At 33.2% G+C, this 138,677-nt stretch overlaps 9 protein-coding genes and 2 long non-coding RNA genes across 14 annotated transcripts; 4 read left to right on the forward strand and 7 right to left on the reverse strand.

Annotated features, from left to right (window-relative positions):
• Positions 1-1,225: 1,225 nt before the first annotated feature.
• LOC134234788 (uncharacterized) lies at positions 1,226-1,885 on the forward strand. The gene has a single exon (XM_062716869.1). It carries the CDS (start codon positions 1,226-1,228, stop codon positions 1,883-1,885), a length of 660 nt encoding a protein of 219 aa, XP_062572853.1.
• A 3,445-nt stretch (positions 1,886-5,330) lies between these two features.
• On the forward strand, positions 5,331-11,558 carry LOC134235057 (uncharacterized). Of its 2 annotated transcripts, XR_009985329.1 has the most exons (6): positions 5,331-5,551; positions 6,555-6,614; positions 7,292-7,422; positions 7,806-7,936; positions 8,546-8,676; positions 10,283-11,558. It is a non-coding gene; the product is annotated as an uncharacterized LOC134235057 (long non-coding RNA). The 2 variants fall into 2 exon arrangements; XR_009985331.1 differs by lacking the exons at positions 5,331-5,551; positions 6,555-6,614 and adding an exon at positions 7,000-7,065.
• A 6,038-nt stretch (positions 11,559-17,596) lies between these two features.
• Positions 17,597-22,849, reverse strand: LOC134235143 (uncharacterized). The gene is made up of 3 exons (XR_009985351.1): positions 22,724-22,849; positions 22,212-22,342; positions 17,597-20,602 (listed from the first exon to the last, which is right to left on the reverse strand). It is a non-coding gene; the product is annotated as an uncharacterized LOC134235143 (long non-coding RNA).
• Positions 22,850-31,998: 9,149 nt separating this feature from the next.
• On the reverse strand, positions 31,999-40,529 carry LOC134235292 (tRNA N(3)-methylcytidine methyltransferase METTL6-like). The gene is made up of 5 exons (XM_062717453.1): positions 40,035-40,529; positions 39,638-39,766; positions 38,814-38,984; positions 38,302-38,443; positions 31,999-32,429 (listed from the first exon to the last, which is right to left on the reverse strand). The coding sequence occupies exons 1-5, from the start codon at positions 40,443-40,445 to the stop codon at positions 32,269-32,271; spliced, it is 1,014 nt and encodes a 337-aa protein (XP_062573437.1). The 5' UTR covers positions 40,446-40,529; the 3' UTR covers positions 31,999-32,268.
• LOC134235478 (endoribonuclease YbeY-like) lies at positions 40,467-43,036 on the reverse strand. Its single transcript, XM_062717638.1, has 2 exons — positions 43,003-43,036; positions 40,467-41,044 (listed from the first exon to the last, which is right to left on the reverse strand). Exon 2 carries the CDS (start codon positions 41,016-41,018, stop codon positions 40,521-40,523), a length of 498 nt encoding a protein of 165 aa, XP_062573622.1. The 5' UTR covers positions 41,019-41,044; positions 43,003-43,036; the 3' UTR covers positions 40,467-40,520.
• A 140-nt stretch (positions 43,037-43,176) lies between these two features.
• LOC134235380 (sperm-specific protein PHI-2B/PHI-3-like) lies at positions 43,177-44,105 on the reverse strand. Its single transcript, XM_062717545.1, has one exon. The coding sequence runs from the start codon at positions 44,031-44,033 to the stop codon at positions 43,230-43,232; it is 804 nt and encodes a 267-aa protein (XP_062573529.1). The 5' UTR covers positions 44,034-44,105; the 3' UTR covers positions 43,177-43,229.
• A 92-nt stretch (positions 44,106-44,197) lies between these two features.
• Positions 44,198-51,225, forward strand: LOC134235196 (xaa-Arg dipeptidase-like). The gene is made up of 7 exons (XM_062717357.1): positions 44,198-44,323; positions 45,699-46,121; positions 47,447-47,595; positions 47,872-48,014; positions 48,617-48,771; positions 49,044-49,287; positions 50,409-51,225. Exons 2-7 carry the CDS (start codon positions 45,747-45,749, stop codon positions 50,543-50,545), a joined length of 1,203 nt encoding a protein of 400 aa, XP_062573341.1. The 5' UTR covers positions 44,198-44,323; positions 45,699-45,746; the 3' UTR covers positions 50,546-51,225.
• A 4,710-nt stretch (positions 51,226-55,935) lies between these two features.
• LOC134234888 (centrosomal protein of 128 kDa-like) lies at positions 55,936-66,249 on the reverse strand. The gene is made up of 5 exons (XM_062716970.1): positions 65,528-66,249; positions 60,247-60,385; positions 58,038-58,150; positions 57,608-57,739; positions 55,936-57,476 (listed from the first exon to the last, which is right to left on the reverse strand). The coding sequence occupies exons 1-5, from the start codon at positions 65,660-65,662 to the stop codon at positions 56,187-56,189; spliced, it is 1,809 nt and encodes a 602-aa protein (XP_062572954.1). The 5' UTR covers positions 65,663-66,249; the 3' UTR covers positions 55,936-56,186.
• Positions 66,250-68,571: 2,322 nt separating this feature from the next.
• Positions 68,572-83,256, reverse strand: LOC134235714 (SH3 domain-containing kinase-binding protein 1-like). Of its 2 annotated transcripts, none has more exons than XM_062717966.1 (11): positions 83,022-83,256; positions 81,965-82,155; positions 81,482-81,535; positions 80,742-80,768; positions 78,738-78,882; positions 78,192-78,365; positions 77,744-77,838; positions 77,022-77,045; positions 76,001-76,081; positions 75,044-75,140; positions 68,572-71,183 (listed from the first exon to the last, which is right to left on the reverse strand). In XM_062717966.1, exons 1-11 carry the CDS (start codon positions 83,047-83,049, stop codon positions 70,918-70,920), a joined length of 1,182 nt encoding a protein of 393 aa, XP_062573950.1. In that variant the 5' UTR covers positions 83,050-83,256; the 3' UTR covers positions 68,572-70,917. The 2 variants fall into 2 exon arrangements, with proteins under 2 accessions (XP_062573950.1, XP_062573879.1); XM_062717895.1 differs by lacking the exon at positions 83,022-83,256 and adding an exon at positions 82,239-82,328.
• A 1,392-nt stretch (positions 83,257-84,648) lies between these two features.
• LOC134235563 (uncharacterized) lies at positions 84,649-98,455 on the reverse strand. 2 transcript variants are annotated; one of them, XM_062717795.1, is made up of 8 exons: positions 98,382-98,455; positions 96,065-96,222; positions 95,071-95,197; positions 93,981-94,093; positions 91,194-91,311; positions 90,712-90,830; positions 89,778-89,835; positions 84,649-89,066 (listed from the first exon to the last, which is right to left on the reverse strand). In XM_062717795.1, the coding sequence occupies exons 1-8, from the start codon at positions 98,383-98,385 to the stop codon at positions 84,937-84,939; spliced, it is 4,827 nt and encodes a 1,608-aa protein (XP_062573779.1). In that variant the 5' UTR covers positions 98,386-98,455; the 3' UTR covers positions 84,649-84,936. The 2 variants fall into 2 exon arrangements, with proteins under 2 accessions (XP_062573779.1, XP_062573716.1); XM_062717732.1 differs by having other exon boundaries at positions 84,650-89,066; positions 90,712-90,833.
• A 17,069-nt stretch (positions 98,456-115,524) lies between these two features.
• LOC134234966 (cytochrome b5 reductase 4-like) lies at positions 115,525-125,985 on the forward strand (the record flags this gene model as incomplete). Its single annotated transcript, XM_062717070.1, has 5 exons — positions 115,525-115,914; positions 116,261-116,562; positions 123,729-123,829; positions 124,620-124,704; positions 125,935-125,985. Coding segments are annotated over exons 1-5 (589 nt in total), but the record flags the coding sequence as incomplete, so codon positions are not given.
• Between the last annotated feature and the right edge of the window lie 12,692 nt (positions 125,986-138,677).

Here is a 138,677-nt window from a genome sequence, read left to right on the forward strand (position 1 = left end):
ACTTAAAACAGCTATAACTCCCTTGTTTTTCAACCAAACAGGATGGGATTTGGAACATAGATAGATATAATGGACTTCTACAAGTAGGTATGGTCACCATGCACATGCATACACATGCGTGTACATGTGCTGCAATCTGATTGGCTGAAACTTTAAACAGCTATAACTCCCTTAGTTTTCACCAAAACGGGGTGGAATTTAGAACATAGATAGATGTAATGGACTTCTACAAGAAGGTATGGTCACCATGCTCATGCATGCACGTGAAATGAGTAAAATCAAACATACAATTGAATGAGCGTATTTTTTAAATAATTTTGGATTAAATACACTAATATTCAGTGTATTAAAAATATAGATTGTGTAGACAAAATGATATGGTCATGACGCAAATGCATTCACATGTGCACGTGTGCAATGCTAAAGTTTAAATGATTTTTGTACACTTCTTTGTAAATGTAGTTAAAATCTTAGATGCATAGAGTTTGTCTTATTTAATGAAGCTTACAGGGAATATGGCACCAAAAGGTAGTTGGGGAGCGTTTGGGGAACATCTGTAACGGTCCCCGTTACAATTAGCACTAGTTTAAATTGATGCATTGTGTGAGGGTTTTTCAATATGGATTTTAAATGTCTCGGACTAAAAAAGTATTTTCATATGCAAAATGCATGTATGATTGGAACCTGTGGTATCTTAAAAGTGCAACTGTGCAGCCATATTTGTTTTGAAATAAAATCGCCAGAGGGTAAGAAATTAAAATAATGTTATTCCATGATTTCTAATGAAACTTTTTTTCTGTTATATAAATTTGTTTGTGTCAGATTAAATTTCGATTAAAAACAAAAATAACGTTTTTATTCTACAATTACAAATAAAAATTCTTAAGGGTCATGGCCACATCCAAAGATCCATTTGCTAGGGCACAAGATCTAAAACGATGCCAGCTTTGTGTTGGAAAATACAGGAAAACTGCAGCCCAAACTAATTGCAACTCCTGTCATCTCCCATCTCTGTACAGATTGTGTTGGTCATCATGTCGTTTCCAAATCAGAAACTAAACATGAAGTCGTGTCTTTTGCATATAAAGATTCAGAAAACGTACCAGCCAAGTGCAAATTCCATCAGGTTGAAAATTGTAAAATGCAAGTTTGTAGTTCTTCTTTGTCCGATCGAAAAGTGCCAAATCTTATGCAAATTGAACATGCTAAAGATAAAATTTTGCCAATGATAGCTGATATACCAATAACAATCGAATCTATTATACCAGCACAAGACAGAACATTCAATCCTGAAATAATAGGAACTGTGTCTACCGGTTATAACGAAACATGCAGAGTTAAGTGTATTCCAAATAAAAACCAGTTCTATGTCATGGGTGACAAACCTATCATCAAACAAATGAACACAGATGAGAAGTTGCTGGATAAGATTCCCACAATGTCAGGAACTGATCTATATGACCTGGCAGTAACCAAAGAGGGATATTTAGTGTACATTGACAAACTGTCTAAATACATAAATATAATAATGAAGAGAGGCGAAATAGGGTGCCTTATTTCTCTGCAGGAATGGACACCACTGGCTCTATGCTCATCCTCCATTGAGGGTTTACTAGTTGCTATGAAATCTTCAAACAGCGGACAAAGTAAAGTAGTCCGTTATGTTGACAGTACAGCCACACAAGATATACAAAATAATAGTGAAGGAAAAGCTCTATACAGTAATCCATTCTGTATCGAAGAAAACAAAAACTTTGATATCATAGTGAGTGACTATGATGTAGGAAAGGTGGTCATTGTAGATAAAAATGGTAAATTTAGATTCAGCTATATGATGGAAACCTCCAGTCAAAGAGGTATGCAAGATTTGCACCACGTACTTTAGCTACAAACCGCATGTGCCATATTTTGATAGCTGACCAAATCAATCGTGTTATACATATCATTGATCGGGACGGAAAGTTCCTCTTCGTCATTTCAAATTGTAAATTACAAGCTCCGTTTTATCTTAGTACAGACAATAGAGATAATTTGCTCGTTGCTGAAGGTCACTATGGAATTGTGAAGATAATAAAACTGTAAATGATAGATCAATATCCTTATCTGTTAAAAAAAATTAAATTCTATAGTTACAGAGCAAATTATTGTAAGTTTATTTGAAAATGACTTGCATTTATATAAAAGTCATAGCAATGTTACTATAATATTTGTACAAATTTTGTCTAGATAAATTTCATTTACATATTTGATTACATGTAATATCTTAAGACTATCTTTATCCTTCTGTATAACATAGAGTTCTTTAAAACGCATGAAACACCTTGCCCCAGGATCATGAAACAGACTTATACCCCATTCATACGACATGATTTGCATACATCAGTATATTTTACTCATATGTAAATTTACTCACATGTGCAATTTTTGTCGTATGAACTGATTTGCTCACATGTAAATTCTGCACAGTTGAGTAAATTTACACCTGGTCAGGACTAGGTGCAAATTAACTTTTGCATACATGTTGTCGCAAATTATTAGTTCATGTGTGTAAATTTGGTCGTATGAACACGCAGTAAATTTACTTATGTATGTATTTTGTTTTGTTTATTGCATAAATCTCCATTTTAAGTGTTGTTTCGGTTGTTTATGCATTGTTGTGTATATAATATCAGTCTGTTATCATGGCGGCTAAAAAGCAAAACATAAAAAAAAACTTTTTTTATGGTCATCTTTGCTGTACTTCAAGGATAAAGGATACGCTGGATTGTTCTTGCATAAGGATACGCTGGATTGTTCTTGCATAGTTCTTTCCACAAATGTCTTTTTCAACTCTGAAAACAAGGATCCAATATCTCCAGTCTCCCCTGAGATAAATTTGAATTTGCAAAAACGTGCGCATCTTGCACTCTTTCTAGGCAAACCTATGTAAACTAATGCCTCTAAATTATATAAATATAGCTGTGGTCGCGCAAACATGTGCCCTGTAGGATCAATAAGTAGTCCCCTTATAATTCAAGTAGTCTTCATGGGAATGCTCCGGAACTGTGATAGGAATAGGCATTACATCAATCGCCCGATCCCCATTACATATTGACTTTCTTCTACCTTTCTTTGTTTTTAAACCAAGGCAAGCTACTGACATATAAATTGATGCTACAAGAATTTCAACAACCCTGTTGAAAATAAGCATTTTTAAGCATTCTCGATCCTTGGCACCCGATTCCACCATGATTTTCTAGAGGATTCATGTTTATTTCCTATTCATATACGTGAATTTGTTTTGTTTGATTTTTTTTAACCGACTGCCCATTTCATTCTCCAGGAAAATACATATAATATTCAAGCAGAAATTTCATAATGACTTCGCAAACTTGATGTACTGTAGATTTCCAAACACCCAAAAGATTTCCAGTCGCACTTTATTCTGCTGAAGACGCCATTCAGTAGATGGCAACAGCCATCTATTTCTTAACACCCAATTAACGGCTCTTTTATAGTCTTTGGGACCGAGGCCAAGTTTAAGCATTTTCCAATCTTAAACAATGATTTTAATTTATTTTCCTTTTTTCGTATATAAATTTTTCCTAAAAGTTATTAAGTTGATTTCGCTTTTTTTCGTACCAAAAAATAAATGGATCTGATTTCCCCCTACTTTCTTTGAGGAACATTCAAAAGTTAGTCTTATACCCAAATAGTAAGAAAATAACCTTTTTCTATAAAAATCCACAATTCTGAATCTGTGGATCTCCTTATTTTATATGAAAATATAAGGATTTACGTACAGTACATAAATCTCGTCTGAACGCTTAGCAAATTAACTTTTACTTACGTGTGTATATTTACTCATATGTAAATTTGCACACATTGGCAAATTTTCGTCGTATGAATAGGGTATTAGACTTCAGGGGGCCGACTATAGTTTTATTGTGTGAAAACAACAATAGCGAAACTCTTCATTTTTATACCACATATAACTTACATTAACTTAAGTTACATGCAAAGTTTGGGGGAAATCTACCGTCCAGGTATTTTTGAGGGACCGTCTCAAAATACAGGTACATTTACTATAGGATTATATAGGAAAATGCCAATTTTTAGCACTTTAAAGCAAATTATACAAATACTACAATAGACATTTTGTTCAAACTATAATATTTTATGAGTAATACTATATTATACAATATATATAAGAAACACAAAATTCTACCGTCTTGTTAACAGAGGAGGCGTCTCAAAATGCAAAAATTAGCAAACTTTACTATTTTTATAGAGTACTAAAAAATATGACGTAAACAATGGATTCACAAAAAAACATAATAAAAATATTGGAGATATTCTCAAATTTCTATGTTTTAAATTTCAAGAGCGTATGTTTATTACTTTTTCTTTAATAATATTTTTATCAACCCTTTCTTGAAGAGCTACAGATTAACATAACGTCAAAAAGACACTGCAGCGACGTCAACCTACCTATTAATTGCAAAATCGGTAAAATAATCATTTATATCAAATTGTAATTACATGTTTATACCTATAATTTCTTAATTTTGACTTTTTATGCAAATGAGGTCAAAAATGCTGGATTCTGATTGGTTAACCCACTAGCTAGTGCTAGTAGGAGAATGGCCTCACTATTTACATGTACAAAACCTTGTCACTAAGTAGTATAAGGGGTCTAGATAGGCGGGTCAACTGAGTGCACTTTTTATGCAAATGAGGTCAAAAATGCTGGATTCTGATTGGCTGGGGGATAGGCGGGTCAAGGGAGTGCAGATTGGGGGGTCTGGGGGGATAGCTGGGTCAAGGGAGTGCAGATTGGGGGTCTGGGGGATAGCCGGGTCAAGGGAGTGCAGCCCCTGGGGGGATAGCCGGGTCAATGGAGTGCAGCCCCTGGGGGATAGGTGGGTCAAGGGAGTGCAGATTAGGGGTCTGTGGGGGATAGCCGGGTCAATTCAGTACATATAGCCCCCTAAATACGGGGGTGTTTACACTGTGTTTACATTATATACTATACGCTGCTACTACGATTTTGTCAGCGACTCAAGAATTTAATTATAACGTCACGCTTCACAGTCTACCCAGCCTAGCCTAATCGGTTCAAACTGATTTCCTCAAAACAATAAAAACCTGGATTTTTTACTGAAAACAATTACAAAAACACACATGGTTTATATACCTTTACTGTAAGGGCCCTGTGCATCAATACGTTTTACCTGCGTTTTTATACCTGTTGCATCATCTGTAAGGGGGCCGTGTGCAAAACATACCATAGACTTACCTATGCATTGTGACGTCATAAACTTGGCAGCGACGTCATGTTAGTCCTTCACAAGCCGCGATGGCTGCTTATTTTGACACAATAACACAGACTTTCACAGCGCTTGAGACTTCATGTAATAACAGTATGGTCCTATGGATTTCAGTACCAAAACTGATTTTCTACCGTTTTTCTTCCAAGAAAGTTCTGAACAGCTGAATCCTGGATCAGCCTAGATGTTATTTCACTGGATTATTTAATGAATATTACTCTACTGAGTTACCTGGTTACATGGTAAGTTTTAACAAACTTTTCTTTATACATTTTCTATGAAGGTCATCTTTGTATTTATTCATTATTACTGTGTTATATACCTTATGTTTAGAACATTCATATAAACACTGCCATTGTTTACCCTGAAATACACTAGGACACTAAAAGATCCTTAAAATGTTGATAAATCTTTTTTGCATGAGTTATGATCATATTGTCTCACATTCCTTTTATTGGATCAGTATTCTAAATATTCTTATGAGGAGACTCCTAGCATATCTTATAAAATACTGATACATGCTTTTAAAACAACTAAAGTGATATTCTCAGTTGTTATTTCTAATATTTCTATGAATCTTTAATCACAGTGACCAAAAGAAGGATATGGAGATAATCAATCAGATCATATTATGCCAATGAATCTTTTGTCTCAAATCTTTTTTAATGAAATATACAGAATCTTTTGCCTTATTTGTCACTCATATTTTTACATTCTGGTGCAACAGTGGCCCAATGAAAGTGGGAAAAACTCAGTCTGAGCATCTCTGTAAATCTATAAACATGTGTGCCCCCCCCCCCTTTTTTTTTTAAACCTTCATGTATATACATGTATGTATTTTATTTAGTCAGTGATTTCAAACATCAACATGTAAAATATATATTGAGTACTTTAAAAGTGAATATGCATGATTTGTACACCCTGAATATTCTGACATACTAATGGTGACATCAGTTAAAAGAGTAATTAGTTATGTAAAATTCAGTTTATATGAATGTAAATGGGGTATTTATTCTCAGTTCATGTAAGGTATAATTTGCATGTAACCCAGAGTGTATTTAATATTACTATGATGGGTCATTCTGTGATTGAATTTAAATCAGAAAAAATGTTTACTAAATTTTGGTAAAATACATATGGTATCTTTTACATTTCTGTCCTGTTTGTCTGTCAATTGTTGCTTTACTTCCTTTGTAAAATGAGGTTAATTTGTGTATCACTGAATATTGTATGCTTTTTTTTCAGGATCAGCTAAGATGTTGTTTCACTGGATTATTTAATTGGGCATATAATTGGATAATTCTGGTAAGTTTGTCTTTGTTTTGTTTACATTTCCTATGAAGGTCATCTTTGCATTTAACCATGATTATATGGTTTAATTTAATTACTGTGTAATTCTTATGTGATCTAATATCTCTAACATTCATATAAGCACAGTCTTATTTTGTCTAAAATATACTAAGGAAACTTCATATTGTTAATAAGTCCTTTTGCATAAATTATGATATAATGTCATAATTCATTATGTCTGTTACCCATGGAATTCAGACTTACTAAATTGTGATCTATAAGGAATGTAATAAAAGAAAAAGTAAGAATCTACAAAAGGTTTATCCTTGTTTTGATTCTAAATATGTGGTATATATGGCATACATATATTTTCATTTTCACTTTTGTTTCTTGGTAATGAGCTTTTCAAAAAATGTAGGACTACATGTTGTATATGCTAATATCTTTTTGTATGCTGTACTGACAGGTATTAAACAAAATTGAATATGCTGTTAAGAGAAAGTCTGTTAGTGTCTAAAAATTACACTGATAATCATTTTGTATTTGTGATATTAATACAGTAACTGTGCTTCTTTTGTTATCTAAAGATAACATGATGAACTATTTTCATGAACTTTTTGGCACTGTATTTAAACATGCAATGTTTCATGCAGTTCCTTGTCATATTAACAAAATGATTATATTTTCTACAGTCCTCAACCTGGAAGATATGTTTTATTCCTAACCATCTATAATCCATTCTCTATGAAGTTCAGCCTGTCTGCCCAAATTCCTTTGGAAATACATAGTTAGTCAACCAACATAGAAACAATCAAACTTGAAGGTAAAGTTTCAATGAGATATCATTTTAATTTATTTAATTCTGTTTTATTTAAATGTTTATATTTTAAAATGGATAAAAAAAAAAATGGATAAAAAACATCTGATAATGGAAATCAATATCATAAAGATAGTAAGTTTTTTAGTGTCTAAATAATTAATCTGATAATCATTTTATTTATGATATTAATACAGTAGTTGTGCTTGTTTATTATCTATAGATAACATGATGAACTTTTCTCATCTGGAGTTAATGTTAAAAACAATTTTTTGAGATTAAAAACAAATATTTTCATGATCTTTTTTGGCATTGTACATGTTGTATTTAAACATGCAATGTTTCATGCAGTACTTGTCATATTAACAAAATGATTATATTTTCTACAGTCCTCAACCTGGAAGATATGTTTTATTCCTAACCATCTATAATCCATTCTCTATGAAGTTCAGCCTGTCTGCCCAAATTCCTTTGGAAATACATAGTTAGTCAACCAACATAGAAACAATCAAACTTGAAGGTAAAGTTTCAATGAGATATCATTTTAATTTATTTAATTCTGTTTTATTTAAATGTTTATATTTTAAAATGGATAAAAAAAATGGATAAAAAACATCTGATAATGGAAATCAATATCATAAAGATAGTAAGTTTTTTAGTGTCTAAATAATTAATCTGATAATCATTTTATTTATGATATTAATACAGTAGTTGTGCTTGTTTATTATCTATAGATAACATGATGAACTTTTCTCATCTGGAGTTAATTTTAAAAACAATTTTTGAGATTAAAAACAAATATTTCCATGATCTTTTTTTTGGCATTGTACATGTTGTATTTAAACATGCATATGTTTCATGCAGTACTCTGTCAAATTAACAAAATAGTAAGTTTTTTTAAATAATTTCTGATAATCATTTTATTTATGATATTAAACAGTATGCTTGTTTATTATCTATAGATAACATGATGAACTTTTCTCATCTGGAGTTAATGTTAAAAACAATTTTTTGAGATTAAAAACAAATATTTTCATGATCTTTTTTGGCATTGTACATGTTGTATTTAAACATGCAATGTTTCATGCAGTACTCTGTCATATTAACAAAATGATTATATTTTCTACAGTCCTCAACCTGGAAGATATGTTTTATTCCTAACCATCTATAATCCATTCTCTATGAAGTTCAGCCTGTCTGCCCAAATTCCTTTGGAAATACATAGTTAGTCAACCAACATAGAAACACACAAACTTGAAGGTAAAGTTTCAATGAGATACAATTGTAATTTTTATTTATTTATTTATTTATTTATTTATTTATTTACATATGCATTTTTATATTTTTGAATTGATAAGTAAATGATATATGATTTTTTTTTAAATAAAGAGGGCTTGGTGGTCATGGTCATGTTTAAACTCTATTGATATCCTTTAGAAGAAGAAGAAAAGGCATAAAAATTCATGATCAAATTTTTAAAACTAAAATGTATGAAATTTTTCTTTGCCAAATGATAGTTAACAGCTGAAGATAGCATATTTATAGAATAAGTTAAATATGGCTAATTTGTTAACCCCCAGCTTCCTTAATAGCATAATTGGTAAAGATAGGAAGTTTTGACTTCAATTGCTGATGAATTCTGTTCCATTTAATATTAACATTCTATCAAAGAGAAAGAATACTATAATGTGGCTCATTAGGATGACCAGAAAAGAAATCTTAATGACCCTCTTGACTATGTATAAAGATTGTAACCTTATAACTGATGTAAGATGATCTGATTGTGTGGAAATAAAATTTCCTGGTGTTTCTACTACCCAAGATCTTCTTATGAGTGTATGGGACTGCTGTAAACCTTCTCCTGTTTATAAAAATAATACCTTGGAGCATGACACTTTATTCATAAAAGGTACTTTCAATATCATTTCTATGAGTTTGTGTTCTTTCTTTTTAATAATCTAGTGTTATATCTCCTTTAACCTCATTAATATGTATGCTTCCAACATCTTAGATCTGTCTGTATAGTTTCTTCAGCTCTTTGAACACAAATACCCTGATTCAATCTTTTGAGGTAAACATCATAGAGACATCATAGATGATTATCAGAGTGTATATATCACAATCTTGACCATAAGGTCAATTTAAATGGTCAAAGGCACAACAAATGAAAGTGAAAACTTTTTTTTTTTTTTTTTTTTTTATCAGAATACATAATTTTGTAATAAACAAACACTGGAAAGTTACTCTCATAATGAGCCTTAATGTCTTCCAAGAGTTCAGTTTGGACTTCCTCCATTAATCCTTGTATCTTGTAATCCTTGTATCTCCAATGGTTTTGTGGGCTAAAAATCATGTGTCTTTAACAATCTTTTTTTTCTGACAACTGTTTTCTCTTATCATCTATAAACTTGACTTCTTCTCTAGTCAAAGGTCTTTCAGGGTAATCCAAGTAATTCTCACCCTCTTTTGGTAATAAATGGTTATATTCTTCATTGGCTTCTTCTGCAATCAAGGGTCTTTCTATGTAATCTCTGACAACATTAGGATCACCCTTTTCTGGACATAATTGGTTATATTCTTCTTGAGAAATGATCTCAATAGTGCCATCTTTTTTTTTTATTTTAACTGGTATACCTCTGTCTACATCTTTCTCTGAAAGAATTCTCTCTCCGAACTGAATTTTACTCATTCCTTTACTCTTTTCTTTACTAGAGGTGTTACCCATGGTTAATATGAAAAGTCAAAATCTTATGTTACAACTTGTTTTTATACCCTTTTTGTCTATATGTAGAATTCCATCAAGCTTATATTACATTACAATTTTTTTTTTTTTCAACTAAGACATTATTTTTTTTTATTTTTTCAGGATTCTCTAGTGAGAGGTTATGGAAATGATCTATGTCTACTCTTAGAATGGTGAAAGACTCTCAGATTATGCAAAGACTAACAGAATATCCTCTCTTGGAACACTGAAACAAGAAAACCAAACTTAAGAGGATGGAGGATTTAAGAAGAACATAAATATGATTTCCATCGAATTTAACCAGTACGATCATAGACTGTGGTTTATACAGGATGACAAAGAAAGGACCCAGGATTGTATGTTTCACTGTCAGACACTGACTATGGATAAAGTGTAATCATTTATCAAACTGAGATCTAGTCAAATCAAGTATTGAAAATATGATTTTCTGATAGCATGAGCTCTTTAAAAACTATTTCTCACGGACCTCAAAGTATCTGAATGTGACTTTTATTTTTACCAATTCATATTGAAGACTGTTGTTATGTATGGGAATTACACATTTAAACCTTTTATTTTTCATCTAATTTTTACAACCCCCTAGAAATTACACAGATATCCAGATGCTGGATTTAATGGTATTATTTAACTTTCCTGGAATTGTAAATATATTTTGTTTGTGTATGTATCATGTTTAATTTTGAATTTAAAATTTGTCTCAATAGGACCCCCATAAAGATGTAAGTGTCCCATAATCTGTGATGCAATAATATCTTGAATATTTGTTGTCATCCCATATACTTCATACTTACTACATAAAGACTGATTGGAGGAATACACTTTTTTTGTTTGGGACACTTTATCAAGGTCAAAGCATGAGATTATTGAGAAGACTACTTTGACAATAATTTGTAACTTACAAACTTCACATCATAAGTACATAAATGAAGAATGAATAGGATGAATAAGAGATTTCTTAAGAAATCTTGGATCATGTTTCTCCTGAATAAAAACCAGTTACTGAGATAACTGATATGAGTCTTGCAATAACTTCAACATTTTGTAATAAGTATAGAAAATATGATTTTCTGATAGCATGGGCTCTTTAAAAATTAATTCTCACGGACTTCAGAGTATTTAAATGTGACTTTTATTTTTTGCCAATTCATATTGAAGACAGTTGTTATGTATGAGAAGTATACATTTAAACCTTTTATTTTGCATCTTATTTCTATAACCCCCTAGAAATTACACAGATATTCAGATGCTAGATTTAATGTAATTATTACTTTCCTGGAATTGTAAATATATTGTATTTGTGTATATATGTATGTGTATTGTACCCTATTTTTAAATTTAAAACTTGAAATATGATAAAGGTCCCTTAGTATCCCACATCAAGATGCCAGTTACCCAGTAATCTGTGATGCAATATCTTGAATATTTTTATCATCTCATATACTTCATGCTTACTACACATAACAGCTTATAGTAATACACATAGTTTTAAAGGACACATTTGTCAAGGTCAAAGCATGCGATTATTGAGATAACTACTTTTGAAAATAATTTGTAACCTACAAACTTCACATCATAAGTTAAGAATGAATCGGAGATTTTCTATAGATTTTAAGATCATTTTTCTTCTGGGTAAAAGTCAGTTGGTAAGATTACTAATATGAGCTTTGTAATGTTGAAACTTTAACATTTTGTTATAACCTAGAGACTTTATATCTGTTATATTGGGTGACATGGCATATTCTTTGGAAAGAATTGGAAATGTAAATCAAATGCACAACAAGGATGTTTAAAGACTATTACTATGTAATACCTAAGAATTCTGTAAAAAATCTTATTATCACTGCATAGATAAAGACTGGTTGGAATAATATAAGTTTTGAACTAAGGTCAAGGGGAAAAACCCATTCATAAATAGATCTGCATGGGGAAGACTCCTCTAGATCTTCATTCAAAAGTAAAGAAAGTATTTTTTTTTTAAGTTTGAAAGATTGAATGGCAGCATATCATTTGCTTATGAATTTAAAATGAATCCAAACATATACATCTTTAGATGATAACTGTAGAATTTTTTCAATTCCTGGACTTTCTGTCTTGATATTTTCCTTTATTTTCTGTAAAATTTAATGATTGTCTTTTTTAGTTTAGTTGCATTAGTTTCTTTTTGGCATGTAAAAATGACATCATCCAATTTGAAAGAAGTTCATCTACATTTTATATTTAGGAGAGAATTTTTCATCAAAGGTTTCATTTTTGTTTATATGGAATGCTAAGTTCTGTTGATTTCCCTTTTTCCTACTAAAGACATACCAGTAGAGTAGTAAATGTACATGATGTGTCAGCAAAGCATGCGGAAACCTGATGACTTTATCATTTCTGATTAAATCAAATTATGAGTTTCATCTTTGTTACATTGTAATAATTCCTAAATAGGACACACACCAGAAACTCTTAAAATGATCTCTACTGTTTTAACTGAGCATCAGGCTTTAACAGTACATAACTATTCCAAATGATTTTTGGACGCTTTTGTATCAAAAAGACAAAACAGTTGGTTCACAGATGTTCCAAAGAAAAACAGCCACAAAGAAATGATTTGTTATGTTCTTTGATTGATTCATGTAAAATATATTTTAAAAAGTATACTCTAACATTTATCTTTTGCATAAATAACTTTTTGTGGAGAATTTTTCATAACTTTAAAAAAGTAGTCTTATTGTGTAATATGGTTAGCTTAAAATCTTGTAGACTTTAAAGTTTTACATGACCTGTCACACATCTTACATGTGTAACCATTTCATTTCAGGGTATTCAGCATATATTGTGGTTTTCTCTTAAATTTATTTGCTTATGTAATCAATAATTTGAGAATACTCAAATTAGGAAATGTAAGAGAGAATAGGCAAGAAAATCAGGGTTAAAAAATGTTTTTACTACAAAGGGGTTAATCTATTATTTAATATATAAGTACATTCAGTCTATACATTTCATTTGGGTATGAAATAAACTTACATTTGAGCATTTTAAGACAATTGTAAATATTACTTTAATCTGTTTTTAAAAAAATGACGAGATTCACTGTCAGCATGTTATTTCCTATAAAATAAAAAGAAAACAAACAATTTTATTTGAGTCAGTTTTTCTTTAAATGTAAATAAGAAGCATTGGAAGTTGGGAATATTTCACAAAGTTGATTGAATATAATACTCACTAGGACAGTTGGAGTATTATGATTTTACCCTAAAGGACACCAGTTTAAATTTCAATATACAAATCATGATTAGTCATGGAGTATAAAGTTTACACTTGCCAAAAAGTAAATGGTATCTCTATTCAGGGTCAATCCAAAGGAATGAAAACAATGTTTCTTTCTATGTATCAAATTTGAAGGATTTCTTGCAATAATTTCACTGTGTTCCTGTTCTGTTTTCTTTCTATGTATGGATAACCCTAACCTGTTCAATCAGAATACAAGAAGTAAATAAATTATGTCAAATGAAGAAGGTGCACAGCAGAAATTTACATGAATTGAACAGAGAATTCTGAGTTTCCCTCAAATATGGCACCAAGTGATGTAAATTTAAAAGAAAATGTGGATCCATCTTATGATTGAGACTAGTACATATTATGAATGATGGGCATTATGACATTTAGAATGACATTACATTGATTCAATTATATGGACAGCTCTTAATCCATACAGTCAAAATGGAGGAAATATTTTTCTTTATAGGCATAAAGTAAGAAACACTCAACCAATTCATCAGAATTTTACTCTTTAAAGAAAAGGAGCCTTACTTGCTTTGTTGAGTTGACATTCCTATTTTGTCTTTGGTAGGTACACTGATGGTTTCCTTGACTATAATGGGAACTTTTTATTTAAAAGTCCTCAGATTGTCCTGATATTTTGGTTAAAATAACTGCATGACATCAAATAATTTGTTCATACAAAGAAATAAAAGATTTTCCAGGTTTCTTCTTTTTTTGGGTCAAATTAAAAATAGTGTCCAACTAATATATCCAACATATAATACAAGATAATCATCCAAGTTACACAAAGGTAAATAAATGACCTTTTTAAGGTTTTAGTCAAAAGATCAAAGTGAGAAGGATATTTAATAGTTTGGTTAATATTCATCAAACTCCATGGATAGATTAATTAAACAAGCTTCATAAATTTTGATTTTCAGGTAAAAGATTAGCACAATTTTTGCTATACCATTGTTGTCCATGAATATCTAATCAACACTATTGATTTTTCAGGTTAAGGGTCAATGTGTTCCTACTACAGTAAAACTTCATTAATATAAGGATATCAGGGTGATTCGTTTATTTGTTAGAAATTAGTTATAAAATCTCCCACTCTTTTCTATAATATATCAGTGAATGTGCTCCTTAATTTTAAAGAATTTTACAAGCAAATCATATACTGACTTTCAATCCTTCAAAACACAATATAAATTGAATCTTGATATTAATACTTTTTAGGCTTTCAGACTTATAGGATTTCAATCTTAAAAACTTTCAGACTTTTAATCTTTAAAAACATTTAATCATGAGGACTGATTATTTATCTAGTAAGTCTTGTCTTTATGTAATTAAGATCAGTCTTTAGTTATTCAAAATTTTCATATTTGTAAAACCAAATTGTGAAAGTACGGTGTTTGTGTAATCTTCTTAATGTTTGTCTAAAATTATTGGATTTTAATACTGTCAAATATAATTTGTGATGATCAAAATTTCCAACTGAATTCAAAGACAAACTGCCTGACCAATATATATTTAAAGTTTCAACACCATACACTCTTGAATATCCCTAGATATCAATACATTTATTCAGCATTAGCTATCATCCGTAAAATAACCTAAGAAACACTTTTATCGTAACTTTAAAAAACATGAAATTCCTCACGCAATTTTAAAGAATCTTTGTTATAAGGGATATTAAAGGCAAAGGATCCATAAATTTCCAAGTAGCAATATTTTAAAACTACATATCCACATTAAATTGAGGATCATTTGAAGATCCCTTTTCTTGATAACTCATGAAATTTTATGTAGTATGACTATAATGTGTAATTAATCTTGATGAAAAAAAAAAAGGATGGTGTTAAGTTAGCCAAACCCAACATCCAAGGGAGAGGGAAGGGGGTTGAACCCTTTTGTCCAGGATACATGAATTTTAAAGGTTTAAAAAAATCATAAAAGTATATCAAATTTATAAGGTTAATATTTCTTAAGTTTTGTTTTTATTTAACTTTCAAATTTTCTTTTTAATAAAAACAAAACTTAAGAAATATTAACCTTATAAATTTGATATACTTTTATGATTTTTTTAAACCTTTAAATTTCATGTATCCTGGACAAAAGGGTTCAACCCCCTTCCCTCTCCCTTGGATGTTGGGTTTGGCTAACTTAACACTATCCTTTTTTTTTTCATCAAGATTAATTACACATTATAGTCATACTACATAAAATTTCATGAGTTATCAAGAAAAGGGATCTTCAAATGATCCTCAATTTAATGTGGATATGTAGTTTTAAAATATTGCTACTTGGAAATTTATGGATCCTTTGCCTTTAATATCCCTTATAACAAAGATTCTTTAAAATTGCGTGAGGAATTTCATGTTTTTTAAAGTTACGATAAAAGTGTTTCTTAGGTTATTTTACGGATGATAGCTAATGCTGAATAAATGTATTGATATCTAGGGATATTCAAGAGTGTATGGTGTTGAAACTTTAAATATATATTGGTCAGGCAGTTTGTCTTTGAATTCAGTTGGAAATTTTGATCATCACAAATTATATTTGACAGTATTAAAATCCAATAATTTTAGACAAACATTAAGAAGATTACACAAACACCGTACTTTCACAATTTGGTTTTACAAATATGAAAATTTTGAATAACTAAAGACTGATCTTAATTACATAAAGACAAGACTTACTAGATAAATAATCAGTCCTCATGATTAAATGTTTTTAAAGATTAAAAGTCTGAAAGTTTTTAAGATTGAAATCCTATAAGTCTGAAAGCCTAAAAAGTATTAATATCAAGATTCAATTTATATTGTGTTTTGAAGGATTGAAAGTCAGTATATGATTTGCTTGTAAAATTCTTTAAAATTAAGGAGCACACATTCACTGATATATTATAGAAAAGAGTGGGAGATTTTATAACTAATTTCTAACAAATAAACGAATCACCCTGATATCCTTATATTAATGAAGTTTTACTGTAGTAGGAACACATTGACCCTTAACCTGAAAAATCAATAGTGTTGATTAGATATTCATGGACAACAATGGTATAGCAAAAATTGTGCTAATCTTTTACCTGAAAATCAAAATTTATGAAGCTTGTTTAATTAATCTATCCATGGAGTTTGATGAATATTAACCAAACTATTAAATATCCTTCTCACTTTGATCTTTTGACTAAAACCTTAAAAAGGTCATTTATTTACCTTTGTGTAACTTGGATGATTATCTTGTATTATATGTTGGATATATTAGTTGGACACTATTTTTAATTTGACCCCCCAAAAAAAGAAGAAACCTGGAAAATCTTTTATTTCTTTGTATGAACAAATTATTTGATGTCATGCAGTTATTTTAACCAAAATATCAGGACAATCTGAGGACTTTTAAATAAAAAGTTCCCATTATAGTCAAGGAAACCATCAGTGTACCTACCAAAGACAAAATAGGAATGTCAACTCAACAAAGCAAGTAAGGCTCCTTTTCTTTAAAGAGTAAAATTCTGATGAATTGGTTGAGTGTTTCTTACTTTATGCCTATAAAGAAAAATATTTCCTCCATTTTGACTGTATGGATTAAGAGCTGTCCATATAATTGAATCAATGTAATGTCATTCTAAATGTCATAATGCCCATCATTCATAATATGTACTAGTCTCAATCATAAGATGGATCCACATTTTCTTTTAAATTTACATCACTTGGTGCCATATTTGAGGGAAACTCAGAATTCTCTGTTCAATTCATGTAAATTTCTGCTGTGCACCTTCTTCATTTGACATAATTTATTTACTTCTTGTATTCTGATTGAACAGGTTAGGGTTATCCATACATAGAAAGAAAACAGAACAGGAACACAGTGAAATTATTGCAAGAAATCCTTCAAATTTGATACATAGAAAGAAACATTGTTTTCATTCCTTTGGATTGACCCTGAATAGAGATACCATTTACTTTTTGGCAAGTGTAAACTTTATACTCCATGACTAATCATGATTTGTATATTGAAATTTAAACTGGTGTCCTTTAGGGTAAAATCATAATACTCCAACTGTCCTAGTGAGTATTATATTCAATCAACTTTGTGAAATATTCCCAACTTCCAATGCTTCTTATTTACATTTAAAGAAAAACTGACTCAAATAAAATTGTTTGTTTTCTTTTTATTTTATAGGAAATAACATGCTGACAGTGAATCTCGTCATTTTTTTAAAAACAGATTAAAGTAATATTTACAATTGTCTTAAAATGCTCAAATGTAAGTTTATTTCATACCCAAATGAAATGTATAGACTGAATGTACTTATATATTAAATAATAGATTAACCCCTTTGTAGTAAAAACATTTTTTAACCCTGATTTTCTTGCCTATTCTCTCTTACATTTCCTAATTTGAGTATTCTCAAATTATTGATTACATAAGCAAATAAATTTAAGAGAAAACCACAATATATGCTGAATACCCTGAAATGAAATGGTTACACATGTAAGATGTGTGACAGGTCATGTAAAACTTTAAAGTCTACAAGATTTTAAGCTAACCATATTACACAATAAGACTACTTTTTTAAAGTTATGAAAAATTCTCCACAAAAAGTTATTTATGCAAAAGATAAATGTTAGAGTATACTTTTTAAAATATATTTTACATGAATCAATCAAAGAACATAACAAATCATTTCTTTGTGGCTGTTTTTCTTTGGAACATCTGTGAACCAACTGTTTTGTCTTTTTGATACAAAAGCGTCCAAAAATCATTTGGAATAGTTATGTACTGTTAAAGCCTGATGCTCAGTTAAAACAGTAGAGATCATTTTAAGAGTTTCTGGTGTGTGTCCTATTTAGGAATTATTACAATGTAACAAAGATGAAACTCATAATTTGATTTAATCAGAAATGATAAAGTCATCAGGTTTCCGCATGCTTTGCTGACACATCATGTACATTTACTACTCTACTGGTATGTCTTTAGTAGGAAAAAGGGAAATCAACAGAACTTAGCATTCCATATAAACAAAAATGAAACCTTTGATGAAAAATTCTCTCCTAAATATAAAATGTAGATGAACTTCTTTCAAATTGGATGATGTCATTTTTACATGCCAAAAAGAAACTAATGCAACTAAACTAAAAAAGACAATCATTAAATTTTACAGAAAATAAAGGAAAATATCAAGACAGAAAGTCCAGGAATTGAAAAAATTCTACAGTTATCATCTAAAGATGTATATGTTTGGATTCATTTTAAATTCATAAGCAAATGATATGCTGCCATTCAATCTTTCAAACTTAAAAAAAAATACTTTCTTTACTTTTGAATGAAGATCTAGAGGAGTCTTCCCCATGCAGATCTATTTATGAATGGGTTTTTCCCCTTGACCTTAGTTCAAAACTTATATTATTCCAACCAGTCTTTATCTATGCAGTGATAATAAGATTTTTTACAGAATTCTTAGGTATTACATAGTAAAAGTCTTTAAACATCCTTGTTGTGCATTTGATTTACATTTCCAATTCTTTCCAAAGAATATGCCATGTCACCCAATATAACAGATATAAAGTCTCTAGGTTATAACAAAATGTTAAAGTTTCAACATTACAAAGCTCATATTAGTAATCTTACCAACTGACTTTTACCCAGAAGAAAAATGATCTTAAAATCTATAGAAAATCTCCGATTCATTCTTAACTTATGATGTGAAGTTTGTAGGTTACAAATTATTTTCAAAAGTAGTTATCTCAATAATCGCATGCTTTGACCTTGACAAATGTGTCCTTTAAAACTATGTGTATTACTATAAGCTGTTATGTGTAGTAAGCATGAAGTATATGAGATGATAAAAATATTCAAGATATTGCATCACAGATTACTGGGTAACTGCATCTTGAAGTGGGATACTAAGGGACCTTTATCATATTTCAAGTTTTAAATTTAAAAATAGGGTACAATACACATACATATATACACAAATACAATATATTTACAATTCCAGGAAAGTAATAATTACATTAAATCTAGCATCTGAATATCTGTGTAATTTCTAGGGGGATATAGAAATAAGATGCAAAATAAAAGGTTTAAATGTATACTTCTCATACATAACAACTGTCTTCAATATGAATTGGCAAAAAATAAAAGTCACATTTAAATACTCTGAAGTCCGTGAGAATTAATTTTTAAAGAGCCCATGCTATCAGAAAATCATATTTTCTATACTTATTACAAAATGTTGAAGTTATTGCAAGACTCATATCAGTTATCTCAGTAACTGGTTTTTATTCAGGAGAAACATGATCCAAGATTTCTTAAGAAATCTCTTATTCATCCTATTCATTCTTCATTTATGTACTTATGATGTGAAGTTTGTAAGTTACAAATTATTGTCAAAGTAGTCTTCTCAATAATCTCATGCTTTGACCTTGATAAAGTGTCCCAAACAACAAAGTGTATTCCTCCAATCAGTCTTTATGTAGTAAGTATGAAGTATATGGGATGACAACAAATATTCAAGATATTATTGCATCACAGATTATGGGACACTTACATCTTTATGGGGGTCCTATTGAGACAAATTTTAAATTCAAAATTAAACATGATACATACACAAACAAAATATATTTACAATTCCAGGAAAGTTAAATAATACCATTAAATCCAGCATCTGGATATCTGTGTAATTTCTAGGGGGTTGTAAAAATTAGATGAAAAATAAAAGGTTTAAATGTGTAATTCCCATACATAACAACAGTCTTCAATATGAATTGGTAAAAATAAAAGTCACATTCAGATACTTTGAGGTCAGTGAGAAATAGTTTTTAAAGAGCTCATGCTATCAGAAAATCATATTTTCAATACTTGATTTGACTAGATCTCAGTTTGATAAATGATTACACTTTATCCATAGTCAGTGTCTGACAGTGAAACATACAATCCTGGGTCCTTTCTTTGTCATCCTGTATAAACCACAGTCTATGATCGTACTGGTTAAATTCGATGGAAATCATATTTATGTTCTTCTTAAATCCTGCATCCTCTTAAGTTTGGTTTTCTTGTTTCAGTGTTCCAAGAGAGGATATTCTGTTAGTCTTTGCATAATCTGAGAGTCTTTCACCATTCTAAGAGTAGACATAGATCATTTCCATAACCTCTCACTAGAGAATCCTGAAAAAATAAAAAAATAATGTCTTAGTTGAAAAAAAAAATTGTAATGTAATATAAGCTTGATGGAATTCTACATATAGACAAAAAGGGTATAAAAACAAGTTGTAACATAAGATTTTGACTTTTCATATTAACCATGGGTAACACCTCTAGTAAAGAAAAGAGTAAAGGAATGAGTAAAATTCAGTTCGGAGAGAGAATTCTTTCAGAGAAAGATGTAGACAGAGGTATACCAGTTAAAATAAAAAAGATGGCACTATTGAGATCATTTCTCAAGAAGAATATAACCAATTATGTCCAGAAAAGGGTGATCCTAATGTTGTCAGAGATTACATAGAAAGACCCTTGATTGCAGAAGAAGCCAATGAAGAATATAACCATTTATTACCAAAAGAGGGTGAGAATTACTTGGATTACCCTGAAAGACCTTTGACTAGAGAAGAAGTCAAGTTTATAGATGATAAGAGAAAACAGTTGTCAGAAAAAAAAGATTGTTAAAGACACATGATTTTTAGCCCACAAAACCATTGGAGATACAAGGATTACAAGATACAAGGATTAATGGAGGAAGTCCAAACTGAACTCTTGGAAGACATTAAGGCTCATTATGAGAGTAACTTTCCAGTGTTTGTTTATTACAAAATTATGTATTCTGATAAAAAAAAAAAAAAAAAGAAAAGTTTTCACTTTCATTTGTTGTGCCTTTGACCATTTAAATTGACCTTATGGTCAAGATTGTGATATATACACTCTGATAATCATCTATGATGTCTCTATGATGTTTACCTCAAAAGATTGAATCAGGGTATTTGTGTTCAAAGAGCTGAAGAAACTATACAGACAGATCTAAGATGTTGGAAGCATACATATTAATGAGGTTAAAGGAGATATAACACTAGATTATTAAAAAGAAAGAACACAAACTCATAGAAATGATATTGAAAGTGCCTTTTATGAATAAAGTGTCATGCTCCAAGGTATTATTTTTATAAACAGGAGAAGGATTACAGCAGTCCCATACACTCATAAGAAGATCTTGGGTAGTAGAAACACCAGGAAATTTTATTTCCACACAATCAGATCATCTTACATCAGTTATAAGGTTACAATCTTTATACATAGTCAAGAGGGTCATTAAGATTTCTTTTCTGGTCATCCTAATGAGCCACATTATAGTATTCTTTCTCTTTGATAGAATGTTAATATTAAATGGAAAATTCAGAATTCATCAGCAATTGAAGTCAAAACTTCCTATCTTTACCAATTATGCTATTAAGGAAGCTGGGGGTTAACAAATTAGCCATATTTAACTTATTCTATAAATATGCTATCTTCAGCTGTTAACTATCATTTGGCAAAGAAAAATTTCATACATTTTAGTTTTAAAAATTTGATCATGAATTTTTATGCCTTTTCTTCTTCTTCTAAAGGATATCAATAGAGTTTAAACATGACCATGACCACCAAGCCCTCTTTATTTAAAAAAAAATCATATATCATTTACTTATCAATTCAAAAATATAAAAATGCATATGAAAATAAATTAATAAATAAATAAATAAATAAATAGATAAATAAAAATTACAATTGTATCTCATTGAAACTTTACCTTCAAGTTTGATTGTTTCTATGTTGGTTGACTAACTATGTATTTCCAAAGGAATTTGGGCAGACAGGCTGAACTTCATAGAGAATGGATTATAGATGGTTAGGAATAAAACATATCTTCCAGGTTGAGGACTGTAGAAAAATATAATCATTTTGTTAATATGACAGAGTACTGCATGAAACATTGCATGTTTAAATACAACATGTACAATACCAAAAAAGATCATGAAAATATTTGTTTTTAATCTCAAAAAATTGTTTTTAACATTAACTCCAGATGAGAAAAGTTCATCATGTTATCTATAGATAATAAACAAGCACAACTACTGTATTAATATCATAAATAAAATGATTATCAGATTAATTATTTAGACACTAAAAAACTTACTATCTTTATGATATTGATTTCCATTATCAGATGTTTTTTATCCATTTTTTTATCCATTTTAAAATATAAACATTTAAATAAAACAGAATTAAATAAATTAAAATGATATCTCATTGAAACTTTACCTTCAAGTTTGATTGTTTCTATGTTGGTTGACTAACTATGTATTTCCAAAGGAATTTGGGCAGACAGGCTGAACTTCATAGAGAATGGATTATAGATGGTTAGGAACAAAACATATCTTCCAGGTTAGGACTGTATAGAAAATATAAAAATATTGAGAATATGACAAGGAACTGCATGAAACATTGCATGTTTAAATACAGTGCATGATTTAGAATCAAAAACAAAACATATCAGATGTTTTTTATATTATCCATTATTAAAAATAGAAAATATAATCATTTTGTTAATAATTCCAAGCAGACAATTGCATGTTTAAATACAGTGCTAAAAAGTCCATGAAAATAGTTCATCATGTTATCTTTAGATAACAAAAGAAGCACAGTTACTGTATTAATATCACAAATACAAAATGATTATCTGTGTAATTTTTAGACACTAACAGACTTTCTCTTAACAGCATATTCAATTTTGTTTAATACCTGTCAGTACAGCATACAAAAAGATATTAGCATATACAACATGTAGTCCTACATTTTTTGAAAAGCTCATTACCAAGAAACAAAAGTGAAAATGAAAATATATGTATGCCATATATACCACATATTTAGAATCAAAAACAAGGATAAACCTTTTGTAGATTCTTACTTTTTCTTTTATTACATTCCTTATAGATCACAATTTAGTAAGTCTGAATTCCATGGGTAACAGACATAATGAATTATGACATTATATCATAATTTATGCAAAAGGACTTATTAACAATATGAAGTTTCCTTAGTATATTTTAGACAAAATAAGACTGTGCTTATATGAATGTTAGAGATATTAGATCACATAAGAATTACACAGTAATTAAATTAAACCATATAATCATGGTTAAATGCAAAGATGACCTTCATAGGAAATGTAAACAAAACAAAGACAAACTTACCAGAATTATCCAATTATATGCCCAATTAAATAATCCAGTGAAACAACATCTCAGCTGATCCTGAAAAAAAAGCATACAATATTCAGTGATACACAAATTAACCTCATTTTACAAAGGAAGTAAAGCAACAATTGACAGACAAACACGACAGAAATGTAAAAGATACCATATGTATTTTACCAAAATTTAGTAAACATTTTTTCTGATTTAAATTCAATCACAGAATGACCCATCGTAGTAATATTAAATACACTATGGGTTACATGCAAATTATACCTTACATGAACTGAGAATAAATACCTCATTTACATTCATATAAACTGAATTTTACATAACTAATTACTCTTTTAACTGATGTCACCATTAGTATGTCAGAATATTCAGGGTGTAAAAATCATGCATATTCACTTTTAAAGTACTCAATATATCCATAGGACCATACTGTTATTACATGAAGTCTCAAGCGCTGTGAAAGTCTGTGTTATTGTATCAAAATAAGCAGCCATCGCGGCTTGTGAAGGACTGTATATTTCATTAAAAAACATTTGACAAAAGTGGCGCTGCCAAGTTTATGACGTCACAATGCATAGGTAGAAGTCTATGGAATATCACTTTATGTTTTAAAAGCATGTACGGCCCCCTTACAGATGATGCAACAGGTATAAAAACGCAGGTAAAACGTATTGATGCACAGGGCCCTTACAGTAAAGGTATATAAACCATGTGTGTTTTTTGTAATTGTTTTCAGTAAAAAATCCAGGTTTTTATTGTTTTGAGGAAATCAGTTATAACACGATTAGGCTAGGCTGGTAGACTGTGAAGCGTGACGTTATAATTAAATTCTTGAGTCGCTGACAAAATCGTAGTAGCAGCGTATAGTATATAATGTAAACACAGTGTAAACACCCCCATATTTAGGGGGCTATATTACATGAATTGACCCGGCTATCCCCCACAGACCCCCAAGTTTAATCTGCACTCCCTTGACCCACCTATCCCCCCAGGGGCTGCATATCCATTGTAAAAACCCGGCTATCCCCCCAGGGGCTGCACTCCCTTGACCCGGCTATCCCACAGACCCCCAATCTGCACTCCCTTGACCCAGCTATCAGCCCCCAGACCCCCCAATCTGCACTCCCTTGACCCGCCTATCCCCCAGCCAATCAGAATCCAGCATTTTTGACCTCATTTGCATAAAAAGTGCACTCAGTTGACCCGCCTATCTAGACCCCTTATACTACTTCACTATTCAACTGTGTTACATCAAAAAGAGGAAGTTCATTTTCTACATCAAATTGAGTATTAAAGGATGAAATGGCGATGTCAATATACACACTGCTCAACGCGTTATCGGCAACTCGGTTGTTATCGGACACTCAGTTGATCACAATTTTTTACAGGGTAGTAAATTATTTCAAATAAACTCTGTTAAAATAGAAACAGAGAATGTTCATTGTTATTTTTGTAAACAGAAATAAATATGGATACAAAATAACGCCTCAATATGTATTAGAATAGCATTTGTTAGCCTTGGGAAGGCTTTTTAAAAAGTCAAATCTGTTATATTTTGCAAGTTTCTCTCCAATTGGCATTGCTGTAAATAGCTTCTTTCTTCAAAATCCTTATATTTAACTAGCGTTAATGATTGTCCACAAGAAGACATCGTCAGAATCTTGCAAATATGTTATTAAAGGACAAAAATAGCCCAATTTTAACTTTCAGTATGTTATCGGAAATACGGTTGAATAATTTAGTTTGTTATCGGAAACTTCGGTTTTGGTTATCGGAAACAAAGGTTGAGATAGATTAGGAAAAATATAAAGAAACGACAGAAATCCGCATGAAATCTAAATATATAAAGTGGCTCGCACACAATTCTAATTTTTGGTTATTATTTACCTCTTTTAAGAATATGTAACTTTAAAAAATGCGTGTTTTTGGCATTTCTCACTGAAATCTGCATGATCTTGACCTGTTGTTAAATATTGTATAATAGTTTTAAATTTCATTTCAAGCTACCGAGGTCGCCCTTGGTTAGAGTGTCTGCTCTAGAGTCGCCGAGTAAGGAGTCGATCCTTATACGTTGCTGGTGCGTATCCCAAAGTGGGACGCCGCAATAGGTGCTAGCACAAAAAAGATCCTTCACTGCTCAATGGCCCTAAGTGTCGAGTATAGGACAAGTTTTGTAGCTCTCCGCCGGCAAGTGGTGGCGTCTCCATATGACTTGAAAATTCTCAAGATGGCGTTAAACAACATACAGCCAATCAAGGTGATGAGAGCATAGCGAAAGAACAGTTGCCAGTCATTTTATCGACTTAGCACAGGCGACACCGAGATTTAAGCTCACAACCTTTCCAACACGAATAAATTTATAAGTTTACTGGCCTAAAGCAATTAAAGAGTTCAAACTCAATAAAATTAAGGGTGGTTAAATGTATTTCCAAATAGGGCGTTAGACCAAACTATATGACATAGAATTAAAACTTTTAAGGAGAAAAGAGATTGACATAAAAAATTACGAAATCGTAAACACGGATCTCTAAAGACACCAGAGGTTGTTTAACATACCAAGAAGGAATAATAACCCCCTGATAAACGGTTACATCCAGCAGTGTGCTCTTCGTCATTATTGGCCAGATGCAGTGTGTAAATAGAGCTCATCTCAGATAGATCGAGGGGGGATTCACTTGGATATTGCATTGCGATTGGATGTTTTACTGTAGCAAAATTCTCTGCCCCCCCCCCCGTCCCCCCGCCCAAGTGTAATTGAAAACGCCAATCACTGACTGTAGAAAAAGTTAAACATATGAGGAACTGAAAATGAATCAAACTGTGACGTGATTCCGGGGATCATGGGGGAACTTGATTTTAAAACAAAAATAATAATGTAATACTCAGTATATCATAATACAAAAGTGATTGTTATGATAAATTAAAGATTTACGTCTGAAACCTCCTGAAGCTTAAGGAGGTTAACTTGAATGGAAAACATGAAAAAATGATTAAACAGATAGAATAGTTCTATCATTTATATTATTAATCTTATTTATAACCATTCATATCAAAACAAACTTACGAACCTTACAGACAGCCCTTAAAAATAAATTTCTAACACATTACGTTTGCTTTTTTTTTCAAGAATAGACAGATAATAATGGACTTTTTCCAAACTATTTATGATTAATATCATGTGTTTATGAAGCTAAAGTAAACTTTTTAACCTGCGTTTCCAATAACATACACCCTTCAAAAACCGAATTATCCGGCCACGTATTCAAATAACGAGACATTTTAAATGACTGTTTACTAAGTCAGTTTGATAGAATAAATTAAATTTGAATACTACAAAAGTTAAATTGTGATGACATAATCCAAATTTTTTAAAATAAAATATTATCTGAGAGAGCTGTAGATCTTTTGATTCGGTTTGTGCTTTCTGCTGCTGAAAATATAATTACTTATCTGTCATAGATCACAAACTTCGTTTGCTAAAATTCAAATTGTTATTTTTTAAGAACTGAAAGCCTTGACCGCAGAATATCATGGAATTTCGTCTTTTTTTTTAATCTATTGTTGAAACAGAAGGAAAATTTTTAACCTAGGTTTCCGATAACCTGCACCCGTGAAAAACCGAATTATCCGGCAACTTCAACCGTGTTTCCGATAACATGTTTTTGCCCAACGAAACATTTTAAATGCCCGTAAAATAAACCATAATTTGAATTTTGATACATAACTGCTTATCTAAAGGCTTATGATTGTCCATATAGTTAATAAATCACTTTATTTTATAAAACAAATTGATTCTGACCTCTATAAAGACTAAAATATGTTGACATATTCAAAATTTTTTATTAAATTTCATTTTAAAGAGCTGTAGATCTCTTGAAGGAGTGTGATTTGGATCGTGCTTTTTACCGCTGAAAGTATTATTATTTATCTACCAAAGATCACAAACTTTGTTTGCAGAAGTACACAATTATCATTGAATGAAGAAATTTAAAATCACCTACGTTTTCTATGCATTGTTTTTTCCTGCACCGAGTATCCGATCACAACCGAGTTGCCGATAACGCGTTGAGCAGTGTGATATAATTCATCTAAAGAAGCAGTTGTACACACAAGAAATATTCTGAATTTTATTCGCCACTTTTCAACTCTGTTACATTAAGAAATATTTTTTCTGTGATGTCTAACTATGGACCAGTTTAATTGTTGAGCTGAGTTGGAAAAATAATGGGTAGGGTTGTGTTGAAATATATTTATAATTATTTTCATGAGAAAAAAACTTTTTTTTAAAATATATATCAGGCTTCTTTGTTACCTGGTCACTCAACAGTATACCATTTAATAGAAAACTATTGATGACGGAAAGTTTAGCTGCATTATATTTTGTGATCTTTTAAAGCATTTGATAGTGTTTGGCATGAACGTAATTTATTTAACTTAAAACATGTGGGATTACTGGAAATTTCTGGAGAGTATGGTAGTTTGTGATCTGTCCAAAGCGTTCGACAGAGTGTTAGGGTTTACTTTTTAGCTCACCTGAGCCGAAGGCTCAAATGAGCTTTTCTGATCAAAATTTGTCCGTCGTCTGTCGTCGTCGTTGTTGTCGTTAACATTTCACATTTTCGACTTCTTCTCAAGAACCACTGGGCCAATTTCAACCAAACTTGGCACAAAGTATCCTTAGGTAATGAGAATTCAAGTTTGTTCAAATAAAGGGCCCGCCCCTTTTCAATGAAAGATAATTAAGAAATAATGAAAATTTGATGGTATGATTTAAAAATCTTCTTCTCAAGAACCACTGTTCCAGGAAAGATGAAACTTATAGGGAATCATCCTCAGGTAGTGTAGTTTCAAGTTTGTTCAAATCATGACCCCCCGGGGGTAGGGCGGGGCCACAATGGCAGATCAAAGTTTTACATAGAAATATATAGGAAAATTCTTTAAAAATCTTTTTCTCAAGAACCACTGTGCCAGGAAATATGAAACTTATAGGGAAGCATCCTCAGGTAGTGTAGATTCAGATTTGTTTAAATCATGCCCCCCAGGGTAGGACACGGCCACAATAGCCGATCAAAGTTTTACATAGAAATATATAGGAAAATTCTTTAAAAATCTTCTTCTCAATAAACACTGTGCCAGGAAAGATGAAACTTATAGGGAAGCATCCTCAGGTAGTGTAGATTCAAGTTTGTTCTAATCATGACCCCTGAGGGTAGGGCAGGGCCACAATGGCCGATCAACGTTTTACACAGAAATATATAGAAAAATTCTTTAAAAATCTTCTTCTCAAGAAACACTATGCCAGGAAATATGAAACTTATAGGGAAACATCCTCAGGTAGTGTAGATTCAGGTTTGTTCACATCATGACCCCTGGGGGTAGGGTACGTTAGGGCCACAATGGGCGATCAAATTTACATAAAAATATATAGGGAAATCCTCTAAAAATTTTCTTCTCAAGAAGCAAAGTCATGAATGATCAAATTTTTATGGAAGCAACCTCAGGTAGTGTAGATTCAGGTTTGTACAAATCATGACCCCCTGGGGTAGGGCGGGGCCACAATGGCTGATCAAAGCATATATATTGGAAAATTCTTTTAAAATCTTCTTCTTAAGAATAGCAAAGGCATGAATGATCATATTTTTTTGGAAGCATCCTCAGGTAGTGGACATTCAATTTTGTTCAAATCATAACCGCTGGGGGTAGGGCGGGGCCACAACATGGAATCCAAGTTTTACATAGAAACATGTAGAAAAAAATCTTTAAAATTCTTCTTTTCAAGAATAGCAAAGCCTTGATTAGTCCTATTCATATGGAAGCATTCTCAAGTAGTGTAGATTCAATTTTGTTCATGTCAGATCCCTGGGGGTATAGGGCCAGCCACAATGCAAGTTCAAATGTAAAGGGCAATAAAGGCACAGGTAGTCAAAGAAATATGCAAGCATCCTTAGTTAGTTAGATTCAAGTTTGTTCAAATCATACCCTCTATTTTTTACGGACTGGTTGGGACCACTATTGGGTTTAAACTTTTCAATAATTAAATTGATTTCTGCCTTTTTTCTAGCCACATTGCTCAGGTGAGCGGTGTGGCCCATGGGCCTCTTGTTAAATTAAGGACATACGGTTTTTGTGAAAATATTCTTACCTGTATTGAGAGTCACTTATATAATAGAAGGCAAAAAGTTATGTATAAAGCTATTTTTCGTGTGGTAGAAACACTAATGCTGGTGTATTACAAGGATCAGTTCTGGTCCTTTACTTTTTTGATTTTATGTGAATGATGTATCAGAAAACATTATTTCTTTATGTAGATTGTTTGCAGATGACAACTTGTTGCAAAGTTCCTCATAGAATGTTGCAACTAATGAATATGTTTTAAATTTCTATTACAGTAAAACACGGTGAAAGCGAAGTCCTGGGGACCTGTGAATTTAATTCGCTATATCCGTAATTCGTTATATCCGTATAACGAATTCGTATAACCATATATAGCAAATTCGCAATATGCATGTTTTCCTTCAAGTGTTACAATCAAATATGTTAGGGAAGCAAATATTACAAAACATACCTTCGATAACTAAGGTTTTATTACGAATTGAATTTTATATACAAATGCTGAGAGAAAATAAAGTCAGTTCAATTATTCAAATTTTGAAATCTTTGCAAGTTCGTTATAAAAGATTTAAAATTCATTATATTTAACCTCTACGGGACTCAAAATCAGTTCGCTATATCCGTAAATTCGTTATATCAGAGTTCGTTATAACTGTAAAATTTTACAAAGATCTGTTAAGAATTTTGCCGGGGACCCAGAAAAACTTCGTTATATCCGTGAATTCGCTATATCCGTGTTCGTACTTAACGTGTTTTACTGTACTAGTAAGATATTCTTGCGATTCTGCGATTTGCTGATGTCAGATGACATAGATGGCCTTGCAGGGAAAGAGGCTGAGCTAACCAGCTTGGTGAGTCGCCTTGACCAAGCAGCCAGCTTCTGCATATGGCATGGAAATAAGTGCAGAAAAACAAAGCTGATGACCAACAACACTCAAAGCATCACCTCAAAAGTCAAGGTCATCGGAATATGTCTGGAAACAGTGAAGACATTTTGAAATGTTGATTAACTTAGTGATAACTTCAGGCTTTATGAGGTTTGATCACCTGACCAACCACATTTTGAAAAATAAAACTCAAAATTGATTTAAGTTAGTTCAAAGTGCTTTGAATTTTCATTTAGTAAGTACATGACACAAGTTTCTTTGTTAAAAGAAAACTGATTCTTTAAAAATTCAAAATACCTAATTTTGTAAAACTATCATAGAAAATTGTATACTGTAGTGATAAGTTTTGCTTATAACTCCAGCGATCATTATGACATTTATAGTTTAATAGTTGTTTTTTTTTAATCAGGAAGCAATATACATTCGTTTTGCTAATGGAAGGTTTAAATACATTTTATTTACAGTAAATATTTGCTAAAAGCATTGTGGGGTTTTTTTTTATCAGTGGTGTTACTTTCTAATCTAATTGCAATGAATCATGCAAAAAAAAAAAAAAAAAAAAAAAAAAAAACCAAGGACCATTGGTTTGGAATAATGGTCCTTGGTTTTATTTATTTATTATTTATCTATTAATTTTTGAAAGACCAAAACTGTAGGAAGAAAAGCAATTTGAAAGTGTTCAATAGAAATTTCTATTTTTAGTAACAATGGCAACACTTTTCATCAAAAATGATGCACTTAATTATGTACATTTACCAGAACCTAAGCATAGTCTACTTGTGTGCCAAGATAATTAAATAGGAGAAGCATTTAAAAGGAATTTCACAGAATTTTCTATTTTAAGTGACCATAAAAACATTAAAATCAAAAACCAATATAAAGAATCGAGTAACTTAGTGTAGTCTACTAGTGTGCACCCAAAGTTATTTTGAAATCAAACCAAAACTGTAGGAGGAGTAGCATTTTGAAAATTGTATACAGAATGACAGACAGATGGACAGACAACTGGCACCTTGCCATTACATAAGCTCTTCTGAGACCTGTTTTACAAAAGAACTTATGACTAAGATCAAAAACTCATGCTGAATAGATTGTAAAATTTTGAAAATAAATTGTTCTTTTGAATCTAGACTTGGTAAGTTTGAACTTTTTTACCCCTTGATTCTTGAAAAAAAAGTCTCTTAATGACTTAATTCAAGTTTTGATATAATAAAATACTGAAAATAATTTTGAAATGTGAAAAAGGCTACATACCAAATGACACAAAGCAGATGGACATTAACAAGACAATTTTTGACCATAAAAGAGACTTTATTCAGCCTTCTGTTCAGGTATGTTAAAAATCTCTTAAACAGATTTTACGTACTTTAGAATAACAATGATGCAAAATAAACAAAATTAATACATTTATTCTATTTTTTTTACACAGCATGATAGATATTTTAAAAAGTTTTCAAGTTCTGTGAGCAATTTCTCTTATTCAGTTGTCTGTCGCATAAATGAAAAAATCTTTTGAGAATGCATCCATTACTTTTGTAGAGACTTCTACGTAACTGATTCATTTTAATATTTAAATTGAGGAACACTATAAATACACCCTGAATCAGCTTTGTTCTGGTGCCTTTGGTTTGATGAACCTCCCCTGGACAAATATCCTGGGGACACATAGATCCTCCTTTTTATTGACTGTATCTCTTTGTATGTACTCACACTGACTCAAGGTCATATCAAATCCACATCTCTTCACAAGATCTAACACTCTGTCTGAAAAAAATAATAAATTTTCATCATTTAAAACATTTCAAATTGGTTAAAAAACAATGGTGAAATGTAAACAATATTTGGGCACAGGTTGAAATAGTGATTAGAGGACTCAACAAGCCTAATGCTTTCTATCATGTATTCTTATCTTTTCTTACCCTCATCCAAATATGGCTTACAAGTATTTCAAAACAATAACATGTATTTTATATATACCATTTAAAACATCACCTTTTGAAGCCCCAACTTAGAGCCTGGTACCTTAATTTGAACAAATTGAATCTATTCTAATTGATTATACCATATCAGAAATAATCTTAGTTCTTCCTGAGTAAAATATTTTATGATCATTTATTGAAGCCTCGCCCTTTCCTACGGGCTGTGAATTCTTCATGACATGTATAAATCTATTCATATATTAACCTTAGGATGCCTCCAAATCTGGTTAATCATCATTTTGTTATCTTGAGAAAAATTGTAAAGGGAGAGGGTTCTTTATTGAGAAAAAAAGGTGCCTGGACACAGATTTGAAGATAAGATTTTATAAAATTTTGGTTAATATCGGAAACACATGGAAATATAATATCAAACTTATTTTATCAGGAAATTATTGAATTTCAAAATATGAATTTTGGGACATGTTTGTATGATTGACACATCCTTGCACTTTCACTAAACCCAGGAGCTATGATTTAAATCATTTTAAATCAGAGAGCTTCCACATTGTTACACCGAAACTTTCTGTTTTTAAATAAAAACGCCCAAAGTTTCCAACAAAGTTTATTTTGTATTCCCGTGTAACACTTTACACACAGGACCTGACTGAGTAACTAATTGAACACACAAATTCTATGCTAAATATTAAGAACTGCCCAAACTACAGACTGCCAATCACTGCTAAATTAACCCGTTAATTTTGAACACTATGAATTCTGCATTTTCTCATGGCCAGCACTTCAGACATTCAATCCCCCTGAGACTCGGGTGATAAAAGTCAGCAATGCTGATACAAGAGCTAAATTTCCCAGCCAAATCTTAATGAGCGGTCAAGACCTTATCACATAAACAGATCACTGCAGTCTGTAGCTTAGAGTAATTACTACAAATCAACAAGATTAAGATAATATAAATCAAGCATTAATTATACAAACAATTTCACACTAAATTTCACTTTAACACCTCCCTTCTAAAGATAAAAATTTAACTGTCAATAGTTGAATTTTTTCCAAGTTCATAATTCTGTATATAGCAACATTAAATTTAACCAGTCACTAAATTCACTTTAGCCAGTCCAAATAAGTATTAAACAGTTAATAGCAATTAATCATCAAAAGAACATTATAAATCCAAAATGAATTTCACTATTAATCCAAACTGAATGCACTTGAATTTTATGAATATAAAATTTTCACAAAAATTGCCCATAATTCACAAACACATGTCACTTTTCAGATTCTTGATAATCCGTCTGCATTTGTGTTTTTGCTTCCTCTCTTATATCTAACTTCAAAGGTGTACGATTGTAATGCGAGGGCCCAACGTAAAAGTCTCTGATTTTTATTCTTCAAGCGATGCAACCATGTTAGTGGATTGTGATCTGTTTCTACGTAAAACTTCCTCCCCTCTAGGTAATACGAAAACGATCCAATGGCCCAAACGATAGCTAATAATTCCTTCTCTATCGTTGAATAGTTCTTTTCCCTTGGAAGTAACTTCTTACTAAGGTAAGCAACTGGGTGATCACCATCTGGCAACTGTTGGCTCAGGACAGCCCCAATTGCGTTATTACTCGCATCTGTTTGTAGTACAAACGGTAAATTGAAATTCGGATTGACCAAAACAGGAGCTGTCATCAGGGCCTCCTTCAGTTTCTTGAATGACTGCACTTCCCTCTCCGTCCATTTTAATTCTGTGGGCTGACTTTTTCTCAGTAGATCAGTCAGTGGTACAGTTATGTCCGCATAATTTCCTATATACTGGCGATAGTATCCAGTTAATCCCAAGAATGATCTTAATTCCTTCTTTGTCAAGGGAAGCGGAAAATCCTCCATGGCCTTCAATTTCCTAGGGTCTGGTCTAATTGTCCCTCCACCAACTATGTGTCCTAAACAGATGATTTCTGCTGCTCCCAACTTACATTTTGATGGTCTGATGGTAAGATTGGCCTCATAAATACGCTGAAGTAGCTCTGTTACATGTTTGATATGGTCTTCCCACGTCTGACTGTAGACAATTATGTCATCAAAGTACGCAACAGTATTTTGAGTTCCATCTAAAATACGATCCATAAGTCTTATGAATGATGCTGGAGACGTCTTCATACCAAACGGCATCACTGTAAACTCGAAAAGGCCAAATGGGGTGATGAAGGCGGATTTCTCGCGTGTTTCCTTTGCCAGAGGAACTTGCCAGTAGCCTTTTGTTAGATCAAATCTACTCAAATATTTTGCACTTCCAATTTTCTCAAATATATCACTCATGCGTGGAATGGGATAAGGGTCCATGAGAGTTATTTCATTCAATTTTCTATAATCAACACATATTCTAATTGTCCCATCAGGCTTGTTGACAAGGACAATTGGTGAGGCCCACGGACTTTTGGATGGTGTAATAAGTCCTTGTTCTAACATTTCATTCAAAGACTCCTTCACTTCCTGTTTCTTAGCTTCCGGTATCCTGTAAGGTCTCTGAGTAATTGGATTCTCAGACGTTGTTTTGATTGTATGTGAGATAACATCACACTTTCCCGGCTTTGATGTGAAAATTCTTGAAAATTTCTGACAAACATCCCTTAAACTCTGTCTCTGCACTTGTGTCAGCCCATGTCCAAAGACAAGATCTGAAATGGTTTCTGTGGTGTCGTTGGGAAATTGCTGTTCAAGTCCAATTTCATTTTCTGTTGCTGCCAGCAATGTAGCCCGGTTATAAGGACGAAGTAAATTGATATGGTAAGTAACAAGTCCACGTCGTCCTCCAACATTGATTTTATAGTTAACATCATTTACCTTGTTAACCACACGAAACGGTCCTTTCCACTGAGCGGACATCTTGCCAGGTTCAGTCGGGAGTAAAACGAGTACTTCATCACCAGGACGCAAAGTCCTTTTGGATGCTGAGCGATCATACCAATCTTTGATCTTCGACTGCCTCATTTCCAAGTTGTTTTGCACGAGTTGTGTCACATCAGCCAGTTTGTTTCGGATGTTGACGACATGATCTATCTCTGATGTTTTTATTTCCTCCTCACCAGTCATGAAGCTCTTTAAAACACTAAGAGGACCACGTACTGGCCATCCGTACAACAGGTCAAATGGTGAAAAACCAGTCTCCTCATGCGGGACTTCTCTGTACGCGAAAAGTACATAGGGAAGTAGTACATCCCAATCTTCGCCATTCTCCATACACAACTTTTTCAACATTGATTTTAATGTTCCATTAAATCTTTCAACTTTGCCATTAGCCTGCGGGTGATAAGGCGTTGTAGTTATTCCCTTGATTTTGATTTTCTCATATAAATCTTTCAGGAGCGCACTTGTGAAATTTGATCCTTGGTCAGTGAGAATGGTTTTAGGAATTCCAACTCGACTAAATAATGTAATGAGAGTGTCGGCTATTCGTTCAGCTTCACAACTTGGTAAAGCAAAAGCTTCTGGGTATCTCGTAGCTTCATCAATGACAGTCAGAATGTATTTGTTACCTTGAGTTGTCCTACTGAGTGGGCCAACGATGTCCATTGCGATCTTTGAAAACGGATCAGTTATGATAGGTGTGTTGACCATAGGAGCTCTTTCCGCACTTCTTTTTGCCACTTTTTGACAAGTGTCACATTCTGCGCAGTAGTCCGACACATCTTGGAACAATCCAGGCCAATAAAATGACGCAAGAATACGTTGTTTGGTCTTCTCAGTTCCTAAATGTCCAGCTATTGGCTGATCATGTGCCAGCTTCATCACTGCTTTTCTTAGCGATGCTGGAAGTACCACTTGTGTTCCCGACAGATTCTTTTTCTTGGAAGTCCATTTTCGTTTCAATATGTCATTCTCCCAGTAAAACGCTTTATGTTCTGTCTCAGTTTGCGATACATTTTTGAATGCTTTATCCCTACAATTTTGGAGTGTTGGGTCTTGTTTCTGAAGATTCGATAGTTTATTTCCATTCACCACGCTCAACTTTTCCAATGAAATTTCCGGTAAATCAAGGTTCACTTCACCAGCCTCATCGTTAGTTATCACGACGTTTAAGTCCCTTGGTACGACATCACATTTATTCATGCGATTTTTGGCACTTAATTCATTTTGTTCTTGTTCTTTTGCTTTGGCTCTCGTAACCACAGCTGCAACTTTGTTCCTCTCCAGAACATCTATTCCCAATAAACCATCTGCAACCAGATCAGGTACTAAACCTACCTGAACATGTCCCTTAAACATTGGTGTTTCCAGGTTAACCACAGCTAACTTAGCCTCGAATGGCTGTCCAATAGCTGTAACCAAGGAAGTAGTTTGTCCATGTAGAACACATTTTGGATCAACAAGATCCTCCCGCAATAGCGTCATAGATGCTCCAGTGTCCTTGACCATTGACACTTCCACATCATCCACTTTCCCCGGAACATAATGTAAACCCCATAATGCTCCTTTCACGAAACACGACGCTAGATTACCTTTCTTTGGGCATTTGTTTGCATAATGTCCAAAGTTCCCACAGCTAAAACATTTCACTTTTTCCAAACTTTTCTGTTTTCCGGAGTTCCCCTGTTCCTGGCTCTTCTTCTCACCTAACACTTTAGGATTTAGAAGTTTTCTGTCCTCGGCCGATTTTGTTGGTAGAATGTAATCCTCAGCAGCTTCAACTAACTCACTACTTCCCTTATTCCGTCTAATCCACTGGGCTTGTTGAGGAGATAATGCCTTTAAGAAATACTCTTCTCGGAACTTTTGTACGGGATCTTTCTCATCAATGAAACGACTCAAATACAGATCTATTCTCGACATTAATCCTCTGTAAGTTTCTCCTGGTCTACGTTTAATTTCCTCCAGGAACTGAAAGTAGTCTGCTGATTTTTAAAGAATTTTCCTATATATTTCTATGTAAAACTTTGGTCGGCCATTTTGGCCCCGCCCTACCCCCGGGGGTCATGATTTGAACAAACTTGAATCTACACTACCTGAGCATGTTTCCATATAAATATGATGAATTATGGCTATGTCATTCTTGAGAAGAAGATTTTTAAAGAATTTTCCTATATATTTCTATGTAAAACTTTGGTCGGCCATTTTGGGCCCGCCCTTACCCGGGGGGTCATGATTTGAACAAACTTGAATCTACACTACATGAGCATGCTCCCATATAAATATGATGAATTATGGCTTTGTCATTCTTGAGAAGAAGATTTTTAAAGAATTTTCCTATATATTTCTATGTAAAACTTTGGTCGGCCATTTTGGCCCCGCCCTACCCCCGGGGGTCATGATTTGAACAAACTTGAATCTACACTACCTGAGGATGTTTCCCCATAAGTTTCATCTTTCCTGGCACAGTGGTTCTTGAGAAGAAGATTTTTAAAATATACCACTAAATTTTCATTAATTCCCAATTATCTCCCCTTGAATAAGGGCGTGGCCCTTCATTTGAACAAACTTGAATCCCCTTCACCCAAGGATACTTTGTGGCAAGTTTGGTTGAAATTGGCCCAGTGGTTCTTGAGAAGAAGTCGAAAATGTGAAAAGTTTACAGACAGACAGACGGACAGACAGACGGACAGACGGACGCCGGACAAAATGTGATCAGAAAAGCTCACTTGAGCCTTCGGCTCAGGTGAGCTAAAAACAGCAAACAAACAACCTGTACATGTACCTGTCAGTATCTTGTTAATTACCTGTAGAGAAGTAGTAGGCCCTGGTCCCATCCTGTCTGACATAGAAATTTTCTGATAGCTTATGACCTGACGCAAACCTCAGCATGGCATAATCATACAGACCATAGTCCCTAAATAACAGACTGCCTCCAGGTTTCATCACCTAAATGTAAAAATTGTTTGCAAATCATGGAATCCTTGACAAATGAATGAACAAGTAAAATAAATATCAACCTGAGTTTACTCAGGTGACTTAAAAATTTTGCCTTTGATTTAAAAAAAATCTTTGCTGTTTGTATATAACCTGAAATCTGCTAGTAAGATCTTTGTTCATACTATTAAGAGTTTTACCATAAAATGTAAAGTACACTGTACTTCTTCAAAGCTGAATCTCAACCAATGTTTGGACTTGACATACATGATTAATTAATGAAAATATCTTTTTAATATACATTTACATGTAATATAATTCTCAAAAATCATAATTATTTATTTTGTAATTTATCACAGTACTTTTAAAGAAACGTAATCACCTTAATAATGTTAGATAAAGCTGCCTCCATTTTGTCTGGGTGTATGGCTGACAGGACGAAGATAATAGACACTACATCTACCGAGTCCTGAGGGATGGACACACTCAGATGATCCTTAGTGAGGTCACACTGGAAGGCACAGCACCGAGTCGAGTCATACTCAGGATTATCCTACATGAAACATAATTCATCACATTAATTTCATGATTTTTAAAATCAGACCTAAAGAAATGCACATTTTTTACAATTTAAATAATTTAAATTCAAGATTTATGTTTCATTAAATAATGAAACAAATTTAAAGTGAACAAAAGCATTTTTCTAATTTTCCTAAAAAGGTTTGCATAACAAGGGAGAAAACTCTTGCATATATTTTCAGAAGTTTCTTATTTACAAAAGTTATCTCTCTTTGTTCATGAGCTATGTAAAGAGTATAATGTTATCCTGCCTAAAGAAAAGTTTTTGATTTATATAAAAGGACAAATCTTGCAAACCAAAAAAAATGGATATACACATGTATTTTAAATCTATTTCAAAAGTAAAAGATGCAATAAATTTCTAAAATATCTAAAAAATGGAAAACTTTCTAAGATGTTCAATATTTTACCCCTTTGGCCATCATGCTTATAAATCTAGATACATATTTAACACTATGTCATGTATGTAGGACATTATAATGAAACCTTAAATAAAAATTTTAAGCTATGAAGTAAAAATTATTCATTCTAATTATTTAAACATGGTTCAGTTGAAATTTAATTTGAAACAAAAAAGTTTGTTGGTATGGTAAAAGCTGTCCTTTGGTTTCATACAAAATAAAATACCTTGACAAACTGAACAGCTCTGGGAGAGAAATCACAGGCGTAGAAGAAGAGCGATTTGTCCTCTTGTAACAGTGGCCAGATAAAGTTCCCCACCCCACAGCCCACCTCTAGTATAATCCTCTGACCTGTCTGTATAAACAAAGCAATTAATACCGAGAATTGTTAGATACACAAAAAAACTTATTTCTCTAGATATAATATCTCTTGCAACGATAAATATCACTATTGGAACATGTATCTAATTACGCTGAATACACTGAATTCTGCAAATTATTTTTTTAGAGATTGTGCAATTGAACACAATACCCTTTTTTAAATTTAATTTTTGAATAAAAGAATTATGAAAAATTTTAATTCTGGTGTCTATAATAATCGGGTAAATATTTTTGATTATTACCTCTGTATCAGTTGGACACAGATCATCAAACTCCCGCTTTGTCCAATGCCGGTCCTTAAAGAACTTTGTGGTGTTCCTCTTGTAGAATAGGTCCCAGTTTTTCTGAGCCTCTTTTTCAAGTTTGTTCTGTTTAAAATCAGACACACAGGTCACATCTTTTTTCAGTTTTGCGATTTCCTCTGGGGTGAGAGTTCGAGCAGAGTGACCAAAATTCTCCTCACAGTCATTGCTGGCTAATGCCTTCTCAGATTTCTTAACTTCTGCTTTTGAGTCTGCAGTGACTGTCATTTGCTTTACTTGAACATTTACAGAATCTGCTAATGAGTCATCTACACCTAGTTCTGAATTATGAGATGAATTTTCATTTAACTCATTTCCTTCTCCTACATTACATGTACACTTGTTTTCCATTTTATTTTAAGATGACAATATTCCACAATTTTTTTTTCCTAGCCCCCCAAAAATCTAAAAAGTAACTTTGATCAATTAATGCCCAACATGAAGTAAAGGAACACAACTGCATCCAGTTAATTTGTTAAATTCTTTCAAGATCAACGACTCTTTTTCAAACATTTGCTCAAACTGTTCCTCGGTTTCATGATCATAGCCAATCAGATGACAGATACCATGTGTTATCATGACAGGTAAAATTTCCTGTATCTTCTGGTTGTTATGACGACACTGTCTGTTAATGTACGGAATTCCCAGATATATATCTCCCAAGTCTAACACACCATGAATTGGTGTGGGGGGCAATTTTCCAGGCACAAGATCTTCGTAAAATGGAAATGCTAAAACGTCAGTTGGTTGTGGCTTTCCTCTGTATTGAGTGTTTATGCTGGTTATTTCTCTGTTATTAACACAGGTTACGGACACGTCATAAGATTCAACTCCAAACAACTTACGCAGGAGGTTAATTTGGGATTTCAACAGGCATGTATCAAGGGAAACTACTCTTTGCAGATTTTCAAACAGCAAGGACATATTACTCTTTCAAAAGTTTTCATCACCTGCAATAGATACATATTTTTATTACACTTAATTACCTGAAATGGAAAGAAATATTCTTTTCTGAATGAACACTACCTGGATATGAATGTGTTATGTTACTTTGTTAACATCACACAGAAAATTAACCATGTTAACCTAGCAACATTGAATATGTATTGACTGCAAGGTTTCAAGGGCAACATGTATTTTTGTTGGACCCAAGAAACAGTGAGTCTACACTTTAAATGCACTATGTCCAAGAACCATGAGTCAATAAGGTTTGTTAAGGACACCTTTTACTTTTTATTTTGAAATATTGTGACATAAATTTTGTTGCATCTAAAGGCCTCAGGCAAAGTGAAAACATGTATTGGTAATAATTTTATGTTTTCAACCCTCAAAAGTCATTGTAATGTTTTTTTAAATACCGTATAAGTGGAAATTTTAGCGAGACGCAAATTTAGCGTTTTTTCCTTAAAAGTGGGTAATTCATTTTTAGCGCGAGTTAATTTTAGCAATTTTAAAATGCCTACTAAAGCAGTATTACAAATATTAAAATGCAATTAATTTTTAGTGGTATGCAATATTAGCGATCTCATGACCCTCGCTAATATTGCCAAAATTAAATCCTCGCTAAAAATTCTACTTATACGGTATTGAATTCTATTGCAATTATCAATTTCTGTGAGAAAAATTATCTTCCATTTTAAAAGAACACTACATTGTAAAACCTATCTAGCCCTCTTAAAAAGTTCAATCTTTATAAATAACAAATTAACTCAATCTAAAGGCCAATTCTGAATTTTAAGAAATTGAATGTGCTTGTTGATAGCATTTTCATTGATTTTTCTTATCATGAAATTCATCAGAATTATTCATAACTTACTCCTGTTTAATATCTACATTAAAAACGAAATCCACAATTCAAAGTGTCAATAAGCAAAATCACCCTAGCCATACAGACACCTGTATTTTCATTTTTATTTTATTTATTATACATTTATTGCATGATAGTGAGGGAAATATGAAGACTTATTCAGCCAAGAAAAATCATATTCACTAGGTGTTCCGAAGAGGTGGAATATGATGAAAAGCGTGCCGACGACAGGAAATATGAAGTTTTACGGCCCGATCACGTGATAACCTAGGACCAATCAGATAACACGTTGTGTAGAATATTTATAATGAGGTATAATAATATAAATTATTAATATTTTTTGGTGAAAGTGCTCATGTTTGGTCAATGCAGAACCTTTTGCAATTTTACAGAAAATTATCTGACATTGCAAAACAAAAGTACATGTATTGGTCAAATGGCAAAGAGGTTTGGTCAAAGTGCCACATAAAACTTCCTACAGAAAATCCTTTTGAAACCTTTCCTAATTTTGGTTGTTTTTAAATAACTGAGGAACTGGGGAAGGTTTTGAAAATGATGAGTTTATCTGCCTAAATTAAATCTAATATATTTTCCAGAAAAAAATATATAATCATGTGTTTGACAGATACTTTAGGATGATTTTTTTAAAAAGATTGTCATTGGGCCCTTTGACCAAAACAAGGGGATACAATGACTAAAATTGGGGGGAGGGGGGCAGTGTATAATTCTGTTGGGGGAGGGGGACTAAGGCTTTGACTGGCTTTTCAAGTTTTATTTAGAAAATCTATAAAAATTGTTACTTATAGGCCTACAGTAATGTATGGTAAAATTAATTTTGAGGTGTAATTGAGATGCAGTGTATGTAGGAATATTTTAGACTATTTAAAATAATAAAACATGTACTTTTCAAAAGACTTGCAGTGAAGCCAACTAATTTTGATTACAGTAAGTTTTCCTTACAGTTTCAGGAAAAAGGATAAAGTTGATCAGATTTTTGTCAAAATACAATTTATTTTTTAATTTATAAGCTAGGGAAAAATTGTAAGGAAACATCTTTTAAACAATTTTAAGCTAGAGAAAAGTTGTAAGGAAAAAACTTACAAATTGCTGATCTGTTCGTCATCATGCTTTTCAGGTTGAAAATGAAAGTAAATTGTAAATGCTAAAACCCTACTGAGGAATTTCCGAGATAAAATGTAAAGTTTGTAAACAGTGGCCTGGTGTTAAATTTTTCGTTTCTTTATTTATCAACTGTTTTAGAGGCATCTTTTCGAAAAATGTGGGTGGCCCTTAAAAGGGCCGTGGGGTTTTAATCAGTGAACAGCTGCTCACTTAGCCTTTGCTGCTTTCTTTGCCTTTCTTGGAGAGCTGGGCCTTTTTCTTGCCTTGGATTTGGTCTTCTTGGGCGACTTCCTTGCTGCTTTGGGCTTCTTGGCTGCCTTCGCTTTCTTTGGTGACTTTGCCTTTCTTGCTTTCTTTACTTTCTTAGCTGCTGCTTTCTTTGCCTTTGGTTTCTTTGCCTTTGGCTTCTTTGCTTTCTTGGGCTTCTTCGCTGCTGCCTTCTTTGCCTTTGGCTTCTTAGCTGCCTTCTTCTTGGGCGTTGTTGCAACTTTTCCTACTCTGAAACGTCCGCTTGCACCGTGGGCACTGGATCCTTTAGGTCGAACAAGGGCTCCTGACTTAAGACCTTTAGAGAACGCGGCTTTCATTGCTGAAGACAGGTGTGTTTCACTCACCGATTTGTTGTTAGCCAAGATGTATTTTCTGATGGACTGGGCTGAGGATCCTTTACGGTCCTTCATAGCAGTAATGGCCGCACACACCATGTTGAGAGTTGTTGGATGGGCCGCTTGCTTGGCTGCTGCTCTGGGTTTGGATGCCTTCTTCTTTGGTGACTTTCTTGCCTTCTTTGCCTTCTTAGGAGATCCACTTCGGCTGCGGCTTCTACTTCTACTTCTGCTTCGGCTCCTGCTTCTGGACTTGGTCATCTTTGGGGTAGCTGGCTTCGCCGATGCTGGAGATTTTTTCGCTACAGCCTTCTTAGGTGCTGCCTTCTTTGGAGATCGACTTCGGCTTCGGCTCCTAGATCTTGACTTGGACCGGGACCGAGAACGAGATCGGGATTTCGCCATATTCTTACGAACTGACTGGAACTCTTGCTGGAACAAGAATGACGCTCGAAGCTGGTGACGCGCTATTTATTGAAGTAGCGCGGACGTTAAAGAGAGCACCCTGTAGCCGGATGCTGAGTTATCATGGCGGACAGCGAAAATGGCATATTTGTGCTTTCAGGGTGAACGTTTTCGACTTATTCTCTTCGTCCCTTTGCACCTTGGATACCGTGTAGCCTATGTATTATTGGGCTGACATTAGGAGATCATTTATCGGCATTCATATTTTTTCTATTGCGATTTTATGACAAGTAAGCGGCTTTTAAGTGTGTGCTTTGTATGTCATCGCTACTGACACGTCTACTTCTCATTTTAATTTCTGTCTAGGGATACATGATATAAATGATTTAACTGTCTTGAACTTTTGTACACATGTATTTCTTCTTGTCTGGTATAGAATTTTGAAATTTGAACACGGTTATTTATGAAATATTACACTTCTTTGATAACCAACTCAACCGTTTTCAAAAAATCAGTAACGTTACTATAGAACCATAACAATAACAATACTAGCTAGTTTTTGTTATTTTTATTTTATATAAAACGACAATATCTATTTTCTAAAACATACATTATTATTAGAAAACAAAATTTTAAACAAAAGGGATGAAAATAAAGAATTTTGAAAAATATTAATCGTTTTTCACAGCATGCATGTTTAGGCCTACATTTAATAGTGAACCGTTTCAAATCTAAGCGAAAGTTTGAAGTTTTCAAGATTTAACGTCCTGTCAAACAATAAAACATGAATAAAATATTTTGCTTATAAGATGGAATATATATTTTACAACATTTTAGTTGACATTTCATATAAAGTATTCTTTATTTCATACAATATCAGGTGACCGTCTGTTTTTGCAGACGGGAAGCCATTAGGCTATTTTCATTTGGAGAAAAAATATTGGTTTCAAAGTTTTAGGTATTGACTGAAAATCATTAACAAAAGTTTGCAGTCCCCATTATACAAAGTTGTAGGATTTTTTCTTTTAGTATTTCTACATTTATTTGAAAAAATGTTCTCGTAAAAACATGAATTAGGCTACCTCAAAACAAAGTTCTAGGCTATATTCCGAGCTCTTAACTAAAAATTGAATCTTAATTTATTTTTTGAGGGAAAAAAATGGTATGTTTATTTAAACAACAGGTAGGGAAAATTTTAAAGTTTATCAAGAATAATCTAAGTCTTTGAATTTTGAAATGAACTTCATATGTCTTAACCTATGTTTTCATATTCAAGATTATGAAGATACCTAAAAAAAATCCAAGCAATATTTCAAAAAATAATTTGGTTTCAAAGTTACATGTATTGAATGAAAATTATTAACAAAACTTTGTAGTCACCACTAAACAAACTTTCAAGTGATTTTACTTTTATCTGAAATACACATGTATTAATTTTCAAATGCATGCACAAAATAAATTAAAAAAATAATTTCAGTATCAGGCACAAAGTATTTAGATCTCCAAGTAAATATTGAAACTTCTATTTTATTATTTTTGGGGGAAAAGTAATGTTTATTTTAAGAACAGATAGAACCAGTTTTTGAGACTTGAATATAAAATACATAAAGAAATAAATCAATCTTATGCATACGAAATTCATATTAATCTTGTGAATGTTTTCAGCATGTTCAGAACAAAAATAAATCGGGATCGGGAGGCAGTAAAGGCAGCATGGAAGAGGTCAAGAAAGCAGCGTGTGACTTCATTGACAAATATGCCAGTGAGCTTCATCATCTAAGCAAAATCATCTGGGAGAAGCCTGAGTTGGCGTACAGGGAACATCACGCGCATGACGTCATAGCGGCATATCTCGACAAACACTATTTTACTGTGGAGAAACACTACAAACTCGACACAGCATTTCGTGCTGAATTTTCGACCCCAAACTCTAAGGATGGTCCCCGTGTGGCAGTACTATGTGAATATGATGCTTTGCCAGGGATTGGTCATGCTTGTGGTCACAATCTTATTGCAGAGGTGGGCGTGGCAGCTGGAATTGCCATAAAACAAGCAATGACAACATCTGGACAGGCCCTTTGTGGGCAGGTATAGCTTTATACACAAGCACTTGGGGGCCTCCTGGGCACACTGACACACACCCCGCCCCCCGATTTTCCGTTTTTGTTTTTTTTTCCTTTTTAAATCTGTCTTTGACACATTTTATGTATCAGTCGAAAACGATATATTTAAAAACAGCATAATTATTAAGACAAATGAGTTACATTATCGATATCAGATAGTGTATATAGTATAGTATATACATGCGTACATGTACAAAAATGTGGGAAAAATGTGTCAACCTTAGATTTAAAAAAGAAAAAATGGAAAGGGGGTCCAGCCCCAATGTGCCTAGCTGTGCTTCATACTTCAACATAGAGTAGAATTTTATAGTTCAAAGCAAATATTGTTGGCAGTAAATTTTTGTCATCCTCGATTGTTTATTGATGTCTCAACATTCTACATGTACATTACTATTTTATTTTAAGTATATTTGAGCATAGATATAAACACTATACATCATCATCAGCAAATATTGTCTACATCGTAGTACTATGTAAAAGTACTGTAAACATGTTACATTTGGCTGTGTATTCTTTTTTGCGGCTTAAGCGGGTAGCAGCAACTGCTAAATCAAGTACATGTACTTAGCTAAATGTCTTGCAGGTATACACATAAATAAGAATGTGAAGAAATGCGCTAAATCAATGCCCTGTTCACACGGAGAGTTTAATTCGCAGTAAATTAATTCGAAGTAAACTAATGCAAATCAAACTAATACGAATTAAATTGCATTCACACAACAGCTAATGCGAAGTAAACTAATGTGAATTAAAATTTTACTTCTGCAACCTGGCGTCAGCACGGCTATTATGACGTCACCAGCAAATCACATCACCTTATGCTGAAGCAGATCTATTTGATATAATAGCAAAGTGTCTGTATGTCTGTATTAAATGATTAATAAAATTTTCTGTAGTTTTTCACTCAAAAATCGCACAAGTACCTATAGCTGACCACCAACAATTAGCATTTGACTAAAATTTGCCATTACGCATGCGTCAGAAAATTCGAATTAGCTTCGCTTAGCGTTCACACGTAGCTAATGCGAAGTAATTTAATGCACAGTAATCTAATGCGAATTAAAGTAATTTGCATTAAATTCTCCATGTGAACGCTAAGCGAAGCTAATTCGTAGTAACTTTACGTTTAATTAGAATTAAACTCTCCGTGTGAACAGGGCATAAATCTACGCTAACTTATTCAAAAGTCAATTTCCGCCAAATATCGTACATGCTGAATATAATACATTTTAATATCAGTCATATTACCAGGTATATACCAATGTTTAACAATATTAAACCATATTCCAGTTGTCAGTGATAGGGACCCCGGCTGAGGAGGGTCGCTGTGGTAAACACGACTTGATTACGGCGGGAGCCTTCACCTCAGTGGACGTGGCCATGATGGCTCACCCCTCACAGTACACACTGGCCCGTCCAAAGTATACGTCCATGATTCCGTAAGTGTGCAAATCACCATTGTATGGTTCATCAATACATTTCTAGTAAACTTTTTCTCATATTGTCTACTTGTTTCCTGCTCAATAGCAATGAATTTAAAATTCTGGTAAATCTTAATGTCATAAATTTGAGGGGTTTTGTGATCTTTCAAATATTTGATATGTATATATGAATACAAATTTAAAAAGTGGTTTGTAAAGAACAAATGATGGTGAAAAAGTATGAATCTTTCCATAAAGCCTAATTTATCTTCACTAATTTTGAAATCATTTTAGTGTGACTATCAAGTTCAGTGGTCAGGCAGCCCATTCAGCCTCTCACCCCTGGGAGGGCCTCAATGCTCTGGACGCAGCGGTCATGTGCTACAACAGTATATCGTGTCTCCGGCAGCAAATGAAACCAACATGGAGAGTTCATGGTTAATATAATTCAGTGGCCCTTTTCACAAAAAATCTTACGACTAAGACTAAAATCTCCCCCACTCTATAACAAATATCTATGCTTTGAAAATCTTATTTTTTCAGTAACAATTAATTGATATTTTATTATTTATTTGTCAGTAATTATGTAGAAAAAATATACTTATTAAATAAAAAATTATGGAGTGGTGAAATTTTAGTCGAAGTCGTAAGATTTTTTGTGAAAAGGGCCACAGGTCCTTTAAAATCTGCTCTCCATTTAAAATCAGTACAAGACATTACAAATTTTAAAATAGTTTGAATAACATTTCCTTTCTTCATTAAAAAGAGCTAGTTTTAGTGTAAATGAAAAAGAGGGGGAAAATCATTATCAAAAAAAGATAAAAGGGGTTTATCATTACGGAAATGACTGATAGATAGGTAATTTCTTTGGTTGATGAGGGTATGTCTAAAGGAAATAGAAATTTACATAAATATATTTTCAATTAGAAATTTGCATAAATATAGCAGGGCTCTAGAGGAATTTTAAATTATCTAGCATTACAGTGTATGAGATGATTGAAAAATAATATTTTGAGATGTCCATGATTGTTTTTCTCAGGGGTAATCCGTAATGGAGGGGCAGAGCCTAACATTATACCCGAGGAAACGGAGATGGAATTTTTTCTAAGAACACCATCAGAAGCTGAACTGGAAATCCTCAAGAAGAAGGTGATAGATTGTATCAATGGTGCCGCTCTCTGTACCGGGTGTCAGGTAAAATTTTATCATGAGACTAGCTTTAACCACTGAATCATTCTTTCTATACTTTCTTAAACATTTTAGTGCTTTGCCCCCTGATGCATTACATGCTTTGCCCCCTGATGCCACAATTTGACGCCATGCTCCATTTTCCTGATGATGACGCTATGCCCTATTTCCCTGTTGACGAATTATGACGCATGATATTCACAACAACCCTAAATAGATCTGTGATTTCCCCCGTTTCTAAATAATTCAACTCTAGCTCATTCTGTTTGTAATTATAGGCAAGCTACACCTTTGCTGAGAAACATTACCAGGCTCTACTGTCCAATAACACAATGGCTGAATTATTTGAGGTGAATGGGAGACAACTGGGGATTGAGTTTGACCAGAGGGAGGAGATACGCACTAAGTTTGGTGGTTCTACAGACATGGGCAATGTCTCTCATGTGGTGCCCAGTATCCACCCCAAATTCTACATAGGAACCACCGTTAGTAATCACTCCAAAGGGTTTACAACTGCAGCAGGTCAGTTCACTATGTTAAAGTTATATCGGCCAATTTTTTTCCCCATTGTACATGTAATTTTTCATAAGAATTAGCAAATATTACATACTGTATGCAGGGAAAATTTCGCCCCCATTTTATTTTTGCCCCTTTCGCCATTGTTGCAAGTGGGCAAATTTAAAACGGGGCGAATTCAAAGAAAACAGTTAATATAAATTCTTAAACAGAACTGGGATAAGGCGAATTTAAAATGGGGCAAATTGTAAGCAAGTGTAAAGGGTGAAAATAACATGGGGCAAAAATAACCCTGTATACAGTATACATGTATCTATGTGTATGCATATATTCATATTTTGATGTCCATGATGCAATTGTTACTACCTATTCTTAACTTCTGCTAAACTTGAGACAAAATATATTATATATATCTTATTTTCAATATTATGTATAAAAAAAATTATGCTAGATTTTAGATAAACATACCTAAAAATAAGTTTACATGATTGTATTTACACTGTATTGGTCAAGCTGAAAAAGGAGTCTGTGAGCGAATGCGCATTAGTAATACACCCGCTCTGATGTGAATATACTCTATCATGTCATTGTACACAAATTCAGTTACGAGGATATGCACAGATAAACAGGAAGTTGACATCAGATTTAAACAAAAATGAATCCCATCAAATGACATGTCTCCACAAACATTGTGCTAAAATTTCAAGCAGCTGCAATGAATAGTTGCTGAGAAAACTGTGACGAAAATTTGTTATGCATGGTACAGACAGACGCAAGGATAAACAGGAAGTTGACATGGGATTTGAATAAAAAAGAATCCTATCATATGGTATGCCTGAGCAAACAATATGGTAAAATTTCAAGCATCTGCAAAGAGTAGTTGTTGAGAAAACTGTGACCAAAGTTTGTTACTGACAGACGCGGACAGACAGGCGGACAGACAGACAGACAGACACACAAGGGTAAAACAGTATACCCCCCTCTCCTTCGGAGGGGGGTATAATAATCACAAATGTTTCACACCATGGTACTTTTTAACCTTTGTCCAAGGCCTTGTTGCAAACAGTCCATTGAATGCCAATTTAAGTAGAATCTTTTTTCTGATGGAATCAATTTTCATTTTTCAGGAGCAGATATCGCCCAGAGTTACAGCCTGGCCGTGGCTAAATCCTTGGCAATGACGGCTATAGACATAATGTCCAAACCAGGACTGATGGCTAAAATACAGGAGGACTTCCATAAAGACTTACAAAGTGTATCCTAGTCTAACCAGTTACTGAGAAAGTATGTGAAATAGACAGTACCCCGATATTGTCTGATTCTATTTATATTAAACCAGATTTTATAACATGAAAAATACTATATAACTGAGAAATCTTTTCACAAAAAAACATCTTTGGTTTTTATTAAAATGTTTTTATTAAAACGATACAATTATTTTTATAAATGTTCTGCTAGTTTTATAAAACATTGAAAAAAATTGTGATGATTTATACAACATGATTTGAATTTAAGATTTATTTATATAAAAGTGTATGTATATTTGGACAAACATGAGGATACACTTACTGATTTTAAAGAATGTGAAATGGTTAACTACAGTGTTGGTCTGATTAAAAACCCATTAAGTTAAAAAAAAATTAATGAATACCCAGAAACCAGTCTGTTGTTTTTTTTAATTTAAAAAATCTGTTCTCAAATTTGTATTATAATTGTGTAAGCTCAAATTTGTATTATAATTGTGTAAGCTCAAATTTGTATTATAATTGTGTAAGAATTTATCCATGTTGTTTTAACTATCTTGTACCAAAAAGAACGAAATGTACTAGCAATGCAGAAGTAAATTCAGTTTTACTTTTCTGTCATCACATGTTTCTATATAGGGAAGGTCAGAACTCATTATGGGTCATCAACATGTTTATTTAAACTTTAAAAATTCAGAATGTGAGCCAATCTAATTAAAATTAGATCCTTTGATCCGCTCACCTAAGATCGCTAAACAAAGGTTTAGCGATCTTAGGTGAGCGGATCAAAGGATCTAATTTTAATTAGATTGGAATGTGAGCGCGTGCATGATGGTTTGTTTCAAACTTGTGACTTTAAGATTGAACATTTAAGGATACACCAAAGGTTTCCAAAGGGCAAAATTTAATTTGCTTGTAATTCTTTCATTAACAAAGATAACATATTAAAAGTATATATCATTTGAAAGCTTGTTAAATTCACTATTTAATGATCTTAATTTAAATTTTCAATTTTATCTTATTAAAAAATTATTAATATTTTAATGTAAATATTAGTGCATTTATATTTTATAAATCAACTTTTTTGTATTCCACCTCTCAAAGTCAAAATTTTGCCTCAATGTAGACTAAAGATTGAACTTTAAAACGGTATCTCAGATTTTTGATAAATCTTCTTATTCAAAAGTTACATCCATTTGTCTTTCAATGTTACCAATTTATTAGCCTAATTCTACATTTCCCCCAATAATTCGAGAACTGAGCAAGATATCAAAAATCTGAGATACGGTTTTGTGAACACACATTTGAGACGCATTCTGGCCAGTTTTCAGAGAAATTGGTCAATAAATAAGGGAGCTGAATCCTTTCAAATAATACCACCAACTGTCTGATATTACTTTACAGTAGAGGGCAAAAACCCATTACACAACAAAGTCTGCCAAAGCTGGAAATATATGACACCTTGGAGATTCAGCTTTGAATACCTGTCACTTATCCATATTTCCTATGCATATTCACAAGAATGGGAGGTTCTGTTCTTTATTTAGGTGCTTTTAATGAAGTAAAATAGGTTCAATTCTGAATCAGAAAGATTTCCCGGCAAAATGGCAAGAGCTAAGCTCCACCTCCTATTTCATGGTCATTAGTGACCTGTTAGATCTCCTTCCCTAAATCTAGAGTCCCTGTAGTTTAATTACTGATAGCCTCTGTGTGGCTAATGAAGAATTCCACAAGTGGTCACAGTGATTTATTGCTCCTTTCAGAAGCAGGCAGTTACAGACCAAATCAGAAGCTTCAATAACGGCACATTCACATGTGTTAGTGTTTATGTTTGATTATTGTTAAATAATTAGAAAACCATTTAATAATCAGCAAGAATTTTTCATGCATTATAAAGCAGTGATTAGCATTGTTTTCTTAGCCAAAAATCTCAAAATTGACAAAAATCTTGAAAAAAGCCTTTGGTGTATCCTTAAATAAGCTGATCAGTTAGATAACATTGTGGATGATGCCTTATCTCATAGATATTTTTCTTTTTTTAATCTATTTATATTCCAAATATAGATTAAATTGTAATATCTCAATATGGCATGGTATGATGGATTGATAAAATGGCTTGCTGTCAGATCTGATTCTGCATGTATTCATGAGATTATTCAATAATTAAGCTATTTATTCTACAAACAAAAGTTATTGATTTATGTTGATTGTTAGTGAATAAAAAAAACAATGAATTTGATTTATAGCTTCATTACTCCTTTTTATACGCCCGTCTTAAGACGGGACGTATTATGTTATAGGCTTCATGTCCGTCCGTCCGTCCGTCTGTCCATTCGTGTCCGGCTCATAACTTCAATACTATTAGGCCTAGGATTATCAAACTTTGTCGACTGATACTTCTTGGGTAGACGGTGTGTCGCGCACAAAAAGTAGGTCGCTCTGACCTTTAATAAAGATGCTATGGCCAAATATGGAAAAATCCTGTCCGGCTCATAACTAGAAAACTATTAGACCTAGAGCTATCAAACTTGGCAAAAGTATACATCTTAGGTAGAAGGTGTGTCGCGACCTATTTCAAGGTCACTGTGACCTTTAATTTTAGCGAAATTTTTAAAAAAAACTAAGTTTTTTAAATTTTAAATTTCATAACCCTAAAAATATAAAAAATAGAGTTGTATCCTTATTAAAAAGTATTAAATCAAGTAAAAACTTATTTTTTTCATCATATACTTTACAGGAATCTTAAACAAATTTCAATGTTAATGAGAGGAATTCAGTTTGTCCCATGGGCATAATTATCAAGCACTGGTCAAGAAGAATTTTGATAGCAGAAAGTTGCATGTCAAATTAGAGAGAAATTAATGAGTTTAGTGTGAGGAGGTAACTAGTAGAGCATTGGTGTTATCAATATCCCTTGGGTATTGGGCAAATGGACAGCCAGCCTAGCTGTTAGATTAAAAATAGCTCTTGTTGGCTAGCCTAAGTTTTAAAATGAATTTGATGAAAAGTAATTAAAACTTATTTGATAATGCATGATAAACCAATAATCTGATATTATATAATATTAATTAATTAAAAACTAATTTTATGGGGTGGGGTTGAATCAGCACGCCTACTTGTCCATATGAATTAAATATAAAACCTGTCTGGCATTAAATCTAAAAAGAAATCATGAAGTATTTTATATGTTTTAAAAGTGTTTTAGGATAAAAAGTGCAGATCCATTAATATTTAGGGAGTAATGAGTAGACGAGCATCCTGTCAAAGATTAATTAATGAGTTCAATGTAGGAAGGCTATCTGATCAAGTGCTGCCTTATCTGTATCCTTTGGGGATTAGACAGAAGAACTGCTGGTCAGTTTATAGCATATGTCATTTGATGGCCAGCCTTTCTTATCAAAATTAATTTGGCATAGATTAAGTTGTTAAGACTAATTTGATATTGTTTATTATGATGGCCGGCATTTGACAAAGTCTAACACAAACAGTATAGAAATCTGTCAGTTTAATATCTAATATTTGTTATAATTATGCCTACAGCACAGGGGATGGATAAAGAAATATTTTTTTAAAAAATGGAAAAATCATGGAAATCTTAGAATCAAGGTTGACGGTGATTTTCTTGCACTCTTAACTGTTAAAGATAATTGTGTAATTTTTTGACGGGCGTATCATGCTGTGGCGTGGCACTTTATTTGAATATTCCTATAGTTAGAGGTTTACTGGGTTAAGTTCAAATAGAGAACTAAAAAATGTAAAAGCGATTGCGTAAAATTTTTTTTAAACATTTGAAATTCATGCAAAAAATATTTATTTAAGGCCATAAAAAATTAATTCCTTGGTTCTCAGGCCCTCCCTCATCTCTTCCAAGGGTGCCTCATACCCTTTTTTCATTGCTAAGTCAATAAAATAAAACAACAAATCACCTGCATCATCATTTTTGAGGTTTTATACAGTGTAAAAAGCTGCCTCATCATGTTTTGGGGGCAATAAAAAAGTAAAAAAAAAAAAAATGCCTCCTTCCCCCATCATATTTCTTGAAAAAAAAAAGGCCTGAGAACCAAGGAATTATCTTTGCATGGTCTGATGTACAGAAATTGTTACAAATATTCATGAATGTTAAAAATTTATTACTGAAACAAGTGCCTGTGGTTTGAACACCAAGGAGCTCTACTATTTCTTTAAAATTTTTGGAATCTATTCTTCTTCACATAAAAATTTATATTTAGTTTTTAAAAAAACCGGAAATTTCTAATGAGACCATAGCTCTACTTGTGCTTATAATAAAGATGTATCTATGTATCAAATACTTGTAGTAAAAGTCTAATCAGACCAAGAATTCAAAGAAATGAATAATCTAGTAGCCATGGCAACATCATTTGTCACGATCAGTGTACAGTGTAGTTTATCTTACTTTTAGTGGAATTAGAACAACCTTGAGTGTATGAAGCCTTGCATTTTTAAAGACTTTTTTTTAAATTCTAAGTAACTATGTTAACACCATTCTGTCAAAATAAAAACTGAACACATAATTAAGTACCTTGGGGAGGTCTACTGATGTACCATGTCTTGATGAAATCAGGCCAAAAAGAGTGTCATTTTGAGGGGGAAAAAAATCAAAGCTATCTTTACTTACCATGGCAACACAGTTAGGCGAAATCAAAACAACGATAAAACAAAATATGTACATGTATGTAACTTTGAATAGTTTACTTGTTATCCTCGCAAACAAAGGCTAAAATGTATGATCCTCTCCAATTCTGGAGAGAACTGTATGCAGAATCCGATCGTGGCTTAGAACAATTAATGTCTACCTGTGTACCAACTCTTACTGAAGTTTGACCAGAACTGCAAGGAGATTAACGTTTTATTGCATTGGCCTGTGCAACTTTTGTAAGTTTTCTGTGGTATCTTACTCTCCTGCATTAGAAGAAGTATATAGTTGTTTTTTTTTTGTCGCTACCGCATGCTGTATATAATACATCCATCTACACTTGTGACACTTGTTCCGTATACGGGGCACCCTACTTATTTTTGAAAATAAAAATGTCCCGTATACGAGTGCCTATATCGATTACACTGCAAAAGTGACTAAGTGAGCGGCTTTATATAGGGGCCCTCGGATATAGCAAGAGACTCACTAATCGAATATGGCAGATAAATTCCTTTTACAAATCGTGTTTCAGCTTTCAGTACATGTCACTAAGTGTTCACAATGGTTGTTGCTGAATTGTATATCACAAGCGATTAAAAGAACTTGCATACTGTATCTATTTATTAATTTGTAGGTACAGTGTTCATACAGTAAACAATGTATTGTGCATACATAACAATCATTTCAGAAATCTCTTAATATGAAGTTCAAGTTAAGGTAATAGATATTTCTCAATTCACTTTGAGAATGCATCTTCGCTAGCCAAGGGTTTCTGATATGCTTCTCTCCTCATGAAGAGAGTAGCGTATCAGAAACCCTTGGCTAGCGAAGATGTTTGAGAATGTTGTAATATATTAGTGCAATTTAATGTGAAGATACAACATGTAATGATGTTGTATGGATGAAAAGACATTTTATAAACATTTTTTTTTTCTAACATGTGGTTTCTTGAACATGTAGTTTCTTGGCAAGATAACTCAAAATATTTTTAATGTAGGGGTATTTTTCTATTCAGGAAGGTAGTTCGCCGTTTGAAATATTGATGGCAATTTTCCAAACTGCGTTCGTTTCGCTAAAATTGTCGTGATCTTCTCCAGTTCATCGTTGTCCTCGCTGTTTTCCAAGATTTTGGAGAGATCAGCAGACGACTTTAACAGTCCGTGTCTCTGCATGTCCGACTCCATGATGTCGGGCAAGATCAAGGTATTAGTGGGAGGTTTATCATGCCGGACATCTAGACGAAGGGCCACACTGTTCGGAGTTCCTCTATGATGCAGAAGATCTTCGAAATCTACGTCTTTGGCATGTCTGTTGTTGGATGGGGTTGATTCACCTACTATTAAGTTGTCTGTGCCTGTCCTCGGAACAGTGTCCACAGCGATATCTGTGATGTTGTAATCACTTCTGTTACCAAGTAAATCATGTTGTTCTTCATTGAAGTTGTCCTTATCCTCTCTGATAATGGCAAGATTAGGGTTGTATTCTTTAACCTCTGTCGTGAGGTAGTCGTCGAAGTTTTCGTAAGCTTTCTGCATTTCGTAGGTCGATTCTGGTGTCGATGAGAGCGATTCTGAGTTTTCAGATCCTTTCTCAAAAATAGGCGTCTCAGAGGAACATGGGGAACTTTCCTTTAGAGATGAATTTCTGTCCATTAAATCAGATATCTGACTTTCTTTCCACTGCAGTTTCTTCTGCAGATGTTCAATTTCCACACGAACTGTTGCAGCCATGTTGCGCAGTAGTTTGAGATCAGTCACCGGTGTAGGTGACTGGTAGTTGGTAGTTCCCCTCACTGTTGCTCTCAATTTTTCCAACTCTTTGAAAATCGCCACTTTAACCTTCTCCTCTTTTGCTAAGTATTTCCGAACCGTGTCCGATAGAGGTTCATCATTCTTCGGAAATGTATTCAAAAGTTGGAGAATGTTCTGTTTTTCGTCTAAAATGTCATCTGCGTTTTCCTTGCTCTCGCGTGCTCTTTCTATTACTAATTTTACGTTTCTTTCGAGAACTGTGAGTTTAACATAATCTGCCTCTTCAGTTGAACTGCTATCACTTTCTTCCAAAAATCTCTTCAGCATAAGATTTATGGACTTGACTTTTCCATTGAAGTTGGTGAATCGTTCTTTCAGCTTGATCAGAGAATTACTGTTAGCAGCATTGAATTTAGCTTGGACAGCGAGTTCAGCTTTATATGCTTTCTTTCGTTCGTTTTCCTCTCTCTTCATCAACTCTGCTTCAATTTCTCGCTTTCGCAGCTCTACATTCAACTTCTTTACTTCATCCGAAATTTGCCGAACCTGCCAAAGAAGCAGAAAGCGCATTCCTCTGTTACTCATAGAAAACAAGTATGCAATTGTGGGTACATTTTTAGGAAACAGAGAAATTACAAACCACATTATGTCTATAGTTTTCAGTTAAAATTACGTACCTGCTTTTGTTTCTTGTCGAGTTTAAATCGTAAGGCTTTCTCTGTTTCAAAGCTCGCCCTTCTTGTTTCGAGGAGTTCAGTTCGCTCCTCAGGGAACCGCTCCCACATATTCAACAGGGATTTCTCTTTCATCTGTACGGAAATGAAAAGAATCTTTCTAAAATATATGTTTGAGCAGATTTGGAAAGAAACAAGTGTTTTGATGATGAAGAAAGGTGAAGATAACGACAGTGATCGATATTAAAAATCTGTAAACTATACACATATGTAGAGAGGGCTTAAAACACGGACTCCTAGAAAAACCGATGTGGGATTAGGTGCCTAGAAGGAGTAAGCCTCCGGTTTTGAGTGACCACACCCGCCGTGTTCGAATGATCCGTCAATATGTTAATTTGAATTCAATCATGTCCAGGTTTACATATCTCTTTACCTTTGATTCAATTGTTTTGATGAATTTCATCTTCATTTCGTCTGGAACTTGGTTGAAAATGGAAGGATATTTTTTAAATATTTCATCTGCCTTAATGACTTTTAGGTCAGTTCCTATAAATAGAAACATTAGTAATGTTATGCAATACGTCTAATAATAATGTTACATTACACAAAAATTTCAGTGACTAGATATAAGTTTTAATATATGGATACAATAATGAAGACTTTTATGGACTCTCCCCCAAATCAAAAAAATATACATGTAAATGTACACTATTCCGTTTATTTACATTGTGGCAACATAGCGAAGGTTACACTTTCTCAAATGCGTATCAAATATGTTGGTACCCAATGTAAGGCCTTCTCACAAGAAATACAATTGTCAAAATATGAAAGCCTTAGCACCACCTGTTCAAAAGTTATGAAAAAGATTAAAGTTCTTTAAAAGTAGGTCAAACCTCTATGTCAAGGTCAAAGGGTCAAAGTTGCTGGTTTCTAAAGAAAGGTCTTGTCACAACGATTACAAATTTGAAGTATGAAAGCCCTAGCTTTAACTATTCAAAAGTTATGGCCAAGGTTAATGTTTTTTAAAAGAAGGTCAAACTCCTAGGTCAAAGTCAAAGTTGTTGAAATCCAGTGAAATGTCTCGCCACAAAGAATATGTATGAGACTATGAAAGTCCTAGCATTAACTGTTTAAAAGTTATGGCCAAAGTAAAAATGCGGTATTTTTTGTAAAAGTAGGTCAAACTCTAAGGTCAAGGTCAAAATGTCAAATTTGATGGTACCTAAAGAAAGGTCTTGTTATAAGAAATACACATGTGAAACATGAAAGCTAAAGCCCCGCCCACTCATAAGTTATGGGCAAAGTTTTTGCGGACAAAAAGACAGACAGACAGACGAATAGACATGGCAAAGAGTATAAACCCTCGAAACTTCGTTTACGGGGACATAATGATATACAAATATTTTGTAGAAATCTTAATCTTATTGTGTATATTGTAGTACTCCAAGAAGGTACATTTCAAGTATGGGCTGTAGGTACACCATGTATCATGTTGTAAATTTTGAATTTACTAATTATATCATGTAAATTTTGCATTTAACCCCCCCCCCCCCCACTAAATTCAAAATTTACAACATGATACATGCATAACGTGTCTTTCTTTCTGATCAAAATAGAATTACACGAATAGAAATTTTAAAAGGTCTGTAAAATATGCGTAAAGCAGATACATGTCTAATCTTTCCTGGCTATATGCTCTTGGGAAAGAGTTATTTGAAAAAAAAAAATACCATGTTCCGTGGAGAGAAAATTTATAACTTTTACGCAATAGTACACGACCACTTAATGCTCTTTTTCTCATTTAATAGTTATAGATAATTGTACTATAATTAAGCAATTACACTGTCAAAGTGAAGAATGTTAATCCATTTTTTTCTTAACATCATTGCCACAAACCACGACAAAAAAATTGTACGATGAGCTAAAAACAGATTCCGGTCCTTCGCTTGATACATGCATCAAAGTCTGCTTAAATTCCGATTTTGTAGATCTAGCGTTTATTTTAGTTCAGGGAACCTCAAATACTTACATATCAATAGTTTAAACTGCAAAAATATTCTGTTTGTGAAAGGTGAAACCTATTGAACAATTTTAATTATGCATACTATGGGCAACTGCTTGGCATCGTTTAGGTACCTAAATAAATTTCTTAACTTTCTTCTCTGTGTTCCTTAGAAGAAACCAGTTTCAGTTTCTTTATTTCTTTAAGCCAACTGGCCCATCAGAGTTATACAACAAACATGATAATAACAAAAAGAAAAAACATATACAGAGAGAGTGAACGTAAAGAACACATACATGGGAATAATTCTATACATCAATTTTATTTTTTCTTAACATTGTTGCTTCGTTCAAAAATTTGCCCAAATTTACCTTACTCCCATTTGTTTCTTCTTTTCAGTTAATTTATAATAAAATCATATCCATTTTACCTGCAGTTGTTTTTCTTCTTTAAATTTCCTTAGGCTCTTCGAATTAGATTTGATACGTGTTCGAAAACATATAGACGATACAAGTCAAGATTTATGAAAGACCAATGAATTAAAATATTGATGATCTACCCATAAGATTTGTCACATGAAAATGACTTTTTCAGTCATACCAGGAAGATAAATACTTGTATTTCACACACTATAATTCACCTTCTCCGTACAGATGGTCAGCCAAAAGACAATGACCCGTCAAATGTAAAATATGACGCAACTTCCGGAAAGAATCGCATCCTCTCAGAACCAAGAGTTCCAGCAGTTTTGAGTTTTTATTTTCCCTACTCGACTCATTCTACAAAGAAACAAAAACTGACATTAACTAAATCATTATTTATCGAGATCTTTGGGCTGATACAATTAATGGTATATGCATGAAATGTTAAGAGGCGTAGCGGAAACGCTTCTAGGAACTTGACTATTGACATTTCTATTACCAGTAGGGTCGGTCCCGTCATCTGATGACAACACCCTAACAAAGTTTCGGTCAATATTAAACAACTGATCGGTTTTAAAGTGTATACACCAACAGGATGTATTTTTGCCCGCGTTAAATATTGCTAATTAAGAGTGAACATGACAAGACCATTATTTCAATATTGATTCCTTCACGGAGTTCATCTTTGACAAGTCTTAAATGGAATTCCTTGTCCTAATTAATCTTTAATAAACATACGGATACATTATTTTGAGAAAAATATATGAACGTGTCCAGCATCTGACAAAACAACTGCATTGTATCAAAGAATGATAAGCTGTGCTTTTTCAACCTTTTTAGGCATTTGCAGAAACTTTTGTATAACTGCTATTAATATGCAGCAGCTTCCGGTCGTAAATTAATCTTTGTGCAATTGAAAAAACATGGATGTGGACCGCAGGCAAATTGTACCGGAATAATCCTCAGTTTGATCCGTGTAATACCCTCTTCCTACGTGTTACAATCGAACGTGCCCTCCAAAAACAATTACTGGGATGTGATTTATAAAGAGGAATCTAATTTTAGTCAAATATTTAATCCAAATGAGTCTACAGAAAGCATTTCTGCATTGCAGATTTAGCTTTTTATCATTTTTTTCCCGTTTTAATTCCTCTACATGACCAAGACATTTTACATTTATTGAGGTGTCATGTATTGTAAATAACACTTTAGTAAATTCAAAATTTATATTATAAAATACGAAATAGGCGAATACTGCAAACATTGATCAATTTAAAAAAAACACTAACACTCAATAATTCAAATCTGCAAAAGGGCATAAACCGCGGGGATTCCAGACGTTGGATCATGTGCCTAGGAGGAGTAATCATCCCCTGTTGACTGGTCACACCCGCCACGAGCCCTATGTAGTGATTAGCTAAACGGAATATTCCGTAGTCAGTTTTAGTATGAAAGGATTAAAGACCCATGCCAACGATAGGCTATATTTGCTAACAGGGTCATTATCTTATAAGGATAACTAATTCAAATTTACTAAATGCTGAATTTGAATGAAGTTGTTGAAATCTCTATAGTATCAACTTCTCAGTCAGTAGACTGCCTTGATTTAAATTTTGATCGTACTCAGATCATGCTCTCAAGTATTGGGAAACAAACACCAAATGAAGGCGACAACAAGGAGGATATGTGCATGTATTACTTTAAAAAACAACCAAAAAAAAATGTTCGTTTGAAAAAGCTGAGATTAATCATTTCGTTTGTCACACAGTTTACAATGTCGTCTATAGTCAATAATATATTTAAATTTGTAACAGACTCTGTGGTGCCATCCATTTTAAGTTCACTGGAATATATTGAGTTGATATATGAAAGTAAAAAAACTATTATCAACTGATAAAACGCCGCCGGTCGATATGATTTATCTGCAATATATGTAAAGTCATAGGTCACAGCTAATGTACGTTTTCTGCCTCTCATGTACAAGTTTGTGAATACATTCTCCTTCATAAAGGGGCAAAATTCATTCCCATCGGAAGACCTCGTCTCCGAGTTCTCTTTTTTATTGCAGAAGCAGTGACTTTGATTTCGAGGAGATATACGTTCATACATTTTGACGTTTGTAGCCTTTGAAAAAGTTTAATTTCATTATTAATCGGAATTTTCAAATCCACATTTAATTTACACCAGTTATCGATCGAATATTCTACTGCACAGTAAGTCCGAAGATTCACTTTTTCAGCAGTAAATATTTTGTAAGGAGTAAAGATAGGGACCACAGACACCAAAGCTTGTTTAAACTCTTTTGTACGCATTTCATAAATACAATGTACCTAGGGTTAATGCCTGTGGAACTGACCTTCATTTAGTGTAATTTTAATTTTAACAGATATATTTAAAAAAACTGAGAATATACGTTCATTGTTAAATATAAAGTTATTAGTACATGTGTCACAGATGAAAATGTACCATGGACATTTTTGACAATTACTTTAGATATTTTCAATTCAAAATTCTACATATCTGTTATCTAATTTAATGAGTTTGTCATAATTGCTTAAATCTGTCACATTGATCTACTTTGACATGTTTAATTATCTTAATTAGCCATGAGTGATATGACCAGATGGACTGTGCTTTGTGTGACTTAATTATTGTTTATTTAAAATCATAATCTTTAACTCAACTTGTAAATCGAATTAACTTATGTCACGTTACTCAAACTTGTCAATTATCAAACTTGTCTATAAATACAATTTTTTGTTAACATTCGGAGAGTTGGAATCGGGACGTGCTTGTCCCTGATACTGTCCGACCCGACGAGAAATAAAGGTCTGTAAATCGTAAAGCGGCTTTATCTTCATTTACTAAATAATCCACCCTAGTGGCTTTACTGACAAGCCCATGCATCTTACGCGAGGGTGTGATAAGTGGTGCAGATAACCGGGTACGACCCCCTCTCACAGCCTAGCGAGTTCTACCATTTGATTCCCCTACCTTAAACGAGAATTATTTGTACACGCCGCTATGAAATTACAATGATTTCCTTTCAGCGTCAATTTCCAGTTTGTGGCCGGATATACAGTTGCCGTGCTGAGAAGTGTTACAGATGTAAGCGTCATGGTCACTATGCTAGAATGTGCAGGACTGTCCTCTCTTCCCCTGTGAGGTTTTATGCACCAATAAAACAACGTTCCGGTAGACGAAAGTCCAGAGACAAACTTCGTATGGAAAAATACTTAGAAAGCAAATCTCATCTCCGCGAACTGCCTTTTTACAATCTAAGGAATACAGCATTCCAGGACACCCTAAACATCCATCATGGACTTAAAACGGAAAATCAGCAGTTACGTTTCAAGGTGAAAGAAATGGAAATAATGTATGCTGACGCAGTAAATGTGATTATTAACCTGGAAGAAAATTGTAATAAACTTTCATCTAGACAGCCATCTGAATCTTACTCATCTATCTGCGATACAGCTGAAGATAAACTTATCATTTCCAAGTTGCAGCAAGAAATTCAGACTCTAAGACGTGAAACTTCATCTCACAAACAATTGGTTGATTCGATTAGTGCTAACGTCCAAGAAGAATGGAGAGAAAACAGAGCAAAATTTTAATTCTAACCCTCAGCTTTTAAACAACCAGGAACTGTATGCACAGCGAATCCGTGAACTTGAAAATGAAGCTTATGATCGTTCCATCAAAATCCCAAATTACGGACAAAATGTGCAAAATCTTCATTTCGGACATCAAATTTATTCAAATGAACAACCCTCTAGTAAACCTATTCAAAACACGAGGCCGTGTTTTACTGGGGCAAGGGGGTATTGTCACAGATGAAAATGTACCATGGACATTTTTGACAATTACTTTAGATATTTTCAATTCAAAATTCTACATATCTGTTATCTAATTTAAAATAATTGCTTAAATCTGTCACATTGATCTACTTTGACATGTTTAATTATCTTAATTAGCCATGAGTGATATGACCAGATGGACTGTGCTTTGTGTGACTTAATTATTGTTTATTTAAAATCATAATCTTTAACTCAACTTGTAAATCGAATTAACTTATGTCACGTTACTCAAACTTGTCAATTATCAAACTTGTCTATAAATACAATTTTTTGTTAACATTCGGAGAAATGAACGGGACGTGCTTGTATATTCCGACCCGACGAGAAATAAAGGTCTGTAAATCGTAAAGCGGCTTTATCTTCATTTACTAAATAATCCACCCTAGTGGCTTTACTGACAAGCCCATGCATCTTACGCGAGGGTGTGATACATGTATTGGTTTAAATTAGGGCAATTGAAATTTCTTGGCAAAGTTCAACATATGATGGTCATAATTTAATGCAAAAAGTGCATAGAAGCTTGAATATGAATTCGTGTATTTTTAGAACTCGCGGAGTCTTTATTAAGGCTTTATGCTGGAAATATGTTAACAATTACAATGTTCTGGGTCGCGTTCGTGGATATACATTGAACTGGCATCACATGAATTCATCGGTTTATCCTAAAACCTTGAATATGATGCATGGAATGAAATTCCAGAACATGTATGCAGCTATATATTAGAGGAATTAAAAATCGATTTCAGAGATTACGAGATAATATACTTTTACCTGACAAAGTACATTATTAAATTCCTAATTTTCCTGATAAACTAGACGATTAAACAAACAAAATTTTAATCACGATATTTGTACAGAACAGCTAGGACGAGGAACTTTTGAAAGAGAAAAAAAAATCACTCAGGAGGGATTCTAAGTTTATTCAAATACATCACACATTATAGAACTTATAAAACACTCAATGACTGTTCTGTAAGGTATTTAATAAATCCCCAGTCCGGTGTATAATTGTCCCCTTACCTTTCCATCAAATTGCAGCACCAAACTTGATTACCCATCTCCGAAATGAACGATTATATTTACTTATACCTCATATGACGTAGTAAGTTTGCTTTTATCATTTGTGCTGTTTGTTTATTTACCTATTTTCAAATTTATGCCCTTGCACGGGGATATTTTATTTGAAACGGGAGGTTGTTATTTGATTGATCATCCTCAGTTATCTATACGTTGGGGAAATCTGCAAATTAGCATAGCTGTATTTATATGAAACAGCAATGCCCCTGGCCCACAAAAGCAGTCTATGTTAAAATAAATGGATAATATGTTTGTCTTGGAAGCTATAAAACGTACAATTATTAATACCTATTCAGTTAAAGTCAAACACTATTCAGAATTAGCCGGAGATTTCCTTTTCCTCTCTCTTTTTTCCCTATAGATTTTTCTTTTCAAAATAGACGAAGTCTCTGAAAATATTGGAAATTCACGAGAAACATTTCATTTTCCAATCCATGACATCTATTCTTTAATTTTATTGTATACTATACACACAGAAGAATCTTTTCAAACAACGGAATTCTCTTAGTTGCACACATTACATTTTCTCTTTCAATGCTCCTACTGGATTCGAACCACCTACCTTGACGTCTTTGATCATCGTTTCGGGAAGAACATGGTAATTCCTCAGATATTCAAAGAACTCCTCCGTCAAGATGATGTTGTGGACGAGCAGACGATGATTCCTCCGGACGATCTCCCTTTCCCGCTCATCCATGGCTCTCGTCTGCTGGTCTAATCCCAGTCCTGTCACCCGTCACGGAATTCTTTGGCCCATCGTAAATCTATTGTGTGGAGGTTTAATTATGGTCATCAATGATACATGTTTATCCTCTTCTGAATTCTTAACCAAATTTTCTGTCGTAAAACATACTTAGAGTGCTCGATAACAGCTGAAGGAAGTCATTGTTCGCGGATGAGGATTACATATGACACTTAGCCATTGTTTAAAATCTTCTAGTTTACCGTAGGAAATCAGAATATTGCGATTCAAGAATGGAAATCGCCGGTTGCATACAAGATTGCGTGACACTCCAGTAAAATGTTAGCCTAATGCGTGTGCTATTAATTTTCTTCCAAAGCGCCGAGGTTACAGTGCAGAAACTTCAAAAAAGGGTCCCATCACAAGAAAAGGAAGCAGTTTCTTCAATGACTCGCAGAAGACAACAAAGCGACACAAAAAATCGACCACATTTTTAACGACACATTCAAGTGATTATTGGTTGGTTGATTAACTTTTTTTGGTCTTCAATGGATCGATTGTAAAATTGTTCCTGTCAAACGCCTCTACTATAAACTACTTCCCGCCAGACAAACTTGAATCTTTAAATATTCCCCGTCCTACACATTTACTCTTTCGTTAATATACAAGAACCCGTGCAGCTTTTTTTCTCGTGAGATAATTGAAAACTAAGTTGTTAAAATTGTTTTGAAGTACACGGAATATGTTCTGGATTTTAATTTTCAAAGGCTGCAAGATTTAAATGAGCATCGATTACCTAATATACCCTAGCATATCATTATTTTGCAAAAGTACACATTGTATAATTAGGAAAATCACAGGCGGTTATAGTATTCGCACTCAATAATTTGCCAGCTCCAGTAGAAAACGAGATTTGTTTATGAAACAGTGATGATCCTGTATGACAACTTTTGAAGTTTCTTCAAGTCGGGTCAACACGGATCAAAATTGTATTACCCAAATAAAGGACTAGTCTCATTGAATATACTTGTGAAATATGAAAGCCCAGGCACTTACAATTAACAAGCTGTGGCCAAGGTAAAAGGCTTTTTTTTAATGTAGGTTAAACTCCAAGGTCAAGGGGTCAGATTCGAGGTACCAAGGGAAAGGCCTTGTCACAAGAAAGATATATAACTTTTATTTGGTTGGAGCAATATGGCTCTCATATTTCCCATGTGTATGTAACAATTTGAACTCCTGACATTTTGGAGTTTGACTCAATTTTGCAAGAATTTCCTCAACTTAACCGTGGCAATAACTTTTGAACAGTTAGTTCTAGGGCTTTCATACTTCTCATACATGTGTATTCATTGTGAGCAGTCCTTTCCAAGAAGATGTATGGCATGCCAAATTCACAAAAATGAGATAAACCTAGTTTCACATTTGATAAACTAGGTTTATCAACTGTAAACCTAGTTTCACATTTGATAAACTAGGTTTATCGACTGTAAACTATAGTTTACAAACCGTAAACTATAGTTAACTATTCGTTAAGTATAGTTAACGATTCGTTAAGTATAGTTTTCATCTGTAAAACTATATTTAACGGTTGTTAACTATAGTTTACGAATGATAATCTAAGTTTATCTGTCTGTAATAAGCGTTAACAATAGATTTTGTTGATAAACATAGATTCACGTTTGTAAACTATAGTTTACAATCGTAAACTATAGTTAAGACTTGTTAATCATAGTTTCACAAATTGTGAAACTATATTTATCAGATCGTTAACTATAGTTAACGGTTTGTAAACTATAGTTTACAAATCGTGAAACTGTATTTATCAGATAATCTATGTTTTGCAATCGCAAATGATTGTTTTCGGTGTTAAGTATAGTTTAGTTGTGAAACATAGATTATCGCGTTAACTATGGTTTACAGATGTGAAATATAGATTAACGTTGTTAACTATAGTTTACGGTTTGTAAACGATAGTTTACAGTCGACAAACCTAGTTTATCAATTGTGAAACTATGATTTACTCTTATTTTCTGAATTTGGCGTGCCATAAAGATGAGTATTTTTTACCTTTAGTTTTTTTGTTTGACCTGTTTTTCAAAAACTTGATCTCAGATTTTTTTTACTGTAACTACTAGGCCCTTTATATTTCATCTATGTAACCCTTGTGACAAGGCTTTCCTTTGGATACCACCAATATTCAATCTTTTTTTTCTTGACCTTGGTGTTTTATTGTAATTTTGAAAAACTTTTAAGCTTCGTCATAACTTTTGAACAGTTGGTACAATTAAGGGCTCTAATATTTCACATGTGTTTTTCTTATGATAAAGGCCTTTCTCTGGGTACCTTTGATTTGACCTTGGAGTTTGAACCACATTTAAAAGACCTTTGATCTTGGCCTGACAGATCATTCTGCTGAAACCCAACATAAAAATACATTTCATTGTAAAAGGACTAGCAGTATGAAGGATCTTCAAAACATGAATGGTTTAATGCAATAATGCATAGATCTGGATTAGGAAAAACATCCAGAATTATCAACATTGAGCAAAAACCAGCGAAAAATTGTTGCTGATGCTTTCAATTCCAATATGACATTCTATCTCAAAAAATCTGTGATTACAGACACATTCTGTTTAACAGTTGTTTAATTCATTCCATGAATGTGTAAAACTTCACAGATATATTACGTAGCTCTGCTTCATGTAGTACTTGTAAAATTGCCTCTGATTAAATCAAATTCAACAATCTCAATTTTCAAGTTCATCCCTTTCTTGAATATCCCAAAAGTTCCTACCACAAGTTCTAACAGTATTTAGCACTTGAACCTTTCAATGACCTTGATCTCAATTTTTCGTTTTATACATCAGAAATGAAAATCTTTCAAATACACAAACAACTGGTGCTGTATGTAAAGACAAGAAACGTTTCAGTTTGTTTGGTATTTATTTACAATAAATACATATATACTGTACAGAGTTGTCCCCTCACAACACGCCTGTATTTTGTTTGGAATGTCTTCATGGGATGTCAATGCTCCTATGTTGTGTGGTGAAATGACACAGATCAACTAGTACTGACTTATATATTTCATGAAAAAAGGAGAATCTAACTCTATGAATGAATAATAATTCATAAGGTTCCAATATCTTTAGTTAAAATTGTAAAAATATCTTTTACTTGTTATAATCTTTGATAACTTGATTTTTTTGTACCCAGTATTTAAAGTTTTATGAAACAGGAAGTATGCAAAAATAAAGTTTTTTCTGGGAAAAAAAATGGATTTAAGTACTTTTACTGAATAATTATCTGGTTCTAAATCAATTAATGAATTGATATTTTTTTAATAATTCAAAGCTCAACAAAAAGGAAAAGAATTTCTTTTACAAAGTTTTAAAAGAGCACTTTGGCCCTTTAATGAAAAAAGTATATGGTAGCAGTGAATGAAAAGAAGAGATTTTCCTGTACACAGATGAGAAATACATAATCATTCATGCCTTCTAAGAATTATCAGTTGGCAAAATCTGCCAAATCAAGTGTTCATTTTGAAACATTACAGTGTTATAATACAGTGTGTATCAGTAATTAGGAAAATACTTCATAAGTGTAAATTCATATTTAACAGACAAAAAAAAATATTTCAGTAAATCAAACATTCTACAATGTCAAAAAATTGACAAAAAACAGTCATCTTCAAATTTGAAATTAATTTTAAAAACAAAACAGTATAACTTGCACTAGAATCATAAAATATGCACCTTTAGAATTTCAAAATAAACTTTGAAAATTTAACAATCAGTTTATGTAAATATTCAGATGCTTTGAGTTGTTTGTGTACTTAATAAACAGTAGTAAATCTTTTATCCTTCCTTAAGCAAATGTTTACATTAACGAGTATTGTATGAAATACAGTTGCCACACATCTCTTAACTTTACCATTGTTTACAATAATAATCTTATGATAATGATGATACATGTACTTTAAAATCTTTTGGAATGATAAAAAAATCAATATTTTCTTTCCAATTACAAGTAGTTACTATGGCTAGAATAAGATAAATCAAGGATTTTTTTTTTTTAGATTACGAAACTTAAAATATCTAAACAAAGCCCTTGATATGTATGCGTAGACACTTCGATGAATTAAATTCTATAATGAATACCCCTACCCTAATGTCAAAATTACAGTCACATATTCTGTAAAAAAAAAAAACCAGATCACTGGAATGGATTAAAAAATAAGTTTACAAACTGAGAGGTTCTGAATTTTCAGTTAACCTTATGCAACATATTTTTATACAATTAATGTAGTTACATTTACAAAGAACATAATAATCATTCACAATCCCCGAGTCTTTCAAAGCACTTTTACATTGAAAACTTAGTAACATAACAAAAATACATATAATACATTATAAAGTATGAAAAGTCTTACTGAGGAATATAGCTAGGCTCTGTAGCCGGAAAATGCCCTATCTTAGGAACACAGACTGACTCCAACCCCATATGAAACGTGACAAGATGGGTCCAATAATGATTTTAGGGGCATTAAGTATACATAGGTCCTGAAAAAAAATTGAATTCACTAAAATCTACTTATATGATACACATCATAAATAATCATACAATTATTATGGACAAAAAAAAATCCTTTCTGTATAAAATTTTTTCCTTACTATTTTATAGCTATCAAATATTGAAATAATAATAATACATAATCTGTTATATAATTAAATGACTAAATTTTTTCATTAAAAAAGTAAACACAACCCATTCAATCCGTCTTGCAACATTCACCAACATGGAAAAGAAATTCACAGAGTGAAACATTCTAACAGGTGCTAGCACTACATGGTCTTATGACAATGACCTCTTGAACTTTGACCTTTAAACAGGTCAACTACTTTTCAATAACAATTTCACATGTGCCATTTCTCCTTGACTTAAAAAAAAATTTACATAAAAAAAAAAACAGATCACAATAATTTCCAGTGAGATTCAAAAGGAAAACAGATAGCACTGAGTTTATAGTTTACAATAACATGGAAGCACATAAAAAAAAGTGACAAGTTCTTATTTATTCCTCAAAGTATTATTAATATCCAGGTGCCAAGGTATAAAAAAGGAAAAGGAATTCCATGGACTTTTTTGTTGGAACCTGTCTAGAATGTACTGACAACTCCATAATATCCCAGGAAAATATTTTTTTTTTGTTTTCCAAGGACAGAGTTACTGTCCTTGAATCACAGAACTGAAAACAATATAGGTGGCATCTACACATGGGATTCGTCATTAACAAGCTTCTTAATCCGTTTCATTTCCACTTCCGTACTTAGACGGATCTTCTTCTCTTCGTCCACTTCGTTAATTAAATCCTTAATTTTCCGTAAACAGGAAGTCTTGAAGGTTTCGAAGTCTTGTCTGAGTGTCTCATTTTCTTTCTTGAGTTCATCATAAGTTGCTTTTGTAACACTATTGGTTCTAAGTTCCCTGATTTCTTTTTTAAGTTCTTCAATCATTGACAGCAATCCTGACGAAGCTACAATATCATGCAAAAATCAAAACAATAATTAAAAGTATAAGATATTCAATAACTCTGAAGGTTTTAAATTACATGTATTACAATTTGATCCTTAAAATTAATGTTTAATATTTGCCATAAGAACAAAATTTTACCACCATGTAATTTTATTGTCACAGTTTTCGCGTAAGCTAAAGAAGATGGGCGCATTTGGCGTGTGATCTGCAGGAATCATTTGTACGAAACATTTATGGTTTAAATGTCCATGATTTGGTTGGCTGAACATAGCTGGTCAGATTTTACAAACTTTTACGTCCATAGGTTTTTTTTCATTTAGTTTGAAAGACCTGTGAGATTGTAACATTTATGTCCTTTTTTCCTAGGGGGTACTATAACATTGATAATGTTTCACAAAAATTAATGCATATATGCATGATACGTGTACATGTACATTATAGAATAAAAGATCGGAATTGAATTCGCTCGAGAACCAAACTGAACCAAAATTTATCTAATTCAAAATTTTAATACATCAGTACATAAAACGAAACTGACAAAATAAATGGTTGTTTGCATGAAAAAAAAATTAACACCCCATGCCAGGCTCGAACGAAAAACTTTTTGCTTTTAGTGCACTGAACAGGTACATGTAGCCCAACTTACTGAGCTATCACCGCTACAAATATACAAATGATTTTAAAGGGACAAAGAAGCACAACACTCACATATTTGGATTTTTCGGAAAAAGTTCATTTTTCGTGGTCTCTGGGTCTTCTCTCCATTTTTTAAAAATGTGTATTTGTTTCTTTGAATTAAAATACATACAAATAATTTTTCAAAATCATGGAAAGAAGACCCAGAAATAGAACAATTTTAGAAAAAATGTTTAAACATAGGTAATCAGAGATTACAAAGCTCACCTCAACGAATGTTGTCTTTGAGTACGGCAAAGTCACACAATTAACCAACAAGAAGTGTACATTCCAAAAATGAAAATATTTAAGCAATTTTAATCTGATTTTGAAATAGACCTACATAAAAAATATAAACTAGTTCTTCTTCATGAAAATGTAATTAAAATCCAGCATCTGAAGCAAATTTGAGAGTTTTCATCTCTTGATGCAACATTTGTGCAAGTTTGGTTTATACAATGTTATATAAGCCTTATAGTTTATTGGTAATAGACCTGCACCCATAACTTTTACCTGGTCTATTATCTAAAAATGTATGTCGAATTCAGCATCTGAAGCAAGTCCATTAGTGTGCATCCTAAGATGTATCATCCATTATAGGGCTCATAGTTAATTGGAAATGAAACATGCATCAAAAACTAACATTTTCACTCATCAACAAAAATTAGGTCAGATTCAGCATCCGAAGCAAGCCCGGTAGTATGCATCCTTTTATGTATCATCCATGCAAGTTTGGTCATTAAAGAACTCATAGTTACTTGGAAATGAATCATGCACCAAAAACTTTAACCTATTCACTCAACTGGAAAATGTAGGTCAGATACAGCATCCGAAGCAAGCCTGGTAGTATACATCCTTATATGTATAATCCATGCAAGTCTGGTCAACATAGGGCTTATAGTAACTTGGAAATGAAACCTGCACCAAATACTTTAACCTGTTCACTCAACTGGAAAATGTAGGTCAGATTCAGCATCCGAAGCAAGCCCGGTAGTATGCATCCGTAGATGTATCATCCATGCAAGTTTGGTCAACATAGGGCTTATAGTTACTTGGAAATGAAACCTGCACCAAAAACTTTAAACTCAACCGTAAAATGTAGGTCAGATTCAGCATCCGAAGCAAACCTAGTAGTATGCATCCTTAGATGTATCATCCATGCAAGTTTGGTCAACATAGGGCTTATAGTTACTTGGAAATGAAAATACACCAAAAACTGCACCAACTAGAACTGTCCAATAGGGACAAATACCCCCCGCTGGGTTTTTTGCCAATCAAAAATACTTTATGGATCTAGAGATGTTCACAATTTACTTTAAAAAATTTGCAGTGAAATATAATTGCTCATCATGTTTCTTAATGAATGAAACGGAGGTGCAACCAAATGAAACATCAATACTAATACTGTAATACATTGTAATTCCATTGTAACATTTTTTTTTTTTATTTTTTTCATTTAATTTTTCTTCATTACTGCATTAAAAAAATATATTGCAATTATGTGTTATGTCAATCTGCAAACTGATTGTTGAAAAAAAAAACATTATACAAAATCAAATTAATCTTGATATATCAATTTGAAATGCATTTTGAAAATAAAGAACTGGTCATCCAGTAATGAAGTGTTTTGACAGACAATAAATTACAATTAAGAGAATAAGAGAAGAGAGATCTTTAATTCTTGTGCCTTATTCCCTGAAGATTTGATAACACACACACACTTGATAAGAGATATGCCTAAACAACTTCCAACACCAAACTCATTAATTTATCTTTAACTGGATGCATGTCCAGTCATTATTCCCAAGAGACAAATGAAATTACATTATCTTCTGTGCAATGTAAAAACTGTTTTTAACACTTGATGTTTCCTTTTTTACAAAAGTTTTTGAGTAGTTTTAAGCTGTAGTTCACGTTTTTGTACAGATATTCTAGATTCTACGTCTCAAACCTTATACATGAGCCCAAAATGGACAAGTCAATTAAAATTTTAAAAAACCTGTAAAATGCAGAAAAATGAACAAAAAGAGTTGAAAATTCCAGGTGCACAACTTCATATGGTGAATAATAATTGTACAAATTTTCAGATTAATCCTTGCAATAGTTTCTGAGAAACGGTCCAAACAAAACCCCAAAATAAAAATGAAAAAACACCTGTAAAATTCAAAATAATAATCCAATCAAGATGAAAATATCAGGTGCACAACTTCATATGGTGAATAATATGTGTACAAATTTTCAGACAAATCCTTCCAATAGTTTCTGAGTAATGGTCCGGACAAAGTCTCGTCTACAGACAGACGGACAGACAGACAGACGGACAGACGGACATGGTGATTCCAATATACCCCCCCTAAACTTCGTTTGCGGGGGGTATAAAAATGTAAACCTGCTCCAAAAACATTAACCTGGTCATTCCTTTGCTGAAATTGCAGCATCTGAAACTTTGACTGGTACGATGAATCACACTAGAACCATCTTCCATGCATGTCTAATCAATATAAGACATAGAAGTACTTAAAAAGAAAACTGCTCCCAAAAACTTAACCTTAACCCGGGATGCTGACGCCGACACCGACGCCAAGGGTATTACATAAGCTCCCCCAACTTCGTTGAGGTGAGCTAAAAATGCACAATTTTGTACCAAATGTCTGATCTGGCCAATGTTCAAGTAATTTTTTAGCAAATCAAAGCTCAATTTTTGGAAAATATTTTCCTTTTCTGTTGCACAGGAACTCGATAAATAAAAAAAATGTAAAAATTTCATGTGACATGTCGATAAAATTTTCACTTTTCAATTACGCCCAGATTCCTGCCAAATGCCATTCAAAAGTGCCCTCTTTCTTTGCAAGGAAAAAAATTAATTTGGGATATTCCTATTAACTGATTTACACACTCCAGTTTATTTTACACTTAGTAATGTTTGTAATCACGCCAGAGATTCATGGAGAAAACTATGGGGAAAATCTTTCAGGTCCCTTTCATGGGATGATGTCAAAATCTTTAATTTGATGTCTGAGTCAGGGTGTCAGAGTGCAATAGAACATGGAAAATAGTAAATTGGGATTGAAAATAAAAATTCACGGTGAAACGGATTGCATGGGTGTCCGATATGAACTGTATTCTCATGCACTGTTTTAGCACTGTAGACTAGGGAAGATTGTTTGTTTGAACAATGCTCCTTACCCACACTGGCCTCTGGGGGTCGGGCCGGCTCGGGGGGTCTTGTAGGAAGAGCCTGGTGGTGGTGGTGATGATGTCTCTCCTTAGCTGGTAACTGGACCTAAAAGGCAGACATATTACATAATTCTGTCTATAATGTTAAAATGCTACAAAAGTGTGGTTAACTTCCAAGGGGTCATAAAATCTATTAAACACATATACTACTTTCTCCAATCATTTGATACATTTCAAAAGCAAAAAAAGACATACAAAATATTTTTTACAAAAATTTATATAAAATGTTAATTGGTTATATGTACTGATAGTACTTTGCAAATATGTCTGAACTTATAAAATTCATTTTAATTCAAACTTTGATCAACTCTTTATAGTTTGTAAGAGTACCAACATTCATTTAAGTGGCTGTTAAAGACATTCTTTCCATTCTTAACAGGACAGCCAAGGCTACATAAAATTGAAATTCTGATTCTCAGGCCCGATCGCATCCGTTTTGAGGTAGCAGCATTGCTAATTTTATTGTATTTTTGAAAAAATAAAAAGTTGGTATTGTGGAGACCAATCCGCAAAAAAAAGTTCCGTCCTCATTTTTTTGTATTTTAGTATTCAAATATCACTTCCGGTAGCCATCTTCAAAGAGAATTTGGATACTTCATTTGAAAATACATTCGAAGACATTGCCTACAATGTTCACACGCTGATAAGCAATGGATAACGCAAACCTTTTGAACAGACATGGAAAGTATATCTGTGATTAAAAAAATTATGTTTATTTGAAAGAAAATTCGAAAATTAAAAAAATACCTCACTCATCTACTTTATTGCCAATAAAATGATAAATAAAATGCCTCCCGTCTGCATCTGTTTTGGAGAAAATTGGCCTGAGAAGCTGTCTGAGAGAATTAAATTTAGATAGCCCAATACACAGTTTTTATTCCCGGATCATTTGTCCTTTAAACTCACCCCCGGTTCCTCAGTAATTTCTTTCACAGGTGGGGGATGTTTGTGAGTTGGGGTCTCTATGTCACCATTTCTTTCTTCCTCCTATAAATGATACACATTTTAGCTTAATACAATTATGTCCAACTTTTCTATTGTTTCAATATTTACTTCACTTACCCAATATTTACTTACTAATATGAAGCTGTATAATGATACATTGTACCTCCAAAACTTCCCTTTTCCTTTATTTTTGCTTTTATTCATAATTTTCTAGCTTTTTATTTTCTAGTTTCATCTTCAACCCATTCTACATCAAATTTGATGAGTCTCAAAAGATGTAAATCTAGCATTAAACCCACAACCATGAAATGAACAACAAGAAACAAATCTTATGCTAAAGCAACTCTGAGCATTAGGACTTTTTTTTTAAATTGTACACAACAATAGGAAAATGTCTTTAGAAAAAAAAATTACTTAAAACAGGAGAACATTTAATGAGTATTTGATAACCATTTTCTTTCCAAATAAAATGATTATTAGAGCAGAATATATATTTATCAGTTTATACTATAGAATACATGTAATACTAAAGATAGTATGCATAATTATATTTATCATGAGATAGTTTTGTTGAAATATTGTCAGAATACACTGAAATACAAAGTAACAAAACATCTGCCACTACCTGAGACTTAAGAAATATTTATTTTCAATTTTGATTCAAGATTCCATTATGCAAGAAAAAATTTAAGTGTGTAGCCTAAGTGGTCAGCTTTTACACAGGAGTGTTCGAAAAACTAATACAGAAATCTCACAGCAAAGCTGCTATAAGCTCAGAAATCCTTTAATGCAAAATATACTTTCTTCTACACTTAGTAAACTGCCAGTTATTTATATTGCAAATATTGCTATAATGGTTAAAGGCATTTTTCTGGCACTTATCAATGCAGGTTGAAAATGCTGAGAAACTTTTTTTGTTTTTCAAAGAAGTGCAAAATGAACTGCTTAGTTAATCTTTGGCAGAATACTAATTAGTTTGTACCTCTATGAGTCTTTTGTTATTTTTCTGTGAAGGAAAAATATAAGCTTGTTATTTTCCAAATAACTGATATGAAAAAATTTTGTACTATTTAGTATTTAACACTTAACATTTATCTCAGGTTCTTAATACAAGAAAAGTTTCAACAAAATTTATAATAAATAATTTATAGATTCTTTAGACTTTAACATTATTTCACTTTTATGAAATTAGTAGAGTTTACCAGTACAATTTCAAAATAAAATAAATTGATACAGTCATTATTATGTTCAGCAATGTGTCAACTTGTGTCGTGAAAACAATTCTCAGAAATTTGAAGATATTCATTAAATTATTTAAAAGAATTCAAATTCTAATTAAGATCTTTATTTCCTAACTTCTAGGGGTGAAAAATCTGTAAACTTTACTGAAAATATATCTTAACATAAATCACCTCTTTCCAGCTTTCATTTGATATAATGGAATTGAATAAAATATAAAGTGTTGATAAAAAATATTGAATAAAATGATCTCTTTTAACCTTCAGCATAAAACCAGCTAAAAGAAAACATACCCAAGATGCACAATAAATAATAAAAATATTCACTCAAAATTTCAATCAAATCACGGTCATGTGCAAAATAAAAAATCTTCCCAATAAATAAAACCTCGATAATACAGCCCTTGCGATACTGTGTTAAATCTTGGTTAATAAAGCTATAGCGTCTTACGTTATTAAATATTACTTGTGATGGCGGCCTCTTTGATGGTCCACGGGGTCGGTTAGCTGTTAAATGGACAAGTTTATCTGAGGTGGGTTCCATCCCATCAAAGTGAGATTCTGCGGAAAAAAAATCATAGGGCACAACATTAAAACAAGACGTATTACATCACAGGAAATATTTTCAAAATTTAATCATAAGAATTTTTTTTATAACATTAAAACAATATTAAAGTATTACATGACAGGAAACATTTCCAAAACTTTATCAGAAAGAAAAGAAAAGTTTTCTTCCATAAAAAAGTAATAACTTCCATGGTTATTTGCACTATTATGACATTTGTACTTGAATCATAAACTTTTATAAACCACCCTGATATCGCTATATAATTAATTAATCTAGTAAACTTAGGCCAGTCTTTAAGACAATCCCATTCCCCATTCAATAACCAGTCAACCCCCGTTACACTAACCAGAATGAGGTATATCTTTGTGACTGGCTGGCTCCTCCTTGCTCCCTCCCACCACAAAAGGTTTCCCATTAGACGTGGGGCGGGGAGGGTCGGGCTTGGTGGGCTTTTTCCCCACGGGGGGAGGTAACACTGGCTTTTTCCCTGGCAAGAGTGGTGGAGCAGGCTTCTCCGGCTCTGTAAATCATTATTTACATTATTTAATTAATATTCAGTATAAACATATGCATGACAATACATTTTTATTTTACAGAGCTGTTATCCTCAAATACACACAGGTGATCTTGTCTTTCACCAGTACTTAATTATTACTGATGAGTAAAAGGCAAGATCACCTTTGGGTATCCTTTGATGGTGTACTGTATCATTATATCAAAACTTTATCAAGAAAATGATTCATAATCTTAAGTATGAACATTATTTCATCTGAGAAATCTTCAGCTTGATTAAAATAAATGTATCAATGATACAAAAATTTACAGTAAATTTGTAAATTAACATGTCCATCAGTAAAATATCACGACCAACACAAGCCTACTGCTACCCTACCTGGTTCTTTTTTCCTGATGAACTTATCTGCCACATGATCCATGACAGGGGACTGTTTGTGGTCCAGTGACTTGTCTTTCTCCAGTGATTTCGATTTCTGTTGATTCAGCACTGCAGACGGGGGAGGGGGCTTCTTGGGTTTAGGCTATATATAGAACAAAACTTTAAATTTCATACCTCTTGCTTTAGTTGACAAGTTATTAATATCTCAGGAGTCAAGACGACAAAGAAAATAAAAATCAACAGCAATCAAACCATACTAATCATGTTAGAATATCAATATTCAAAATTAACAATTTTCTTTATAATACTATAAATGAGTGATACAGCCATGCATGCATCCAGCTATGATATCTATATGATGTGGAAAACAACCAAATATGACTTTGATCACCCATTTCTTAAAATTGCAAACGATTTGCCACAATTTTACGAATGATTATTTACCACAGTGGAGTTTTACATGTACATGTAGGAATGCTGAATAAACATACAAAATAGTAACACTCTAACCCCACTTCATGCTCTCTATGATTTTCCTGACTACATCCAAGGACTACTTTTAAATTATTTTTAACCCAGTCATTTTATATTGTTGATACCTTTACTTAAGTTTTCCCAACTAAATTATTTATATTGATTATCTATCCCATCACACCTCTACATCGTTTACCCTCTGCAGAAAAGCCAATTGTTTAAAAAGCAGTGACTGTCGCTACAATAATGAAGGGAATGAAAAATTTAAAAGATTCATGCACATGATTCAGGTTAAAAAATTGATTATTCACAATTTATCTCTACTTATACTTTAAAATCAAAATTTCAAATTATGGCAGAAAAAAAAGAAATTTGAAGCAACATGCCATGATCTGAACATAATCTCCCAAAGGTATTTGTAAACTACCAGTAGAGTGAGTTCTTGTACTTCTATATTCATAATGTATTATTAAATACCATTACTCAATGGAATCTTTCCAAACTAGGAGAACCAAAACATTTCTCCCCCACTTTTTTTTTTTTCTTGGGGGGGGGGGGGGGGGGTCAATTTTATTTTTCTGGTGAGTAACAAACCATATTCAAAACTGAGAGAGTCCATAATTGTATACTATATCTATATACATAGAATATCTTTTTCCCTCTTCCTTATTGAGACGTTCGTACAATATGATACAAAGTGGTACCAAAAATATTTCTATTTCAGAACCAAAAAAGCAGCCACGTTAATGCTTAAGCCTGATTATGTGTCATACAATGTAACATGCAGTCACTGTTTGACTTATAATGACAGTTTACACTGGAACTAAAAAACACTGAAACAGGAAAAAAGGGTGTTCTCTGAATGTTTCCTCCTTGTGTTAATACATGCTGTTTATATACCTTTTTTTTCTCAAATAAATGTGTGAATAAAAATATTTTACTGTATGATTATATACACAATCATTATTTACTTAGCAAAAATTGACTTAAAATGCTTTTTTGTGAAAGGTGCATTTTATATACTCTTTGTTAGATACAAAAAAATCCAACATGTATTTTTTAGTCAAGTACTTAATTCTACTGCTCTTATAAAGGACTTGAATGATTTTTTTTTATGATTACCTACACTTACCAGTAAATATGATGTATGTGAAACAAACTCACATCAAACATCAATTTCTATTGCTTAATATCTAAACCCAAGTGTGAGATAAAAATTGAGTAGATAATCCATATAGTTTTGTCAAGGCGCATTTTTTAATTTGCCTGATGAATTATATTGATAGATTTTCGTGAAATTAAACTCTTCAATTATTGTAAGTACTATTTGGATTCATACAAAATGTTTATCTCTTGTTAAGATACATGTATATGATTGCTGTTCTCAGTAAATTTTCCTGGTGTACATGTATATGTTTTCGCATGGCAAGGATAGTACATGATATAAATGTATACAGATTTGCTTTGATGTGTTTTAGAGGTGATATGCTTGCTAGCAGTGATATACAGAGAGATACACGATTTTACCTTGTAACTAGAAGCTCTTTGTGACCCCTGCAAAAAACAGCGGTCAACATTTTGTGACATACATTTCAGGCCGGTTATGATATCCATACACAACATAAAACCCCACAAAAAGCTACAACACATTGGGTTTCAAATTAGAAAGTCAAAACAGAAAATAAAACAGAAAATTAAATCTGGAGGAAAAAATCATGCAAAGTTTAGATTTAACAAGAAAAATAAAAGAGAAACCAATTTGAATCCCAAAATGCCATAAAACATAGGGAGAAAAAAAGGCAAGCAGGAATACACAATAACATTGGTCACTGTGCTCAAAAATCCTATTTCCTCCATGCAAAAGCCCTTCCTATAAAATTCCTTCCATTCTAGTGTTTTAGTGGAACTGAATAAAACAAAACAGACAACAAAAATTTACATTCTAAACATTCCCCTAACAGTCATCTATTCATCTGCCGAACACATGAAAGTTAACATGCAAAGTTTCCATAATTTTGATTTGAGAATTTATTATGGCATGAATGCAAGAAATTCTTCCTCAGATATTGCTTACTCATTATGAAAAAAGTTAGGTAGATTTGTATACATGGTAGTAAGAATTTTATATGAATTATCACATTTTTTTTTCCATATGCCTTGACATTTGAACACAACATGACTGTACAGAGTGTAAACTGGTGGCCTAGCACCGGGCTCCACTAGACTCCGAGCACAGTGAGAAAGGGAGGTAACTCAAAACGACGTACTTGTGGTGGTATTTTGGGGCTAGCCACTGGCCTAGAGAATTTGTCTAATCCCTGCTGAAAATATCCATGTCAATCATCAAGCAAGCATCAAACAAAGACAATCAAAACAGAAAAGGGTGTGTATATATAGTCTTCAGAATTTGCAGTATCATAATATGTCCTACTTCAAAATAAATTAAAAAAAAACAAACATCATTTTTCAAATATGAGTATTCATCATCATTATCTCAAGAATTCTAGTTATATATATACAGCTCCATTTTTAATTCTCATTTCGCAAGTGTAATGCACGTAACTTTAACTTCCTTGCATGCAAATCATACTCATATCAAGTAATATATTATTATAGGACATTCTATCGAATGCACCAAAATTCAATTACATACTTAAAAAAACATTCCTTCATTTACTTTCAAAAATGCTTTAATGCATAATCCATGCAAGGAAAAGATAACTCTTGCACAAAAGGACTGAAGTATTTACCTCCTCTTGCGGAATGAGTTCTACAAAGTTGTCGGGGAACACCCCGACCTTTCCGTTCAGTTCCCCTTTCCACCACCCAGCATCCTCCAGATCTTTGTCTAGAATCACTATCACATCGTTCTCCTTCAGACTTAATTCATCCTCATTATCAGCACTGTAGGAATAACGCACCACGGCCTTCTCCACCGTAGCTAAAAAAAATTTTAAAAAGTCAATTAAAATTTAAAATGCTATACAATTCTTTTAAATTTAGATAAATTTCCTCATAATTTACATAAATCTTGTCTTAAACTAGATGAGTTTTCTGCTTCCATTCTGTATCAGAAATGTTTGACTCTGGTGAAAAACAAGGAAGGAAGCGAGACTATGGGAATATACATAGACCCAATCATTGTATTGATTGTATAGGGTTTCAAATTTATCATCAAACCTCAGCAAACAGCTGCTATACTTCACAATTCAAGAATATGACTTAGGATCATCTTTTTACATATTTGTTTTGAAACTACACAGTCTGATGACTTAATTAAACAAGAATTTGAATTCTTTTCATATAATACTAGCCTTATTAATGATTTAAGCACTGCGTCACATCATTTACCATGTGTAAATGTTTTATAGCCATTCATCATTGATTTTATGCATATTTTAACAATGATATAATAGTTATTCTTGTTACAATGATATTAGTAAGACTATAAACAAAGAAAAGTAAGAAAGATTAGTATAGACAAGGTGTTAATAATTAAGGAATCCAGTCAAGATGTGATCCAACACTATAAAATGCAAGTTGAAGACTTTCTTGGAGAGAAAAAAATTATACAATGTTGAGAATGTTATCATTATTTTTATACCATCTCTAAATTGCAGAAAATAATAACAAGAAGAAACATAGAACAAGGGAAAAAAAATAACTACATAATGGTAAAGTATGGATAGGAAACATAAATATAAGTGTCACTAAAAAAAACCTCTGAAGCACTCAATAAACAATAACAATTAAAAATCCTGAAAGGATCATAATAAAAACCAACAGACAAACAAACAAATTACTTACAAGCAAGTTTGCTAACTTTGTGGTCCATATTTTGTCAAATTCTTGGCGACATTCACAGGTATACAGTTCTACTTGGGGAACACTTCACGGGGACATTGAGAATGAGGAAAATAGGGTCAAGGATCCCTCAAAGTCTCGAGAGGGTTGTAAAACGACTCCAGGCTAATTGTTATATCAAGTGGGGCAGTGACTGTGTGTGTATATATGTAAATTATGCAGGTATTGATCTATCATCTGGCTAGTTAGTTAAGGGAGATAACCTATTACAATACCCAGGTTATCTAGTAATATGTCAAGGTGCAATAGACATATGACCTAAACATATGGCCAGGGTTTATGACTGACTTGTCATCATGAATCATACAGCACTGGACTAGTCTCTTATTACTCAATTAAATGGTTCAGATATACCTGAATTGATAAATAAATAGGTATTCATGCCATAATTCAGATAAGGCCATAATAAATAAATTGCTAGATTCTCATCTAAATTTTTTTAAAAATGTGATTTTAATTTTTTTTCAGCAGATTTTTTATTGACCATATATAATATAGTCATAGTAAAGGTTCAATTATCTCTTACTTCACATCATCACCAATCTTTTTCAACCAATGACCTTTGTTTAAAATATATATATGTACCATATTACAGGAATTACCATCTTTTCAGCTGTCAAAATCATGTCGACTTTTGCAGGATTTAAAACAAAAGTAGAATGGTAGATAAATACTGATCCCTAGAGAATTAAGACAAAAAAAAAAGAGAAATAAAAAAAATCGAGGCGGAGGTATAAAATCTGGGCGGGCGGGGATGAGAATCTAGGAATATTTTTATTATGGCCTAAACTAGATATGCTGTATAGTGCTTGTTCTCATTTACAGGAAGAAACACTTGCATTCTTTCTGTATGGCCCTTATTGGAGTTTCCTGATTCTTTGTTGATGTTTCAATACACTTTCTCTGTACTATGGAAAATGTGACCCAATTCTATAAAAATCAACCAGTAACAAAGAATGTGTGGACAAAAATCCAGTATTCAGAGACTTTTTTGCCATGAACATCATTTAACACTTATAAGTTATGCAATTTGCATGCAACCTAAATTTGCCACTGAAGGATGCTTCTAAAACATTTTTTTTTCAAGTTTCCTCAATACTTATCAGTACAACATTTTCCAATAATACATAGGGACATTTATGATGTGTATGAAGTACAGGATTAGACGGTGAATACACCCTTTGTAAATATTTTTGCTAAATAAGTATTCATGCATTTAACTTTCGAATGTGTACATACATTTATATGTAAATAAACTTGTATTTTGTAAAATTATAATATTTTTGTTTACTTTGTACAATGTTCATAATTCACTGTTAAGTATATATACATGTAGAATAAAAATAAGAATGAATGAAAACTCACATTTTTAATCTATAGGTCTTATCAAGAGTCTTCTGATTTTTTTGTTGTTGTTCTTTCTATAAACTGTTCTCTGTGTTATGGAAAATGTGTATTATATTGACAATTAATAATATGTGAACAAAAGCAATCATAGCATTCAACAATTTTAATTCTTAACAAGAACAACACTAAACATGCTAAACAAAAATAAATTATACATGCAACATAAAATGATAATCTTACATTAACTAAAATTAAATTCATTCATAATTTGCGATAACGTTGAAAAATATATTTAAAAATTCAAAAGATTTTTTTTCTGTTTACTCTTAATAAAAATATTTATAAGGAATAGATTAATTAATGCAATAAACACACAATAAAATCCATTTATAGAAATCCCCACAAAAATGTGAAACAGATCTGTCTAAAAAAATTTCCAGATAGTCATTCACTTTCAATGGGTTTACTTAATGAATCAGTTAATAATAAAATGCTCTAAAAACAAACAACGTCAAACTTCCACGGAATCATCCATACTCCATTCCACCACTCCGTGATCATCACTACTAGCTGGACTTCTAGAACTCCTGACAATCCTTCGTAACGCTCCGAATGACCTGTCCTCCATCGTATCATCCAGATCTGTGTCAAGGTCAGTGTAGAATTTACCGCTCGTATCCATACTGGTATCTACGTCCGTATAGAACTTGTCACTGCCAGTGGTGTCTACGCTACGAGTGTCGGACTTCGATGCTCGCAATTCATATCCACCAGATGGTGCCTCTGCTTGGGCTTCCTCTCTTGCAAAGGTTGACGACAGCATGGAATCTCCCTCATTTCTCTCGATCAGTGGGGACATCAAGTTAAATCTGGGATAGCGGTCACTTATCCTGCCATAAGAGCCCATCTCCGAGTTGTTATTTGTGTCGTTACTGTAGAAATTATTGTTAGTATTATCTTCATCATCATTGTCATTGTCCTCGACATTATCATTGATTCTGTCATCGTTGTCAGAGGACTCTGTCTCTTGTAACTGGTGGTCCAGGAGGACTGGGGTGACACCCTCCACTTCCTCTAAAGCCTCTTTCACTGACTCGTCCATCTCTGAATCCTCTGTGGTAAAACTCTTATTTAGGGCACTACACTCCTCCTCTTCTTCATATTCCATGGAAAACTTTGGACCCTCATCAACAGCAGGTGAGTTGCAAGGTGTGTAACTAGGTATTCTGTCTTCACCACGAGAAGTAGAACTTATCCTAGCTTCATTATAAGGAGTTTCTCGTTCATCTTCACCCATGTCATCATCGGAGGTATCGTTCCTAAATGTCATGTCATCTATGGGTTTCAGAGCATCTCGAAGAAACGAGTCTATCCGCTTGGCAATGTCTGCATCACTGGAATTTGGGGACTGTGCTAGGTTTAAACTCTGAACATCTCGAGTCATACTCGCGATCAGGCCGGGGGAATCTGGACAGATGTCCTGATCTATCTCCTCATCTACAGTGTCTTCACTGCGACTCGGCTCAGAGAAATCATCTTTCATAAAGTCTAGCTGCCTCCTTCCACAAACTAAATCATACTCACTGTCTTCTTGTGTATATTCATAAGAATTTTCACCTTTAGGCCCAACACTGCTGTCATCCAAAATGTCTGAATTGTACAGTAACTGGTACCTTTTGCTGCATGCCATTCCAGCTAAGTACATAAGACTATGTGGGTTATTGACTTGACACTCTGATTCCAGGTCCATAAAGTCACAGGCACTCTCTGTTGCAATTCTCAGAAATTCCTTTTCAATCTTCTGGCCTTCTTTCTCTAGTTCTTTGACTATGTCCTCCATTGAGTACTTGACAAGGTTACAAGCACCAGGGGACTCTTTAGGGATCAGTCTCTGGGAAGTTTGAGATTCATTGGACTGGGACTGAATTCTAGATGGAGACAGGTTTACGGGATAAAGAGAAGAATTGCTACTGAGCCCTTCTTCATCAGAAAAGTCATGACAGAAGACAGCCTCTACAGTACCAGTAATGTCTTCTGGTCGGAACACAACATTGACTATGGTTTCATCTACATCTTCAACTTTCACTGATTCTTTAGCTGGTTTTGTCCTTTCAGCTTTTTGAGGACTTGTCTGTTTGGGTGGTCTCACACTATCTGTCCTCCTATAGGATAACAACTGCACAGGTTCTATGCCTTTGGGCTGGAAAAGCCTCTTCCATGACAGACGACGTCTCCTTTTCTCAGAACAATCTTCCATGAGCCTGACAATTCTCCTCTCTTCCTCATCCTGTGTGTATAATCTGGCTTTCTGACCCACTATTTTCAGATCCATTCCATTTTTTTCTGTTCCCTCAATATCATAATAATCCTCCACTTGGGCATCGATAGCATCACCTAAGCTTCTCAGTCTCTTTTGCAACATCTCCTCCTCTGGTGTTCTAAATCTGAATTTCATGTCTGCTCCATTTTTTGTTCCAAAGATATTATGGTAATGGTCCTTGAACTGGGCATCCATATCATCACCTAAGGTTTTCAAATCATCACTCAGGGTTTTCATTCTCTTTCCTACTACTTCTAAGTTCAAGCCATTCTCTGCTGTACCTTCTATGTCATAGTCACCATGCTGCTCTGTTCTAATAATGGGAGAGCTTGAGTACCTTGGTTTTGCAGACCTTTTGCCTGGTGTAACTTGAGGGGTATCACAATCACTGTGGTCCAAACTTGGCTCATAGCTAACAACTTCTGGTAATGGCAGAGCTGCATCATTCCTTCTTCCTTCTCTAGAAAACTCATCTATCTGAAGCAAAGTCTCAGAAGTTTGGGTTTCCACATTGCAATAAGCATTTAACTTTGAGTCCAAGTCTTCCAGAATTTCTTGTTCTGTTATATTTTGGGGTGAAAGAGAATTTTCAAACTTATAAATAAGATGCTCATCAAAATATGCATCCTGTACTTTATGTCTCAGGTCATATTTAGGCTTTGGAGATACCCATGGATTTGGAGAACGGAAACACATTTTACTTTCATCATATGTATCTGCTGTCATACTGTCTGTCATGTTTGCTTGGATGTACTTGTCCAAACCTTCCAGACTTGTTGATAGAGGATCCTCCTCTATTGCACTGGCTCCTGAGAAAGTGTCCTCCAAATAATTGGGACTCTTCACATCAGAGGATTTTGGCTTTGTCTCAGCACTCTTTCTGTGGGCTTTCTTCTTCTCTTTATCAGCATAGTCATCCTGAATAAGTGATTTCTCTGGACTGAGATTTCTTCTGTACACCTCAGCAGCAGTGACAAAGGTCGTAGGTAACTTCTTTCTTCTGTTGTCCACCCCTCTTTGATCCCCACCTTTATTGTACCTACTGCTATCTTGAGTTGACACAGATTCCCTGACTGGGTCACTCCTTCTATCTTTATGTAGATTCTCTGCTGACTTGGCTGCCTTCTGATCATCAGTGACACTAAACTGCATTTTCTCTGGAGAAGATTTCTCAAAAAATACTGATATTGTTGATTCCTCGTCTTGTTTAGCATTATTACTTCTATTTGCACCAACTTTACTACATACTGGAGACACAATACCATGCTCAATGTTGACATATTTCTTCCACCTTTTATCCCTCCAATCTACTAAGTTGTATTTATCTGCTAATGAACTCACAAAGGGAGATAACTTCCTCGTTTCCTTTTGAGCAGATAAATTCTTATCATTTCTGGCAGTTGGTTGAGTGTATGAGCTTTCTCCTTCCTGTTCCTTTTCATCCTGATAAGGTGCAACTTCCTCCTTTTGGTCATCAGAATCCGCCTCAAACTCAGGAGTAAAAGCTCTGTAATCACTGCAGGACATGTATGGATATTCCTCTGGATCTGTATCATTGATGTCTTCTAATGCTATGGGTCTTAATGGCTTTCTCTCCTCCATCAGATCTTCCCTCATGTTCTTGCTATGTAGGACTGGCATGCTCATACACTGCCCCTCGTCCTGGGACTCAGCACTCAGTGGCGTAAACTCACCACTACACTTGGTCTCGGACTTTGACCCCTGACCTGCCTCGTCAAGCTTTCTAACTTTAAAAGGCAGAAACTTCAGGTGAGACAGAATACTTCTCTTCTTCTGCGCTGCCTTTCTCTTCATTTTGGACTGATTCTCAGGGGAATTTTTACTGCTTTCTTTACCCATATTCTCTTTGTTGGAATCATCTAATGAACTGGCTGTTGTGTCCTGCTCTGCCTGCTTTCTCTCAAACATATCAATAAGAGGCTTGATATGCTCAGAAGCACTCCTCTGAGCTGTGTTGTGGAGCAGACCACCATACAATGGAATACAAGGTTTAGAGGGTCTACTCGACCCTACACTACTTGGAATGCATGGGTCACTTGTCTGAACTAAATGCCTAATGCTAAGATGTTCTAGCTCAATATCCCTTTGATAAGCATGATGGAACAGACTGGTTTTTTCTTCAACATTATCAGCACTAGCGTAATCTGGTCTGTATTTGATTGTGGGACTGTGTCCATTGTCTCTCTGGGACCAGGTCGGGTAGCCCCTGGGGGTGGGGACGGGGGTAACTTTTCTGTATTTAGACATATTTACCTGTGGGGTGCGAGGAACTGGGAAGGGTGGACTAATTGCATGCAGGGCTGTGTAGGAAAGTAAAATAATAAGGTGAGGGTTAGCATGATCACCACAATCACTGCTATATTTTTGTTTGGGGGGGATTAATACATTACTCTTGAGAGGATAGATAATATTTATAAAGATTGTTGAAATCAATTTCAGTGCTTTTCAAAATTATTGATCATCATCTCAATAGTTACCAAATAATTTTATTTTGGATTTATATACATATAGTATGTTCCATTTTCTTTCAGCCAAAACTTTTCCAAATAACAATTTTCTAGTGAACAACAGCATAACGACCTTAAAATTGATCTGAAATCTTGCTTAACATTTTGAAAATCTTTGACAAAACAGTGTGATTGTGATGATCTAATGAACATGCAACAGACATTACATATAGAGCACAAAGATGACCATTATCATAGTAGAAAGTGTTAAACATTACAGTAAAACATTGTCACAGCAAATATGTTTATAAGGGCTATTCCAGCCAATACCTAGCCCCCCTCCCCCGTCTCCCCTCCCAAACATTCTCTTCATGCATTAGAAAAATTCTGGGTCCCTTGCATTTTGCTAAATGCATGTTTTACTGTATATACTATAGATAGTAATAGTGCATTGCTACACACTATAAAGTTAGCCATTTTGCTTAACTACACATAAAATGACATAAGCTATACACTGCCAGTCTCTGTTTTAATAGTGGATTATAGATTAATCTAATTAATTACCTGGTTTTTCCCTTTTAAGGACTGGTGGTTCTTCTGTTACAGGTGGCTTTGGTTCAATCTATAACAAAGTTACAGTTATAGTTTAAATCCAGACATGAAGAAAGGAACAACTTAATTTATAAACTATTCTCTGATGATAATTTGTTTTTAATTAAGAAATGAATTTAATTTTTGAAGATTCATGAGGTTATATTTACATCCACTGAATATTTTCTCCTTCATTTCTTAAGAAAACCCATTGCGTTAATCACTGCATGAACTACATTAGGCATGACGCCTGTACAGATTTCTTGATCAGTGGCTGTTCCATCAATGAAACATATAAAGACGTTCGCATCATTAATACAATAATTAATCTTTTTAATCCTACTTTAAATGATTATTTAAACAGATATAAATATAAACAATAAAATGTCTTTCTTTGTTTGTTATTACTGGAATTAACGGTCGCAGCTATTGCAGAAAAAATTTACATAACCCGCTTACGCAGGTTATGTATTTTTTCTGCAACAGCTGCTTCCGTTAATTCCAGTAATAACAAACAAAGAAAGCATTTTATTGTTTCAATGAACTACGACGCTTCACGCCGGCATATTTCATGAAGCGCGTTAGCACTTCATGATAAATATGCCAGCGTGAAGCGTTGTAGTTCATATAACTCATGAATCTTCAAAAAATTAAATTCATTTCTTATATTTACATTATTTTTCTGATGACTTGCCGTAAAATTTACGCCATTCAACTGTCATTTTTAAAGCAAAACAGTGTGCACTATATTTTTTGACGTCAAGTGCGGTATCATGACGTAACAATGGAGATATTCATGCTTATTCGTGGTACATATGTAATGTAGTTCACGAGAAAATGAACTGCATTTTATTTTGTAAAGAATCATTGGGGAAATTTATTGGAAATGTAATATTTATTAATTAACCTTTTCCACAGGTTTTTTGGTACTGGCTGCCGTGGATCGTAACTTGATAGGACCACCTTCAAATATGTTCCCAAGACCTACACCCATCACTTTCTTCCCTTTCACTTCATGCTTTTCTTCTGCTAAAACAAAGTTATATCAAAAGTTATCATCATCCTGCTACACTACATTGCTAAAACTCTTGTCAATTTGTTGCTAAATACATTTAAAAATAATGAATTCATTTTTTAAGTTTTGTGGGTTTTATTGGCAAAACTATAACAGTATAATTCCTCCCTGTTTTGCTGACAAAATAAATGAATTCTTACTGCAAATTGCAAATTTTCATATTATGGTTGTGACAAAGCAAGATAACTGAGTTTGTTTTAATCAAGTGTTCAAAATGAATCTTTGTGTAAAAATTTCCTTCATTTAATGTTGATCATGATCTCAAAGTTCCTACATTTCTTCAATTGCTATCGATATCTTAATTTCATTAGTACCTTGTGGAGTTTCTGGAGCCACTTCATTAGACTCCCCCTCCTCTATGACCTCCACGAAGTTGGACGGGAACACCCCTGTCTTCCCATTGACCACGCCTTCCCACCATCCCTCCTCCTCCTACAAAACAATCACATACATATACCAGACCTGTTTACCCATATCATCGTCTCTCAGTATTTTTGCTTAGATTTATCCATGAGATTTGGCAATTGCCAGTAAGATTTAACTTTCCAACAATGTTTCATATTTTTAAAGAGAACTTGCTTTTCTGATTACAAAAAAACTTGGTTTAACATTATGGTCTTTGTCATTTTATAATACCGTGCAGCATTTTGGCAACTTGACATCACTTAAGTGTTTGAAATCTTTCTCTTTTTTAGTGATTCAAAAGCGTAAAACAAAGACAGATCATAACAAAAACTAACTGCTAATTCTAAACAAACATATTTCTGATTTCCTTTATTTTCATGAAAGCAAATCGTGAGATGTATTTTAAACTAAAAATCCGTACAAAATACGGAGAAATCATAAGAGTAAACAGGTCTGATGTACATCAGTCTTTCACCTACAGTTGAACTTTGTTTTCTCAAACCCAAATATTTCTATTACCATGGATATGTCAAAGTGAGTTGGAAGTTCCAATTTCTATCTTTCAATGTAATTTAATCTAAATTTCTTGAAATTCTATATCTCATAATGTATTTCTTGTCCCATTGAGTTCAAAATTATGAGGACAGACTGCATCAAATATCAAGGTAAAGTTCTATTTTTGAGCATTAAATTACGGAATAAATGTAAGAAGTTACACACATTTTACATGTATAACCTTGATTTGTACAATTTTTAGCAGGGGTTTTAAAAGACGGTAGTCCGAGGTCCGTGACATAAAATTTATGGGGGCGGACAAGCTAATTGTTACCCTTGGATAATCCGTCGGACTAGTGGTTTTTGAGAAGAAAAACATATTTTCATTTAATTTTTAAAAATTTTTTTTTAACACCCTGGAATGCCTTATGTTGCCTCAGAAATTAATTAAAATTAAGGCCTAAAAAATTATGTAGGTTTCCTGTAACCTGACCAATACATTCAAATTACCCCTGAATGGACTTTTTTTTTCTGCCAAATGGCAAAACCCTCAGCTGGTGCATTTACCTTAAATATAAAGAGTAATCATTATTGTAACAACAATTTCCACCCAACACTTTTTTTTAATGTTCGTTTTATGCCACTAGGCAGCCATGTTGGCCGGGTGTCCACTGTAAATATAGCACCTGCTTTATTCAGTCCGGGGATGTTTGACCATTCATAAGCAAAAAAAAAATTTGAATATAGTGTCAAGCAGATGGATACATTTTTGAGGCAATTTGTATTCCATGTAGGCAAAAGGTGTTACATTATCATGATTATTAGCACGCAAAAATACTTAGCTAATCAAAAAACTTGCTTCAACTAGAATATTTTTTTTCTTCAAATATCACACATCTTTTGTTTTCTGTCCTTGACTAAGAAAGTTATGCTTGCTAAGACGGATAACTTTAACATTGGTACAATGTTATCTTTCTTTCAATAATGTTCATCAACAAATTGAATGATTTGAAATTTCCCCCCAAATGGTAGAAAACATTTGAATAAATTTCCTATTTATCTCCACCTTCTCTTACAGAATGCTTGTCATTAGGCCTAAAAAAAATTTACTTTTTGGTTCTTAGGCCCGCCTGCATTTCATTCAACAATGCGCATTACCCATTTTTATCCTCAAATGAATAAAATTTCTCTCATGCGCTCGTACGGTGCCAAAAAAATCCAAAATTCCAGACCGCATTTTGACTGCAATTTAGGAATCAGTAAAACGTTTGACAAACATCAAGATGATCCAGACTTTTGACCTAGTTAAAATCACAAATATGGCCGTCAAGTAAACAGGATAAGGTGCCAAGATTAAGTCAAGTTATTGTGGCATTGATTTTAGTGCAAATTCATGAGGTAATGTTTTTCCATGGTAAAAAGTGGGGGTTTCTGAAGGTTTTCCATGCTAGAACTTGATCAGTAACACTATCAAAGACGTCTCCCTCAACTTCAGAACTCGGACGTCAGCAAGATTTGCAGATTTCATTTAGCAGTGTTTAGTGTGGGTTAACCAAAGACTGATGAATTTGACAATGTTTAATAAAATCATTAGCGCTATTTAGAGTGCTGAAACACTTAGATTAATTGTGTTACGTGAGCAATTGACCAAATATATCACCAAAAGTGTTGGGTTTTGTAAGTTTAAATGTCTCATTTTTAGGATGCCATCGTTTCATTACACGTATCATTGGGATGTAGAAGATGCAAGTGAAAAGAGAAAGACGCAGGAAATAATTATTTTGATTTCTACACTTGATGTTGAAGCACTATTGATTAAAACTTGCTAGTTTTGTAATTATACCTTTAAAAAAATTTAATATCTGGCATCTGTTTTTCATGAGATAAAAAGGAAAAAAATGCCTCCCTCCCGCATTTATTTTAGAGATAACTGTCCTGAGAACCAAGTTATTAATTTTTTTTGGCTTTATATAATAATGATAAAATTTGAATGCAACTACCTCAAAACAGGTGTGTCCAGGCCTGAGAACCGGAACTAACTTCAGTTTTATTCAGCCTAAAGGCTTATATTACAGTGTCTACTTGTTTCAATATTCAACACATGAATTAAAAACCTAAATTTTGTTAATAATCATTTACATTTTTTGCCTATAGCAGGACACATGCAATGAAAAATCTATGGTCCTTCCATCATTAATTACCTGTTTAATAACTTCCACAATATCCCCCACTTCTATTTTAAGTTCATCCTCATTCTCTGGTTCATAGTCAAACAGGACCTTGGCTTTCTTCCTCTTCTCTGTGTGGTGATGCTCTAAAACATAAATTAACGTGTCAATAAATGTACAACAATTCTGGGTATATTGTTCCTTTTTTTTTAATTTTGGAGTTCGTGAAAAGTCCAACTTCAAACTTACCAAAACTTTTATACTTTCTCAGTCTATTAAGCATTATGTCCTTGATTTTTCAAATCAGAATGATATACTTTTATATATGCCAAAACATATATGTAGATGCTGTGCTTATTTACTACAAAAATCAATTCATGCATACAATAGTGACATGCTAATCAATAGAGATAGCCTTTCCAAGTAGATGAATAACATTTTTCAGCAGTATTAAGCTTAGGTTTATCAATTTATAGATCCTTTTAATCAAACAAAAAAAATCAATACATGTTTTACCATTATGTAACATGAACAGCTGTTCCCTAAATATTGCTGATCAGAAATCTTATTTTCCCATTTTTTACTGTTTCATAAGCAGTAAAAAAGGAACATCAAAATATGATTCAGCTTTTAAGGTAAGTGTAAATAAGCTTTGTTCCCTTCCTTTTTTCTTCAGGATCCCATATCTTATTCAAAATATATAAGAAAAAAACTAGCCATTTAATTTTTTTTTAGCATAAAACTTGATAATCATTAATATTGATTCAAAGCTTTATAGTAGGATATAATCCCAGCCCAATGTACAGCAAAGACACTAATAGCTACTATATTGTTTCCTTCTGACATTTGAAATGAGGGAAAAAAATAAAAATACACAAGATTTTGAATATACTTGAACATTTTCCACTTTAAAGTGTTGAGCCAGTCTATGCATGCACTATTATTTTCATATTTAAGTTTCTAAGGAAAAATTCAGGTCTGGTCAGACATTGTCACATTACTCTCATTGTTATCTATTATTTTATTAAAAGAGAAATTAGTTTCTTCTTTAATATGATGCTTAACCTTATATGACTACATGTAACAAGCCCTAAACATCAGCCTTTAATTGTTGTTTATGTACCTTTCCTTTTCTGGGGTGCAGCCCCCACATGGACATCTTTGAGTTTACTGGCCAGTTCTTTAACAGAGGATCTTTGCTGGGCAACAAGAAGGTCTTTCTTGGGCTCTTCTTTTTTCTTCTCTATTACCTGGAATAAAGAACATTAAACATGTTAACATTACCCATGAACACCCCCACCCCCAAAGAAATCATAACTTTAAGAAAAATATTCCAATAGCTATTTTAATACATGTATGTTAAATTTGGCCAGATATAACTCACATCTACTAAATATTTCGAAAATTAAATATCCTTTAAAAAAATCACAAGCCCAATTGAAAGAAAACCATATTTACCACCTGGTTTTTCTTACTTGGCTAAATTCAAAGAATTAATTAAAAATCTCCCCTTTCAACAGTAAAGAACTATATGCGGTATATTGCATATATTTGCCCCCACAAAAGTCAAATTTTGAAAACTTCTTGAAATGTGCTGAATTCAATAAATTGTATGAAAGATATAAATTAACAGAAAATATTATAGTGTCAAAGCAGTGTATTCACAATTTTTGTTTTTATGACATCGCAAACTAGTCCGATTTTATATCCTTTTTCAGAAAGAGAACAAAATTGACAAAATTTCAACAATTTTAGCTTGAAAATTTACAGAGCGCAAGTTTGTTCAGGAACAATATTGACATATTTCATTGATATTATCATTCTACACATTATATCAAAATATTGATCCTGAACACACATGCGCTCGGTGACTTTTACTCAAAATATCGACAAAATATGTACATTTTTCTGTAAAATTCATAAAAAAACTGAAATTTACGTCATGTTTATGACGTCATTACGTACATATGGCGTCATTACTTAGGAAAATATTAAGTGCTTTGAAGTCAGCATATACTCCCCTGTTTAAGAACTTAATTAAATATATCTCCATCAAAGTTTGATTTGGGGGGCAAATATTGGTTATTACCGAATAAAGTTCTTTCCCCTGTCCATACCTTGACAAAGTTGTCGGGGAACATGCCCTTTTTGCCGTTCAGCTCCCCCTCCCACCAGCCTCCTTCTGACGTCTGGACATTCTTGATGATGTCCCCCACTTTAATGGTAAGCTCATCCTCCTGTTCTGCATCATAATCAAATTCCACCAAAACTTCAACTGCAAAGGGGAAAATTTTTTTAGCATTTCAGTTGAATTTTCAATTCAAGGTAGAGTAATATGTGGCTTACAAATTATTAATAAATATTCTATTAATTGTTACAATTTAATTTCAGCACTGACCTCACAATCTACTGTAAAATCATGCATTTTCATGGGGTCAAATTTTCGAGGTAAAAAGGAAAAGATATATGCTTGTGGGGATTTGATTTCGTGGTTGGAAAATGTTAAGTAGTAATGCAAATGAAATTTTACACTACGTGGTGGTCATAAATTTGTGTGTCTCTCCATACCTCGAAAACAACAAAAATTAAACCCCCAGGAAAATGAGTGATTTTGCAGTATCATAAACCAGATAAACTGTAAACATACTAACCTTCATCACTGAATCAATTACAATTAATAACTAGTAATTATAATTATTACATGTTCCCTGAAATAACTATCTAGTGATCAGTTAGAAATTCTCATTTGAACTTAATTTTCTTTTTTTACACTAAGGTTAATTTTAGCTCTGTTTTCATACTTTTTTGCATTTAATTATATAAGAGAAAATAATATGTTTTATGGTGTGACCGTTGGGGCGAGCACAGTTGTACCATCAAAAACACTTGAAAAATTGATCAGCCACTTCAAACATCAAGCCGCATGAGACATCTCGAATAGCTGTGACGTCACACGACATCACGGAGCTCATCGAAGCTTTCGGAGACAGCTGAGCGTCTGGTTGAAACTAAAGACCTTATGCAATTTTGGTCAAAAAACCTTGCAGAGTTATTTTTTGTTTCTTTGAAAGATTTCTACAAACTGAAAGCCAAGCTAATTGCTTTAGGTTATTATTTATTTAATTGCGCAAAGGACATTGGGTAGTAAAGGAATTCTGGGGATGTTTCACAAAAAAAATTTGCCTGACGTATGCACAGATTTCATTCCAAATTTTGAATTCCTCTGTTCTTACACATTAGTCTATTGAGCTCGCTTCGCAAACGTCGCTTCACTCGCTATTAAAGATTTATTTTCCTATGCTGCAAGGCTCAAGGATAGAAAATGCAACTTTAAAAAAAAATCATATCTAAAAACAAACTGTGAAATAACCTATATATGTACATGTTGTCCTTTGATATTAAGATAAATGGATTAAACTTTATAACATGATTCTTGCCCATATAATTTTAAGTATGCTTAGTGTGCAAAAAATTGCTAGACAGAAAAAGTTTCCTCAATTTTTGGCCAGGAATAACTATCAGGAAATACTTGGAATAGATTATTTTTTTAAACACTCAATGTAATCAGATATCCGTAAATTTAAAATGATAAAAATTTCATATCAACAAAAAAAAATGTGGGAAAACGTAAAATGCTTCCTATTCTAGTAGACTGTCAAAGTGTCAAACTGTGATAAAACAAACTTATAATAACTATATTGCAGAGGCGTTGAAAGAGGGGGTTTAAAACCCTTTGAAATAAGCTGCACTGTGCAGACCTAACGTTATATATCTATCATGTTGCTTACTCAACAGTAGTAAAATACTTGAGATAAACAAGTACATTTTGAAGTTATCATAATATTACTGAAATGTTTCATACAACTGAATATATTCTACACTAGACCAATTAGGCATTTGAGAGTCAAGCATCTTTTCCTGTATTTATGTCACATTGTCCCCACAACAAATCGGATTTTTTTTTTTGTGAATGACCTCCTTTAAAATCTTTACTTTTTCAGAGTAATTGCTTCATTGTTTATTGAATGACACTACTCCACAAAAGTACAATAAAAGTTTCTGTTTTGTGGAATGTGACTATTCATGTGCTCAGGTAAAGCCCTGTGTTGACATCATGATTCTGGAATGTTTACAACACCTGCACCTGAACGACTCAAGCGGCTTGATCATTATTCAAGCTTCAGGGATGTAAAAATTGTGAAAGAAAAAAAATAAGGAGTGTTGGGAAAAAGTTTCCATCGTTGAAAATTTTGCATCATTTGGATACTGTCAGAAAGGTGTTTTATCATCTGTCAACGACTTCCTGACCAAACGTGAAATATTTTGGCGCTTAAATGAAAACACCACATACCATGCAATATGTATCACTATCATTTGATTGAAAAGTTGAATTTATACATTTTTTAAAAGAACAACATATAAAACAAGTCTTACCCATTTTGAAATAGTTAGAAGTATCAAGTTGTCAACTCATTTCTTTCGTACAATGACTTACAAATATGGCGGAAAGTCACGTGACCATACAAAAACCTTTCTAAGCCTATAGCTTATTTCAATATAGTAGATCAAAGTAACTGATGAAAGTAAAAACGTGACAGACGTGTGTTTTGAAATAAAAATAAAACAGATTACTTAAATAAAATCTTTTATTGGCTAACGTTTTATATATATATTTTTTTCAATACCGTCGGTGAGCTTTCATGAAATTAACATGTATACTTCCATGTGCAATTTCTCGAGACAAGACTTTTTATATTAATTGACCTTTTGAACTTGAGTTTGGAGTTCTGTTGTACTTAAAAAACAAATTTGGTTTTCATATTTAAATGGTTGGAGCTAGTGATTTCATTCTACACAAGCGTATTCCCTGTGACAAGACCTCCCCTTGAATGCAATTAAACAATTTTGACCCTGTTATGACCTTGACCTTTGATTTTGATTCACTTTTACTTCGGTTATATCTTTTTAACAGTTAGACAAGGACTTTATTTTTTGGCATATGTATTTCTCGTGATAAGACACTCTATTCGGTACAAACACGTTACCCTTTGACCATGACTTCATCGTCGCAAACCACGGTCAAAATGTACGATCCTCTACCATTCTGGCGGGTAGGAGAGAGCTACATGCGGACTCCGAACCGTGGCTTGAGACGATGTCAAACTCGTGACCTCGGAGTTTGGCCTACTTTTAAAAACGTTTACCTCGACCGAAACCTTGGAAAGGTTGCTATAGGACTTTGCTATTTCACATGTCTTGTTCCTTGTGGTAAGAGCTTCCCTTAGTTACCATGCACATTTCGACCGTTTGATCTTGAGCTTTTAAATTGAAAAGCTTTCAGTCGTAGGTAAAAATACAAGGTCAAAGTCAAAAAAGTACTCAATTAAGTAGGTCTTATCATTTTGAATATGAAAGTCCTAACACAAAGCATAGGTGCTTTATTGGTTTCAGGTTGGTGTATTTTCTGTCTTATGCATGTGTTTTTTAATACACTCAAAGGTGCTTGTAGACAGTACTTTCCAGACCCCCCCCCCCCCCCACGGGTTCAAAGATATTTTTTATTTTTATTCACCTTTTTTTCCATAAAGTTATCTTGTAGTACACATTTACAATGTATTCCATATCAAAAATCCAAAAATTAATTATTAACGATTAAGAATAATTAAGAATTATCATTTTATTTAATTAAAAAAATGAAATCGGCGGTATTATAAACTCGGGTATTTTTTCTCTTTTTTTTTTAAAATAAAATGTTAGGCCTATTTTTTTTTTTTTTAGATTTTTCATTTGGAATACATTGTAAATGTGAACCAGAAGATAAATTTATGAATAAATATATCTTTGGTCCCGCGTTGTGTATTTAGGCAAGGCCGTAACTGGGCTCAAAGTTTTAATGAGGCAATGGATCTGGGGGCCACTCGAGTCTCATGTCCATAGGAGTTTCTGAGGGGGTTCTCTGGGGATACGGGATTTAAAAAAAAATTCAAAGACAATCTTTGAATCCAGAGGAATATTGATCCTTACGCTGAAGGTTCGAATCAGCACTGCGGGGATGTGGAGATATAACCTTCGGAAGAGTCCGTAAAAACCGAGGTCCCATGTTGCAGTATGATATTGATATGCTTGCACAAAAAAGATCGGTCAATGGCCCTGAGCGCCAAGTATTGCTCTAAAATTTGCAGCCATCTACTGCAAGTGGTGGCATCTTAATAAGAGGGAAAAAATCTTGAAATGGGCGTAAAACAAAAATAAACAAATAAAATAAAATAAAAAAGAAACAGACAAACAAATTAAAACTAAAGTTTTGATAATTATTTTTTTTACATGCGTTCTAAACATTAATGACACACCTGGTAAGAAGATTTACAGGTTTACAGAAATTGAAAGTATTATTTTAGTACTAAGACAAATAATTAATTAAAGTTAAAAATAAATCTCTTTTTTTTTCAATTTTCACTATGCTCTAAAATTTTAGTGAGGCATTTGCTTCACTTGCCTTACGGCCTTGTTAGAGGGTGGGGTCCTGCATGTCCACAAGCACCATTGAATAAAACGACAATTTATAGAAATGTGATATTTTTAAAGTGCTAATTTCAGCAATTTTCAATACTTATATAATGAGTTTAATATACTTCTATTATAAACAGATAAAGTAACTTGAATAACACACAAGCGCAGCACATACATGTATATGCTATTCAAAACTGCAAAAGCTATGATCATGATGATCAAGATTAATTTGTCACTCCAAGCACAGGGACTTGCTCCTGGCGTGTAAAAAATATTTATAAAAAAACTCGATATACTATAAAACTACATGTAGTTTTATAGTATATATCGTTTTTTTTTTTAATAAATATTTTTTACACGCCAGAAGCAAGTCCCTGTGCTCCAAGGTCAAGGTCACGAGGGTAAAAAAAATCCTAAGAACTTCAAAGTTCTTGGCATAAGGAATTTGCATGTACATGTATGTGAAATAAGAAATATTTGTTGAAAAATATTGAAAATATCGCGCGGGAATTTATATTAAATTTTGTAGCTCACTTGACACGAGTTATCCTACTTTTAATACTCTTTTCGATGAGAAGGTAGAAATCTCCCTTATGCAATCCATCAATCGATTCCATTCCTGCATCAGCGATTATCATTATAGATGAAATTGACGACTTTATACCAAATTGTGTAAGTATGTAACACAATTCGATCAGGAAATTATAGTTATTTAATGTGAAGAACCAAATGTTCTTCATCTATTTTTTCTCTGTTGTTGAAAACTTGCAAAGTTTTCTTCACAACAGTACTGGAATGTATCATTGTATGTAGTGTAGTAATGATACAGGTGTACAAACATTAATGACTTGTACTATCTTAATAACCTATTCTTGAAAGTCAACAGTTACTAAAAAGTCTGTAGACGAAGATATCTCGATATTACACCAAGCACACAAGCAACTCATCTTGTTCACTAGATCATCAATATCCTGGCGTATTGTATTTTCGACCTATTTAGATGTTATATATTAATTTATTGTAAACTTTACAGAATCTGAAAAAATAAGGGCTTAAAATGTTAGCATATGTATCTATAAATAAAATGATACAACCCAAATTGCAGTTTTGTGTTTATTTTATTTAGATGCCATAATATGGAGAGGGTACAGTTTTCCTTACAAAAATATAAACGTCTTGTGTTTTCGACCTAAATATAGTATCAAGGCCAAATCAGTATTGGCTATAAATATCCATTGGATATTCCAAACAATAAAAATACGATTGTCTGTCTTTCAAAAAAACATTGAACAAGTTGCATGTTTTGGTTGCAAATACATTTATTCGTTGGTTGAACCCATCTGTCAGTAGCTGTGCATTTCCCAAAAAAATCAATGAAATTACGTTGCATTTTTCAGTAAAAATCTGTAAGAAAGTGCTCATATTTAAGGAAGAAAAAAAATTGTTTGATCCACCCATTCATTTCAATATTCATGCGTCTCTTTGACAGAGATCTTAATTTTCTTTCGGAAAAATGTCATTAAAAAATCTTTATAATTAACCGATTACGACTTTAATTAATCAACAGATAAAATGTGCATTAGTAAAAAGACTAGAATTTCTGACATCGGACTAAAACCATCAGGGGAATTCTGTTAAATAAATTATTTTGGATATTTTCACCACAGTTGTGCTTCAAAGGTATCTTTCTAAGTGTACCAACCGAAAATAATGTTCTACCGCGCGGAATCTGCACGGGAAGCAGATTGGGAAAAATAGGTCGAAAATACAATACGGTCGAAAACAGGATACGAGACGATATAAACACAGAAGCTTGGCCAAGTTGGGTGTGTAATATTAAAAAAAAAAATCAAATATGTAATACTAATATAATATGAGGGAAGATGCCATTTTGGACCCCTTCCTCATTTCAACCTCTGTTTTCGTTATACTTTCCCATATTTTACAGATTTACTGCCTCTGATTTGTCATAAAGACATACATGAAATGCTTGAATTTTCTCCTTGGAGCCTCTATAATATATTACATATTTTATAAATAAATAATAATAATCCAAACAGGCTCTTTAGGACATATTTATAGGGGACAGAAAGTGAAAGAACCCTCAGCAACAGCATTTTACATTCAAATATGAAATTAGAATGCATTTTTTTTTTTTCAAAAAAATTATAATGACCAATTGCTTTAACTGAGTAGAAAACTCTGAGGTTTGTGAATGTGTTACTTGATTTTTTACAAGCTGTAAATTTTGATGTTTTGTTTTCTCACTGAAATGTCTATGAATTTTTTGCTATACCCAATCAACATGACAGGATGACAGGAATATGCACAGCAGGTTTGACTGGTTTGGAGGGGATGCCTACTCCTCCATGGCATCTTATCCTATTTCTGTTTTCATACTTTTAGATGTTCATGTCGACTCTACTTCTGCATTATATATTATTGAGAATGATCACTGTTTGTTAGGCCGGAATTAAAAATATCTGTGTTTCCCCTAACCCGACCCTAAATTCTCAAGTTGGGTCGGTAGGTAGGTAAACAATTTTATTTTCTGACAGCATCTTTGAAAATACATTCTAAAATTTAATGGAAAATTACATATTTATAAATAAGAAAAGTACAAAAGAAAGTGATTTGTGAACAAAATGCTAAGTATCATACATATGCCGTTTAAAAGTAAAATTCATGATTAATTTATTCACAACTGTAATTTAGATGAACTTGTGAAATATCTCACCAGAGTACATTTATATAAATCGAAGAAAAAAAAGACAAGATTCTCAAATACGGAAAGACTGGACATCTGAGTATATTTTTTCAAACCTTCAATCACCCTCCAGTGCTTATAGACAGTCATTGTACTTTTTTGAGGGCCATGAGATTTGCAGCGGTTCTAGAGCATTTTGCTTTAGAGTTAAGACATACGTGGCTAATTTTAAGTCGCAGGTTTAAATACCAATGAGGAACGTTGAAAATGGTCCTTCAAAAGGGACCATAAAAACTTTTGTCCAGTGTCGCAGAAGATGCTTCCCACTGCTTAATTGCGTAGTACATCTAAATTTGGAGCAATGGGGAAATGTTCAAATGTCCCAACAAATCTCGAAGGGATTAAAAGCAAAGAAACAACCAATCTTCAAGGGCCTAATTAAAGAAAATGACACTGGACGTCTCAGGAAGTTGAATTATGATTTCAAAACTATTTGGAAAGAGTGTTTAAACAATATTTAAATGAACCAAACCAAATCTACAAATGATAAAAATGCTATATAAAACAATGTCATAGTCACGAAGTTTAACCCGTAAATGAAGGCATGAAAAAGTACAACTGAATTATATTTATCGGGATGAATATGCAGACATATTTACCAACTCCTATGATTCCATAATGGCATAAAGTTAACATAGGAACATAGATGAATTGTTTATCAGATCAAAACTCAAATTAAATAAAATGCAGTGAAATTGAATGATGTGTTCACTAGGTGGGCCCCTCATCTGCTCATGAGGCTGGCCTTTCCATGTATTACGTACCTGAAATTCAACATACAGATTCGTTTGTTCGTTGTTTACCGTCCCTTTCGAAAATTTATTCACTCACATGGAGACACCAAGACACCTCCGAAACTCTTAATTAGTCATTGTAAATTTTATTATCAAATTGTTTCAAGAGTGAAGAATTCTAGTTGGCAAAAGGCATAAGATCGAGACATCGCCGTTGTTTTATGAAGAACTTCTCTGTAATCACATCTGGGCGCTATTTTGTTTCCATCAAATGCTTGAAAATCACAGTAGAACAATGTCGGTCGTTCTGATAAAAACTGATTTTGATGAAATTGTATTTTATAAAACTTGGTTGACAATAAAGAAAATTTTGAATCATCTTATAAAAAAAATCTTTTCAGTCGGCGCGTTTTAGTTGGGTCGGTCGCGTTAGGGGAAAGTGAGGATATGTTTTGCAATGAAGTAAAAGACAGTATAATGGGGAGGTCTTGGTGACAATATATCATGCATGTGTATTATATAAAAGTAATTGAATGTAATTGAAAAAGTAATTGAAATTACATGGTATTTTTCAGTGTAATTAATTAAATTACAATTACAAGTAATTGAAAAAATGTTCAATTACAAATTACATCCAATTACTTCAAAAAATGTAATTAATTACAGTCAATTACAAGTACTTTTTTCAATTACCCCATCCCTGGGGGAAACAAAGGTATTTTTTATTTTGGCCTTATTGTCACATTTTATTTCACACTACAGACCAATTCTGTAAACCACTTAATTTTCGTGACACTTTATTTTCGCGAGATAGTCATTGACTGTTTATTAGTGAGACGTAATTTTCAGGAATTGTTGTTTTTCTTCTATATAATCATAAGGAATATTTTTAAATGCGAGAATGAAATTTTCACAAGCTCATTTCCTCACGTAATTACATGAAAATAAAGTTCTCGCAAATAAAATGTGATTTACAGTAGATATATGCCTTTTTACAGATAATCCTTACTGGTCAATGTTACTAGGCCTAGTGGTAGGGCATTTGCTTCATGATTGGGAGGTCCGGATTTGACTCTTGTTTCCGGCCCAGCCTTAATCCTAAGATGTATAACATCATGTTCTTTTGAAAAGCCCTGCATTAGGAGTAAATTCCATTCAGAATGATGAAGAACCTTCTTCTCAAAAGCTCATTTGAAACCATTCATCAGTATTTGATGATGTCTCATATGAGTAAAAAAAACAAAACCTGCAAGTGATGTAAAACAAAAAGCAATAAATAAAGACATTTTTACAGATGACAGAAAATGAGTAAATATAAAAAAGAAGAAAGAGAGGAGGAAATATATCCAGAGTTGTCTTTCTTGCATCCTTTTACAGTTGTGACAGCACAATGTAAAATAGATGTTTGTTGCAATCAAATGTTGAGAAAAAATTCCTGTCAATTTTTAGCCAGAATTTTGTAATGTCTGCATGATTTATAATATTTTTTTGTGTCACAAACTCTGTGACTGTAATTATAACAAGTGTAAGTTAACTTTTTCCTCAGAACTCTGTTCTTTACAAAGACAATGGATAGTCTGGGTGAAGTAGAGATTAGGCACTATAGGGTTTCAATATGAAGACACTTTGAATATTTTATGAAATATTACCTTCCTGAGAATTTGTACACACATAACACTATGTCTATATGCACAATAGATAGAACTGACCATAAAGCATAAAAGTGATGACAAGAAAATAGCATTATGAAGACCTGTTGAAAAGCAGACTGTGACATGGATTTCTGCTTTTGTTACCTGAGTCAATCAGCTTTTTGTAGTTCACCCATCTGTTATGCAAAGGTTCAGCTATTTCTTCTCTGAAATCAATTAATTTTAGCTTTACTAAAGCTAAAGAATCTATGGAATCATTGAAGTTTTAGGAGAAGAAATGCATTCCCATACTATTCTCCCTTTCTTCCCAGGGGGTCTGAAATATTGAAAATGTATCACATTTTAAAATATCAATTTGAAATGACATCTAGCAGTAAAGCTCATTTTAATGAGTAGCTACCTCTACCAGGAATCAGAGTTGGGATGAATTATTTATTACAGTCAGTGTATGTTTAAAAATATTATTTATTTATGGACATTTGCATGTTCAAAATATAAATGGTTATCAGGAATCAGATCATAAATTAATCATATATTCTACAGTCAACACTCATTAATCATTGCCTTATTTCCTATAGAATTTATTTTCTTAAAGAATTTTAAATTAAGATTTTTAACTTGAACATTTTTTTTCTAGGATTTTTTTTTTCACACTGTTGTTCACTTCTTTTTCTTCACATGAACTTTGCACACTGCATGAGAATGATTCCTGTATCTAATGTTCTGGTCAGTCACTTCTATTGATTTCACATCATCAATTTAAAGCTTCAGTAATTTGTTCCTTCGTTTGTGTTTTATGGTGATATATTTGTCAAGTTTGATTATGGGAAACAGTCCTGTTCATTCCATGATTGCTATTCTGCAAGAGGAAATAGAATAATGGCCACCAGGAAAAAAATTGCCAACTATCATTACATCAGGATTTTCTGGTAGATCTTGTAGCTATTTGCTGGATGGCCAGATAATCAATTGTCGATGCTTTGCTCTGAAGTCTGAGGATGAATCCAAGCCAGGGAATGTTATAGGAATTTAGCTTCACAAAAATATGTATTCTTCTGTCATTGGAGGGGGAAAATATTCATGAACTAAGACAAAATTTGATTTTATGAAACATAAAGTTAACTTCATACATATGCACATTTTTGATAGGTTTATAGCATGGTATTCTAAATTTGTAATTACTTGTAGACTTAAAAGAAATGGCTTATTAGAAAGGAATGCCAGAATATGGCAATCAAATGTCAAAATTAACACTATACATGATGTTTAATATCTGATCATTTTAATTTCCTTTCTTTGTAGGTTGATAAGAAGTTGATTCGAGCAGAAATACAGATTGGCTAGAGCTGGCATTAACAGCATGTAACATGTAATAGTTAATTCTAGAAGATGAAAATGCCATTAATGAATTAGGTAAGAAACATGTACAGTACATAGAGCACAGATACAGCAAAACACACTAAATTAATGGTCAATTCACACCTACAGAGATCTAAGGTGATGTAAAATTATTCCCTGTATAACAAAACCTACCTACAGACTTAATATTGGGTATAATAAATTACATTTGTAATGAATCGAAAATGTATGCTCATGAAGGCATTTGTATAAACTGTACTGTTTACAGTACATGTATAGTTGTAAAACTTTCAAATACAGTAAAACTTTAATATTGGAGTTCAACTTAAATTATAATTTTCTTCGCAATTAATAGCACTAAGCTGAGCTAATTCAAATTAAATTTTGACAAACAAGAATTAATGAGGTTTTTTGAAGTCTCAAAATTTGTGTTGGGGGGATGTGTTTGTGAAATACTTATATCCCCTATTGCAGTTGATTAAAAAGATTCTCATATCCAGCTCAATTAGAGTTAAGATTTTCAAAAAAATAATGGTTTGGCAACAAGGAATATGTGACTGTGAAATATGAAAGCCATTATTCCAACCAATCAAAAGTTATGTAAGGAGGTAAAAGTCAGTGGATGTAAACCAGGAAAATCAAGATTATCCACTTATCAATGTTGAAACACTGAAGTTCACCTTGGCTTAATTTCATTCTATTATGATTGGTGCAAATTATTTTGGATTTGACCAATCGGACTCTGAGAAGACATCCAATTTTAGAAAATGTTTAATTCAAGGATGAAAAAAATAGGTTATTGGTATAATACATTGTGGCAGCAGATTCATATATTACATTGTTTTATGTGCAGATCATAATTGCAAAAATATATGAAAATTAGTAGCAATTGCTTGAGTAATTTTTTTGTGTTTGATGTGTAGGCTTGATTGGAATGATGATTCATTATATAATTATATCGTCTCCTATCCATTTTTTGACTGTATTGTATTTTTGTTTTAAATTAATTTTTCTAAACAATTTTTTGCTACTCCTCCCAGTTTTGGTGCGATTTCAATATAACTTGGCACACAAGTAGACTACACTAAGATACATAATTTTGTGCATCGGTTTTATTTCGATGAAACAATTTCTGTGTCAAAATGCTTTCTACAGTTTTGGTCTGAAATAACTTGGCACAAAAGTAGACTACAAAAACATAATTCTGTGCATCAACATGAACGGTGTTGCCGTGGTTACTAAAAATAGAAATTTCTTTGAAATTCTTTCAAAATGCTACTCCTCCTACAGTTTTGGTCCAATTTCAATATTACTTGGCACACAAGTAGACTACACTAAAATACATAATTCTGTGCATCGGTTTTTGATTTCGATGAACGGTGTTGCCGTGGTTACTAAAAATAGAAATTTCTTTGAAATTCTTTCAAAATGCTACTCCTCCTACAGATTTGGTATTAATAACTTGGCACACAAGTAGACTACACTAAGATACATAATTCTGTGCATCGGTTTTTGATTTCGATAAACGGTGTTGCCGTGGTTACTAAAAATAGAAATTTCTGTGAAATCAAAATTTTCCTACAGTTTTGGTCTGATTTTGATATAACTTGGCAAACAAGTAGACTACACTAAGATACATAATTCTGTGCATCTGTTTTTGATTTCAATGAACAATGTTGCCCATGGTTACTAAAAATAGAAATATAAATGTAAGGCATATAGTGGCACACAATATACTAAGATACATAATTCTGTGCATTGGTTTTTATTTTGATGAGTGGCAAGGATCATTTTTCTATTTATTGCTGATTTAGTCCCAACTGCTACTTTTCTCTTCCTTTGTTTTAAGTATAAACCAGTAGAGCTACAGTCTCGACAGAGACTTCTGGTTCTATTTTTGCCTTGGTGCAGATCGATGCTGTGTGCTAGTAACAACGTCATTTTCAATTGAAAAATTGGATCATTTGCAGTGTGTAATCAATTTTATGTTTGATATTTAAATTTGACACTTGGATCATTTTAATTATTTGATATTTAAATTTGACTGGAATAACAGGAATTGGGAATAGGTGTATGTACATGTATAATTTTTCTGTCTATGTATAAGTGTTACTTGATTACCTGCAGGCTTTCAATTGATGCTGCTGAGTTTTGAACTCATTGTAACAATTAACTGAAGCACATCGTCAGTGTCAAGTCTGAAAGATGTCTGGAAAGAAGAAGCCACTTGTTTTGTTGCATGTGAGCTTCTTTTTTATCACGATTATATTGTTACAAATTTAAAAGGTTCAGATTTTGACTTTTGGGGGCTCTAGGTCAAGGCAATGTCTTTGCATTTTATGCATCATTGAGTACACGTACAGCCAATCCTTAATTGCTATTTTGAACTTGATGAGACTGAGAAAAAACTTCAGGATATCCAAGGATTTCAAGAAATTGAGGATAAAATGATTTTAAAAAAATGTGCTTGGTACTTGTAAGTCATTTTGCATATCCTGTCTAGGTAATGGAGAAATCAATGTTTGAGATACCTTAAGTTCAGCTGTATACTAGTATATGTATGTAATGTATGTTTTCATTTTTTGAAGTCTTTTTTTAAAGTGCTTCAATCGTAAAGATTCAAAGATACAATCTAATGTTATAATCATTAAGAGAAGTTTTTCCCTTCAGAAAGATGAGGCCAAATCCTTTAATATTAAAGGACAAAGGTTAAAAGTTTATTTATAGGCAGATCACAGCTAGGCTTTACAATATACATAATGTGTTTCCACCCAATAAGTTTTTAGGTCACCTGAGTAAACTCAGGTGACCTATTGCTATCTGTTTTTGTCCGTCGTCGTCCGTCGTGCGGTGTGCGTCGTGCGTTAACTAATTTTGGCATAAAGCATCTGTGGGTGAAGGGGAACAAAAATTGTGAATGTGTGTGCAATCTTTACAAATCTTCTTCTTTACTCCCGGACATCAAGCAGTCAAACTGTTGGTATGATTGTAATTAGCATTGAGTCCTCAACCCAAATTGTGAAATTCATGGCCCCAGGGTCAGGGGTTCTGGTGTTAGGGCGGGGCTCTATTGATTATATAGTGAAAATGCATTAATTGTTTGAAAATCTTCTTCTCTGCTCCTGGGAATTTAATAAACAAATTAGATCTTAGTTATGATGAGCAAGAGTGGCTCTACCAAAATTGTGAATTTTATCAATCTATTGATTATATAGTGAAAATGCATTATTTCTTTAAAAAAAGATACATAAATTGTGAATTTTCAAAGATTATATTGAAAATGCATTAAATCTAATGTTATAATCTAATTAAATAAAAAGTTAAGAAGTTTTTCCCTTGGGGCACTATAATGATTATATGGTGAATAAAAAGATGTAATAAGGCCAAAGCCTTTCCAAAATGAATTTCAAGGCCCCTGAGGACAAAGGACTCTACTTATATTGAAAAAAGTTTATTTATAGGCAAGTATGCCTTTTCAAAAATCACAGCTAGGCTATACATTAATATACTGATTAGTTGAATGTGTTTCCAGTAAACAAACTTACAATTGCTAAGTGTAAGTTATTTTTTTTTCAAAATTGTGAAACACCTTTGAACCAAATTCATCATTTGAAAGTTGGCATAATAAGAAACAGTATATAATAAGAGTATATGTGTGAATCCTACACATTTCATGTCTCATCCATTATGAATATAATCATTAATATTCTGATCTGTCAGTTTAACGTATTGACATTTTGAGTTATTCAGTTTTATATTCCTTTTCATTGGTCCAATCATTCTCTATTGTACCTGAAGCTGGAAACTCCACTCGGCTTCTATTTTTGTATCTTGCATTGTCACATACAGAACAACTCCAATTGAATTATCGGATAAAGGTGGAGAAGGTTACAGTCAGTGGAAACTGGTCTGGTGGATTGAAACCTGTGAAATAGAAATGCACAAGTGTTATTGATGAGAAAAGCACATTTTAGTGGCAATTATTGAACCGTTATTTGGACTGGTATATACCTCAACGGAGTGTCAAAAACATGCATCTGATTCCAACTCCTATTCTGATGTCTAATCAATATGCTTGACGATTGGGCAGCGTTATATTGATACAGAATCTGATAAGTCATGCTTTTCCGACAATTCCTGATTTAATTTCGACATGGTGGTCTCTCTAGACACAATCAGGTTATATAATCTGCTACAAAATCATCCATTGTTTGCCGGATTTTTTGGACGCTGCTGCTGATAGGTCTGCCAGAGTGGACGAGATATTCACCCTGGAGCAGATTTTACATGGTGTTGTGTGAGATTGTTTGATATTGCTGGAAGGATATTAGTTTTTCTTTGGATTTAATTGTATTTGATGGATTTCCATGGATTTTTTTTTTATTTGCAGAAAGTGTAATTGATGACTTGTGGTTGGATCAAGGCTTAAAAAATGAAATATAACTTTGAATTAACTGTTAAACTGAATTTGAATGTGCCAACACTATTATGATGATCAGGAATTTTTAACAAGCAATATGGTACATTCCTTAATAATGAAAATAGTACTGAAGCTTTTTCCATTGCAATAGCCAGGAATATAAGCAAAGGTGTGTCAATATTGTATCATTATAAGGTTAAATCAATTTATTCTTCCCATTTTTTTGTTTGACATTTCGCATACCAAGGAATCTGGCATACACGATTATAGGAAATCATGCAACACCAGTAATCTTTATTGCATGACTCCCTCTCGTAAACTTTTCGTATCCTCACCTTATGCAAGTTAAATTCATCTTTTGGCAATATAATTTGCCAAGAAAAGATTAAAGTGATTGAATGACAATTAAAGCACTTGCATCATATTTTTTTCAACCACAGGTTGATCTTAAGGAGCTATAACTGTGTGCCATCTCAAATACAGAGCTACATTCAGAACAAATATAATATCATTCCTTGGTTTCTATAATGACCCTACAATCGGCATAACACCTGCCCCTTCAAGCACCTAGATAGCATTTACATGTGGAACTGAATGGTTTGGATGTGTTACCAAGTATTTCCATGTTTTTCCCACTGCAAGTCCTAGTCAGCTGTATTGGATAATACTTCTAAGACCCCGCGAACGAACTGGGAATATATTTACCGATTTCTTTGCTGTATTTATAGTTTTTTCCCCATGGAGAGTGATATCTGTAATTCAAGAATTGATTTAACTTAGATACGATTGTTATTTAATTTCTTTTTCCCCCACAGCATCATGGGATGTACAAGGTAGGCCATCGTTATTAAATGTTTGATCTCATTTTTTCTCACTGTATGCATGCCAATTTTTCCCCCACTAGAGTAGAGTCATTCTCGAGCATTTTTTTTCTCCCACTTAATGCCTGTTACTACTTAGAGTTCATTTAGGTACATTAACAAACTATTCCTATAAATTCATGTTAATTTTTTCCCCTTTTTTACATTCTTTTGGGACTTTATTATGTTTTAAACCAGGTAGTTGGCGATAGTATATTTCTCTGTGCTTTGTTCATCGTTGTTAGCCGGTATGTATCACTGTGCAGGAGAATGACTTATTTACAAACAGAACAGAGAATTTGTATAGTTCGGTTTTTCTCTAATTACGATGCTTTTTATCAAAGAATCTTGCAAGCAGGAAAAGTTGGCACAACACCTTGACATACATTTGTTCAGTATAATGATGTATGCTGGTAGAACAACATCTTCAGGTTGTTTTTTTAATACCGGTACATGGCAATCACAAATGCCTGATAAATGTTAATTTTGGGAAACTGATCATATTATTTTTTGGTGAAATACATCATTACAATTTTTTTTTATCATTAAAATATCTCGCTGTGAAGTTGTGAACTTAAAATTAGGCAAACATTAAAATTTCGCTCTACCTTCACCCATATGCTTTTCATATTTCGTAAGCATAGTAACTAAGTGCTCACAATTTATCTAAAATGTTTTGATATCATGTACAGGGATAGTGGAAATGTTAAAGCTGTCCTCCGGTGAAATGTAAATTCAGTCCATCATATTGGCACTCTAAGTAGCAGATGTTTAGTAATGTGTGATATGGATGTCATCCTATCTATTTGTGAGTGCCACACTTTATAGAAGTAGCTTGTAATATTGTAGTAATACAGTGTGTCTGAATTCTGAAACTTTATCTATTTATGCCCGCAATGAAGGTCTCGTGTTACCAAGATTTATGCAGATGAAAAGTTGAATTTAAATTGAATCAAATTGTAGCACTATCTTTGATATCATAGATTTTTAAGAGAATTAGATTAAATGTGTTTGCAAGCTCAAAAGTTGTACTAAATGATTATATTTGTAGTACATGTTTAAAATTGATCAATGTTACATTAAAGTCGGTAAAAGGAGGGAGGGTTGGTTGCATTATGTGCATATTAATTCTAATACTTGATTTAATTTTACCTTTTTGTTATACATGTACATATTAAACAAAATGAAAAAAAGAGGTTTGTACATGTATAAACTTTCTTAGAATTTTAAGGACATTTGAAATGTTTGGGAGGATCCAACTCCTCTCCAAAAGTTAAACCTAGCTGGTGGCCCAATTTAAAGTTGCAATATTTTGGAATATGTATATCTTGTATTTTACCTGGAGGCAAATTTCATTATTTGACTAGGGAGGTTATCAGATGCTGCATATCATGACCTTTATAGTTTATACCTAGGAATCAAATGGATAAAAAGGTCCATTTTTGTGCTTAAATTATCAGTCTGATTAAAATCAAACCTTCACTAGATCCTTTTTATTTTGATTGTCGCTTCACGCCATTGGTCCGTGTGTCTGTCTGTCTGTTATGCTTTTGGGTATCCATCTCTACAACTGAATGAATTCGATGAGACTTTCACAGAACCTCAGTGTTACATATAATCCGAGATTCCTCTGACTCTAACCCCTGCTTTTCATATTGTGACTTGTGCAGGGGTTAGAGCCGTAGGAATCTCTGATTATGTTACATAGTGCCATATTTTACAACTCTTATTTTTACTTTTGATCCAACACATATTTTGGGTATCCATCTCTTATCTGCTTTTCGTCCTTTACTACTGAATAAAATATGACGATACTTTCACAGATTTTTTATTACATTATGCCATTGTGCACCTCCTATTTTCCTTTTTTCATTTGACACTTATTTCGGGTGTCCCTTAGCAAAACATGAACATTGCCATTTTAATCATATTGGAGAGGGGGGCGGGTATAATCATTTAGTCAGCTTGCTCACAGTACCTCTAGTTTATCTGGTTTACAATAGGAAAAATTGGGGAAAATGTAAAGTAACTATTCCATTCAAAACTACTTCACCTGTACATATTAGAGAGACGTATGCCACTACAGTTTGTTTACATCGTGCCCCTACTGGTTTTACTAAGTTAAAAAACATGCTTTTATTTATCTCTCTCCCCCCCTTTGAAAAGTGGGAGGGTATATAAATCATATAGTGATCAGGATGTCTATCCGTCTCTATGTCAATATGCACTTTTCAATTCAAAAATTCATATCTCAGAAATAGATGAAAAATATATATAGCACCATGCAAAAATAACCTTGGTGTACAACAGATTAAAATCTACCGCTATGTAATCATAATATTAGTTAGATATTGTACAAACATAACGGTACAAATACATTGAACTTTCATCTTTAGCCAAAGGGGAAAAAATCGATATAATACAGGATTATCATTCCTGTCTGTAATTCATATCGAAATGGAATTTGTGGACATTTATTGATTAAACTAGCTTCATACAGTCTTTAATTGCCTGTAATTTACTTAAAAAATCAATGTGTGTACCTTGATCTGGCTCTGTACATATTGCTGTGAGTGTACATATAGAGGCAGCGAATTTAATTTTATCTCCATGGGAAATATGTATACGATGGCATATTTTGCCATCAGGAAGAGATGTTGACCAAAATAACGTTGCATTATCACCTGATGGGTGCAGAGATGTGGAAATATACGTGATAATATGTCTGCGGTATTTTATAATCAATATCTTAATGACGATATTGACCATGCTGCTATGAATAGATTGTTTGCTTATACGTACCCCGGTACTCAATGTATGAGTTTGTGCTACAATGACATCTTTGCGTTAAATACGTCAGACATTGCTGGGTTTTTCTGTTACGTTGTCGTCTGAGCTAGGTTATGAATGGATAAAAGAGAGAACCAATAAGAAGAGAAGAGTTCAATGTTTGATTCTTTAATGTCAGATGATGTGCCTGTTATGTACAGAAATTGTATTCTTTTGGAAAATTTCGTTGCTCTTGGATTTTTAAAAAGTTGCATTGTGAATTTTAATTTTTTTTTTCATCATTGGAAGATTCTGAAAGGTGAAATTGGTAGTGGGATGTTGGAATGATCTGATAATCTAGTCCAAAGTTGTGATTTCTAATTGATAACTTTCTTATTATCAGCCAGATCAAGTTCTTGAATCCTACTGGATCTGGTGGAAATGTCAGCTTAGAGTAAAAAGTCAAACTAACATGTTATTGATATAGATTCTGTTTAAAAGAATCTTTTGCTAAACAACTAGATTAGCAAAGATCTATAACACTAATTGTAATTTTTTAAAACCTTTTGGGAGCCAGGCTTTTCAAAACTACCATATGTCAAACAGATCAAAGGTGAACCTGTAGACTTACAAACATTAAAGAACTTTCAAAGACCAAGCTAGTATATTTTGAGTTTGTGCAAGGTTGCTGAAGATTGTGTCATGTGTTCTACTTAACTCTGTGCAGTTTGTGACTTAACATTGAAATACGGTGCATTTCCTGTTGGTAATTACCAACTCAACACTAAGACATTTTTTCGGTACTTGGATTCACAATAGACTGTGTGTGCATGTACCTGATACAAAATGGCTCAGAAATCTAGTGGATGTTTTCTGGGATGTTTATTCAGAATATGGTATAAAACTTAATTAACAGATGCTTTACATAGATAGCCTTTTTGTGTTTTTCGGTAGACTATTTGTTGGTGACACAAATTTTGTTGTAATTCTTCTCTTCTTCTGTTGCTTATTATTGACACATGAAAATTAACAAACTGCTGGCATGTTTCAAACAAATATTAATTTTGCTGTGAATTTTTGAACTGCCTTATTTTTATGGGCTGAATAATGCAAAAATTTTTAATAAAATTACCATGTGGTATTTTCAGACTTTTTTACTTACCTGTAATACTTATAAATTATAATACATTATACAGTAAAAAGTGAATTGATGATAAATTTTGTTTTTTTTTTCAATTTCAGTTCATCCAAGTCTCAAGAAAAGTCCAAAAAGGGATCCCCAACACCTAGTAGTAGCTCAGTAGAATACAAAATGGCTGGCAAGGACTTCCTGCAGCCCAGCTTTCCGGCCCCCAACTCCCAGCAGAGGCTCTCTGACACTCGGAACAAGGTGGCTCTCAAGCCAGGGCGCTCACTGATGGACTGGATCCGACTGGGAAGGAGCAGGGAGGATCTAACAGGGGTGGGCGGTAAAATTTTGGAGGTGGACGCAGAAGAGTTGGCTAAGCATAATAGAAGAAATGATGCCTGGATTGCCTTAAGAGGTGATTTAAAAAATATATTTTAAGTTTTAGAGAGGGAATTTAAGCAAGGTGCACAAAGATGCCACTCTAGAGTTGTAGAGAGCTATAATGACAATGTGTACAAATTCAATTTGAAATCTACACATCATTCAAAGAAATTCTCAGGTGTCAATATACATGAAAAATATATTTAAAATCCCAGTCCTCTTTGATTGCATAGTTTGGGGTGGAATCTTGTCATTATATTCACATTAAACCTTACCCTTGAGTATTAAGATGTCTCTCAAAAATGTTAACCTATACATTTTAATTCTATCAAAATACCAAGTAGGCAGAAAGTTGAATAACATCATTTTGTTTGAACGTGAGCAACATATTAGAAAAAAGGTCGATGGTATTTCATTAGAGATGTTTGTTCAGTACTCAGCAGTTTGGTAAGAAAGTAGCATCAAGTGACATTTTCCCCAAGAGAGAATCTCTGGCTAATGCAGTGTTCTTTACTGACATTTATTCAAGGTAATGTGAGCAGAATTTGTTCTCATCATTGCATCTGATAAGGACAGCTTGAATTAGGAATTCATTTGAAGTCGACATTCATTTTCAATCTAAAAGAATTAAAAATAATTTTTAGACTCAAAGAAAGTAGTGTGGCCTTAAATCCCAGGGTTAGTAAAATGTGATGTCTTGACTTGGTGACTTGATGGTCAAGGATCGGTCAAATTAAATATTTGATAATTTTAAAGGGTTTAATTTATAAAGCACACAATTAAGTTCTATTGACCATTTAGTTTTTGTTGCTATTAAAAAACTAAAATTTCTTTACTGTCAGTTCTGCATTAGTAAATCAACTAGGCCCAATGTATAAGCTTTTTGTTCTGAAAAAAAAAATAACATACATATTTTATAAATTATGATTTCTATATTCAGTGGCAGAATTTCTCAATTGTAACAATCCATGAGTTTTATAATGATAATGAGAAAGTTAAGGTAGGATTCTTCTCACATTTCTTTTATTCAAAAATTATTGAAATTTTCACAGAATCAAGAGGACAATATCACGAAGTGATGGTATCAGTGAGATTAGATTTGACCGTTTAATATTAGAGGCAAGGTCAGGTCAAGGTCATTACTTTTTTCCTGGACATTAAGAATAAAAAATTACTGTCTCCAATCATGTGATCCCTACTTGTAGTTCAAAACATTGAATGTTTTTCTTTTTGCATAAAAAGATACTACCATATAGGGCCTATAAGATGATATTACCAAATTGACATGGATAATTTAACTAAAATGGATATTTGCTAATCCGAATTTCCTCTACTTTTCTTAAATTTTTAGGATTTATTAGTTATTAGCTCACCTGAGCCGAAGGCTCAAGTGAGCTTTTCTGATCAAAATTTGTCTGTCGTCTGTCTTTGTCGTTGTCGTCGTCGTTGTTGTTGTCGTCGTTGTAAACTTTTCACATTTTCATCTTCTTCTCAAGAACCACTGGGCCAATTTCAACCAAACTTGGCACAAAGTATCCTTGGGTGAAGGGGATTCAAGTTCAAATGAAGGGCCACGCCCTTTTCCAAGGGGAGATAATCATGAATTTGTTAAAAATTAATGGCATTTTTAAAAAATCTTCTTCTCCAGAACCGCTGGGCCAGGAAAGATGAAACTCATGTGGAAGCATCCTCAGGTAGTGTAGATTCAAATTTGTTCAAATCATGACCCCCGGGGCAAGGGTGGGGCCAAAATGGCCGACCCAAGTTTTACATAGGAATATATAGGAAAAATCTTTAAAAATCTTCTTCTCCAGAACCACTGGGCCAGGAAAGATGAAACTCATGTGGAATCATCCTCAGGTAGTGTAGATTCAAGTTTGTTCAAATCATGACCCCCGGGGCTAGGGTGGGGCCAAAATGGCCGACCCAAGTTTTACATAGGAATATATAGGAAAAATCTTTAAAAATCATCTCCTCCAGAACCACAGGGCCAGGAAAGATGAAACTCATGTGGAATCATCCTCAGGTAGTGTAGATTCAAGTTTGTTCAAATCATGACCCCCGGGGCAAAGGTGGGGCCAAAATGGCCGACCCAAGTTTTACATAGGAATATATAGGAAAAATCTTTAAAAATCTTCTTCTCCAGAACCACTGGGCCAGGAAAGATGAAACTCATGTGGAATCATCCTCAGGTAGTGTAGATTCAAGTTTGTTCAAATCATGACCCCCGGGGCTAGGGTGGGGCCAAAATGGCCGACCCAAGTTTTACATAGGGATATATAGGGAAACCTTTTAAAATCTTCTTTTCAAGTACTTCAAAGCTATGATTAGTGATTTTTATATGGAATCATCCTCAGGTAGTGTAGATTCTAGTTTGTTCAAATGATGAACGCCTGGAGGGGGGGCGGGGTGGAGTAAATTCAAGCCTGATGTGCTCAGGTGAGCGCTGTGGCCCCTGGGCCTCTTGTTTTTTATGCTTCCTATATTTCACTTTTTCCAATTTTCACATATAGTAAAGTTATCACATAAAGGTACAAAATGATACAAAAACTAAAAGTTTTGATCGTTTACTAAGAGAGAAATAACACTTTTTACGGATTTTTGGCTCCAATCTGCACTTAGAATTGAAGCATTTAGAAGCCAACATAGTTCAAGTACTGTAAACCAACTTTTATTTGCGACGATTTTATTTTGCGATTTACCAGTGATAAAGTAGTTCGCGACTATTAATTTTCGCACTCAAGCCTTTTTGCATCTGTTTTAATAAACAAATATACTATAAGGACCGGTTCGCGGCGAGAAATATTCACGATGACGAGGCTCTCGTGAACTTCGCGAAAATTTCTCGCACTCGAATAAAAGTTGGTTTACAGTATGTGTGAAAAATCTTATTTATTTGATATATTTTGAAACTTTATTCCCTTATTATTAATGTAACTTACATTTGAAAATTTCATCTAGTCTTTGATTGCGTAAAAATTATAACTAAATTCAATGTTCTAAAATAATTTTGAGAGGCAGAAAAGATGATATTTTCATACGCCACCATTCCGCCAAAAATATAGTCCCTGCTAGTTTTCAAACGCAGTTTACCATTTCTATTTAAAGTTGTATACCGGTAATTGTGATGAGGAAAAAAATATGGTCTTTTAAATCTCCTACATCTAAATATTTAAGACATATCAACAAATGTATTCTGAATATTCCATCTAGTCAGAAACCAGAGAAGAATCCTACCTTAAGAACTCCTTAATCAATGTGATACACAAATTGTTCTGACATCAATATTTTTGGTTAGTTTAAGACTGAAAGTACATGTATGTTTGCATGATAGTGTGAATATATACGAATAGCCGTTTTACTTTAAGGTTCATCTGTAGAAATAGTGACTTCATAGAAAAGCATATCAACCTCATACTTAGTGCTCAGTCGATATGTTTTTCTTTAAACTGGATATTTTCATGCTTTGACATAATTATAAAAGGGCAACAGTTTCTATATTATATTATAGGGATGGGTATAGCCAAAAATAATTTCGTATCGCGATATATCACAATTTTCTCCCGTAATATCACGATATCATGATATTTTTAAAAGCAGTTTTTACTATGATTTTATATGAAAAGTCATTATTTTTCTACAAAAAATATGCTAGAAAAACAAAATTTTACTTTCTTGAAATTTTTATGTATATAAAATTATTTATGTTTGGACGGTAAGATGCCGTTCTTTTCACTTTTTACAACATTTTTTATACTTCTATAATTGTAATTTGAAAGATTGAACAAAAAAATGAAAAATTTCTGGACTTTATAATATGTACCTAAAGACAGGTATTTAGGTCTCCGTATCACGATACGTATCAAGCAACAAAAAATCACGATATACCGGTATATCGATAAAATCGCACATCCCTATTGTATTATTTTCTTTTGAAAAAAATAAGAGACAAGCAACTTTTAGTCATTATTGTTGAATTTGCATGTTTTTTAATCATATTCACCTTGACTTTATTGAGCAAAACAAAATCTGGGTTTTTACATAATCTCATTTTTAGTAACTCAATATATATGAAAAACAATAATATTGTATGTCACGTAAAATAACAACACAGTGAAATCGATATTTTTATAATTATCTAATATGCATTTAATGTGATAATTAGTTTAACATTTTAAAAATAGATCATTTAATGTTCTTAAATTTTTTTAATCATTTTTATACAATATACATACAACAAAAGTTCATAGAAATAGTATATTATTTGTTTTTTGACAAATGTGATAACATCATTCTCACAGGTACTAATATAAAGTAATTTGTATTATTAAGATTTAATTACTAGGTAGGAGTTATTTTTAAGCAATATGTTATGTGTTTATGACATATTTATTTTGACCAAATTTATAAATACTGATGTACTTGTAAAAAGAAAGGTTTTTGGCTTTTTCTCCATAGATTTTCCCCATCATCGTCTGTCTGTCCATCTGATAGGTTTTTTTTTTTCAGTCCAAGTCTTGCAACACTAAGGTGTAGGACTATCAAAACTTGTAAGTTGGTGATCCATCTTTGGAGAAGGGGATACCGGTATATGTCTTTCATGCAATGTGGCCTAATTTAGAATTTTAAAGCCATACACATTCAATTTGTTTTTTTTATTCACATTTTGTACACTTTGTGATGCCTAGGACCATTAAACTTGTCAGTTTATGCATCTTAAGAAGAAGGGTACTGTAGATTCCTAATTAAACGCGAGGAATTAATTTCCACGTAATTTCATGAGAAGCATCTGACTCGCGAAAAATTATTACTCACTTTTATTTTTATAGTGCTGAAATCTATGTAAAATCTATTGATCGACCGTCCATTCGCGAATTATAATTCTCGCGATTTGACGTTTAAGAGCCAGTTCGCGATAAAAAGTACTCGCGAAAAATAAGGAATCTACAGTATGTCATGCACAGATGATGCATTTAGGAGTTCAGATATTACCAGACTTGGTTCAAATGCTGAATCTAACATACCTTAGCAAATTACAGTTTTGGACTATGTACATTCAAGTATAAGCCCTTTGATAACTCAACTTGCATGAATGATGTGTCAAAATATGCTCAATACCAGGCTGAATCTGGCTTACAAATCCAGGTGAGTGATTACTGAAAATACTGACTTTATCAGGAATATGGTCTTAAATGTTGCTACCTTCACAGAAAACACTTCTGGATCATGTTTTGCCTAATGCTGCTAACTTTACTTAAAGAAAAAACTGTCTAGGAGAAATGCTGCTGACCTTAACAGAATCAAGCTCTTGAGCAAATGTCACCAAGTGCCACCGACTTTATGAGAAAACATTGGTTTTAGGAGAAATGTAGCTGACTCTAGTAAAAGCCTTTAATCAAGAGATGTTCATCCATGAGATATATCTGAGAGTTTACAACCCCAGTATCCTTGTGATTTTGGACTTCTTGCTTAAAAGTAAAAGCCTCCAGTATTGATTAGCTGTCTAGAAGGTGCCAACTTATTTGTGTGCTAAGGTTCTTAATCACAATGACTTCCTTTCTCCTGGCTTTTGGCTATTTTTCTCCAGCTAACTATTGTCATGATTGTGTCTTTCTTTCCGAGACCCTTTCTTGAGGCCAAATCACAGCATGTTGTTTCTCCCTGGAAAGAATAGTAAGTTAGAAAAAAAGGACATGTCTGGCATTGAAATATAGCTTAAGTAAAAAAGGAAAAGCTTTGGTAAATTATATTTTCGCAACATCTGCTTTAAGCTTGTTTCAAAGATAAATGGACTTACATGTATAAAAAGAAACCAGAGAAAGAGAAATCTAAAAGGAAGTTAAAAGGCTTAAGGAGTGGTGGAATAATTTAATTTCTATATGGAATTTTTTAGCTTTTTTAGGATTAATTGCCAGATAATGCACTTTGGTCTTGTTTATTCTGAAATTGGGAACGTAGGCAAAAGCAAAATGTTGAAAGTAGGCTTTATATAAATTTGACTACATGAAAGAAAAAGCATTTTCAAATAACAATTAATTAAGTTTAATTACCAACCATGTTCAATTTTGGGGTTATGAACTCATTTTCAAGGAAATTTCCTCAAACTTCAAACATTATGTACATACAGTCAATCCTTGTTATCAGAAATTGGATAAGACCAAGGATTTGAGATATAGAGGATAAGATATGTAAAAGAAACAGATGTTGGAACTTCCAACTTACTTTGACACATCCATGGTATTTGAGATGTATGTACATGTATTAATACTCTAAATACCAAATTTTGGCTGTTTTTGGAAAAGGAATATCTCTGAAATTCTATAAGCCTCATATTCCTGTATTTTTCTCAATTGAAATATAACCAGGCCAAGTGAGACCTAGCCTGGTTATGACAATTTATTTTTAGTCTGGAGAATTGTCTGGACAAACAATGGTACCGTACATAATTTGATTTTCAAAGATTTTTTTGCCCATGAGAATAAGACAATTTCAATTTTCTTTCAGTTCTATTCTGGTAAAAGAACTGATCTTGTCTCATAATGTAAAAGCTGCCAATGGTTGTAGTCATTGAGCATGTCTTTCATCATGTTCATATAGAGAACACAGACAAACTCTAGCATGCAGTATTTCAAAGATATTCAATTGGCATTAAAAATAACATCAGAGAAAATACAAATTTGATACAGCTGTAAATTTTCTTTCAGCAGAATGTAGCAGAAAGAAACACAAAAGCTCAAAATTGCACTATGATTAATATCTGCAGAAAGATGGAGCAGATTGTTATATTCATTAACGATTTCTCTGATAACCTTCATTTATTCTTTAATAATTTCCTTCCCAAGAGCACTTTAATCTTTTACAAGAGGCAAATATTGTACGTCATTGTAATGAAATCCGTCCAACTGTGCATTAATTGCATTAAAGATGAGAATATGAAGAAAGTGCATTTATGGCACATGAAAAAAAAAATATTTACAGACTTAATTAATTGATCATATTCTGTTACTCTCATCTAACTTTATTCAGAATTTTTAAAATACATTGTCATTATACTTTTTCAAGCAAGGTAAACAAAGTACATTAACTACATTTCATTTAATTGGGGGGGGGGGGGGTCCTTTCAGTTTGTTATTTCTTTTTCAGTCAAGGCATTACATTTGGTAAATTAAAATTTAAGTACTCTTTCATTTACTCTTTCAGGCAAAGTGTACAATATCACCCCTTACATGGAGTATCACCCGGGGGGAGATGACGAATTGATGAGGGGGGCAGGGATTGACGGAACTCAACTGTTTGATGAGGTAAGATTTTATATAATCATTTAACTAAATTGATACAATTTTCAAGTGTAACAAATGCAGTATTTTTCCTAAAGTGAATTGTTTTCTTCCAGAGCTTAATTTTCAGGGTACATTGTAAATCAAAAGGTAAATTTTAAAGGATTTTATAAGGAAGAAATGAAAATGGATTTTTTTTTCTCCTACCAGTTTGTAAGATTACAGCACTATTTCTGCTGACAAAAAATTGCTTTATTTGATAACCGGATTATATAGGGATTTTGATAACAAATATATTGGGGTTTTTTTTCGGCAAATTTATCATAATCAGGGGAAGAATTATTTTCTTATTGAAATATGAATTCCAGCAAAAACAGAGACTGAGAGAGGGATCACGATCATGTTATGACTTTGTCAAAATTATAAGATATTACAATAAATTCCTGTGTGGAGCATGATATTGCAACAGATTTACAGTGAAATTTAAGTAAAAAGTTAATAAATTTTTCCCCCATTATCCATTTCTTCAATAAAGATTGGATTAATCTAAATCTTTTAGCTTGTAACATTTGGGGCTATTATACAGAACATTAAATAATGAGAGAATTTTTGGGTGTCAGGGTAACTTAACTGGAGCAAATAATTTTTTTTATTGTTGATTTTCTCATAATGCTGATATGTATTTGTGTCCTATATTTCAAAATAAATATGAGGTATATCATTTGTCAGCTAGCATTTACAAACTGGAATTCCTTACCAGATTAGAAAATTTGATAAAATATGCAGTCATAAAAGAAAGACTGTATTCTTGTAGGTTCATAAATGGGTAAATTATGAATCAATGTTGGAGAAGTGCTTCGTGGGAAAGCTGAAGTCTACAACACCAGTCCATAGAAGAGGTGGGTGCTTTAGAATTTGTTAAAAATCAGTTTGACCTACTTTTTAGAACAGTCATCACTTGAATTCCCTTTTCTATTGGAAATCTGAATTCTGACAACAAATATGAATCATTGAATTTTTTTTATAATTTGTAATTAATGTCTTACATACTACATTATATGAGTCAATCGTAATAAGTAGGACTGTTTCTTAGTGAGAATTTTAAAACATACTTGTATGGTTATAGTTATTCTTTAGAATTACAAGAGTGCCAATTGGAGGACTAAGTTGTATTTGAAGTAAAAACTGCACACAAAGTCCCATTATATTCTCTGAATATGTTGACTTTAGACTTGACCTGAACAAGACTCTAGTTATTGGACAGACTTGAACAGCTTAATGAACCATTTGACCTAACATTAACCCCGAAAACTTGCTCAGCAGAAGCTAAATTAAAATTTTTTTAGCATATTGATCAAACTGGCTGCTGTAACTGTTCGGACATTTTCTTCTTTTCATTGGTATGTGGATATATAGATTTTTCTGTCAAGAGCACGAGGCAGGCAAAGAATCCGTAAATCCTATTACGAATTGTAGCCCTAGAAGTTAAATATTTAACAGCAGCTATTTCAATCTGTCACTAGACCAAGTTCTTGTATTTTCTAATCCTCTTGTTTGCTGACAGATAGAGGGTGTTTTCATGATTTCTAGCTCTTCATTTCCCAATACTGGAAATCAAATTATCTACATTGGTTTTGAATTTCCGATAATTTGAGATTCAGCAGGAATAAACACCAGTGGTTATCACGTCAGCTATTTTCATTAAACTGGGCAGGAGTTTTTATCATTTGTTGGAATTCTTCTAAATTTTTAAAACGTGCTCTGTCATGGTAGTTTGGAAGCAGCTATCAGAAGTTTATAATCAATAGCAGAAGAATGAATTTTAACATTTTCATTACAGAGATGACTATAGAGAATCACAAAGTATAGAAATCCTCCTCTTGAACACACTTTACTGTCTTAACTTTTTTGTAGAGGGCAGAGATTGATTTAGTTTATAAATTTAGTAAGAATTATGAATATATTCAATCTGCTTAGTGGACATTGTTTTCAGTACTTTCACTTCTTTGAGAATTTTGTTAAGAATGGCATGATGCATACAAAAATAATATGAGAGAGAGAGAGAGAAATAGAGAGAGAGAGAGAATTAAGGAAAACAAACTGAGTGTCAGATTTTCTTTGTGATACAGTTTCCTTGTTAAGGACGCTGGAGCCTTCTACATCTGCACCAGGGCTTAGTAGTAAGTGTCTTACTACCAGTATGTGATTCTATGCTTATACTGCTTATGCTGCATATACTGCTTTAACTGCAGACTTAACAAAATGTTTTAAGTTTGGTTTTTTTAGCATATCATGAATATGCTTTTGTAAGCAACTGAAGAGATTTAAGAGCTTAAATATCCATTTGTTTGTAAAGGTCCTCATATTATGCAATGTTAATGCATATATATATGCTTGATGTCAATGAGCGAATGCTACATAACACATCATGCTGAATCGCAATGCTTTTGTATGTACTATTTGCAAGGTGAATACTTGTAACTATAGATAAAGCCAAAAAAGATAATAGTATAGCAGATTTATAGAAAATTGAAGTGAATTACAGTGAAACCTGTTTAACCCCATACCTTTGGAATCCTTTTTACTGTGAATTCTGACACACATATATTATTCCAGTTTCTGGTGAATGTACTGCCTATTTCCATATTTTTGACACTATGCAGTCTGACACCTTGTCTATTTGACACAGACTCCCCCCCCCCCCCCTCCCCCCCCCATCACTCCCATTGCATGTTGAATAAGCCAAGTTTCACTGTATAAAATTGATGTAAGAAGAGAGAACTTGTAGTTTGTTTTCAGCAAGAAGACTAGTGTCAAGTCTTAGAATCTTGCTTGTGAATAAATCAAGATTATTGTCATATGGCATTGTCTGAGAAAAGATTCATTTAAAATTAGCTCTATTAGTTACCAGGTTCTGGGCCTTTTACCTCATGTTACATTGGCACGACTTTAATTGGTCCTTTATTTATAAACATTTAATAATAAGGTAATGTTTCTTTCATTATTATGTATTATACATTATAAATCTTGTTAACACCATTTATCAAACTAGATGCTGTCATGAGACAGTAATACCCGCACTATGGTGTTTGCCTCTAAATATACACTCATTCATATTGGACTTTCCAAGGAAGAAGTCAAAATAATTCTATAATTATCACCGTACATGTATTCGTCAAATTGAACATAAAATTTTCAGATGACCATATCAACTCTGAGCCTCACATATGTATTTTAAAATACTTAATTCATAACCAGTCTGAAATAACAGAATTTAATTACTGATTGAAGTAAATTACTTAATTAGATTCAAATAAATAATTTTCCCAGAATTTGGAACTTTTTAAATTTACTTTCTCAACGACATAAAATATTACTTTAGTACAAAGCGTTTTTGATGAATTTATCAAAATGTGCAAACTGCTTTTAGTATTTGGTCGGGAAAAAAACCCATTGAAAATACAACCCGATTAATTTGTCAATGCCTTTCTCCCCCCCCCCCCCCCCCCACACACACACACACACTCTCTCTCTCACTCTCACATTTTTTAAAAAACATAGTTTAGTTTATTATGATAGTTTGAAAGTTGTTCTTGTACTAAACAGTTTTATTTTCTACATTCACATTGGGTTTGCATCACCCATTATCATATTTATAGATATCACCTCTCGGCACACCTCGGCCAATTCATACTGGCAACAGAATCAGCAAAGGTTTGTCGAATGAGATTATTTAGCACATGTATGCTGACGATGCAGTGTGGTCAGTTAAAATCATTTGTGTTTTAATTGGATTATATGGATTATATTTCATGAATTCGTTGTCACGACCTATGACATTTGGTAAGTACAAGATTTAGTATAGATTGCATAAAAATAAATAAATGCAAATGGTTAGGTTGAAGTTCAAAAAGGGTCAACATGGTCAAAGATCATCGCATGCCACAGTCGACAAATTTCACATTGTCAAGTTATCTCCCGTTGCGGACATTCAGTATATAACAGACGCAGGTCCAGAATTTTTTTTTTTTTCAGAAAGGGGGGGGGGGGGGGGGGTGTCACACCTCAGTCAAAAAAATCAGCCCAAGATTTCCTGAGATGGAAATAAAAAATAGTAATAAAAACAATGATGGTGGAGTCCCTGTTTTCTAAGGGGGAGGATGTCCAAAGTCATTTTTATTCTCTACAGTACATATATAGTCTTATTTGAATAACTGCTAATTCCAGGAGGGGGGGGGGGGGTCTGATCTCCCTAGCCACTGACTCCCTGTACCTGAAATGACAATTGATCTTATGACTCCATAATAGTAGAAAATTTTTTCAATTGACTATTTATACATATTTTGTTTCCTATGTTTATGTATTTTTGTCTGTCCACGGAAACTTTAACCTTGCCCATATTTTTTAAGTGGATTGGGCTATACACATGGCTTCAATATTTCATAGGTAAATTTCTTTTGGCAAAACCTTTTAATGGGTACCACCAATTTTGACCTCTTGAGCTCTTGACCTTGGAGTTTGACCCAATTTTACAAGAAAAATACCTTGAACTTGGCTTAAGTTTTGAACAGGTGGTGCTAGGACTTTCATGCTCTTACATGTGTAATCATTGTGAACTTTCAACAGGTATAATTATTTTTGACCTAGACCTTAGAGTTGAATCCAATTTAACTTTAACCTTGGCAATAACTTTTGAACAGGTGAGGAAGTTCTAGGGATTTCTCCCTTTTTTCACATGTGTATTCCTTGTGACAAGACTTTCCCTTTGATACCAACAATTTAGACCCTTTGACCTTGACCTTGGAGTTTGACTTACATTTGAGAAACTTCAACCTTTGCCAAAAGCTGCCATAACAGTTGCTGTCACAACAAACAAACAAATTACTAAAAAACAACACAGAATACATGTACATATTTTATATTCAACAGATATACATCTGGTCATATCTCTAGTTCTCCCTTGAATGAGACATGGTGATATAAATTTTAAAAAATAATTATAAGAGTTGAAAAGGTTGTGCATATTGAAATATACTAAGCTCTGCGGATGAATTAGATATACCAGTTTAGCTTTATTTTGCTACCCAAAGCACCTTGATTAACTATTTATAAGCATACTGTTTTCTGAAATATACTGATTTCTGTTGTCCATCTGTTTATCTGCAAACTTTTCACATTAACTTCTGAAGAACCACTGGGCTAATTTCAACCAATTTACATTTAAATATGCAGGGTACTTTTTAAGCGCCCGGATCGATAGATCCCGGGCGTATATTGTTTTTGTCCTGTCTGTTTGTCTGTTTGTCTGTTTATCTGTTTGTCAACTTTAACCTTGGCCATAACTTTTGAACAATAAGGGATAGAGACTTCATATTTGGTAAGCATACTCCACTAATAAAGTCCTTTCAAATGACTTCAAGGTCAATGACCTTGTGACCTTGACTAAGACTTATATGCTAAAAATAGCTTTTTCCACTGTTTGTCATAACTTTTGAACCATAGGAGATAGGGACTTCATATTTGGTATGTATACTCCACTAATAGAGTCCTTTCAAATGACATCAAGGTCAATGATCTTGTGACCTTGACTGTGACCTATATGCTAAAAATAGCTTTTTACACTTTTTGCCATAACTTTTGAACCATCAGAGATAAGGACTTCATATTTGGTATGCATACTCCACCGATTAAGTTCTTTCAAATGACACCATGGTCAATGACTGTGACCTTGACTGTGACCTATATTCTAAAAATAGCTTTTTCCACTGTTTGTCATAACTTTTGAACCATAGGAGATAGGGACTTCATATTTGGTATGCATACTCCACCGATAAAGTCCCTTCAAACGACGGCAAGGTCAATGATCTTGTGACCTTGACTGTGACGGATATGCTAAAAATAGCTCTTTACACTTTTTGCCACAACTTTTGAACCATAGGAGATAGGGACTTCATATTTAGTACGCATACTCCACTGATTAAGTTCTTTCGAATGACACCATGGTCAATGACCTTGTGACCTTGACTGTGATCAATATGCTAAAAGAATATTTTTTAAACTTTGTTGCCACTGGGCGTGTAGTGTTTCACAAACACATCTTGTTCCAACATAAATCTTCTTCTCAAGAACAGCAAAGACATTTATTGTCCCCATTTTTGCTAAAGGTAGGGTACATTAAATCTCATTTGTTTGTCAATCTGCCCATCTGTCACAATAAATTTAACCTTGGTCATCATGGTCATATATTTTGAATGAGAAGAGATAGGACTTTTATATTAAACATGTGTATTAGTATTAAATAGGACAATACCATTCTACATACACTATGATTTTCTTACCCATGATCTTGAAGTTTGACCTAATTTCCTTAAAAAAATTAATTACTTTGAATTGATCATTTTGAAAGATAAATGAAAGGGCATTCATATTACCTGTGATAAGACCTTCCAAAATGTATCATGACTTTTTGACTCTGTGACCTTGACCTTGAAGTTTAACTTAGTTTTCATTAATGTTGTATTTCCTTTTCATTGAGAAGAGATTTGACTTTCACATTTCAAGTGAACATTACCCATAACAAGAGGCTCCCAACATGCTATGATTTTTTACCCCTTGACCTTGATGTTTTAACAAAATTTCAAAAGAGTGAACTCTCCCAAAAGATGATAAGACCACTGTTTCAAACAAAAAAGGAGTTTAGGGAAGACTGGGCTTTTTCCATAAAAAACGCCATTTTTCAACCCTCATTTGACCCCCCGGGCAAAATCAAAATTCCGAAACCTAACTGCACATCTACATGACCCAACCAACCATCTCCCAAAGATGATTAGGATGCTGAATAAAATGTAAGAGGAGTTCAGGGAAGATGGGGCTTTTTCAATAAAAAACATCATTTTTCGACCCTTATTTGACCCCCCGGGGCAAAATCAAAACTCCGAAAGCTAACTGCACATCTGCATGACCCCACCAACCATCTCCCAAAAGATGATTAGGCTGCTGAATAAAATGTAAGAGGAGTTCAGGGAAGATGGAGATTTTGGCATAAAAAATGTCATTTTTCGACCCCCATTTGATCCCCCAGGGCAAAATCGAAATTCCAGAACCTTACTGCACATCTACATGACCCCACCAACCATCTCCCAAAAGATGATTAGGCTGCTGAATAAAATGTAAGAGGAGTTCAGGGAAGACTGGGCTTTTTGGACAAAAAACGTCATTTTTCGACCCCCATTTGACCCCCCGGGGCAAAATCGAAATTCCAAAACCTTACTGCACATCTACATGACCCCACAAACCATCTCCCAAAAGATGATTAAGCTACTGTGTAAAATGTAGGAGGAGTTCAGGGAAGAAAAGTGTGACAGATGGACGGACGGACGGACGGACGGACATGAGTAACAACAATATACCCGAACTTTCTTTAGAAAGTGCGGGTATAAATATAAGAGGAGTTTAGGGGAGACGGAGCTTTTTGCTTAAAAAACGTCATTTTTCGACCCCCATTTGACCCCCTGGGGCAAAATCAAAATTCCGAAAGCTTACTGCACATCTACATGACCCCACCAACCATCTCCCAAAAGCTGGTTAGGCTACTGAGTAAAATGTAGAAGGAGTTCAGGGAAGACGGGGCTTTTTGGACAAAAAACGTCATTTTTCGACCCCCATTTGACCCCCTGGGGCAAAATCGAAATTCCAAAACCTTACTGCACATCTACATGACCCAACCAACCATCTCCCAAAAGATGATTAGGCTACTGAGTAAAATGTAAGAGAAGTTCAGGGAAGACGGAGCTTTTTGCTTAAAAAACGTCATTTTTCGACCCCCATTTGACCCCCTGGGGCAAAATCAAAATTCCGAAAGCTTACTGCACATCTACATGACCCCACCAACCATCTCCCAACAGCTGGTTAGGCTACTGAGTAAAATGTAGAAGGAGTTCAGGGAAGACGGGGCTTTTTGGACAAAAAATGTCATTTTTTTACCCCCATTTGACCCCCCGGGGCAAAATCGAAATTCCAAAACCTTACTGCACATCTACATGACCCCACCAACCATCTCCCAAAAGCTGGTTAGGCTACTGAGTAAAATGTAAGAGGAGTTCAGGGAAGACGGAGCTTTTTGCTTAAAAAACGTCATTTTTCGACCCCCATTTGACCCCCTGGGGCAAAATCAAAATTCCGAAAGCTTACTGCACATCTACATGACCCCACCAACCATCTCCCAAAAGCTGGTTAGTCTACTGAGTAAAATGTAGAAGGAGTTCAGGGAAGACGGGGCTTTTTGGACAAAAAACGTCATTTTTCGACCCCCATTTGACCCCCCGGGGCAAAATCGAAATTCCAAAACCTTACTGCACATCTACATGACCCCACAAACCATCTCCCAAAAGATGATTAAGCTACTGTGTAAAATGTAGGAGGAGTTCAGGGAAGAAAATTGTGACAGACGGACGGACGGACGGACATGAGTAACAACAATATACCCAAACTTTCTTTAGAAAGTGCAGGTATAAAAATGATGATATGTAATAATTTAATTTCAGTTGTAACGCGTCATTTGATTGGTTAAACGTTTTTTCCATTTCGTATAACATAACTTGCCTACGTCACAATGAGTTACGTCAAAAACGTATCACTCCGCTTGACGTTACTTTTAAAATAATGCTCACTTTGAAGCCTTTTTCTGGACGAAATATTGTCTCATTGTCTACATTGAAATTAAATTCGCGGTTTATAAAGCGTAAACTGCTCCAAGTTATGTTATATCGGATAACATAAGTTGAAATAAGCTTCATTCCTTAATTATTATACTTCTGTTAAGGTCAAGCTCTAGTAAATAACTTTAGACTAATTTGTTGGTGCTAGATCCTTTATGACGTCATAATCAATTTCAACTTTCTTTTTCCCGTACTTTACGGCTTTAGCAGAATTATGTAGAAAAAAGGGTATTTTCATGACAATCAATTTGAAATCATATGAAAAGTAAACCGGATACCTATATGAATTTGATATTGATCTAAAGAACTAAAAGAAGAGGCCACGAACATACTAATTACCATTTTCTGAGAGACTGTAGGTAATCTGGATACATTTCCTCTGTCGAATATGAAAAAACTCCCATATTCATGACTAGTTTTCTTAATTTTTCATTGAAAATAACAGTTTAAAATACAGTTTTTTCATCTTGTTTACCTACAAATTATGCCCCAAAACACCTTATTTGACCGAGCTAAAGTTGTAAAGCATCAATAAAGGAATTTATTTCTCAAATTTGATAAATCTGTAGGCACCTTTTATTTACTAGATCTTGACCTTAAAATGTTTCCTATATAAAGTTCAGAAGGTAAAATAACTATCCTTATAGTCTATGCATAGCAAAACTGTATCCCGTGGTATAGTTTTTGCTATCCACCCTCAGAAAATTTTCATACAATTGTTGCCGCCAATTTGATTTCCAGCGATAAATCTTTAAACTGATGACATCATAATGACTTCAGTAGCATTGTGAAGTCATCAGGATTTCAAATTATACATCATTCAGTATAATAAAACGCTTATCCACTGGTTGTGAGTGGGATAGCTCTTTTATCAAACCCCCCATACAAAAAAAAGGTACATATAGGCATACCTTTTTTGTGCCTTTTCTGTGCCTAATGTGTACCTACTATTATAGGTACAGAAAAGGCATACCTATTCTGTACCAAAAATGAACTTAATTTTTTTCTAGTGTACCTAAAATGTACCTAATTTGGACTTTGTCATTTTACAGTGTGCCTGAAATGTGCCTACTTTAGACTTTGTCATTTTTCAGTGTACCTAAAATGTACCTAATTTGGACTTTGTCATTTTACAGTGTGCCTGAAATGTGCCTATTTTAAACTTTGTTATTTTTCAGTGTGCCTAGAATGTACCTATTTTGAACTTAGATATTTTCCATCTTACCTACTATGAACTTTGTCATTTTTCAGTGTGCCAGAAATGTACCTATGTTGAACTTAAATATTTTCCAGTGTGCATAAAATGTACCTACTTTGGACTCAGTCATTTTTCAAAATGCCTGAATTTAAATACTTTTTTAGATGACTGGTTCTTTGTATCTGGGTGTGGGTGGGGTGGGTTGTAGGGCTGGGGTTGAATTATCATTAACAATTTGTGCATTTAATTTTTAATAACATTATACTTCAGATTTCACATCATTATTTCAAGTCCTCAGTATAATATATAGCAGTGTTGTGGAAAGAAAAAATGGGGAGGGGTGATAACATTGTTACTCTCAAATGCCAAATATGTAATTATCATTTATTCAATTGATCTTCTTACGGAAAATAAAAGGTAAAGATCCATTTCTGTTCTTAAAATATGCACTAGTTTGTCTTAAAGAGTGTCTGTTCTTAGCAACTTTGATTAACATTCTCTAAGACATAGGGGATTGTCTTATAAACACTATACAATTATATTGACCATTAACACCCCCCCCCCCCCACTACACACGCACTTGCTAAATTATTATTATTTTTTTTTACATGTCATTTTATCAAGTTTTTGCATTTATAAAACTAATTCTGCAATACTGTGAAATATGTCAATTAGAGACAGGAAATCACTTTCCGCTTGAACGCATACAATACACAGGTAATCCACAGAGACTATCAGGTAGTCCGTGCATATAGTGAAGTGGACACAAAGTCATGTAACCAACAGCCAAATCTGCTTAGTTACGATGTTTCTCTGTATTATTCTTGCAGTATAATTCTTTAATTCTTTTGCTCTTAAATAATTTAATGATTAATGAGTGTTTTAACTATGTGAATAAACTGATAAACTATTAAGATATAAAACGTTTTAAAAACTAAATACATTTTTTTTTTTCAAAACCAGGTTTGCTAGCAAACCCCTCTAGTTGTAACAGATACAACTTTTTATGATAAATTATCATTAATAAAATTTATATACACATCTCTATGTCCAGTAGAGGTCCCATTACGCGATCACTGCATCTCTCTCTCTCTCTCTCTCTCTCTCTCTCTCTCTCTCTCTCTCTCTCTCTCTCTCTCTCTCGTACATTTTGTAACTACAAAAATGTCTGGGATGTTTAGATTAATTTTATAGGGTGAGAATTTATAACCATTAGACCAGTTACTGGTGTATTTTGAAATAGACTTTGTTTATCTTTGAATGCAAAACGATGTCGATTTCCTCAGTATTCGGTGTTAATACCGGATGACCTTCACCCTGCAGAAATTGTTAGTGTATCACATGTAGTTCTCCACAAACCACAAACATGACAAAACGGTGATTTCATACGATTTTTCAGCTCAACATGAATGGGTAAAATACAGAAGAATAAATTACAGGAAATAAATAGAGATGCTTTAACTTTTACCGGTAGCAGGGACCTATATACTGGTAGTTTATAGGTCTCTGCCGGTAGTTAGGCAGTAGCAGCAAAAAAAAGTGTACATTTACAGAATTTTCACACAAATAATAGCCCCCAAGATGCACAAAATACAGGTGCTTATCATTTATAATTATTCACCATGTTCGCATACTAGGCATTTATGGATTGTATACTGTAATAATTTACATACATGTATTTCGATGTTTGTTTCACTCTCTGGTGTCAGTTACATTAATTAAGATTTTATAGTTGAAATCTAACATGAAAGAAAATTATGAATAATTAAAAAAAAATAGGGGGCCTAATCAATTTGAGGGTGATTTGTTATGTAAACAAACACAAAATAGTAATGGCGGTCAAGATGGCGGTTCAATTATTTGCCCAAAATAGCCACACTAAATTTCAAGGATTTCTTCGCAATCGGCTTTCAGTTTAAGTTGGGGCTTCATTAAATAATTGTTAAATGTTCATTGTTATAATTATAAATTGTTTACACGAAATATTTTATGAATAATTTAATAAATTTTAATAAAATCACGTGACTCCTGCGAAGTCTACGATTGGTCAGTGGAGAGCGCGGACATTTCTGAGATGTTTTGAAAATTTGCCGAGATGAAAGCCTCAAAAAGAAATCGGAGAATTATAGTTCGGTAAGTCTTTATTTCAGTGTAAATTTTCATGCTGCTTGTTGTTAGTGTATTTGTGCACGTAAAGAATGCATTAGAATGTGAATATCAAGTGTAATTTTTACGAAGTTCTAGGTAATTGTACCGTAGATTTTTGGTTTGTTTTGATTCAAGATGGCCGTGTAGCCAGTGCTACAGCCTACACATGAAGTGAAGACATATAAATAATAATTATTTTGTTTAACCTGATGTGTAACAAGACATAAAAAGTGTTTCACAGTTTCAGAGTCTTTTAAAAAAAAATAATACCAGTAATTAACGTGTTAATATCGCGGGAACAGGTTATGTACAGTAGCCTCTGCATGAGCATGGCGATAATAACAAACAGAAATTCAAATGATCAGTGTGAAAATTTAATCATTGGCATATGAAATTTGAAATATAAAGTAAAGGCACTATTTAAAAAAAAAATGGGGGGGGGGTTCTAACATGTAATAGTTTTAATTTAAAGTATCAAAATTACAGCATTTATAAAACATAGTATAACAAAATTAACTGATTTGATTTTGAATTTATGTTATAAGTTTACATAAAATCATTTAAACCCCATCTCTCCACTTGGTTCATGCCAGGGAAAATGAAAGGGGGGGGGGGGTATGACACACATAATTTATTTCAGAGTGACAATGTTTCAGTGTTATATTTAAAAAATATTATGTATACAAATTAGTGTAAACTTTTTTAATAATAATGTCAGATAATTTCATGAACAAACTTTCTTTTTCAGCAAAATTCTTGTCCCCTGTAGTCATTCTAAACTTGGGGGAAATGCATAAAGACTATAGTTCTGTCAGTAAGTATGAAATCTAATCTGATTTTGAAAAAAATATAAATATAGTAAAATTAATCACCACTTTTCAAACTCCATTGTAAATTTTAGGAATTTCAGATGCAGATCGTAACAGGGTAAGGGGGGGGGGGTGTCCAAATCACTTTTAACTGATTAAGTATATATATACATTTAATTACATAATATATACATAATGCAAGTAGGAAGGAAGTTCCAGACTCCCCGGACCCCTCCCCTATAGATTCACACATTGGATTTAATATTTTTGAAAATAATTTCAAAGTGAAGACTCATGAGCAGCAACTTTTTCAGAATTGAAGGGAATGGCATGAAAGAAGGAATTACGTGGTACATTCAAATGGAGGATAAATTTTTATAAGGAGTCCAGATGAAAATCGCAACTGTACAGAAATGAGTATTTACCCTGGTAAAAGGTCTATTACTGTGCAGAAAATTCTGTGGTGCCAATTGGGTAAAAACTCTATGAAAGTAATGAAGATTACATGAATTGCACATGCAGCAAGTGAATAATGTGTGGCCAAAAAAAAGGACATGAAATGGAGTATACTTTCAATACCTTTACGGTGTCTTTGTGTATTTACATTACATTAATTATGTTTTGTATATGCTGAAAAAGTGTGTTTATTTTTTTCTTGCAAAGAATGATATTACAAATATCATTATTTTGTTAAAGGTAACAATATTAATTTTTTTTTAAATATAGGAGATTTGTCATATATAGATTCCGTTTATAGAGAGGATTTAAAATAGTTATTTTTCATATATATTTTCATGTAGCATCATATAATAAATTTTTACTTGTTTTTACTTGAACCTGATAATTATTGTTAAATTCTTCCTTAATATAGTCCTGCCCCATTCACAAGGAATGATAAGTATGTATTTTTCATGTTAGGCCAAAAATTTAAAAATTTTTGATGGAGAAAGAAATTTTTAACTCCAGGGTTTTGTGGTTGATTTGTCGACAAAAGCCCATTTTTTGATATGCCTAAAATGTACCTTTTTGTTTAGTTATGCGGTGTGCCAATATTGTGCTTTTTTAGTACCTAAAATGTGCCTATTAATGATTTTGGTACAATATACATGTAGGTACCTTGTAGGTATACTTTTGGTATACCTCTGGCATACTTTTGACACAGCCTTGAAGGTACCTAATAGATTGATATGTGGGCACTTTTTAGGTATGCCTGGAATGTACCTACTGGTCTTGTTAGATGGTGTGCCAATATTGTGCTTTTTTAGTACCTAAAATGTGCCTATTAATGCTTTTGGTACAATATAGGTACCTTGTAGGTATACTTTTGGTATACCTCTGGCATACTTTTGGCACAGCCTTGAAGGTACCTAATAGATTGATATGTAGGCACCTTTTAGGTATACCTAAAATGTACCTATCTGACTGTTAGAATTATATGCCATACTATGTATAGGCATACTTTAGGTATGCCTCACTGCTCAATCTAATGTTTTATGTGTGCCTAAAATGTACCTATATGTCAAATAGAAAAAAATGAATCATTGAAAAGTATACCTTTAGTATGCCTTTTTTGTACCAATTTGCTACCTATACTTGAAGAAGTGGTTCCAAACTTGTATACTTTAGGTATACCTTTTTTGTGCCTATATTTATCAAGAATAGGCATGCCTAATCTGTACCTTTTTTTGGTATGGGCCTTGACAGGAATAGTTCTCTGTTGCGGGTTTGATAAAACAGCTATCCCACTCACACCCAATGGATAAGTGTATACTATATTATTAAAAATTTTTGCTAAATGATGTTAACAAGATTTTGGTCAACTCACAAAATAATATACTTTAACTAATAACATCAGCTTTCAAAACAATGTTTTTATTGGGAACTTTAATTACGTTGCCCTTGGTATTACAATATTTTACTGTGAAAAAATGAACATCATAATAACCGGACTGCACTGTGCTTGTACATAAGATAACTTTGAGTTTTTCCTTGAGATAATG

This window comes from Saccostrea cucullata, unplaced genomic scaffold, assembly GCF_032062105.1.
Source record: "Saccostrea cucullata isolate Sc308-1 unplaced genomic scaffold, CSIRO_AGI_Scuc_v1 ctg2585, whole genome shotgun sequence".
In the NCBI taxonomy this organism is placed as follows: Eukaryota; Metazoa; Mollusca; class Bivalvia; order Ostreida; family Ostreidae; genus Saccostrea; species Saccostrea cuccullata.

Excerpts from the sequence above, each read along its gene's own strand:
- LOC134234788 (XM_062716869.1), top strand. The coding sequence starts at position 1,226 with ATGATAGCTGATATACCAATAACAATCGAATCTATTATACCAGCACAA.
- LOC134235292 (XM_062717453.1), bottom strand. The coding sequence starts at position 40,445 with ATGGAAAACAAGTGTACATGTAATGTAGGAGAAGGAAATGAGTTAAAT. Across the intron at positions 39,767-40,034 it reads TGTGTCCAACTGATACAGAG|ACAGGTCAGAGGATTATACT; the intron begins GTAATAATCAAA and ends TTGTTTATACAG. Across the intron at positions 38,444-38,813 it reads CTTTATCTAACATTATTAAG|GTGATGAAACCTGGAGGCAG; the intron begins GTGATTACGTTT and ends TTTTACATTTAG.
- LOC134235478 (XM_062717638.1), bottom strand. The coding sequence starts at position 41,018 with ATGTCCTTGCTGTTTGAAAATCTGCAAAGAGTAGTTTCCCTTGATACA.
- LOC134235380 (XM_062717545.1), bottom strand. The coding sequence starts at position 44,033 with ATGGCGAAATCCCGATCTCGTTCTCGGTCCCGGTCCAAGTCAAGATCT.
- LOC134235196 (XM_062717357.1), top strand. The coding sequence starts at position 45,747 with ATGGAAGAGGTCAAGAAAGCAGCGTGTGACTTCATTGACAAATATGCC. Across the intron at positions 48,015-48,616 it reads ACCAACATGGAGAGTTCATG|GGGTAATCCGTAATGGAGGG; the intron begins GTTAATATAATT and ends TGTTTTTCTCAG. Across the intron at positions 49,288-50,408 it reads AGGGTTTACAACTGCAGCAG|GAGCAGATATCGCCCAGAGT; the intron begins GTCAGTTCACTA and ends TTCATTTTTCAG.
- LOC134234888 (XM_062716970.1), bottom strand. The coding sequence starts at position 65,662 with ATGGATGAGCGGGAAAGGGAGATCGTCCGGAGGAATCATCGTCTGCTC. Across the intron at positions 58,151-60,246 it reads TGACCATCTGTACGGAGAAG|GAACTGACCTAAAAGTCATT; the intron begins GTGAATTATAGT and ends TTCTATTTATAG. Across the intron at positions 57,477-57,607 it reads TCGACAAGAAACAAAAGCAG|GTTCGGCAAATTTCGGATGA; the intron begins GTACGTAATTTT and ends CTTCTTTGGCAG.
- LOC134235714 (XM_062717895.1), bottom strand. The coding sequence starts at position 82,278 with ATGGAAGCAGAAAACTCATCTAGTTTAAGACAAGATTTAT. Across the intron at positions 82,156-82,238 it reads TAGTTTAAGACAAGATTTAT|CTACGGTGGAGAAGGCCGTG; the intron begins GTAAATTATGAG and ends AATTTTTTTTAG. Across the intron at positions 78,883-80,741 it reads AAAGAGCTTCTAGTTACAAG|CCTAAACCCAAGAAGCCCCC; the intron begins GTAAAATCGTGT and ends TTCTATATATAG.
- LOC134235563 (XM_062717732.1), bottom strand. Across the intron at positions 95,198-96,064 it reads TCCCCGACAACTTTGTCAAG|GTAATAGAGAAGAAAAAAGA; the intron begins GTATGGACAGGG and ends TCTTTATTCCAG. Across the intron at positions 91,312-93,980 it reads TTGTGGAAGTTATTAAACAG|GAGGAGGAGGGATGGTGGGA; the intron begins GTAATTAATGAT and ends ATTGTTTTGTAG.